Below are 141,723 nucleotides of genomic sequence, written 5' to 3' on the forward strand. Positions count from 1 at the left end.
GGAGTGCAATTTCAATTCATTAATCCAGCTGTACCAACGTGGGCTGGCTAACAACAGGCAACACACACTGAAAAGACAACTGCTTTTTTGACATTTAACACATCTCCCACTTCAGGTACCACAAAAATGCTGTTAAAGTTCTGTGAAGTGAGCACAGCACCCTGCACCAAGAACCAAAAAGGTGAGTTAAGAGCTGAGGACAACTTTTCTACAGGAACTTAAACTTATTTCACCTCAGGAAAGATGCATGCTGACATCGTGGCCGGCTTCCACAGGCATTTCACTGAGCGTAGTAACGGACCGCGGGCAGCTACACCGCCACCGCCGCCTCCTTCGCGCTGCACCGCCCTGACGGCGCTCCCTCAGCCCCCACAAAATGGCGGCCGCGCGTGCTCAGGGGGCCGCGCTTCGCTGTGAGGAGAAGGGGGGCGGGGAGGGGGCTGCAGCCGAGCTGCCCTCAGAGAAGCGGCGTGAAGGGAAGGGGACGCCATGGCGCTGACGGCGGCTCGTGCCACCCCAGAGAAAGACCAGCGCGAGCCCGAAGCGCGCTCCCTCATTGGCTCTCCCTCCCCTGCCGCCCGCTGATTGGTGGACAATTCCCCCCCACGCACTCTCTCTTCCCTCCTATTGGCTCCTGCTTCCCGCTCAGCTCTCCCGCCAGCCGCCGGCGCGGTGCTGCTCCCTGTGCTGCGGCGCGGTCCCCTCAGCGCAGCGATGGCGGGCGGGGGGCGCAGACCCGAACCGGGGCAGGGCTCGGCACCGGGCGGCGCCACAACGTGGCCCTTGAAGCGCTACGGCCGCTTCCTACCCTCGACGGACGGCGATGATGAAGGGCAAAACACCTCCTCCTGGAAGGTGGGGGGGGCGAGGCGAGGTTGGGGTGGAGGCTGGCTGCTTGGTTTTGCTGTACCTGGCTTCAGTGGGGTCTAGAAGGACACTGTGTAGCGAGCAGTAATAAATGAGGCCTTTGCAGGTATCTTTTTGCAAGTCCAGAGCTAATGCAGGAATCAGGAGAGATTTTCCTTCATGAATTATTAATATAACACATCAATGATATGATAGTGACCCAAGCACGGATACAGGCTGGGCGGAGAATGGATTGAGGGCAGCCCTGAGGAGAAGGACTTGGGGGTGACGGGTGTTGAGAAGCTCACCATGAGCTGGCAAAGTGCACTTGCAGCCCAGAAAGCCAACCGTGTCCTGGGCTGCATCCCCAGCAGCGTGGCCAGCAGGGCGAGGGAGGGGATTCTGCCCCTCTGCTCCGCTCTCGGGAGACCCCCCTGCAGTGCTGCGTCCAGCTCTGGGGGCACCAACATCAGAAGGAGGACACGGAGCTGTTGGAGCGAGTCCAGAGGAGGCCACGAAGGTGATCAGAGGGCTGGAGCCCCTCTGCTCTGGAGACAGGCTGAGAGAGCTGGGGCTGTTCAGCCTGGAGAAGAGAAGGCTCCGGGGAGACCTTCTAGCACCTTCCAGCACCTGAAGGGGCTACAGGAAAGCTGGAGAGGGACTTTGTACAAGGGCATGGGGTGATGGGATGAGGGGGAATGATTTTAAACTGAAAGAGGGGAGATTGAGATGAGATATGAGGAAGAAATTCTTTGCTGTGAGGGTGGTGAGACCCTGGCCCAGGTTGCCCAGAGAAGCTGTGGCTGCCCCCTCCCTGGCAGTGTTCAAGGCCAGGTTGGATGGGGCTTGGAGCAACCTGGTCTACTAGAAAGGCGTCCCTGCCTGTGACAGGGGGGTTGGAACTGGATGGTCTTGAAGGACCCTTCCAACCCAAACCATTCTGTGATTCTATGATGATTTTTTTTTTTTTTGTATTCCTTCCTTCAGCAGTGACCTGTGGTATTAAAAACTATAGATCAAGTTGGAAGAGTGCAGGTGGTTGTTAAAGTAGTTACATCCTTATATTGAATTATAATTAGTAAAAATGTCTTAAATGTGCCTCTTGTCTATGGGAGTGGAGAGCAAGTTGCATAACTGAGAGGTACATCATACACCTGACTTCTAGCACCAACCTTTGAAACCTTTTGTTTTGCACTAGAAATGGAAAATGTAGATTTTTAGGGCTAGATTTTTATTTTGTCTATCTTTTTAAAGGTTTTTGAATCAAATGAAGAATCAGGCCATCTTACCCTTACCATTGCTGTGTCTGGCCATTTCTTTATTTCCCAAGGGCGAACAGTACTGGTAAGTTTCTTGTGTATAAAGAACATTTCCCCCTTCATGTTAGCATCAGTATTAACTTTGTTTCCCTTTTCAGCTCCTGTTCTCTCCCACTGAAAGGAAACTGCCAATTTTATTTTGCTCCTGGAAATTCTCACATGCTGCTTTCTCTCTACGTTTATCAGAACAATACTAAATGCATTCTTTCCTACTGAGGAACAGTGTTTCTTCTGTGGTTCTAAAAACCTAGATTAAGATGTAATACTAAATGCTGCTGATGTGGAAAGATACGTGTTTTTTTTCACGATCCTTCTGCCTAAGAAAAAAGAAAATACACTGTTAAGGAATAGATAAAAATAGAACTATTAGTCCCTATAAGATGTGCTGTGCGATCCAGCTAGTTTCTTGCCAATGACCTGTTAGTATTTTGGTTTTGATAATTTGGTTTATCAAAGGGTATGGTTTGTTTTTTTTTATGTTGGGTAATATGATCTAACATACGTGTTGTATTCATGGGAACAAAATAACTTCAGAGTTGTGTCAACTGATTTTCCTCTACCCTGTACTTAAGCATGACCAGCTGCTAAACTGTCAAGATTTCACAATGATACCAAAGAGGTTAACAGAAACACTGCGTCTGGTTTGATGCTCAGAGAAGGCCTCTGCTGGGAAGTGGAATCAAGTGTGTTCAGTGCATATCGCTGGTACTCGGTGATGATAACAAGTAGGAATTGGCTGATAAATATATCAGAAAGCTATTACAAGCCACTGGAAGATGCTGCAGTATTAAGATAACAAAGGCTTTTTTTTAATACAGAATATATAAGAGAGTATGTTGTAGCTTTAAATACCTGTAAGCCTATAAATTATTTTTTGCTGTGCCTCTTTTAAAAGGTCCCAAACTTACAGAAATATCTTGTAAGTATAGGGGGAGAACCAAGGATACCCTTGAATTTTTTTGGCCTGTGAGTGTGTTAAGAGTATTGAAAAGATAATGAGCTAACAGAGAGCTGTCAGTCTGGATATCCCTCACACAAGACATGGTATTTGGCTCACATATTTTGTGAGGACAAGTTGAATGTTCTTGGACAAGGTAAAAATGGAACATGGCAAGTATTTCAGCAGTTTGCCCTGAATAAGAAAAAGGAATGGAGTAAATGAAAGTCCAGATAGGTAAAAGAAACGCAACTGCAATGAGACTTGCTGCCATCTTTTGCCAAACTCTGCTTGGAATAAATCAGTGCAGAATGCACCTCTCCTGGGGCTGGTCCTGTTTTCAGTATTCCGATGAGATGGCTGTAAGTCTTTAGTTAACTAGTGGACTTATATTACTTTATAGAATGTCCTTGAAATAACCATATAAAGGCTAACTGAAAGTAAGTTTTAATAACTTACTAAAGAGCAAAAAAAGGCACAAAAGCTGTAGCCCTTCAAAGACTGCGTCTGGCAAAGACTGAATCTGGCAAGTAACAATAGGCAGATAAAGTGTGCTGTCGTAAGGGATGAGTGCAGGAAGTATAAGAAAAGCTTTATAAAGACTTGGCTGAGAAAAGCACTTCCTTGCAGCTCTTGGGTTTAGGGGCTAGTGAAGCTTTCAGGCAGCTGCCTTGCTTGAAATGCCAGATGAGGGATTTCTGAGATCTATCAGGTCTGTTTCAGCTGCTGAGAAACAGTAAGATATTGCAGGAACGATCACAGCCTAAGAACAGTGCAGAACAGAGGTGGGTCAGACATGCTTGGGAAACGTGAGCAATATCTAATACTGAAAACATTTATTTTGGCAATGCTTCTATACCAACCTTAAGGCCAACACCAACAACATTTTATTAAGTTTTAGAGAAAAGGTATACAAAACTGGTGTCATATGCATTTTAAAACATGATTGTCGATTCCTTTGGGTGTACTTCTTCGCGTGCATGTAATTGAGATCATGCTGCAGGTGTGTTCTGTGCATGCTTAGTGTGAAATGCATTGGTACAACACGCCCTATGCCTGTTTCTCAGAGGTGGGAGCAGTTGCAGTCCTCCCACTGTTCCTCTTAAACATACTAGACTCGCTGAAAAACCTAGCAAATACCCACTCTGCTAGTTCTGAACAGGGGTGGGCATCTTCAGAACTATGTGAGGTTTCCTGTTGACAAGAGATTCGGTCCAGCACATCTGGCTTAGCTTTACCTACTTAGGCTTGTTCCTTAAGCACATGCCCTCCCAGAAATGCGTCCCTTTTCCCAACGCTATGCAGACTGATATGCAGTGATAAAATTCTTTTTCCTGGGACAATCCCAGTCTCCAGGTTTCTTTTTCAGGCTTTGAAGAACAGTCTGTGGAATCTCTTTAGTAAAGCAGCCTGTATCATCAAACAGAAAGGTGAGACAGAGGGATTGTGCTGAAAAAGACAGCACAGGCAGTGATGCTGTTGGCCAGTAGCTGATAGCAGCATTGATGTCAAAGTAAGTATGGCCATTATTGCATCTCTGAATAGTTTTCTTCAAGTAGCAGAAAGACAAGACACTAGAAACTCTCTGTCATTGTCCAAGGACAGTTTACGCCACGTTTTTTGTCTTTCTAAGTCTTTCAAGTCTTCTAAGGCCTGTTGCCAACAGGATCTGGACAGCGGGAGCAGCTTACACTGCAGTAGACTCAAAGCTAGCCAGAACTGCACAGGCCACTGGTGACATTTTGCAAACTTCTTATTGAGATGCCATATAACAAAAAAGTTGCAATACTGGGCAGTCTTATGTGCTCACTGTAGAAATGGTTAATCTCACTGGTTCTATCTCCCTCTAGTCTCCAGCTCTCAGCAGTTGTCACAAACCTGTCACAATATTTAAACAGGCTTTGCATGACTAAGTGCATATAGTTCTTCTGAATCTGTCACAGACCACATCCTCTCACCGGGGGTCCATTATAATGGACATTTTGTCACGGAGGATAATGCACGAGTTTCTGCTCCAGAGGGAATGTGTCAAGTTTGATAGAACGCTGCAATTGTTGGAATGATTTGGCTCATGTTTTCACTGGGCACGCTCATTTCTGCTTGCTGGCCTGAGCTACAGAATATTTCCTTTTTATTGCCAAGGTGTTCTCCAACACGTACGTGCTGCCTTACTCGCTCGCATTGAAATTCCCTCTGATGTACTTACAGGACTGTTTCTTGCCATGTAGTAACTGCATCCTTTAGGTTGTTGATGTCTGGTCTTTTGATCTATCTTCTAATCCCTACTTTTCAGACCTTTTGATGTACTACAAGCTCCTGGGTTTGAGGGAACTGGATAACAATTATCATAGCTTTGTACCTTGTACCTCTGCACAGGAACAGAGTGAGGCAGAAGATCTGTGTGACAGGGACACCGTTTCCTTCCTAACTTGAATAACTCTATTGTATTTTTGTAAAACTGTGGATGAATAATAAAGGGATTTTTTCCTCTCTAACAGTAATCCAAGAATGAACTGAACTGCTAACTAAATCCAGGAATTCATTCAGTGGTGAATGTTCCTATTTTTTTTTTTTTTTGACTGCAGCAGTAATGATAGAGCAGGAAGCCTCACCCCACCTCAAGAATTTTAACATGAACCATCCTAAGTAAGAGTTTTAAAGAAAGAAAGTTTTCATCCAACATCTGTAACAAAGAAAACTTATTAATTGGATGCTTTTAAAATGGGTAATACTGCACTATGATATATTCTTATCTCTTCTGGTTTAAAATGGGCAAGGAATGTAGTAAAATCAGCGCATTAATAGATGCAAACTATCTTGGTTTGTACCTTCTGTTTTCTTTAGGAAGATAAAAGTCAGAGTGCATCTGTTCTTCAGTGGTGTGTACATTTTACAGAAGCCAAAGTGAACCTTTTTAGCTGCCAGCAAGTTCTGCGTTACGCTGATAATGCTGTGGGTGGATGCTTTTTTAAAAGTCCAGCAAAAAAATCAAAGTCACGTACTGAAAAGTGTGAACTTCCAGACTTGGGCTGTTTTGTATTTCACATAGAACTTTTCTTTGTTCGTTCTTCTGCAGTAAACAGTGGTGTTAACTGACCTAATGCTTGCCTGAACTCGGTGCTGACCAGCTTCATAGTTAGTTTTGTGCTAAACTAATCTTGGCTGGCCAACATGCTAGTGATAGCTCCCAATGTTTGCTCTCTTAGTGAGCATGGGTCCAACAAATACGTTTTTTGGATGAAGGCATATTTTGTTCTGTTGCTTAGTGATTCTTTCATCAACCTTTTTTCATGTCAGGTGATGATTTATGAAATAGTAAAATACATAAACTGTTTTCTGTAGCATACTCTCCTGTCAGTGTGAAAACAAGAGGAGATGGCTTTTGTGTAAATTATTTACTTAGTGAATCTTGTTCTTTAGTGTCTGCCTTTCATCTACATACAACTTTCACTACACTCCCATCTGCACAAAACTGAGGTTGTGTAGAAATGGAAATCTTTATCTCTTTGATGGTTGGATTAACATGACCCACTCTAGGAAGACTATTCAAGTGTTCCTGACTTGATATCAAAATATTTTCTCTATAATGGATGTATTTATGTATTCTCTCAATCCTGTTTATTTTCTTAAAGCAGAAGTGTTAAGATACTTTTCTTAAAGAATTGTAGCTATTTAGGGCCAAGTGAGACTATGACTCTATGATCTAAGAACAATATTTATAAAATATTCACCTATGCTAACAACTGACATTTTAATACATATGGAAGACTACAGAATTATTTTTATGAGCAACAAAATAGTAGAATATTTAATGAATTTCCTTCTAGCAGTCTTTTCACTAATGGAAGCAGAGGTACTATTTTCTTGCCAAGAAGAATGCCACAATGTACGCGCTGAGTCTCAGCACTTCTAAACCAGGCAGATTAGTAAATACCTTGTGCTGCATACACTGCTGTGTGGTGAGGAGCCAGAGGTTTGAAACACTTAATTACAGTATCTGCAAATGCTCCAGAGCCGGTCATTAAAGTACTTCCATGCTACTATAACAAATAATTGTGGACATGTTCAGTGTTCCCATCATTTGCTCAAAGAAAACAAATTATTTCTTTTACTAAATAAACTTTTGGGGAATGGGTATGCTTCAAGATCACTTTAAACATTCTCGAATGACACTGCCAGAGACATGCTTGAAACTCTCTTAACAAGTAAACAACTGCTTTCCTTTAAAAATACAGTTACTTCTTGTGATCAGCCAAATGGAATGAAGAGGAGGGGAAATGGAACTTCAGAGCGTGGAATATAAAAATCCCTGATGTGTAATGCAAATCAAAGGGTGTTTTGATTTGTGGGTTTTTTTGTTTGGTTGGTTGGGTTTTTTTAAACAAAGTTTGTCATTTGGAATTAAATTACATAATATTTTTAGGACCTGTTTTTGCTGCAGTGTTGATAACAGACTGCATATTTTACGCTAGAAAAATCTTATTCTTGCATACTGTAGATAATGGAATTTTAACAGGGATATCTCAACAGCATCTCTGTCAATTTCTGGTCATCCTCTCAAGATACAACTTGTTCTGTTTACCACAACTCTTATTTCCTTTCCCTCCTTCGAATCAGCACATCATGAAAATTATATTGTGGTGTTTTTATTCGATGCAATTAATTCCAGTGCTAGAATTCTTAATATCCTACAAATTAAACAAATTGAAATTGTGAAGAGAACTTATTTAATAGGATAAAGTTAATCCAGACTAATTGATTTGTGACCTGATCTTTTAAAGTGTAGACTAAATGTCCTTAGTGCCCTCCTCGTCCCTTCATGACTTCTAATAAGCTAACAGTGCTTAGGATATATAGTAGCTTTTAACTCATTAATTAGGCAAGCATTCAGCAGACATTCTGATGTTCTTGATGCTCTCTTTGCAGTGCCTGAAACTTATGCACCAGATTTTTGCGATGATATTCACAACAGTGCCTTGGGTAGGCGAAGGTCCCTGTGCAATTAACGAGGACGTTGGATGGAAACCTAGGGAACTGAGCAGGTTGCTAATGCTACTTAGTGGTAGTACATTGCAAAGCTAGAGGAAGGCTGTTGGTTTTTTTATTAAAGGTCCTATGGTTGCTATTTGAAAGAGTAGAGGAATCTTAGTTTTATTGACTTACTCAGTACCACAGTCATAGTTAAAAAATTTCAATTTTAGTTTGCAAGCTGAGTATCTTTCTGCATTAGCTTCCCCATTCATGTTTGATATAATTATATATTCCTGTTGTATAATGATTACAAATTGGTGATAGGCAGCAGTAAAGAGTTTTAAGGGGTTCTGGTCTTTACTATTCTCTTGCCCTAATTCTTCTAAACCCAACTATTAGAATAGCTTTTAAAGAATAGTGATGTCTATTAATGAAATGTATTTACCCTAAAGTTATAACATGGTATTGATCTAGAGAAGTATATATTTTGTATCAGGAATTAAAGAAGACATTGCTTAACTGAACTTATTAATGGGATGTCCTAAAGAGCTGTAGCCACCTAAACCCTTGAGCATCCTCTCTAGGTCTCTGGTCAATTGTCATTGTTCTAAAGTGTAGTTTAGAACAATGAAAAAAAAAAAGGTTTTTTCAGGTTCTTACTATGAAATATCAAGGTTTGTCCTGAGTAAGGGGCTTATCTTTGCTATTCACTCCTTCAAGGGGCTGTAGTTTGTACCCATCTGGGGGAACTCTTTCTGGAGAGCTGACACCTGGCAGCACGTGCTCCTGCACCCAACACTTGGCACTTCGGCAAAAGACGTTCACGGGTTGCTGAGTCCCCTGGGCGTGGTGGCTGTGTGTGTCCTGTGTTTGCTACTTCATTTAGCTTTCCTGCCTCTGCAGAGAGAGAGCACTCTGTTTAATGACTCCAGCCCTGATGTGTTCTGTTCCACAACCAAACAAGCTTGATAGCAAGATTTAAGATCCGGCTTCTAAGAGATTGGGGGTAAAAAAAAATTGCATGCAAAAAAGATAATGCAGAGCTTAACATCCTTTTATTCCTTATTCCAGTTAGCTTGCCGTCTGCCTGCCTTGGTGGTTTGTTTTGGCCTTTCACCTCTTCCCACTTCCTATTCTATATTCTGCAGCTCTCTTGGGGACAGTTACTGCTTACACTAAGACCTAAATTACATGCAGCCTGTGAAGCACGTGGTTTCTGCTGTGCTCTTATCTTCCCAATGATGCTATATGTGACACATTTGGATACTGACATGTAGCTTTGGAAATCTTTGCAGGGACGACTTTCTGCTTCCCTCACTCTACAAGTTGTCATGTTTGGGGATTATTTTTAAGTTTAATTTTCACAACTTCTAACTTTAAGCTGGAATTCAATTTTTACTCTACAGTCATTAAAGAAAGGAAGACTTCAGTTTTCTATAGAATAAGTTTTCTAATTTAAGAAGTAAAATGGCAACTCACATTCTCTTTTGGGAAGGCAATGAGTTAAAAATTGGTATTTTTCAGGTATATGCAAGCACTTGATTTATAATCTATATGTTAAGTTTCAAGCATACACAGTTTCTCTCATTGTAATAACCTAGTAATTACTAAATCCCTATCAAAGAGGTCACCATCGAAACACTTGTGAACATATTCAAATATTGCTTAAGTTTTCTGACAACATCTCAGTTTTGCCTGTTCTTTAGTGTTCAGTATAATACTTGAACATAATTTACAAGCTTTTTCAGACTGTCTGCTCTCACGTCATTATTTTTACTGACTCTTGAGATAATACTTAACAACGGTCTTCTCAGCTACAGTATTTCTATTCTGTTGCAGACTTCTACTAGATGTGTTACCCACATTGCGTAGATACCTGGAAATAATACTACTATTCCTTTGTTGCCAAATTAGTCATTTCTAGGAATAAGCAAGGTGTAAATAAATGTTAAGTAATAATAGTACCTAGTATATTAGAGGTCAAAAAAATGTTCATATTTGTAACTTAACAAATCACACTTGAAATTTGCATAGTAAATGTTATTTCTGAAAAGATTTCTCACTGTACCTTACATCCTCAGCGTGGTGAGCAGACCCATGGAGCAGAGTTCTGGACAGGACAACACAGTAACTGGGCAGTGTCTCCCTCTGCCTGGGGAAATGGCAGGCTGTTGAAGCCATCCCAGCTGGCTTTGTGCAGCGCTGCACGAGCTTACAGGTGGGCTGCTCAGAGCAGCAGAGCATCTTACCCTTCCCCAGAAAAGTGCTTTCCCCAAATCTTGTTTTTTTGCCCTGCAAAGGCACCGTGAGGGGTGTTGTGCTAGTTTTGCTCCCCGGGTGTGTCTTAGTAGCTTACCTTGGGAAATGAATGGATTAAGGAACTGTCACAGGTGCCTCCCTGGAAACCGAGCATGGCCTTTGCAAGCAGAAGATTGCTCTGTTTTCTGGGGAATTGCGTACCATGGTGCTGCCCAGCCTGCATCAGATGGGGCAAGGGAGATGTTGACTGAGGCCTTTAGCTTTTCTCTTCTGCCATCTTGCTTCAGTTATCAGACAGGACCACTGTGGCAGCTATGCACTGAGATATTAATTAAACAATAAAATTGTTTTGATCTCATGCAGAACTCATCATTTCTTATGAATGTGCATTCCCAGTCTGTGGGATATCCAGCTGACTCCTTAATCCATTACTTTATACAATGCTTACATTCATTCTGAACTGTGAACAAACTGTTTTATTTGTATTTCATGAGCCTATTATAAGTGGCAGCCAAGACTGGAGAATGTGTGTCTCTGTGTGTGGCATTCTGGGTTTTTTGTCTTTTTAAATATTGGTTGTAATTCAAGAGCAGAGCATATAATGTTTGTAGCAGAAAGTTAGTTTCTTCTTCCTAAGCTATTGTTTACACATAGCTCAGTTTCATTTGAAAACATCTGTCTCATGAATGAGTGAATCCAAACTAATTGATGCAAGCCAGCGTAGCTGAACTGTTACACAAATAACATTTCTTAAATATATATTAGTTTTTAATTAAGATAGGGTTGCCTAAGGGCTTCGCAATCTAATATAAAATGGATAATCTGCTCCTGCGTTCGTATGTTGCTTAGCACTACAGGGTTTCTAGATTATATAATAACAAAAATATTCATAAATAACTTGCAATACCTTCCAACAACAGGGCTCATGATCCAGCAGCTTTTTTTGCTGAAATGTAAAATCAGAACAGAAGTATTTCCCAGTTATGACGGACTGGATGGCTGTAAGGCTAGACCAGCATTATTGGCTTCTCTGCCTTGGGTAAGGTGTGGTTGCATCTTGCCTGCTGCCAAAATATTTGGGAAATGTTTTGCTTTGTTTTCTGCTTCAGCTTACTTCCTCTCAGGGTCCTCTCTCAGAGGGGCTTAGATTTTTTTGGTCAGAGATGTATGAAACTGTTTTCCTTTAATACAGTGTTCTTACAAGTACGATCCTGGAGAATGACATAAGGAGTAGATGCATGATTGGATGTTAATGATCAAACTGAGAAAAGCACTTCCATTTCTCTCTTCAAATTGTAAACATTTGAGGTCTTACGTTCCTGCCCAGTTCTAGGTTGCCTTTTTGTCTATATTAATCTTATACTGCTGTGTGTCTTTGCTCATGCCCAGTACTGCCCAGCAATGCCCAACTCTGAACATAAGGCAGCTATGGATGTTGCCTGCTCAAGGGGAACAGTGAACCACAGCTGCTTTGCTCTCTGTGTTTCTGTCAGCGTGGTGGCAGCAGCAATCTGGAGGGACTACTACTTTTTTCTTTGTCACTGCATATGTCCAGAGCAGATTTAGAGTGAATTCATTATCTTTAGAAATGCACAAATGAACTATAATCTCAATATATTTCCTACCCCATGCCTAGTAGCTCCTGGAGGCTGGCAAAGATCCTCTTGACTTCGAGCGATGGAACAAGGGACAGATTTATTGTGGTCTTCCTTCTTGTTGCTCTGAATTCATTTGCCTAACTTCCTATGCAGATTCATAACTATTTCATTATTGCCAAAAGAAAGGATTGCCATTGTTAAGAAGAATCTTATTTTGTCTTAATTTAGGCAGCCTCAAATACAGTCTGTGCTGACTGAGGTGATATGGAAAAGCCATGAGGAACGGACCAGACCTTCTTAATATGGTACAAAATCAGGCTTATTTGCTGCTCAGAACTGAGGAAAATCTAGAGGATCCTGACTGTAGTGACAATTACTGATGTAAACAATTTAACGATGGAGTTCACTCTGAGTAGTTCTGCAGACCTGAGTGTGCCTAAAACATTCTCTCTCCTTTTTCAGGTAGCTTCTTGTGCCAAATCAGGTTTGTTGTACTGCTCAAGTACTGCACTGAGTGTTTCTATTTGGTTTAGCTCTTAGCTATTTGTTTCTGCTTGGCAATACACAATCAACCAAAGGTGCAAGAGGAAAGGAAATACCTTCTGCTTTGTTCTTCAGTTAATTAAACTTGAAGTAAATACAATTTCAGTTAATTAAATTTTGAGTTTGGAGTTGAATAATTAGGAGGAGTACATAAATAAAAATTCCAAATGCTGTTTTTTCCCAGCATTCTTTACCTCAGAAACAGGACATATAAAAGGATGACAACCTGGGAAATGTCAATAAAATAGCTGGTAGGAAAGTTAAACATTGGCTGCCTTTTATGATTTCTTTAAAAACAGTTATTATTTGAAGGAGACAGCATTTGTTGTACCTACGGCTTACAGTGAAAGGAAAAACACTATAAAAATACTTAATAGGGGAACAGCTATATTTAAACACACACAGTTGGTGTGTATCAAAACCAGTAACTATTGGAAATGAACAGAGTAAGCACAAGTGGCCACAAGTTAAAGCGGCCTGGTGAAAGAATGGGATATTAGAATTGCTTTCACTAACAGCATTTGGGGCTTGGTAGTGGAATGGGAGGAAGACCAAGCAGCAGTGGAGAAATTCCCGATGGCAGGAAGCACTAAGGACGAGCAGCTGTCAGACACCAACACAGAATCATTTCCTAGGCTGGTTTGTTGTCCAGGACTCAGCCTGGCTGCTTATCCAGAGTGAGCAGTTCTGAACTGGCCCGTGTGTTTTGAGAAAGTATGGATATCCCCCTCAATATAAGTTAAAAGATGTTCAACATTTACAGCTTGAAATAGAGAAATAAGTCCTTGTGCTGAGATGAAATTCACCTCACAGAATCACAGAATCAACCAGGTTGGAAGAGACCTCAGGGATCATCGAGTCCAACCGTTGCCCTTACACCACCCTGTCAACTAGACCAGGGCACTAAGTGCCATGTCCAGTCTTTTCTTAAACCCCTCCAGAGATGGTGACTCCACCACCTCCCTGGGCAGCCCCTTCCAATGGCTAATGACCCTTTCTGGTCATTAGACCAGAACTAACCTCATGTTAGTTTGTGTTCATTTCACAAAAATAAATATAAATGCACTTGGGTCTACTGCATTCCAAACAGTGAGAACGTTTACTTTCAGATTATTTGTATAAACATCACGAATATACCCTTTCTGGAAGGAAAGGGTATGGAAAATATATTGTCTGCTTTATATATTCCAGTTCTACATATCCCATCTCTCTGTTCTGACTCGAGAGCCTATCCCCTGCCCCATTCAGATTCTTTTGCGCTGTGTATGTTTTCTGCACCCAGTTGTTTCCCTTCTTGAACTCGCTGTCAGCTGTACCTTACTCCTCTAACTCCAATTCTGGTTGCCTTGCTTCCTTAGTAGATCCCGTCTAGCAACGATGGCAGCATTAGCACAGCCATGAATGTCCTTAGCCCAATTTCAAAGTAATATATTCTACAGTGCAATTGAAAATGGGACATGTGAAGTGCTACTGATGATTCTAGAAGTGTTCCAACAGTGCTGTGTTCTTGTCTTAGCCTACTAATCTCATCTCATTCCTCAGGCATTCTGCTCAGTATCTTCTCCCCCCCCACCCCAGCTTTAATGCCCGTATACCAAGCTTTTGTTGGGCAGGTCTATTGAAAGAGGCTAAAACTGCACCCCCCAAAGGCAGAGGTGCTAAAATGCCAGGTGTACAGAGGAGGAAGGGCTTGCTTTACTGTGTCAGGCATAAATTCAGACTGCATGACAAAGTGACCTTCTTTAGAGGCTTCCTTCTCCGACATCAGAGGGGATTTTGGCTGTATGTGGAAGGAGGGTGCCCTCAGCATGCTGGACATAGCCTCCTGGTCCACTGCTTCAGCAGTCTAACTGCATCACGGAGTGTGGCTGGAGAACACCGACTTACCAAGAAAGATGCTCTTTTCTGTGGCGAGGTCTATCATTTGCAGTTTGTCCCTCGTAGGATCCAGATTCCTTTACTAATTCCTAGAAGAGTAGAGGATAGCTTGGTACTTCCCATTGGTCACAAAGTGAGGTCTGCCTATTCCTGAGGCCTTTCACAGCTTAGCAAGTCCTACCTCAAGGCATTTTGAGTGCACTCAGCACCAACAGACATGCTGCAAGTGACTGGCCCGTTTTACCTGCTGTCAAGCACCTGTTTTTACGGTGCAGAGGGGAATACTTTTCTCCCTCTGACCCCAAATCTTTGGGGAATGGTTTTGCATGCCATCTTACCGTTCTGGAGTCTTATCACAGCTGTGTGTCTGTGATCCCGTTTGCCTTTGGTTCAACTCCTCAATGCTTGCTAGACATCCCTCTCGTAAAGTTCCGTTAAAAATCTACACGCAATTGCGGCATGAGACTATAAAGCCAGTGCCAGCACATTAAACAAGCAGTGTCTTACCGAGGTGACTTCTTGTATCAAAAAAGAACAGCAGATGGTTTCCCGGCCTGGACCTGCATAAGATGGATAGTGACTCTGGCAAAACCACGCTGCTGGCGGTCCAGGATGGACACGACTTGGGGTTCTTGGCCCTTGAAAAGCAGCCTGTGTGAAAACTCATGGTCATTCAAAGCATTATGAGTCCAGATAAAACAGGCAGGTAACTTCCTCCCTGCCCTTAAATTTGTTTGGGGTTCCCCCCCCTAAACTTTGCTAACTAATGACTATGTGGCAGTCTGTGGTGTACCTTGGGAGACACAGTCCATTGCCTTGCAATTTTTATATGATGTTTTCAGCTTCCTGGGGGTATTTTTACAGGATGCTGAGCAGTCCATCTTGTTTGAAGGGACTGACAGTTGACACAACTGGAGGATAAAAACATCTTTATCAAGTTATCAAAGCTGCTGCTTGTTTACCTGAATTCCATCTGGAGAAAATGCCTCTGTGGGCCTTTGATAAACCAACTGCTGTCGCATTCTGCAGGTTTGCCTGTCCTCTGCTGCCCTCTCGGGCAACTTCATGGGATGCAGAAGCATTTAAAGCTCTCTGTTGCAGCTGTTTTATTATGCACTTCATGGAGATTTTCATAACATGCATAAATATAAATGTAAAATACATATGGAAATTAGAATGTACCATGCCATAGTGTTGTTACTGGAGCTACAGATTCACATTTAATTTCTATTGTGGTAAAAATTACATATTGGCAGTTGTTTGACAGATACGAAAGTTGCATGTATGCAAATGACTCGACCTTCATTAAGGACTAAATTACATAAGTGTGTACTTCTGAGTGTTGCATGTTTGCTGTGCAAGTAGTTTGTGTTCTGCTTTATTTCAGGAAGGCTTTTCATTAATTGATTCCCACAAGTGGTTAAAGATAGCAAGGAGAGCAGGCTGCCTGCTGCTTTGTGCACAGTCAAAGGTAAGCTGAGTTACTTCTGATATTTCTAATAGCTAACAGCTCTGTATAAGATTTCTTGATATCAGATAAATTAAACCAGAAGTTCTGAGATACTGTAAATTGTCTATATAAATTATAAGATTTTTTTTAATTCTAGATATTAAACAAGAATGGATTGAATCATCTTAATGTCTTTTGTAACTGCTAATATTCAGTTAGACTGAATATTTTAGACTGTTTTCTGCGAGTTAGCTACTGAAACAGCTACGCTGCTACTTAATTTAGAATCTCTCTGCCACTGCTAACAGTTAAAAAGGTGAAACAATTCTCTTGCATGGGTAGAAGCTTGCTACCTATGAGTCATGCTTCACTTTGGCAAACCAAAGTGTCCAAACAAACAATATTTAGCCATTTTGTGGCCCCTGACACCTGGCACAGTAGTGGCAGGCTGGTGATTCAGGCATTTGGTATTCAAGGCAATGAAAGGGACCTAGGTTTCTGGTCTTGTCCTCAGATCTCATGAAAAGTGGTTGGTTAGCCTTTAAGTAATTAAACAGCACTTGCTTGTTACCAACGTATGTATAAATCTCAGTTTTCTTGGTTCTTAGGTGAACTCTGAGAAGTTTCTTACTCATCTACACTGAGCACTTGCCAGGTTTTTCAGAAACAAAGCCCCTCTCAAGATGAGAAGGCCTCTCCCTTCTCCCCCAATACTTTCTAGGCTTTGTTCTTTCAGCAGAAACAGCTGCCTCTAGTTCAACTATCTCTACTTGACAAGAGAATTCATAAGTTAGAACCAGGAATTCTGGAAAGAGAAGATGAGCCCCTTGTTCAGTAGCTGCTAGAGACCAGTTCTAACTCTTTGCCCCGTTCACAGAACTATTAAGACATAAAAACATCTCAAGTATTCAGAGTTGTTCTGGCATTCTCCCCTGACAGGAACTCTTGCGGGAGGCACAGACTGGGTTATCGTAATTGCCCGTAACAGCAATATCCAGAATAGCCCAAAACTGTAAAAATTCCTGGTTTGTTGTATTTCAATCTTTTATCTGATTTCTTTTATGAAAGACGCATAAGTATTTCTTTATAGGATGTTACAAACCAAACAATACAGTTTGCAAATGGGAGAATGCCTTGCTAATTACAAGATAAAACCAGATACGAGGCATAATAAACATTGTTTAAATACAAAGACTCATCTTGTTTCAGAACAAGCCTAGTCTAATGGTGGCACTAGGAACTGCATAAATATCTTAAACTGTTTTAAATTCATGGCTTATGCTTGCCTGAAACCAAAACACCTTTGCTCTGATTGTTGTCAGATTCTTCTAAAACGTGGGGTATCGCTGCAGAAGACTATCGAGCTGTTGCAGTAATTAGTTCGGATGAATCAGTAGATCATCAGTTTCCTTTAGAGTTAACAGAACCAGTTCCCCAGCACGGCGTTAAGGGATTCTGCTGCATCTCACAAGAAACACAAAATCAACATCGCCATCGCTTTGGGGCTTGAACAAAGCTCTGCGGAACAGTTCAGAGAAGGAGGAATATTAACAGAGTCTTAAATGAATTTGGTGCATCTAAATGTTTACTTTCCATAAATTCACATGCCTTAAACTGGATTTAGTGGCACTGCAGGGGTCCCATCATACAGTTTCTCTAGTTTATATGCTGAATTGTAGCTGAAGTGATCCCTTAAATGCTGTCAGTGTATATAGTTTCTGTGCTAATCTTCAAAAATACTTTAAAAACTTCAGGAAGCCAGTCACACCGTGTAAGGGGTTACACCTCAACCCCGCTAGACCTCAGTAAGGAAAGAGTCAAGGAGAAGCCATTTAAGCAGAGAAAAATCAAGGTAGCTTTTTAAAACCCAGGTCCTATATCTGAATGCACAAGGCAACTAATTATACTATAATTTCTGATTTACCTTGTGCTCCTTATTCTCGGTCTTCTTGCATTACTTTACTGGTTTCGGTTATCTTCTTTCTTTCCTACGCTTGCTTTTTTTGCTGAATGTTCCCTGCTTTGCAATTATAGAATAATCCATGTCAAAGAAACATGGAGGTTAACCACAGGGACCAAACTGAGTGAACATGAACTGATTGTTTTTTGTAAGTCATTAATATTGCATTTGTAGCCAAACTTACTCATTTCTTAAGAAATATTATTTTAATAGGGCATTGTGGACTCTTAGCTAGCAGAATGAGCTTCTAAACTATATTTTGAGAAGCTTAGTGTTAATATACTTAAAGGAAAAAGGCATGTAGAGAAGATACCTGTCGCAGCTCACTATTGAAACTCAGCTCTACTACTGGAAACATTGTTCAGTGAAGCACACGAGCGTCTTAATTCTGCAGCCGTACCTGTCAGATGCACGCTTCTATCTCACACTTAGCTGAAAGAAACAGCCACATGGCTGCGACTGCCCTTTTATACAGCTCCATCCCTAGGAAGCCATTATCTCACAAGAGTCTTTGACATGCCTCTATGTATAAAAACGTTCTTAATATTCTCATAGTAAGTAATTTCCCTTCGTATTGATTTCACTGAGCTTGCTCCCTCCGCCCCAGCATGGGAAGAGGTGCAAATTCAATGATCCACGTGACCTCGAGGTTCTTTAATCCTTCAGCTCTTGTATGGTTTGGGTGTTAACTGCTCAGCTCTCAGTTTATGCTAAAACTTGGCACGCAGCTGAATTAGAGCACACTCTCTCTTTCCATAAAGGAAAAATGTTTCATTTACAAAGTCTATTGTTGTTGATAAACTGCAATCTGAAGTATTTAACATTCCTTGTGAAAAGCAGAGGGTAAGACAAATAGCTCAGACTGAAAATGGTTGTAGGGATAACTAAAACAAGTGTTCTTTGGAAGTCTCCAAAAGGAATTCAAATTAAGATGAAAGTTACCTTTCTGTCATTTTAATGAGAACTTACCCGTCTGGCATATCCCCAGATCAGTTCTCGGCTATGTGAAGCTTGACCCAGTTAAGTTGACATCTTAGTTAATTAGAGGCAATGTAACTGGGCACTGGTAAAACGAGTGCTACAATTTGAATTCTTTTGACATTTTCTCCCTTTAAAAGGCACCAAGACAAGCTTTTATGCTTACAGTGTCCTAAAAATCATTTTATGCAATACAAGCATCTTAAAATAACATGCGTGTGAACATACAGGCTGTCACGAAGGGCTGCCTCATCCTTGAGAGAAAAATCTTTTAAAGTGGAAGATGTCCTTGTGTTCTTACAATCAGCAGTCCAGCAGCGTGTCTAGTCATTTAAAAAACGGTTTTGACATTGAAATCTTAGAAAGATGAAGACTCAAATAAGCTAGGTCGGTCCAAGGAAAACTTAAACTTCTTTTCTAGTACTTCAGCTGTGTTTTAAATTTGAAATTTCAAGATCAAACTGAACGTCCCATTAAATTACTCCCTAAACAAGAGCATTTAATATGTATCTGCCTTACGTCAGCTGGATGTGCTTGGGACAAGCTTATCATGCACGACAGACTCGTCAGCCCTCCGTTTTCAGGGCAGTTTGCTGGACCTCACGTACTTAAAAAAATATATCTATTATGGTACAGCCTGACAACCTACACTGGGAGTCAGGTTTTTATTTATTTTTAGTATTACTTCACTATTTAAAGTAATGCATTTGAGTTTCTTGCACTCCTAATCAACTGCATTAGCTTCTATTCAAGGAGCAGCAGCGTTCAGTTGCAGTGCCAAACTGAAGCTCTGTGTTTAGCTACGTACAGGCACACCAGGTAGGTGGGTAAGGCTGGATTTGATGCAGACAGTAATGTAAATACTAAGTGGAACAGAGTTCCTGTAAATTCTAGTTTACATTCCAAAGTTGCTTACTGCAGTAAAACAATAAGAACTTAATTTCCCTGCTATACTTGTAAAAATCCTGTCATGAGGGCAAGGTTTGTTCACTTGGCTAGATCTTTAATTAATTGACAAGTGGCCCTGCTCACTTACCATTTTCTTGAGGTTTTTTTAACTGATTTTTGAACTGGGAATCATAATCTTCTGGTTTAGCTGCTGGGAAAAATAAAGATACATCAGGGAAAACTTGTTTCTTTGTTCTTAAGTTGGTGCAGCGATCCAAAAATGTATCGCCTTCTTCCTAACTTTAACAAACAGAATTTAATTAAATCAAAATAGTTTCAGGGGATTCACAGTTCATTTCATTTCTCTTTGGTTTCCGAGCAGAATGAATGCCGCATGTTTCGTGTTCAGTTTGGGGGAGACTCACAGGAACAAATGCTGGAACACTGCTGCAGCTGCGTTCAGAAACTCGCCGAGTACGTACCAGTGCAAGCAGCTGATGAACAAAGGCAGCAGCTCTATCACAGTGTCAATCAGTTGGCTAACGGTGAAAATCAGGTGGAGGACATGGAACAAAATGCATCAGTACTACGTATAGTAAGTACGCAAGAACATAGACAGAAAAATAGAAAAATAATCAGCTATTAGTTGATTATCTGCTGAGGTTAATAAACAAGAATAGGGGTCAGAGGATGAGAGCTGAGTAGTTATCAAAAAAACTCATGTCTACAATTTCCTCAGTGTGGTTTTCAGCTAAGACTGCTGGGAACCACCTGTGAGACTTTCACATAAATTATACAGGGTAAGACAAGTGATCAGAGACATTTAAGTAGCCATGAATTGTGCTCTCCTTTCTGTGCTTACCTACCCCCGTTTTGCAGGGGTAAAATACATATATTGTAAATATACAATCGTATCAATTTGAGCTTAACCTAATGCATTTAAAAGCGATTTCAGGGTAGGAACAGAATGTTTCCTCTCTCTAAGACAAAGACCTAAGGGAAATGGAAAAGGCAAAGGCAGATGGTGGTGCTGAGGGTGACTAATTCTTAAATATATGCTCTCTTGTGTATCCAGAGGATCACATTTACCAGCTCTGAAAAACATCCCTGCAGCTAGCTTAGCCAGGATAGCTCTCGGGGACGTGATAAATCTATCAGGACCAAGACTAAGCCCTGAAAAAGGAATGTCGAAGCTTTCAGCTACGTTATTTTCATGAAATAATCTAGGAAGGTCCTACTCTACTGGACAGTGGACTCATATTTGGTAGAGAAAGTGTGGGGGCAAAAAAATATATTGCCTAATTTGACTCCCACCATTCCCAGGAAGACATATGGGAGACCTTCAGCAGCGGATAGTCAAGATTTATTGTTCTTTAAGCAGATTACCTACACTTTGGGCTCTGCTCATTTCCTAAATAAGCTAAAGCAAAGAACGAAAGGTAAAGAAAGTATTCATGGCAGAATGCTGTTGAACACCAACAGTCATACTCTTGCTATTAATAATGCCCTCGCTCCAGAAATTAAGACCAAAAACCTTGCTCAGAAAATAGCTGATGACAAAAACCCTCTTTTCAGTGACGTGACCCATAGGAAGGACAAAAGCAGCTCCTGGTGAGCATTCATACCCAGCAGTTTTGAAAGTTACTTACAATAGGTAGTTTAAAAGTTACCTTAGACATGCCAGTTTAACCACAGCCCTGTTATTCCATGTCTTTCATTTTTAAAGCCTTAAGCAGATGTAAATTCAGGTTCCATAAAAAGATGCCTTTTTACTGCCTAAGGTAGCTGAGCACACTCTCTTCCCCTGATCTCTAAAAATGGAACTACTTCCCTTCTTGCCCATACCCACACTCCGTTTGGTAACAAGCCTTTATTTGCATTTGATATTTTCCAGCCAGGTGAGCCTCTACCAGATCCCTGCACAGGCCTTGGAGAAAGAAGATCTGTAACAGAGCTAGCACAGGTAAAAAAAAAATAATAATCTAGAATTTAGATCCTGTAACTGAATCTCTCGGGCACAGAGAGAGAGTAAACTATCTCCTGTGCTGGAAACATCTAGTAAATGTCTTCACTGAACATCAGCATACCAACAAAAACACAGGATCTTGTGTAATGACCTGGAGCTAAGCTGCAAAACCAGGTATTTCATGGTGTAATTACTCTATTTGCATAAGAAGAAACCACACACCGAGAGGAAATGAATACCCAGAGGTCACATCCAAATAAATGGGTTTGTCACTCTTTTGACTGCAGAAATGACTTAAATCTGAAAATAAAGTGTGAAAATAGCAATCATCCTTGACCCACAGCAAAAGATCCCATAATTCAGTTGACAGCTTCAGGGTAAAACGGTGTTTATAAAGAACTGGAAGTCAATTGTTGCTTGTTTCCTGCAAATTTGGGACCGTACAGAACCAGATGATTGAGGAAAAAACTATTTCCAACCTGTTTCTGTGCAGTTGCTTCTATGGGTTCCCAGTGGATCTGTCTTACTGTTTTTTCTATACTGATAGGATGCTCAAGTCAGTGTTTCTTCACGAGTGGTGTAAGAGACAGTTCCTACACTCCCTATTACAAATGTTTGCTCTCTCAAACCCAAAAAAGCCTTTTAAACACCTCTATTTTCAGGAATGTTCCCTGTGCTCTCCTCTGCGGTGAGAGCTGTATTACACGCCCTGCTGTTTCATTCCCAACCGGTTTGTTATTGTCCTTGCACAATGCAAGAGTACATCAACAAGCAAGAGCGATCAAACAAAGCAGAGCTTGCCTTTAGCAACTGTATTTTTCAGGGCCAGTCTCTGCTTTAAGAGGCACTACTAGGAAATGTAAATTAACACCAACAGGATAAAAGAACTTGGCTTCTAAAAACTGCTATTCCTTGGCCCCTGGGTAAGCCAGGAGCATACCTGCTTCACACAAAGCTTTCTGCCAGCGAGGCCTGTATTTGCTGTACACATCCACCCAGCTCTCGCTTGAGTTACTAACAAGTTACTAACACACACAGTAGTTTTCTACATCCTCCTCTACTTCTTAGTCAGCTCAACACACCTGCGCTTTGAGCTGGGCTCTCCCATGCCCTGGCCCACAACTTGAACTTCAGAAACACCCTTTCAGCTGGTGCTCTGCAACACTCTCGAGTTAAATTTCTCATTTCCACCACTTCAGGAGGGTGGCAGAAGCCAAACTAGGCATTAAAGATTTTTAAAGCCAGATACAGACTAACTAGCATTAGGTGTTTCCCCTGTAGTAACACCATTCACCTTGGATTGTCTCTGCACATCATACCTACCTCATCATAACACTTCAGGCATTTCCTTTGCTTCTGCTCTCCCGTGCAAAGTATCCAAAAAGCACCTGTAACCAATGTTGCCGGCTTTAATGACTTCAACACAGACAGGTAAAGAACATTTGAAGCCTGAAGGATGGAAAAATTTTGGTGCAAACACTCGGTCAGTAACACGCACTATGAATAATGCGGTTTCCAACGAGCAGCAGCCCTGGCTGCAGCAAGGCCTTTGAACTGGGCAGTTACTATTTCTTTTAAGGTGCCTTACACACAGCCTGCCACCACCAAGTTTTAGTGGAGCTGCTGCAGCTCGTTGGCAGCATGGAAAGTGCTCAGGAGTTGCCCAAGAACCCATTAGACTCGTGCGTTTCTCTGGTGTATCTACTGGGCGAGAGCAGCATTGCCCAGGGCTGCTGGGAGGCGGGCAGGGCTGCCCCGACCTCGGCACATCCCCTTGTACATCTTCCACTCTGTGCCGCGAGTTTTACGCTGAAAAGTGACTTGGTGCATGTAGTTCACCCACCACCCAGGGAAAAAGCCCGGGGTGGGTGTTAAATGGGCATGAAAAGGATGTGTTAACTCTTAAAAAGCCCCCCTAAAAGACAGCTTGCTAACTTAAGAGCTTAGAACCGTACACTTGGTTATCCTTACACAAGTGGAGCGGCAGGACACACGCACCATACGGGATCCTTTTCTCACCTTTTCTGTCCCAGGTAGCGCACCCACCTTCGCTCTTTTCCTTCCGCAGTCTGTGCTGAAAAACAAGGCTGAGCTCCCCCTCGCGTACCGGCACTGCGAGTGGCGCGCCCAGGAGCTGGGGCCCTTCATTCGCTTGTGTCTCATGGATCAGAATTTCCCGGCTTTTGTGGAAGAGGTGGAGAAGGAATTGAGAAAACTCACAGAAGGCTGAGAAACACCAACTTATTCCCACTGGGATCCACCCTCCAGGATACCCAGCGCTCGGGATACGTAAGCTTTTAAGCGCGAATAAATATTTGAAAAAAGTCTCAATGCCTTTTTTTTTGGTCAGTGTTTTATTTTTAAAAACAGGTGAATCCACTTTTTTTTTTTATACATCATTGCACTTCAACAAATACACAGAACACAAGTTCATGCATCTACAGTTACGCACATCATGATAACCCTGTTAGGTCTATTTCTACAATCTTTAAATCATGAGAAATTACAGTGTTCAACTAAAGAGGATAACTAGTTGCATAGAATATCACCATGCTGTAACATTTCATCATTTAAACAAACAAAAAAAAAGAAAATTATAAAAGTTTGCCTGAATTGAATGTACAAGAATATGTTGAACACATCAGTGCAAAAGGATTTGAGAATTTACATGAGTTAACAAAAAAAAAATTCACTTAAAAAGCAATCATATATATATATTTATAAACTGAAGTTCTGTTTTTGTTTCCAACTGCATTCCACCACGTCGAACCATTCCAGCTTGTGAAGTCTGATTATAGGACACCCACCTCTCTATAGGTTAAGCCCTTAAGATAATTTCCATTTATATTACTTCTCTTAAGTACCAGAACAATAGAATTCTCTCAGCCATACAGTAAGGAATGAATATCAGCAGCTTCAAAATGAAACACAATTACTGTCTTTTGGTTTTCCCCCTCCCTCCCCCAAAATATAAATATATACTGTATATATTTTTTTTTTTAAAGTTTCGCTGTACTTTACAAAAAAATCTCACTAGATGGCAGCGGTGCATTTGAGAGCTTTGCCAAATTTTTAACAGCTACAAGGAAGTAAAAAATGGCGCATGCGTGAACCGGCTTTACTACTTGTCATGTTTGAATAGATGTGAAGGAAAAAAAAAAATCAAACCAAAAAAGAAAAGAAAAAGAAAAAAGCAACATTCACAGCACATCAAGCCCAAAATAGTTTACACCTTCTACACTGAAGCATTATTAAAATTTATCTGGCTAGGTTCATCCTTACAGGAGAGGCTAAATAAGGCATGCTTTAGACAGTCATATTGTTGCTCACTTGAAAAGGAAAAAAAGAAAAAACAAAACAAAACCAAAAAAAAAGAAATCAGACAGAACTGGAGTTCTAGAACCAAGAGTTCCAACCCTTAAAATTTAGCAGGTCATATTGCCATCAGTCTCTCAGAAACTTAAAGCTCTACAAAAGAAAACGAGAAAAGGCGCTAGTCAATGCCTGGCAGCAGTGTGAACATCCCGTGCCGTAAGAGCGTGCAATCAAAGCGCTTAACGACCCTCTCGGTCTTAAATGGAAGAGAAAAGATTCCCAACTTTTCTCCTGGATTTAGGATTGGATTTAGCCTCTGGATTTAGGATTGAATGAGGAAAGGTTTGGGGTTTGGTTTATTTTTTAATTAGCAATAGTAGTGATTATGTGGAATTTGACAGCTATGGGATCATTAAACTACTCGCATGGTTTTTATCTCTGTTGATACCCCCCCAGCGCTCTTTGAAGCGTGGCAGGAAGGGCAGTGCCATCCTCTGAGCAGCTGGGGACTCTTTAGTGCATGGGCCGTGTTATGGGTACGCAGCCCAACCACCACAGCTCAGAGGAGGGCTTCAGCCTGCCCCGGTGCCCACGTGTGCGCGAGTCATACTTACATGATAAGCGTTTTTAATTTGTGTTTCTCTGGCGTAAGTTTTTATCTTTATGATTGTTTGTAGAATTGGTTTTCCTGGAGAAAGAAAGAATGAAAAAACCGCACCAAAATCAAGCACAAGCGTAAGAAAAAGAAGTCTTTGTACATACTAAAAGCGTTTCATTCTTCCTCCTAATTCACAGAATCACAGAAACAATCAGGTTGGAAGAGCCCTCTGGGATCATCGAGTCCAACCATTGCCCTGACACCACCCTGTCAACTAGACCATGGCACTAAGTGCCATGTCCAGTCTTTTCTTAAACCCCTCCAGAGATGGTGACTCCACCACCTCCCTGGGCAGCCCCTTCCAACAGCTAATGACCCTTGCTGAGAAGAAATGCTTCCTGATGTCCAACCTGAACCTCCCCTGGCAAAGCTTGAGGCTGTGTCCTCTTGTCCTATCGCCAGTTGCCTGGGAGAAGAGGCCGACTCCCACCTCACTACAACCTCCCTTCAGGTAGTTGTAGACTGCTATTCAAGTGGCTAAAGACAACACGACTCAGATTTTGGGTCCTGCCACCTCCTTGCCCAGGGTAATTCACCTCCTACATCTGTTGGTTTGCTGCCTGCTTTTACTGCTGCCGTTTTACAACCGAAGCAGCTTTTTTTTTTTTTTTTGCTTCTATTTGTAAAAACTCTTCTCAGTTCGGCTGCACCAGGCAGTCAGGGAGACCACACGTGGCTTCAGCACAAATACTTATTTCTAACTCCTTCAGCAACGTGTTTCTCTAGCGAGGACCCTGCAGATACCACTGGTCTTTAGTGCTAACAAACAACAAACCAAAGGGATCTGTTACCATTAGTAGTATCACACCCAACATCAACCCTACATACTGTGAACTCCCATAAACCCTCAGATTAAGCTCAGTAATTATTGTTTTTACTTACATTGGCCCAGCTGGTTCATCATCTGCGGCAAGAATTCCGAGGCAATCCAGGGAAAGACAGGGAAAGGAAAGAGAAAGCGAGTCAGTCTTGGCACCGTACCCTGAGCTGCCAACAGCAAACCCATCTATCTACAGCGTTAAAGGCCATTCCACTCGGGAGTGCAAAAAGATTCATGGAGTTATTTTTTTTTCGGGATTCGAGTTTTAATGGCAGGTATGTTGCTTCGATGGTTTTAGTTAACACTTGGAATGCTTGTCATGAAGAACTGCAACTGTAGCGGACAGATTGTTGTGATATGCTCAAGACTCATCTTGTCCCCAAGTTCCAGTGGTTCAATCTCATAAAAAATAGATGAGAAGACAAACCAACGGTTCAGTTGTAAAATCCTGCTGGTTGTTTTCTTGCGTTGATTTTTTTTTTTTAATACATATATATATTTTTAAGCCATTCTTCAACTGCTGATGGGTAATTACTGGTATATACACAACAGGGTATATACACCATACGCTCATCTTGCCCCACGGATGAGATCAACCTCTACGTATTTGATTTTTCTCGGTGTCTAATTAGAACGGACCAGGTTTAGGAGGAGGTTGAAGGTGCAACGCTTGATTCAAGTATCCAAACCGGCCCTTGGATAGCAGCAGGCGTTGCGCGTGCGTCCGCCAGAGCACAGGGCTCAAAACACCAGGCAAAGTTAGGGGGGTTGTAACACCTCCAGACGCAACAGACTTCAGCTACAGAAGACTGACAGCATTGTTCTGCCTGTGTCTCTTGGCAAAAATATTCTCTTTAAGAATTGGAAAAAGATCTGCCAATGGGTCGTGTTTTGCATTAGCTCTTTCATAACCAATTGAATATTTTTTTTTGAACTATAAACCACCCGATTTTGCTCCCAGGCTGCAGTACAGAAGACAGAAGTGCATTGCAACAGCAGTACAAAAATCAATCCGGAAAGTTAACGCTCCTGTAGAAGTTATTTTGGGGGGACCAATTCAGGACCTGCTGTTTTTGGCACTCAACAGTTGCCGTTCCCACCTTGTGCTAGAGGGATTTTTTTTTTCACTGAAGTCTTTCAGAAACTCTCAGCAGGATTCCACAAGGGTGCTTTAGTGCACATGAAGCAGTTATGGAAATTAACAGTCTTAACAGTGTAGGCATCCGCATGAGCGCACGCTAGGAGTAATGTCGGTCAACAAGGGACATTACTCCACCTGGACCTTCAAGGCAACGGATAGGCAAAGCCACCGCTAGCACAGACAGTGACCGGAACAAAAAAAATAAAAAAAAATATTTCAAAAAAAAAAAAAAAAATAAAGAACTAACCACAAACCAAGAGCTTTACAGCCAAAATAACACACTAGCGACACACCGGTGTCCACAGTAGTCCACTACCAGCAACAGTACACTATCGGACAGGATACAGAGAGAACTGGGACTGGTGAGGACGACCAGACATCAATGTGCTGTTGTATATACAGCGGAGATATACAGAGACACATCGGGTACTCGAACACAAAGCACAGTAGAGTAGATCTAACCCTTCCCTCCACAAACATCTTTTGATGCACCAAAAGATCTGCAAGCGTCTGCGCTACGGACTCGGCACGCGGGGAGGGGAGAGCCTGGGACAGACAGCGAGCCCTTCGTTCCCCCCTGCCCCCAGATGAGTGCTGCTACCGATGCCATGCGGCTTTAACACTCGCTTCTCTCAACTTTCTACCAAGCGTAAGCGACGTCTTTGAGAGTTTGTTTGGCCGGACTTCAGAAATATCCAACTGCACCGTTAAGATCGAAGCTCCCTCTCGCTAGAAAATAACCATTTTCCCTTCTCCCTTAAAATATTTAGGTGCCTGTTTCAGAGAAGTAGGTTTGTGTGTTTAAAAAATAAAAAGCTTCACATTTATCAAGTCTTTTCCTAACAGAGATCCAACGTTCCTATCAGAATACTTATTATAGGGTGGACTGCCACCACACGCCCCCTTTCCCATCTATAACCTAAAGGAAGACCGAGGAAAATTTCGCTGTGCGTTACTTATCCTGGTCAGCCATTTAACTGCTGGAAAAGCATCCCCAGTACGGTACAGACAAAGACCGAAACCTCAGCGAAATCAGGGGGCAACAGAACAACAGAAAAATAAGTACAAAATCAGACTAAATAAAGATTAAAAAAAAAAAAAGCAAACTGAAATCCAAATTAGTTGTGAACGTGAATGAAGAAGTTTTAAGAAAAAAGTGTTAACGTTATGACTTGTGCATTGTATAGACTGAAGCGGAGATTAAACAAACTCCAAAGCATGCAGAGCTCTCACTTACCACCATTTTTTTAAGGGTATGATGCAATTGAAGGGGGGGAAAAAAACAAACAAAAAAAAGAAGTCACAGTAACCGACAAAATATCAATATAACTCAAAACCTTTATGCCACAAGACCTGCTCTAGTAACCGATTGCCTCGAAACCCTCGCGAGAGCACCCTCCCAGTACGCTGCTCCGTCCTGCACCCGAACGGTGCTCCCGAGATGCTGCCAGGTGAGCTCTCATTTCATAACCGACCACACTAAACCCCCTCCTTTTGCAGGGGTTTCCTTTTGAATTCAGATCTGCAGACTCCAAAACCCCCATTCTTTATATAATACAAAATTAAAAAAAAAAACAACACCCCACCCCAACCAGCCAAGCCTTGCTTGTGGGCACAGCGATGACCTTGCTTGGGTTTGCCCTGAAACAGCACATTTCTGAATCGAAAAGGTTACAGTCGCTGCTGTCTTTAATGCATCGTGTAACACGTGTAATCAATCCTTCCCGGCAAAAATAGCTGGACATTAAAATTGCAAGATGATGACAAACAGATTCGCTTTAGCTCCTCCACTTGCATTAACTGTCTGGGAATGTCACTCATGCTGCGGCAGTCTGAGAAGGGGGATGTGCTTTTGTGCCCTCCACTTCACTTTCAGCCTTAATTTTTAAGGCATTTTAGATGTTACTCAGTTTCTTTTACCTCCTTTAGAAAGCTACAGGATTTATTTTTAATATCAAATTAATCTCGTGGAGCCTCTTACGACTGGTGGAAGTTAAAAATGAAACACTCACGGGTACTTCCAGCGCTAAGAATCAAATTTTTTGGCGTCCGAAGGGACTCTACGTTTCTGCTCACGCTTTAAAACCTGCAAAGGAACCTACTCGGAGAGGAGTCAGAACCAGCAGCCTCGCGACGGTTCTTACCCTCAGCCCTGCCTTTACGGACCAACAGGGAACTGGAGCGTTATTAAAATGAAATTTATGTTTAATTCCTGTTCAAAGGGCTTCCTTAACAGGACTATTTTGGAGGGAGAGAGGAAGAAGAGGTGAATGGAGCCGATAAAAATAAAACAGTTGCTCTGAAAGGGAACGAAGGCACAAGTGTATTGGCAGCGGAGACTCTCCGGACGAGATTACTTACGTTAACTGGAGGGATTCTGATCCTATAACGGCATCTAACACATCAGTAAATAAACGCCCAGCGGAGCCAGGCTGCTCGATTACCACTGTGATACAACGATGCTTGCTGTGCGCTGCAGTCTCACCGTGTGCCTGCCTGACCATTCTCTCCCCTTGATGAATTTTAAGCGTGGGAGAGAAAAGCGTGGAGAATAGGAAAAAAAACAACCCCAAAAATCAACTTGTGACAAGATAAACCGTTCCAGTGAAACCATTTTGTTCTTTAAATTACTTACAGTAATAGCAGGAACAGGGGAAAGTCAAGAGGAAAAAAAAAAATGAGTATTAGAAAGAATGTGGGGATATGGATGGAGCTTCTGCAGAGCCAGAGAGGAAAAACATTTACGGGAAGTGTTTGTATTAAGCTGAGAAATGAGAAAGGAAGAATGAAGAAGGAGATGTTATAACCCAGTCACCTCGTGGCTTTGAACTAAAGATCACGTAGAAGATGGATTTTAAAGTAAAAACTGTTTACATTCCTACGAGGGAATGTAGCCAAGAAGTTTTTACTTTCTACTTACCCCAGAATACACCCTTTAAACAGTGTCTTTGCTAATTTTAGGCTCTTTGAGCCACCAACAACAGGAAAAAAACACTTTCTTTAGGAATCTTTGATATCCTACATCCAGGTCACAATGGCTGATCGCTACATCTCTCAAAAATAAGCAGCTTAAGCTATACCAGAGAGGGAACAACAGCTATTTGCTTCCTTTTATCGTCAAGGGAAGTCCAAGCAGCTTGAAACACATCAGCGGTCCCCGGCTGAAACCGTTTCGCCATCGGACATGCAGTGACGTGCCAGCGTCTCTGGCCTCGACATGCCACGTTCATGCAGCTTTCATCACCAAAAGCCACTGGGAACTGCCCGTTCTTCACCCGCTCCTGATTTTTACACAACCCAGCCGCTCTCTGGAGGAGGTATGCGAGCCGTATATTGCTTTACCACGTGTAAAGCAAGTCAAAATTCTCATTTTGAAAGGATGCAGAAATTCAAGCGCAATCTGCCCTCCCTTCCTCCTCCCACACATCGTTTGGATCGCAGCTGCGGGTTAGTGGAGGTCCCCACTGCAGTCACCTCCCGTCCCAGGAATACGAGAATGCCCCTAAGCCATAGCAAGAATCCGCACTGGGCATCTGCTAATGCCATCCTTGCACAATTTCTGGTGGAAATACGGATTTAACGGGTGAAAGTTCCTTTTTCTGCTATACAGCAGCAGGAAAAAAGAAAACAATAATAAACTCCCAAATCTGAATTATGTGGAGGAGGAAATATTAGCAAAGGAGCTACTGAGCAGCCCTGTTCCATGGCAGAAAAAGCAAACAAAAAGACAAAAAAAAAAGCAAGGTCCATGCAAAAAAACAAAGCTGCTGTCAGGAAATGCCAAAGTTAAAGGAGTGCCCTCGCAGAGCTCCTACACGGAGGTACCACCGTCCGTAAGGGCAGCGAAGCCATTGGGAAAGCGTCTCGTAACGCACAGCCCGTTATCCCCCCACCCTCTGAAACCCAAGCGGCCTCGTTCTGCAGCTAAACAGTAAATTGAGAAGAACTGCTCCAAATTTAACCAGGTTCTCTGCCCCCCATCCGCCAAGAGATGAGGCAGCTGGCACGCTAAGCCAGGTAATTTTTAGCCTGTGGAACATGGAGATGAGAAAGAGGGAAAGGGAATTAATTCAGTTGGCTTTATTTTGGCTGCCCAGGTGCTCTGGAAAGCATCCCAGCCACCTTCCAGGACAGAGAGGTTTCTCTCCAACCAGTCACATCCCTCACTAGCAACTGGGTGCTTCTGGTCAGCATCAGTTATCAACAGTCCTTTTTCAGCACTTCTTTGTTTAGACTTGCCAAAAAAGTTACAGCCCTCAAGCCTTGCTTAGATTTTTGTTTTTAGGCTGACACAGCTGTAAGACCTCTCGCTTTTCTATGAAGTTCTTACAAATACCCTCGTGTGTGGATACAAATAAAATCAGTGAAATGAGCGATCTGGTTTGCCCAAGCAATCCTGCTCCAGCTTTCAGCTTGGGCTGGTTTCATCCGAGGGGGTGAACACAGCACACCCCAAAAGGGCTGCCTGGAACTTGTGTAGGCTTAACTAAGCCAGTCCTAGAAACGACGTCACCTGGGTACCGCCCGAGGTGAGAGCTCGGCATGGGCACCAGCACCTCCCAGCAAGAGCTGAAATAAATGCAGCTGAGCTGCGCTTCATCCTACACTGTTATCAGCCGGGCTCTGTGCGGGCTGCAGGGGTACTTCTAGACTGTCGATTGAACAGTTCCTTCAGCTCCAGAAAGGCTTTGGGGTTTCTGTACACAGGGGAAGTTGTCACATTTAGAATCACCGTTTTTCTCCAAAACTTTTAAAGAAGTGACCTGAATAAGTCAGCTTTGCACCAGGTCTCTGTAGAAATCCTCACTCCTGAGATCCTCTCACCACAACAGACATCAGCCAGTACCTCAGAGGAGGTAAAAAACCCTGACTGGATATGGGAGACATCCCCCCTCCCTAAGGTGGGACCCACAGCACCCCATGGGCCACCCCAAAGCATTGCAGAGGGGGGAGGCTACGGGTACAAGGCTGCACCCCAACATTTAGGCTGTTTACTGGTAGCAGACACCTTATCTGCAGGAACAGGGAGGACATGCCAAGCCAAATGATAACGATCCACTAGGCAGGGCTCCAAAGTAAGATGCAAAGTGGCCATCTGTCCTCAAACGCGGCTGGGTTTTTTTGGCTGCTCCTACCTGCTACTCCAGAGCAAAGGAAGAAATCTCATGACATCGAAAGGTCCAGAGTTATTCTGCCGTGGGAAGACAGGGAGGGGGGTGATGGTGGGGAGTATGAAGGAAGCTCAGCGTCTAAGGAAAAAATTTGGAGTGGTCCAAGGACAAAATTCACAGCCCAGCAAGAAGGGCCATCAGTGAGGTTACTCTGCTGACGAGGTTACCCCGTTTTTTTTTTTACCCCTGTTAGCAAGGAGGCACTAACAGCTCAATCATTGCAGCAGAAGCTTCACAGGAAGATCTGGCACAACCACAACCCTCATCCTTAACGCATCAAAATCTAAAAAAAGAAATTCAGAAAACCAGCTGATAGTTGAGAGAGATCACGGCTGTTGCCAAATAATATTTATATTAAGTAATGTGGTGTTTAGACTAATATCTGCCTGAGTTGCTGGCTCAGCTCTAGGCTTGCTGATGTTACCCACTACAGCTCACTGCAGCGTGCAAAGGCGGATGGATGATTTTGGAAGCAGAGAGTTTGAATTCCAAATGATAAGCACACCATTGCATTAAAACATTAACTTTGGCATTTCATAACGATGTATTTAAAATAATAAAATTAAGAATAACCTGAATAAAACATCCCAGTGTGGAAATCAGCAGACTATCAATGATTTCTCACGTATGCATCTGTAAAATGCCCCTGTAAAAACACCCTTACGGGGTGTTTCCCCATCATGCTATCATAGAAAGCTTCAAATGATGTTACAGAAAATGCAAGAGTATCCAAGGGAATGTAAGACTCAAGTTGGCCTTTAGTTGAGAAGATGTTATGCCAATTGCATCTCTTCATCCAGGCAAACCTAACACACAGATAGTGCCTGTGATATGGATTTTGTCCTCCAAGGAAGTGGACAGAGAAAACATCTGTCCACCACAGAGGTGCATCAGGACTCAAAGCTTAGCTGCCTTTAAAAGAATAGCAGACCGAGCAAGCAAATGTAGTAACCTCAGTTACTTGGCTCATCATCTTGGACACCTCCATCAGAGATGGTGAGCCTGGATCCCTCAGGCACCCAAAGAGCAGCCAGAGCAGCCAGGAAAACTTCAGCCTTTGAAACAAACAGGTGGTGAACTCTTCACCCAACGTGTGCTTAAATCGCACTAACGTGGTGGTTGCACTGCAATCTGGTCAAAGCCAATTTCTACTGGATTAAGTCCGTTTGAGGCTTCTCGCAATTAATATCTACATATCAAATTACAATCTGATATCTTGTTTTGGTCCTTGCGAAACTTCATCAAATGAAATTCTGCAACGCAGGGAACGATGAACAGCCACCAAAGAGGTGAAATTCTCCCTGCCCGTCCTGACATCAAATAGGTCAACGTGGCACAGCAACATGGGAGACATACAGAAAACATTTAAATTGCCTTTTTGGAAGTTTTCTGGGCTGGTTGAGAGCCGCTCTGAGGACAAACTGCTGGCAGTATAAACCCCTTAGCACTGCGAAGCTGTTAGTTATGCAGAGGAACATGCAGTACACAGTAAGTTGGGTTGGATACACGCCTAGACCGGTCTCAGTGCATGCTCGGTAAACAGTTAGTAAATGCTACTCAAGTGGGTAAAACCAAAGCTACTTTCCTCTAGGTATGCACTATTTAAGACAGTTTTAATCTGCTACAGAAGTGATCCAAGCCTCAGCCATTCTCAAAGTATTAACATTTATTATCTGGTTTGTAAGATTATTTTTTTCCCTTCTCTGAACCACAGCTCAGGCCCCGTGAAGTCGGTTTTGCCCAAACCTCACAAGCAGATCACCGTTTCAGCACCTCTATTTTCACCCCACAAGGCAAACGTCACGCTGCGTTGTTATCGATCCCTCGCGCAGCTCGACAACAACTCGTCGGTGCTGCACAAGCTGCAACACAGCTGCTTTTGGAAGTTATCTACCGTGCCAGAGGGCTCGTCCAACCCAGGCACACACTAATGGTTCGGTGCTTCCCGTACTGATCCAGCACGTTGCCCTCCACGTACTCTAAAGCACCTGCTCCATTACTGGGACGCATCATGTTCCTACAGCACGATGGCACACCAGCCGCTTCTCACGAGGACTCCTTGGATAGGTTTTCTTCATCAACACTGTAGTAAGCAGCTGAGTAAAGCCTGTTTCTCGATGCAGTTCTTTCAAATACCCATTTGAGCCTCAAACTGCCACTCTCCTTCTTTAAAAGAGGAAGGTATGCTCAAAGATGAAGGAGTTTCTACTTTTTTGTGTACCAAACACAGCATAACTAATTAGTGTTACCATCAAACCCAATAATAAATACCTAATCTTTAGAAGATATAACTCAGGGGCTATTACAATTAGATATTCCAGAGCATTCCTTAAATATAAATTCAGTTACACACCAAAATAAGTGCCCTGCCCTCACCCTTTTAACACTGAAAACATGATTTCTGAAGCATCTCTGCAGTCCCAATCATTTTAAGTGTAATGTCTCCTTACAAAACCTGCCCACTCTCCGTTCCAGATGCCACACGGAAGAGGGAGCACCACCAGGGATCAGCGTGTTTCCAGCTCTCCCCCTGTGCTGCCCTGTGCTCCTTAGGGCTGATGTGCAGGATTTCTCAGGGGTACTACAGCAGGAAAGAGACGGGAGCACCAGACCCACCCTGAGTAACAAAAAGCTTTAAAGGTAATGAAACAACTGCCCTCCCATGCCATAGTCTGAGATCTTGGGGAAATCCAGCGTTAGGACTTTGCACAGCACTTGGACCCTCCGCGCTTGCTGGGTTTAGTGTTTGGAGAGTGAACAGATGAGAAAGCAAAGAGCTGGGAGCAGAACAAACTGCGCTGCTGATCCTTCCTGCCAAAGCCCCACTCTGTGCTGCTGCCACAAGTTTGTTTTGCCTCTTTCTTTTTATCTCCTTACAAGTGGCTTTGAGCACACTTACCGTCTGGGACTTCATCCGGCCGCTTTCTTTTCTCATAAACAACTATGATGACAACGAGGATAACGATTTCTGCCAAGATCCCCAGAAAGGGCCAGAGGGGAGCCAAGTGGCTGCGGACACGGAGGATGGTTGTGACAGAGACGGAGCCGACCTGGTTGGTTGCGTTGCACTGGTACTCGCCAGGATCCTCGTTTATCTGTAGGTTTGTGATGCTGAGCTCAGTGTAGTTGTCTTTATTTGAAATAAAGAATCTTCCGGAGGAGTTGTTGATGTCCTGATAAAAGGCAGAAGGTGGAAGAGGAAAAGAGGAAGAGCTTTAGTAAGTTCTGGTGCCTTTTCATATCTATGTCATGGAAATTAGAAGAGATTTGAGGGATTCTTGCAAAGAGGCTGGTTCCTTAACAGAACAGAAAAACCCACTGCCAGTGTTTGTGTTTCTCTCACTAAAATGAACTGAGCTTCAAAATAAAAGTACACCAGCTTGACTAACAAGCTGTATTTTTATCCTACTTTAACAGTATCAGCCATGAAACACAGCAGTGGTTGTGATCATGTAAGCTCCCATGTCCTCAGCTGGTTTACAGCAGTAACAGGAGAGAGGACACATTGCCTAGCAGGGGACAACACGATTTCAATGTAGAGGGGAAAGAAAGACAAAGCAATACCAGTTAAGATTATTCCACACTGCATTAGACAGCGTTTTCTAACTATTTAAGGTATGACGGCCCTAAAAATTTTGCCTTTGCTGTGTTTTTAAGAGAAACACGCACTGCTCACAGCTTTGTGGGCAGGGCAGCCTAAGCCACTGACTGCTGGAATATTTAGAGAAGCTGGAATTCGAGGCACCATATTCTTTCTACATTTGAAAAAAAAAAACAAAAAAAACAAAAAAAGACTTCCAGAGTTGCTTACATTTAAAAACTAAAAAAAAAAATTCTTCCTGAATGCTAAACTTGGATGAATTTATGCAATAAGTTTACCAGAAAGACAGTGCGAAGGAAAATCTGCAGAACACCATGCAGGGCTCTGACGCCTCACAGCACTCGGTCACTCACTGATACATCACTGTCCCTTCAAAATTTAAGCTCGCACTTAACAGTGAACAATCAACCCATATTATTTGCTTAACATTTTTTCTTCATCTATCAATCAAATTACTACCTCTCTGGCAGATCATACAGCAACGGAAAAACGGGTGGGCTGAGGATTTAGCAACCTCCGGCTTCTCTTCTGCTATTCCAATTGCTGGTCGAGTTTTTTTGCTCACTGCATCAGCTGCCACATGGAAAAAATATGATCGCTTAAACACTAGTAAGTATCACTGCCACATCCTCCTCTTAGGTCTTGTGAGCTCAACCAGTAAAACTGGAAAACAGTTTGAGAAGTTTATAACCAAACGCATTTCTAAATCACATTTCATAACTCACACTTTGCAATTTATTGCAAATACCTTTTCTGGGCAGTTCATAACTTACGTCCAGCAGCAATATAATGAGCAACTGTTCACACAGCAACAATATAAATAACCATTTTATACTCACTGCTGCTGAAATGTTTCAGCTTCACTCACTGATGGATCAGGCTTTTGAGGAACTGCATTTTGAGAAGTTAGAAGTCGCCCTAAATAATATATCCCTAAACCAAAGGTGCTCGTTTCCTTCCTTACTGGGGTTTTTCGCAGGTTACTACATGCCTGACACCCCAGTTTTCTTACCTCAAATACTCCATTGACCTTCTTGCGCCACACCCACTCGGGATGGGGGAAGCCCACAGACTTGCAGTACATGAGTGCCTCCTGCCCCTCGTTTTTATTTTCACTTCGCTTGTGGCCAGTGATGTCAGGAGTAGCTACAAAACAAAACAAAACCTCTGCGTTTACAGGCTGCTCGTTAAAGCGAGAGTTATTTCAAGCTCTGAGAATTTGAACAGAAAATAAGTGACAAGTCCCCTGGAAGCTCTTGCCTTTCCCATGCTGAGCCCACCTTACAGAAGGAAAACTCTGATTCCCAAGTCTCTCCAAGCAGCATCTCAACTGAAGATGTGCAAGAATGTCCTTCAGGCTTGGTTTGCCAGACAAATCGAGGGACAAGGGAGAAATCTCAACATTAAACTGGAGTTATCTACCAAAACTGAGAAGCTGAGAAACATCCACGTCACCCTCCCCACCGCTCCGGAGGTCCCTGCAGCTCTGCAGTGCCTTCAGCTTTGAAACAGAGCTGTCAAGAGATTCTGGTTCCAACTTGCCCATCGTGTCAGGACTCTGAATCGATACCGTCTCAACATGAATTTCTGAAAGCTCAATCAAGGTGTTCTTCCTCGCAGCAAGACTTTTAGATTTTGTCCGCAGACGTGCTGTGACTTGTTAAACTTCATGCTTGTTATACCCTACAGCGACACTACTCCTGGGTACCGCTGGGCATCTGTAATGCAGCTGAAGGCCAAATCCCTCCAGCAAAGGTCGCTTCGTTCAGCCTATACACAAATACTTACTCTAAGGGGGGTTGCACGTGAAGCTGGGCAACTGCAAGCAGAACACAGCCCTGAATATCAGTCTTCTGAATTAATTTATCTATAAATAACATCACTGCTGTTTGCCACGTTGGTCACAGCAGCCCGTTGCAGCCTGATACCTCACGAGAGATTGCGATGGATCACTGGACTGCCTGGGCTGAACCTTCACTGAAGAAGGTGGCTTTGGTGCCGTAGTGACCACCTTTAAAGCCCAGTTGCTTTCTAGCCTGTTAATTATGTCACACATGGATCTGTTCGAGTCAAAGTGCTCCAGGAAAAGACTCCCAGGCACTGGAATTTATTACAAGGGTCTAGTGAAGGAGAGTTCCCTTCACCGCCAGCAACCTCGACATACAGGTACGGAGAGGAGGCAGAGCTTTGTGACAGCTTATCTGCAGCCGCCAGCTAAGAGAATTCAGCCAACTTCACAGCTGTCATCAGTCGCTGCAAACAAACCCAAGCAAAACATCTTGTGCAACCAAACGTCAGCTGAAGCTGCTCTTCCCCAGAATTACATCATAACTCTGCGGAAAAGTGTTCGGCACGTTTAAGTACGAAGGGAATTATCATATGGCAAAGGCAAGGGCTTTTCAAAGGCAGAAAGCCTTGCTCCTGTAAGATTCTTTTTGGACAGTAATGCAGCTGATTGATAACGTTGTTCTACCGGACGATTTGCTCCAACTCAGCTACAGCCAGAGCTGTCAGTGTGCACTGATGAGCTGAACAGATCCCTCCACGCTGGACGCTGCTGCAGAGGATGCAGAGGCCGGTTCCTCAGCAGAGAGATTGCCCACCAGAAATTAAAACTAACTCCAGCACTTCTGGTAGAACCCTTAAGGAAGTTAAGCCATTTTAAAATATTTTAATATGTTAAGCACGTTCTCTTTTTTTTCTGATTTTTTTTTTTTTTTTAAGTAAACGTCTTTTCAGCAGGGAGCTGAAGGAAAGGAAAATACTACCTACGGAAAATACTATGATTGTATCATCCCATAAGGAAGGTGGTGAAGGAAATACTTGATTGAAGTCTGTAAGTATCCACACAGGCACGTAATGGCTTTGCTAACAATATTCAATACATACAAATGCTGACTGGTTGCAAGATGATGCTAACCATAACCACGATATATAAGGAGAAGGAGCTAGGGGTTTTATTTATATTTTAAAATACTGATGCCTAAAATGTATCTTTACACATCAAACATGAAAATACTCCGAGAGACATGAAACATGAACTGAATGAAGACACCAGATCATAACAATTCTCTGGTGTAGTGCAAAAAGAAGCTGTCAGGTACAGAAACTGAAGCAAGCAGGAAAGGAAAGAACACTCTGTACTCGCTAAGAGATCACATACTACCTGTGCCTACACGGGGCAATAATACTTGGAGGAAATTAAGTTTTCAAGCTGAAGGTCTTGAAAGCAAATCAGCTTTAGGGTTGAGGACACTGCAGTCCATCTTCAGGATATGAAGCATCGCTACGCACCTGCAACATCCTTTCAAATCAATATCTGCAGCCTCAGAGAGGACTCTAACATTTATTCCAAAAGATGGTGGTTTAACAAGCAGGGAATTTCATCTCGTGAGCTACTGAAAGGCATCATTCCCCTCCTTGCTAGGCTGGGAAAGTGCTCTTTGAGGCAGGAGCTAGGTGAGCCCGATGACCTCCCTGTGGTTTCTGCGTACTCGAGGATGATACGCAGAGATCCCATCCAACCTAAGGAAAAGGAAAGGCCAGCAGCAGCAGAGCACAAGGGGCAGCCTTCAGGTGGCAAGGTGACGGTCCCAAAACTGGCACTGAAGGGCTGTCAAAAGCAATTGCAAACTACTCCCATTAGGAAAAGCAGCAATAGGATTCACCAGCTTCATGCTGAAGCCCCACACGGTCACCATCTGTCAGCACTTCGTGTTTCACCCCCATTTACCAGCAGACAGCCAGTCAGAGCAGAACCTTGCAGGGGAGAAGGGTACGGTGAGGCAGCACGCTGGGGCTGGCCCACTTTGTCTGTAAGGTTGCTGATAGAGAAAGAAAGAAGGAAAGCTTTCTAGGGCACAGCAACTTCTGCTGCAGGGTGACCTGGTGTCCTCCTACAGCCAAGAGATAATTATATTTCTTCAAGAAGAGGACATCTTTGCCGGGTTATCCCAGTGAGAGCACAAGGGACCAGAATACATTCTGCTCCTTCCTTGCTGGGCACGGTTATGCCGCAGCCATTTCCAGCTCTACTAGGGCAGGGGCTATTTTTGTACGCAGGCTGAGGGGAGCACGACAAGGAATATTAATATTTCTGATGCTAGCCAGTTCCAAGCTGTGGCCAAGATGTTAATCCAGAACTTACCCTACAAAACTGCTTGGCTAATTGTCTCCTCCTGTACAAACTACAATTAAAATATTGACCTCAATCACAGATTTAGCAACAGAGCGACATTTCCCTGTGAAGCTTTTCAAGTCAAGATTTTTCTCACACCATTCTGCTCCCGTGCCAGCAGCAGATAAAGCACAGAAGGCAGCAGGTTTTGTTCAGAAAGAATTTAGATTTCCCTTCAGCTTTTCAGCAGCAGAATCCACATCTCTGTCCAGATACAGTTGGCTGTGGAGACGTGGGCACAACATGCTACGTCAGCTCTTACAGCAACGAAACCAAGATAATGCCCTTGATAAAAGAAAGCCAGGTTTTAATTTTTACATTGTGAAGCAAGGAAACTAAATGCTGAGTGTTTGTTTGAAACAGCATATGGAAGAGCAAAAAGAGCCAGGGCTTGTTTAAATTAATTGCTACCAAAAAAAATCAAAGGGTAAACTTCTGATAAGCATCATTTTTTTCATAGTTTTAAACTGAAGCACAACAAAAAGGGTGTTTGTGCCAGAGTAAACCTTGGACGTCCGTGCTTCAAATACCCAACAGGCACAAAATATCCTGGGCAGCAACTTTCTGGATTGTGTGCTTTTAATATAGCCCTGAAAAGAGGGTTTTTTTTCTTGTTACAGGGCATGCAATGTCATTTCTTGACATATAGGAGGTATTCAGCCCTTCATTTCCAGGTGTTTCCAAGATATTTTACTAACACTACTAAAAAGGAAAGGAGAACTAACATGCATAACACCTCCGTACCATGTCCCAGTTAAAACCCGTCCAAGTTTTCCCATTAACAGACAAAATTAAAGCAAGGGCAAAAGCACCTAAAAATATTCTCGCATGTAAAAACTATTATGTCTCATGGGTGACCTAATAAAAGGGCTCTGGAAGATTTATTTTTCTGCATTATAATTCTAATCCATGTCTTAGCTCTCCGCCCAGGCTGTAAAGGTAAGACACCTTTTCTGTGTAATGCTTAGGATCACCCGAAGATGCGGTTGTGCTAAGAGAACGCCCCATTTCTTAATTAATTAATTAAGCGTTGTGAAACTGCTGCAGAGGTTTAAGACAGCCAGAATACCAAGATCTTCCAAGGCTGCTGAAATAACCGAGCATGCTGCTTGGGCTGCAGCCAGAGTGGAAGAGCAACATTCAGAGTGCAGGTATTGCACGTGAAACAAGAGCCTCTGGCTCAGCTGAAGTTAGGGGGTCTAATAAGCATTTTTGAGAAGAGGTAAGTTTTATGTCTCTCTGAAGAAAGAGACATAAAACTGTTTAGCCTGGAGAAGAGGAGGCTCAGAGGTGACCTTATTGCAGTCTACAACTACCTGAAGGGAGGTTGTAGTGGAGTGGGAGTCGGCCTCTTCTCACGGGCAACCAGCGATAGGACAAGAGGACACAGCCTCCAGCTTTGCCAGGGGAGGTTCAGGTTGGACATCAGGAAGAATTTTTTCTCAGAAAGGGTCATTAGCCATTGGAAGGGGCTGCCCAGGGAGGTGGTGGAGTCACCATCTCTGGAGGTGTTTAAGAAAGGACTGGACATGGCACTTAGTGCCATGGTCTAGTTGACAGGGTGGTGTCAGGGCAACGGTTGGACTCGATGATCCCAGAGGGCTCTTCCAACCTGGTTGATTCTGGGATTCTGTGAAGCAGCAAATGGGACTGGTCTGAGCACTTGCTATTGGAAAATCAATAGCAACCAGGGACAACAGATGAGGAAGGTGCAAAATGAGTGAGGGATGAGGAGGGAAGTCAGAAGAATCCCCTTGATGAGATAAGGGCAGACAGGCCTTATACGAAGAGGCATTAAAACGCTCTACCCGTCCGGGTGCACGAGGGAAGGGAGCCTTTGACGGGAAGGCAGGGCAGAGAGAACAGATGCCCTCCATCAGTCACGCTTCGTACAGTAGGATCTTTCTTGATGCTTGCGCTACTTCTGGGCAGCCAGAGGGAACTGGAAGCATGTTCTTCCCCATCTGGTTCTCACTGCTGCTGCTCTGCACCGGACAATGCTTTGGAGTGTCAGAAGGCAGAAGGATGAACTTGTTTCCTCCTCCTCCTCCCAAGAGCTTGATAAGAGCAGAAAGACTGCAGAGGCAGAATTCTTCAGGGGTTTTGTGTTTTTTTTTTTTCTTTTCTTTTAATCTTCACATTTTCAGAGCTCTAGCATCACAATAACACAGCAAAAGCACTGCAGGTATTTCCACAGAGCAATTAGAAATCTACTCCTAGATGGGGAGTACATATCACACTGCATCTTGGCTAGTGCCTGGCAGGATCATCATCACTGTTCCTACTGAAAATAACCACATCATTCACCCCGGCCTGCTTACCTGCAACACTCTCAGCCAGCTGACTTCAGTGCAAAAGCAAAGGGTGGGAGAGGATCCTTATTTCGAGGCAGAATCTTCCTAACACCAGTATTTACTCAGCCTGTTGTTTCAGGCTTAGAGCTGCACTCACACAATGCCCCTACCAGCTCTGAGATACTTTGAGCAAGAATACTCAGCCTTCACCAGACATTTCACCCAAAAGCTGACTGTATGAGGGAAGCCAGACTTAGGCCATTCCTGGGGATTCCTAAAGACTGACATTAAAACCCGACAGTGCTGCCCTAGGAACTTCTTTACCAAGAAAATCTGCTTTAAATGTGCAAGCACACCCAGCAGTTCTGACAGCAGTGCTCAGGTTTCTGCATTTTTATCTTCTCACACAGCACATGTAGAGATTCAGGAAGAAAAGAGGCAATATTATATAAAAGGCAAATGGCACTGGTATATCCCAGATTACATCTGCTGCGAGGCATTCATTCAAGTTGTTCACAAGTTGTCAGAAAGTCACTATTTTGGTCCACAAGCACTTTCATATTCAGAACCAGCTTTTCTATGTGCATCAGCAGTTGAAAACTGCAATACAATTAGAAATTAAATTTGTGTAAATTGCTTGTCCACTGTGAGATGCCACACATGCAGGTAAGCATTAAATTACAGCATCTGCATGGGCAAACAAGATTCATGCATCACCGATACATCATTTATTCCTATGAGGAATTCAAGGCCCATCAGCCACTCCTGCGATGCTCGAAGTTGGAGCTGGAGAACAGGGTTACCGAGTCCTGGAATTGCAACTGCTGAGCAAGCTGCAGGTGTAACACCTCCCAAAAGTGGTCCTGGAGTCATTAACTTTTAACTGATGACTACTTGTTTGTATTTATCTATAAATTACCTGTGAAAAGTTGTCAGTAGGACTAGTCATCACTCTCCCCCTGCCCTTCATGCCTTCACTTCCATCAGATATACTGGCTTTTCTTTCTGCTATGTTAAATCCTACGTCCCTCTAAACCTCTCTGCCAAGTTCTCTCGGTATCCCCGCCTGCCACCAGACAGCGGAGAACTCCTAATCCAAACGTTTCTAAAAAGTCTTTTGAGAGATTATACAAAGCTGAAAAAGGACTTAATCTATTACCAAAGTTAAATTTCCTGTCTCTGGAAGTGGTTTGTCACCCAAAGCAGCTTAGAGAAGGTGGAAAGTACTTAAGATCTTAATTACGATAATATTAGAAGATTTAGCAATTAGAGTATAAGAGCAGAATGCAATAAAATCCCCCCAAAAGAAAAAAAAAACGCTACACCTATGTACCTTGAACACCCAGAAGACAAGCTCACTCAGAAGTACAGCATAAGTTTGGATCCAACTTGCTGCAAACATGAGGCAATATTTTAGAGGTGCAGTCAGGTTTTTAATCAGTAACAGTCTGTTCCCCGTGTGTTCACACGCCGTACACCTCTTAGCTAAGGCCGACAGGAACTTGTAGTGCATCTGCACAAGCACATATTTTATATTTCCTTTTTCCTTGCAGAGATAGCTTTTGTGTCAGGTTTGCTTAAACACTGGGTATATTTTGATAGGTTGTTTTATGCAAGATCATTAAAAAAAAAAACCTTAAAATGAACACAGGAAATCAGCAAGCTTTTCTTGGTACAATATCAGTCAGAATGCTTATTTATATGGCAATATTTCTCTTCCCCAGGAAACTGTTTGTATGGTCCAAAAGATGCTGTTCTCTGGAGAGGAAAGCTGGCATTAAGAACAATACTGTGCATTTGTCATTTCACACACGCTGCTGAATCACTCCCACTTCCTCGCTTTGGATTCAGAGACCTGACCATGCAGCGAGGCACAAGAAATCCCCAGGAAAGAGGTGAGCTTTCAGTTTCCATTACAGCTCTGTGGTACCTAATTTAAAGAGCCATGATCACAATATAGATCAGGACAGGCTGCGTCACTGCTGCAGGGCTGCTGAGAAACAGTGTGAAGCATCCTCCTTCCCGGTTGCTATTTTCAACCAGCAGCAGAGGAAGCTCTACATTTAAGCTGGGGGTGTAAGGAAGATGGTAAGTAAATGGTAACTTAGATTTCAAACAAGTTTACAGTGCACCTTCATAAAAAAAAGCATCAGTGCAGTCCCAGGCACACATAGGCTGGTTGCAAGATTTTTTTAACATGTTTTTTGTGTGAACTCACAGTGGCTTTGTTAGTCAAAGACAGACAACACATCAATTACACCTCACTGCAGCACGTAAGGGGCAAACCGCAGAGCAGTGGGCCAGTAATTTCCACAGTTATTTAATGAACAAGTAACTGTATTGTGGCAGCAGTTTAAAACCATATAAAACATCATCATCTCCATGTTACCTCTACGTTGTACGTCTAACAGAAACACTGTTCCTCTGTTCCAACACCTACAGTAAAACTCGGTGCAAACCTTCGACGTTTTGCAGCTTCTGCCCATGATTTTAGGGTCCTAAAGATATAAGATGGCTACTAACATGCACAAGACAGGAAACAAAAGGGGCATGAAAGTAGAAAACCCCGATCTGGTGTACAGGGCATCTGCCCTAACCAGCACCCAGGCTTTCCCAGCAACTGAAGGAGTCTCTGCAGATAAAAACCAGTTCCAATGGGCCACACGTGAAATGCTGGTTCTTACTTTTTTCCTATTCAGACCACACGAATTCAAAGTACGTTGAATACATTCAGCTGGCCTTATTTACCATGAAACAGGGAGGAAACCACAGCTGTCTTTGCATGAGCACAGACATATTCTACAGCAATCTTTATCCTGCTGGCCAGGCATGCTCTCTCAGGATAGCCAGATTTACCAAAGGAAGGCAGAAGCACATGCTAGGAGGTGTTTTAGTACTCTCTGCATCGACCACAAGTGCAATGGTCACATTCCCATTATCTGCGAGATCTTTCCCCTAGGACTGCGTGCAAGACTTCCCCTGAAATTATAACCAAGGGCTTCACACAGGCTTGATTTCACGAGGAAAGGCCTCTTGAGTGAGCTCTCTTGTACAGACACGAGTGAGATGGCAAAGGCAGTGAAAGCACTTCACTTTCAGGGAGAGGAAACAAAACAAAACAAAAGAGTACCTCTCACTTCTATAGTGGCGTTGGCTATAGGAGAGTTTGAAAACACAAACACGCACAAGTATTCCCCTGACTCTTCTGCTCTGGGCTTCAAAATCCTGCAGACAGGGAGAGAACATATGAGCCAGGTTAAGTACTGCGTTAGCAACCAAAAACGAGCAGGCTAGGAATTTCATCCCCTCCCCCCCATTTTAATCTTTTAACTGAATTTCACAGCTTGATAATTGAAGGTATGTTGTACAGATGTACCTACTTGAAATAAAGGATGTTGTTCGCCTAGAAAAAGGGTAAGCTCTAGTCTGGAAAGTTAGTACCAATTGACCTGGAGAAGCTGCATTTAGTTTAAAAGCAAAGAAACAGCCCAACACCTGTTAATTAATTATGCACTACAGTTAGTTTGATGCAAGTCATCCTCAAGCCACCAGCCAGATATCATCTCCCACTGAGAGATAACGTGATTTATAGGTACTATCTACACTGAAAAAATCACCGCATGGCCCACTGGAAAGCAACAGACTACAAATACAACAAGGCTGACGCTGTCATCTCATAAGCTGTTTTCTTTTTTTCATAACAGACGACAGACTGGTCCATTAACAGTCTGCTCTGATTCAGACTGGATGCAGAAAAACAGCAAAAGCTGGTCAACTCATGAAGGAAGACACCACACAGGAATGTGCTGCCACTTAGAATTAGCAACACCGAATGCAATAACTCGAGGGAAAAACAGATGCAAGCCATACAGAGGAAAATCAGAGCTGCAACAAATGCAAAAAAAAAAAAATCAAGATGAATTTACACTCGAGATGGTGCTAACTTCAAGTCCACCAGCTTTTGCTGTCCTTTGAAGAGCTTTTGGATACAAATGACTTAAAAGCTCTACACGTATATTCTTCAGGTATTTACCTTCAAAAGACAGCTTAGACTAGAGAAGCATAGGACGATGTGACACAGAATTTACAGCTCCACACAGCACAGAATAAGGCAGACTTCTCCCTGTCCTTTTACTGAAAGGCTTCTTGCCTTTCTTTTTCTATTATTTTTTTAAAAAACACATTAAGTAAATAGCATGCAGATGAACAGAAACCCTGCAGAAGTGCACTGTAATACAATAATTTAATTACACGTGGAAAATGCTTAGACACATGGAAAAAGCCACTCAAGTTTAACACAATACTTTGACTCATGTCTTCACTGCGTTTACAGCACTTACTTCCCAGAGTCACCGGTGAAAGTCTAAAGTTAGTTATAAAGTTAATACATCTTTCAGGTAAGCAATAACATACCCATTCTTTACAGAGTTAAAGATTAGCTCACTGACAGAAAGAACAATCACTTAGTATCATCAAACAGAAGGCAGAGAATACCTGGCTTTCTGTAATTGCATTTAGGACCTTAATACCAAGTAATCATACTTTGACCACTGTTTTTTTAATCCATTATAAATGCTTAATAAGTGAAAAAAGTAAAATACTGTATTCTTTCAGTTCTACATAAGCTTCTTTTTAAAGTGTGAAACTACGACAGCCTCTACTAGAGAATTATTACCATAATTCATTGAAGCAAATGTAAACTGATACAGCTGCAAAGTTTTATAGACAGACAAGTACCTGAAACAGCTTTGTTCAGCCAACAACTTCTTTCAGTCCTGTGGTTTTAGGAAGAGCCTAGCTTTTTGGAGATGGAGACTTCCCAGCAGATGCAAAAAATCCCATTTTCTTCAATTCAGCTCAGTAACCTGCTATCCAACTCCGAATTAACTGATAAGGAATTCAGAAAGAAGTCACCACTTTTCTCCTCTAAACTATGAGCGTAGACTAGGGGCAAGTTACTAGAATCAAAGCAAAGGACTGCCAGAACCACTTCCAAGCACTTCCTGCTCATAAAAGAACAGACTACAAATAATCCTTGCCCATTTTTAATTAAAATGGTGAACTGAAAAGCTACGCTTAACTCTGAGCTTTCTGACTGTAACTGCCTTCCAGCAAGAGCAGCTACATCAAGTTTGAATGAAGAATTAGGAAAGATGTGTTTGATTTCTAATGTTATAAGGAAGCAGGTAAGGTAAGTAGTTTAACCTATAAATTCTGACGTTTTCTGGTGGTAAACAACACTGAACTTCGAATACTAACCACATTTTACAGCAAGCCAACACACCTTAACGACCGAAAAACCAAGAACCTGAAACTTTAAGGAAAATAAATAGAATACAAAAGATTAACCAATCATGTAAATAAATGCTGGCGTTAAATATCCTCTTTTAACCACAACTACGTTGACACTGTTTGCATGAAACCTCACTGACAGAATTTGGTTTTTCTAGATTTAAAAAGTAACCAAATCAAACAAAAAGTTAACGAACAGATCAAATGCAGCGTGATCATATGCAACAACAAAACGCCACAGAAAGCCTGAAACCACAACACGCAGCAAAGCAGTTTAGAAACGATCAAGAATTCAAGATCTACTTTGCAAATGCAAAGCTACTGATTTCTCAGGCTGTCCCTGTGATGGCAGCATGCTCTACCAACCCTGCCTTCGCTGGGAACAAAGTGACTGTCTTACAGTCTGCCCGCCTTACTCCTTCCTTCTCCACGAAGTTAAAACTGAAGCCAAGTTTAATTCTTCCTTTACAGAGGAATTTGGAAGGAGAAATCCAGCCTAGCTTGGAACAGGTTCTAGAGAAGTCAGCCTCAATACTTAGTCTCCTGAATAATAATGTGTGATTTTCAGTGACCAGCAACGTGCCTTTTGTACCACTCAAGCTGGTGCTTTTGGACAAGACTGCTCATCAAGTTAATTGCTAGATAAGAAAGCAAAGCCTTTAAAACTCAGACTGGGTGTTAAATGTTCTACAGAGAAAATAACAGGATGTAATTATGGAACTAAATGGGACTATTTCTTTAACTGCAAAATTGAACAGATGATGCAAAGTCAGCTAAAGTGGAAAACAAAAGGAAAAATTCAAACACATCTTTATCAGAATCAAACACAACTTCCATAATCCTGTGGATAAAAGGTTGCTTTGCTAAGGCAATGAAAACCTTGAGTATTTCTTAATCTGTGCCAGCAAGCAACATCAGTGTGGTAAAGAGCCCACAGTACTCTGCTAGCGACAGAAAAAAAGCCATTTGAGTGTGTAGGCATGTTTCCTTGCTTTAATGCAGAGACAAGGCACAATAAACCAGATGCAGTATAATATACCAGGCATAAGCACCTCTCTCTGGCCTAACAGCTGAGTAGGAAGGTCAGAAGTGGTCTAATGTCTCCAAAGAGTAAGTTACCACCAGTGGTTAAAACATGCCTTAAGTGCTCTTCATCTTAGCTTAAGACTGAGCAGCAAGTTGTATTTGCTATCCATGCTGGCATCAAGTGAAGAAAATGGAAGGAAAAAAATAAAAAGCAAGAAAATCACACCTACAAAAGAGCTCTCTGATGGCATCACTGAGCAAGCTTCACAGGCTCTAACCAACTCCACAGCAAGAAAGCCCATTTCAGCAACACAGAAACCCTCAAAGGATTTCTGCTCGATGGTGAAACAAAAGAGGTGGCTGGCTCTACGCCTTCCCTTCTCCTTCACACCCTTAGATGGAAGGTAGAGAAAGCCAGAGCATGTGCACATTGAACAGATTAGTGCTGAAAATGTGGATGTACTGACAAATAAGAAGCACAAGTGATTCAGCTGTACTGGTTTAATCAAGATTTGGTATCATTTCATAGTAGTGGTCTGAGAACTCATCAGTAACAACTCAGAGCATGCTGTCTTTCATCTCCCAAGGCCAGAAAAATGACTAAACCAGCTGATTTCAGCAGTGATTTATGTGCTGCATTTCCCTGCACAGTAAGAATGCACAGCTGCAGATCCGCCTTCATGTAGACATAAGCAAGCCAGAGACTGCACAATATATTCCGAGGAAAAGAAAACTAGACTGGGTCTGTGCCTATGCCCACACACATCATGTATACTCTAGAGAAAACTAAATGAGTTTAGACTGAAGAGAGAAGTTTACAGTATGTTTTTGTTGACATTATGTGCACATGAGCTAGTTGGGACAGTTGCACACAACAATTTTTCCAGGATCAGTCTTCTAACGCTAGTCAAAGACGTGCTTTTTGTAGAGCCTCTAATGCAGATCAACTCAGTTTGTCTGACCACTGTGAAGCTGAACCAGGGACCTTTAAGTCCCAACATCTCTTCACCTATTCCAAAGCCGCAGGTCTACCAGGCTTGTCATTCTCCAGTGTAACACGAATATTATTCTGAAGAGACTTACTTATATTCTGTAGTGTTTGAAGTTTTTCTAGTGGCAGGGATCTCTTCTCCATTCTTCATCCAGTAACTGGCAGAAAGGGGGCTGGGACTTGTGGTGAGGTTACACTGCAATGTGACAGCTGGACCATACAGATGAATGACTACATCCTCGCTGGCATTGATCCTGGGCTCTGAAACAAAGGACACGTTAAATAGCAACAAATCTTCACTGGCAGTTGTGCCGCACTAAGGCTAAAATTCAAAGGGGAATCGGGAAGGGAAGAAGACTACACAAGGAATGTCACTGCACTAATTTGGGAGACATCAAGAAAGCCACAATAAAACAGCTGACCACTGGTGAAGGCAACACCTTAGGGATCAGCACTCCTATATAGAAAAAAAAGAGAAGTATTTATTTTAGGCTGTTTATTTTAATATTTAACATCACTACAGCTTTCTATGTGACACCATTAATCATTTTTTACACACTACTGACCATAACATGGGAAAATGTGTGTCCTGTGACTATGCATGAGAGATCAACTAATCCTTTGGAAGCAACTTCCTTCTGGCTATGGCTTGGTTCATTTACTTTGAGGTTTAAAACAAACCCATTTTCTCTACAGAATAGCCCTCAAAGTTAATCAGTCTTCTGAATAATACTTCTGGGCTTCCCCCTGCAACGAGACTAATGTCTACCTAAAGAAAATACCCTGTGCACACAAGGTATTTCAAACAGCCCAACTCTTCTGATGTCTGAAATCAGAGCAAACATTCAGTGTGAATAAGGCACAAGTCTGATGGAGAACGGCTGAAACCCTTAACAATAAAAAGTAAGGACACAGACCATGTTAAAATTAGAGTTGGGAACTATTCTGTTTCTAAAGTAACCTTAAACATAAACATTTCTGAAGGGGAAAAAAAAAAAGTGAGCCTCATTGCATAAACAGCCCACAAGAGTGACACACTTTGCTGGTTGCATTAGCCACTGAACCCAGGCCCTTTCACGTTACAATCTTACCTGGTAACATCAAATTCACATTTTTTAAGGGAAAGCCTTTCAGAAGCGATAAGATTAGTACGAGGGCACTGCCCTTACATGTGATAACCACGTTTTCTTAAGACTGTGCAGGTGGCTGTTACTCTCTAACAAGTGAGGCTGATGAATTTTTAGAATAGTCAGAGACAAGTTTCTTCCCAAACTTTGAAAAAAGACCTTTCTATCGATGGCTCACAGCTGCTTTCAAGTATTCTGTAAAAAATCCTGAACACAGGATGACAGAGCTTAAAGGAAATTTAAAAATTCTTGCTATTAGTCTTCCAAAAATATCTAGATTTAGTATTGGCTCTAGTTTCAGTTGAACTAAAGGCCACTCCTGCCGCAGTCTCTGCCATGTAAATGCTGCTGTGTCCTCTGTCTTTGATATATTTCCTTATTTAAACGTGAAATGAATTCCAAAGAGGCAGCTGTCAGCAGCTGCTCATCTCACCCACGATGCTCCTGCAGCACCAACCTCTCTGAACACCTCCTCTGCGTTCTGGTGGGCAGCACAGTGCAGGAGGGTGAGGCTGTCGGTCAGTCATGAGCGTCTTCATGATTTTTGCAAGTCAGCAAAGGATATTTAATCGTGTAAATTTTGTTATGCCTTGTGGTGACTGACATATTTGGAATACAAATCAAGTCATATCCATGCAGGCTTTTGGATATTCATCTGCAAAGCACTTGGAAAATAAATTATGAAATAGAAGTAGGGGAAGTGGAAAATACCAGTACTGTCAGAAACGTTGCATTTTTCATCACAAAACATTCATCTATCCAATAGTGCAGTGCTCAGATTATTGCCCAGAGAGGCAGGGAGGAAAAAAAAACCATCTACCTACTAATAGCCATTCAACTCCTGTGTATCCCTTCCTCCTTTCTTCAGCAGGATGGCTACACAGCTTCTTTTCAAGCTGTTTAAAACCAGGACCATCATTTAACTGCAGAAAAATCAGCAGGTACTGCAGTAATGGAGTTAATTTTTTGACACTTCTCATAGATACTTTGCTATTATCACACATTTTCAACTGCCTCGTTGTTCCCACGCTGCGGATTTTATCCATGCAAGGATCTGTTTGGGTCCTGTGGGGCAGAAAATTGTTTTATTAAAGCCATACCATTACTGGACTGCCCTATAAGTTTTTCCATTCCCCACAAAAAGCTTGTGTGCATTCACAGAAAAATACTAACAGAGCTCTGGAAATATTTTTAGCAACGTGTTTGAAAGAGTAATTCAGTGTCAGAACATTTATTTAGAGAAAGAAACTTTTGCTTAGAATTCACTGATCATACTGGCTTTTGTCTTAAACGTTTTTCTTTGATGATGAAAGCAGCATCCTCAAGTTTATAGCCTGAGAAATAAATGCAGTGTTTTCCTTTTCGAAGGAAGAACGCTGGCAGGACAGGTCTGTAACGCACCTAGTGAGCACAGTAAAAAATTAAAGGCAACTGCAGTCTCATTTACATCTTTTACCTGCATTTACGTCACTTTAATTTGTTTATTTAGGGAGAAAAAAGGCAATCAGGCAGTCCTAGCGTGATTTAATTCTAGAAGACAAACTGCAAATGGAATACTACTGGGACAACGACATCCAAAGAAGGATGTCTACTTAAAAGAGCAAGATGCTGAAGAGTCTCTATTTACACATCACTTAAACTGTCCATTTTATGTAGGATCAGGTTTTTGAATTAAAAGAAAAAAAGATATATCCATAACTGAAGTTCTTTATCCACCTTCCAGGGACAGCTTGGAAACCTGCTTCACCCCCTATCTCCATGCAGCAGTTTGATGTCCAAGCGGCCCGTTTCCCAAGGAGTAGCTGGTCAGATCTCTTAACATACACAATATTACAGAGTAAAAGCATTATTCTCTTCAACATTTCCCCCCCTATGAATAAAACACAAAAGCAGAAGAATTATCCCAGGCACAAGGCACTTGGCTATGAAGTCACGATACACACTCCAGAATTAGTAGCACCAGATGCAACACGATGATGTTAAGTGGGGAGGAAGACAAAAGGTTAAACTTTAATCCCCTGAGCAGGTTAGTGTTAGTATCAGTGGCCTGAGAGGGGAAAAACCCACTTTCCATATGGAGACATCTTCACAGTAGTTCATTCCCAAATGGTGACTTTTCATATGAAAAGGATTTTCTCCCTCAGTAGGTTACTAGAACTGACTAGGCACAAGGAGAGGAGCACAGGACCACCACAGACTTGGCACACTCAAGAAAAACTAAAGGTCTTAACAGAGGCAGTGGGGATTTCCAGGAGATATTACTTCCTACAAGACATTTTTTTTGTCTTAAGGTAGTATTATTTCCTAAAATTACATGGCTCTTGCTGTCGGAGGTCATGCACGCAATCTACCCATCCGAGTCCTTTGGGACCTCAAAGGACAAAGGAGGGATGAGGCAGTAGGACTGAAAGCTGAGCAGGTTTCAGCTGAACGACCCAATGCCACTAAAATTTCCAAGTCAATCCCCATCATTGGGTTCACCGTCTATTTTTCCACATGTATCAATGCTGTTTCCATTTTCCAGAGGGAAGGTCTCTGATCCAGCAGTGCCGACTGCAGCATCACACTTTAGGGACAGTTTTGAATTTTTTTTTTTTTTTTTAAGGTATCCAAAAACATAACTGAGATATAATTAGAGTTTGACATTTTTGTACCCAGACAGAACTCACAGTAGTACACAAAAGGTTTATTTATGCACAGAGCACAATAGCAAGACAACACCTGTGCTCTGCTCTTTGCCACGTTGAGAAATCACCGAGGAATCTCCTGCACCTCCATGCAGCAGGCTCACGTCGCAGATTTAATTCCCTCTACCTATAACTCATTAGACATATGCTTCGTCTTGTTAGCAAACGCAAGAGTTTTGCGTCTTACACAACATGAAACAGGGTTCTCCTCTACTGACTCTGATGATACAAATGTCCAAACTCATCTGGGACCGCTTCAAAAGCGAGCTGAACGCAGAAAAACCTTGTAACAATAGAGAACAAAAAGCAATTCTGGGTCAACCATATTTTCTGCTTTTGAAAACTTTTCTGCTGCCAAAAGTTGCATTCTCAGATGAAAGTCATTTAGCTTAAGTTATTAGTCCAATACTGGGGGGAGGACATTTCACTCCTCCTTTCATAGGCTGGATTAAGAATAGCTGCATCAGGTCAGTGCTGCTGCATCAGAGAGCTCGTTAGGAACACGCCGCTGTTCAGAAAGGAAAAGAAACACCACGACTTCATGGAAAAATCTAAATGTTAAAGGAAGGGAAGGATTCGTACAGAAGCATATACACAACCAAAACCATGTGAGAAGGCATTCAGAGAAATTCCAAGAGAACAGAAGACAAAAATAAAATGGTTAGACCTGTGAAGAACACAGAAATCAAATATAAAGGCACTCATGGAGAAGCCAGCATTAGGGTGGCTGGAAACCTACTACAAAACTAAAGGGGGTAGGGGAAGAAACATTCAACACTGGGCTTGTTTTCACATAGAAGCCATAAAATGGATCCACAGATTTTCCCAAGTCCTTTGAGCCTAAGGAGAAGAGACAGAGATGGCAGACAGATTCCACTACAGGTGGAGGAGCAGTCTCGGGTTCAAAACAACAGGATAAGGTAGCAAGGGGTTTTATCGGGGTGACGGGAGGGTAAGGGTCACTAGACTGCCTCTAGATACTACAGTACCACTACTGTAGGGTGCTGGACTCACTCTGAAGGACGCTTATAGTAGCCTGGGCTCGAATCCACGTTATGGAGGGATTTTGCCTCAAGTCATTCCTCCTGGGATCGTTGCTGGCCCTGCACTCGTAAGTCCCAGAGTCTTCCAAGGTAAGGCGGGTTATTCTCAGCACACTCACCCCATTCGCCCCGTAGGCAGTGTTAATGGTGACACGGCGCTTCCGAGCGCCATCCCACAGCTGTTTGAAAGACTCAGCCCGGTTGACTTCAGCATACCACCACTGGATCTCTGGAGTGGGGTTCCCAACCACATCACAGTACAGTTCAAAGGCGTCCCCCGTGAGTTTAGTTTCTGACATGGGCGACTTGACAAACCCAGCTAGAGGGAGGGGCAGCAGAAACGCAGTGACAGAGCAGCAGAAAACAAAAGATCTTATCAAGAACAAAGCAATGAGGTGCAGAAAACAGAGTTAGATAAGACATTAGCATGTACAATAACACCACTTTGATAGAAAAAGCACAACACGGAGCACCTGATGGAGGTCAATAGTTTGAGAGCAGCGTGCTCCCACTCAACAGGATTCGGGGGAGGCACGGCTTCACGGCATGAAGTGCTTATCCAACCCTGGCAGCTGTACTTGGGAAGCCACGGGCTGCAACACACACCAGCGAGGAGGTACCTCCAAGCCGCAGAGCAGACTGATGGGTTTTCAAGCCTTTTTCAGTTGCACGCACCTTGTAATTGGCAAGTGTTAAGTGTTCGTGGCCATATGTCTTTTCTCTGAAGAGTTTTCTTGCTTTATATGACCTATCTACACAGGGAAAAACAGGTAAAACCCTAACCTTCTGCCCTACGCAGCTTGCAATTGTGAACTCTGCTTTGACCTTTTCTTCCATCTATTTTGGACTTCCGAGGCAGGGAATTCCCCAGGATACAAGTGACCTACTTTCCTGAGGTAGCTGGATCACCACAGCTCCAGGAGCCTCACAGCCTTCTAAGGTAAAGGGACTTTCAGTGGTATATACACACACAGGCCAAAAGATCGTTCCGTTAATTAGGAAACGGACAGCATCAAAGGTACTTCAACAGACCACACTATTTTTGCCTTCTGAAACAAGATGCTGTGATCAGACCAAAATATCCTTATTATGTCATGAAATCCTTCAATACTTACCAGCTTCAGAGCTGTGTTAAGAGCACAGCCATAATAAGTTGTCCTTCAATCCTATTTTCAAAGGTATCTATTGAAAACAGCATTGCCTCAAAGCTAGTCTCTCCCCCCACAAACTAGAAGATTAGGATACAGCTGGCCAGACAGATTATGCAGCAAAACCTGTCATATTGCTGTGTTCCCTGGGCACCAGGACCTCTCAGCTGCAAGCCAAGTGAGAGTGCCACACAGCTGATAAAACTCAGATTGTTTCATCCCTCTCCTCAAATTCACAGCTTATTTTCAGGAAGAGGATTGCAAGACAATTCAACAGATTTTAGAAAAGGGAAAGGTAGACTTAAAGCGCTGGAAAAATTTCTGATGCACACTCATTAAACAGCATTTCCCCCCTCACTGTTTGACCACGCTCATGACACAGTGAAACAGTTGTACAGTGACAGACCATTACAGGGGAAGTTTGCACTATGGATGCAGCTCTAAAGAATCATTTGGGCAAGAAAACAAGAGCAAGAGTCTCTAGAGCACACGCAGAAGCTGTCCCTTACTGGCACAGTCCTGTTTGAAGAGCAAGCTGCAAATAACAGCTACAAGAACACTCAAAAATAAAAAATATTAACCTCAGAAACTGTTTCAATTACAAACTAATTTGACAAGGATGCTCCAGCCTTGTACTCCAGCTCTGCACTCAGTAGGAATACCACAGCAAAGAATCCATTGCTGCAGGAAGAGAGAGGAAAAGCTCTTGCAGTAGAAGTGCCCTAATTACCAGCAGTTATAAACCACACCTAGACCACTGCTGTCGTTTCTAGAGGTTAACAAGGATCGTACTGTTTTCACACCAGGTTATGAACTTGCTCTGCTGGACTGTCCACATTTCAAGGGATGCTGAACAAGGAAGACACTGTATTCCCGTAGAGGTACACAAACAGCGAGACTGGCATCTAACTCAAACGTGGTTTAAACCCTGTGTTTCCATCAGTTTCAAATCCTCCTGAAAAACAATGTCTCAGATTATGATACATCTCAGTGCAAGACTGTCTTGATCTGAGTAACCATGTCATCAGCACAGATAACTCCGTAACGGATTTGGTGGCCCTCCCTGCCCCACCAAGAGAAGAAAGTGCTCTTTAAAAAGGTATTCCAGGAAGGACATATATATATTCAGGTTGAATGAAGGTGGCAGGAAAGCCTCCACATGCAAATTAATAAAAACTTTGCATTACAAAGGACTGGCAGCGCTATTAAAAACCCTACCCAAGTGTCTTCAGTCGTTCAGAAACAGCAAAGGCGACACATCAAACAGCATCAGTAAGTTGAGGCGATGCTTCCAGCTACTGTACAGCTGCCAGAGGGCCATTTCCGATTAAGGTATCGAGCCAGAAGCTCCAAAGAGAGCTGAGATCTGCCAGTACCAAGCAGACACGTTAAAAAAGAAAAAGAAAAAAAAAAAGCTAAATATTACAGAGAATGCTCCCTGTAACACAACAGGAGTCTGGAAACTGAAGTGCTCCGGCTTTTTGGCAATTGTCAGCGATTTCCATAACTGTTCAAAACCAAACAGAAAATGACACTCTACAGATTTCGTTGCTTACATAAGAGGCTTTCGGAGCCCAACAGTTTCCTTACTTGGTCTTCTCCAAGCACAGTACTCGCTGCTTTGGTATTACCACGTTCTGCACAATTCTAGAGACAGGAGCATCAAAAGAACAAGTACGTATCAAAATACAAACAGATCAAGCCAGGAGGTCAAGGTTTTGTTAAAAGTGATTATATTATATCTGTTTAAAACTGAAAACCTGCCCTTATTTGTAGTTAATAGCTGTGTTATTTCCAAAGTGTAAACTGTAGGAAGCACTGGTTGCAAGAATGATTTTCAGCTTCCAAGTGTCAGACCCGTACAGAATAGCAGAGCAAAACTGCGGCCAGCACTCAACAGCTCGCAAAGGTGAGGGCTCCTGGGAGGGTGGAGGAAGGAGGCAATAATCCATAGATCATACCTTACGAGCATATAGACCCATGGGAAGCAGCAGAACAGCCCAAATCTTAAGTGAATCCTTAAGGTCAAGTACAATAGGAATAAGCACCTTCAAGTGCTTACAAGAAAATATTCTTATTAAGCTTTGACACTGTAAATTTATTATATTGACAACTATTTACTTCATTATAGTCATAAATGAGTTGTTCTGTTACACAGTGAGTTTTCCTCATTAAAAGAAAAAGGTGTTTGAGGGGGAGGGTTGTTTGGGGTTTGGATATTTTTAAAGCTAATTGCTATTGTGCATAAAAGAACAAGGGAAAATCTATTGTTAAATATCCCTCACAAGGTCTTCACAGATTTTCATGGTGTACCAGAATGCACCAAAAAGAACACACGATGGTCCAGAAGCTATTCAAGAACACTACTATGTTTCCAACCAATTTTTTCTTTGCTAATAATTGATGGTTATCTGCCTGAAGGACAGAATGAAGAACAAGTGGCAATAATAGTAAATCACTTCTGAAGTGATGCTTGCTTATTGATCTCATCCACCAGTGGTGAGGATAAAGGTGAGGAAAGCACTGGACTAATGCTCTAAAATTAGAGAAACAAATTAGTCTCTACATACAACTCTGCCAAAGCTGAATGAAATCCAGCACACAGCAAGGCCCTTCGCATTTGCAAAATCTGTATGTTAAAATTTGTACTGAAGAACCACTAAACCCAGATCTAAAAAAAAAAAAAATATGCATTTTGAAAGACAGGTGCACTTGAACTGGGGAAGGGGGAGAAGCTAAGAGCTATTCAAAAGGGCAGCCAAAAATCTCCATATGCAGTAAGAGAAACATGTACAGCAGCCTCGCAGAGCCAGAAAGCTGGAAAAGCTCCATATTAAACAAAAGTAGAGTTCAGAAGAGGAGAGTGGACAAGAAGCCTGAAGATGGAGAGTTTAAACAAGCAGAAAAGCTTAGCTTTACCGCTCCTGAGCAAACTGTTTTCATTAATGAGGCTTTATCAATGAAAGACATTTTTCAGATTAATTTTTCTTCTGCCAATATTTATGCGCTACCTGTTCGCCAAAAGCGAGTGAGGCCAAGCCAAGCTATGTTCCAGCTTTGGCATACAAATTAATCGCAGCTTTACCTACCAGCAATAGCCCTTCCAGCTTCACACAGCACAGCACCCTTTCCAACTGCAGCTATTGCCCTCCTCGACAGAAGCCAGAGAAGAGTCGGCAACCGCGTACCTCCAAAAGAGACGCAGGTGGGAGAAGGAACAAGGCTTATCCTCTTGCTGACGTGATCACGTAACTGTAAATTAAATACAGCATCTAGCTAGAAATTTATACCTACTAGGAATGCATGGAAATATTTAACTGGAATTTTGATCAGCTTCTGAAGCCTCTGGAGCAGCTTGGCTGGAGCCCAAATGAAAAAGCGACACAAAACACAACTCCTGAATAGCTTAAAACCAGTACGGCGATGACCAAAGAGCTTCCCAAACTGCTAGAATGAACCCAGTAAAAAGGATCTTGGATAGAGATATCAACAATTATTATAATAAGAATATACAGGAAGCAGTACCTGACAAAAATCATCCTTGAGTTGCAGAAATGATTGTGCTATTGATTTAAATATCCTTTTTTTTTTACTGAAATTTAACACAAGATGCACTAGGCTGCAGAAGAATCAATGCCAATGGCACTGAAGAGGCAAAGCAGGGGGAATATTGATCTTCCCGGGTTAAAGTCTGGTATAAAGAAAGGAGTTTAAAAAATAAAGGTAGGTTTTGCGTCAAGAAAATGTAGGTAAGTGCTAGCTGAGGAGAGGAAAGGTTAAACCAGCCCAAGAGCACAAGGGGCTGTCAGGAGAGGTTCAAAGCAGGACACAGGCACAAGAACACACAAAGGTGACCCAGATGAAGGAAATACATTGCATTTCCAAGGACGGTTCCAACCACAAGGAATATAGCTGTAACAAAGCAATTTTATAGTCAGGGGGTGAGCAGTGCACATCTCCATCAAGCAAGATGAGATATCCTATCCTGAGCTCCTATCCTGTCCTGATCCTATCTTTATCTTGTGGTGAACCCCACTGACGTGAAGAAAGAAAATAAGAGTTCAAAGCTCAAGAAAGAGCGTTTGCAAAGCTAGAGCAAAACCAAACCTGATTTTCAGTATGAACCCACAACACACAGCTAAAATAGAGACTGCTTAGGGACTGGATGCTTTAGAGATTGTCTACGCTTACAACAAAAACCATCATGTAAACAGTAAGAGGCTGATGTTTCCTATATTCTATAGACCAGTGTTACCCAAAATGCTCCAGACATCAAGATATCAATATGTTACTCTAGCAATTGCCATCACCCTTGGTATCAAAGTTCTGCCACCAAAAATAAGCATTAAGGATGAAGCTTTCAGTGAGGTCTCTTCATTAAACTGTTTTCACACATTTTTCCTAATTGGTATTCTGGATTATGCAGTCTGATTTTTTAATTATTAAAAAATAAATAAATAAACAAACTACTTCCAGCTTTTCCAAGTACCCTAGGCTCTGCACAGGTAAAAAGAAGCAAAGCTTTACCACCACTGGCACATCGTTCAGAGCGACCAGATAAATCGCTTCATTTTCTGTATTGGAATTAAGAAAAAAAACCCTGCAGTTATGAGGATTCACAAGGGGAGAATATAGTCCTGAAACACTGCATTTGTCACAGAGACAACCACCTCTTTCCACAGGCAGCCTGCTCCTGTCGCCAGGACTCAGGGCTTCAAAGTGTGGCTGGATGAATCCCACCAGGGGATGGATGAATGACGAGGCAGGCCGCAGGTTCAGGAAAGCGTTCATCATTTTCTTTAATGAAAAGATTTCATTAAAATATGAAGGCACTGATGATCTCGGGCAGTCCACAAAGAGCTTCTCAGTTGGCTTTGCTCTGCCCTCACTGTAGCTTATTTTCCCCTTTATTACATTGGCAACAGTTTCACATACAACTTGCATCAGAATAGCAAAGAAAACTACAATAAGAAGCTGTCCTCCTCCTCCTCTCCATTTTCCCACTGCACCCATCATCTGGGCTTCAGAAACCTGAGCACCAAGTGTCTGCTACTTAAACTGGTTCTCTGTCTAATTAACACCTTTTTCTTCTTCTCTGAAGGGTATTAATTAAGTGATAAATTTTTTGAGTGCAGTAAAAACTCCACCATCACTTTGTCAAAGTATTGCATTTTTATTTAGGATGGGAAAACGGCAGCCTAATTAACGTCGAGTTTCTTTCCAATGCTCACCTTTACTAAACCAAAGTATTTGAAATTAGTCAAACCTACAAAAGAGTGACAGCCAGCACGCCAGCTGGAGAAGGGTGAAGATCCAATGGAAATTCAATTCCATGGAAAGCACTAAAGCATCCTGCCTATTTTCACCTATCCTCTAGTAGGTTTGATGGTTTCCCATTCTTTTATCACTAGAGAGAATGGTTTTTAATCGTATTACTGATAAGAAATTGGTTTGGTCTTAATCGCTTCACTGATAAGAGATGGGTTTAAGTTTTAGAGGGCACTCAGGGTCCTCTTTGTTGAGTATTACAGCTGCTGTAGCACTGGTAACCAGCACATGCTAGTCTCCTAAATGCACTGCACCAGTTCCATAAAATAAAAAAATTTCCATTGATTTTCTTGGTCTGTTTTGCCCTATTCTTTAGCCAACTATGGAAGCAGCTTTAAAAGCAGCACTTGGATATGGATATCAGATATCCAGATGTGCCTATACCACCTATAAGCACACCGAGAACTGGAGCAATACATGAAATTAATTCCTGCAATCTCATCTTGCAGCTTTATCTCGCTGAAGGTAGGTTACCACTTGCTACGGAGGAAAACATTACCCAGAGAGCATCACATAAAATGCATGAGCCCGTGACGTAGCGTTTAGATTCATTTCACAGAGAGGGAAACCTGAGGATTACTTTCTCCAGGTCGAGAGACATGAGGATTAACATTTTCTGGATTCAGACCAACGTTCCTCATTTCTCTGTGCATTAGAAAACCTTGCTTAGTTTGACATGCAAAAAGATTCATGGACAAACTAATTTCATTTGTTTGCTGAAGCAAAATTCAGAGTCCTTAAGTAAATGGTTTCAGAGCCTTCGCTGTTGTGAGGCCGTCCTGGGAATACACCCCACGTAGCCAAGAGATGCTTCTCCGCACAGATGGATGGAGAAAGGACACACTGATCAGCTTCTAGGTTATAAATCAGAGGATTCAGATTTATAAATTCAGACTGGAAAGGGTTTCTGAAGATCCTCTGGTCCAACTGCCTCCCCCAAACGTAATACCCTTAGATCACAGAATCACAGAATATTAGGGATTGGAAGGGACCTCGATCAGGTTGAGGCCCTCAAGCTGCCCCTTCATCTTCTCCCACATACATCCACACCGCAGATGCTTTTCTCCAAGAGTTTCCTCAGAACAAAAAAGCAATGCTTAACCTCACGCCGCAATGACTTTCAAGTGCAACTATTATTTTATGGTCACTTTTATTGCACAAAAACTGATCTCAGTAACCATAATTCATTGAGAAAAGGCATGAAAGCACGGTTCATAGAAACACTACTGGCTAGAAAAGCCACTGGTGTATCCTAGCAATTAGAGCCACACACTTCCAATTTCAGGAAATTACTTTCACCCCAAATACATTCTCATAATATAAACTGTTTGGGTTCAGAAACCTTCTCTGGACATCTTCCTCATATTCGCACACATTTTCATCAGGTGCGAACAGTGTTTACAATTCTACTTTTGCCACAACCCCATCCCTGGATGGTTAATACCATAAGGTAGAAAATGAGAAAATAGGTTCAAATCCCGAATATCTGGCAAGAGAAGGATAGTCAGAACAAGAAATTAGCATCTACTCCCTCATTTTGGCTCCACATTGATGTCAGCCTGCTGGCTACAGTCACATGTTGAAGTGTAGGAGTTCACAGATCTTTTTTCCTAGTTCTTTAGCTGGAAAGAACAAAGATCCTCTAGTTCTCTGGTACTACAAAAGAGCGTAGTCTGAAGAAGGAACTGGAACACTGACTTAGGTCTTTTACAAACAACTGGGAAACTGGATAGTTCACTTAGTCACTGGAAAAACGATGGAACAAAACTGAAATACATTTTGCTTTAAAACAGTAAGCAAAGCCTGATATCAACATTTAATTTCTCACTTTAAGGATCTCTAACTCACCAATTCCTATATTTTTCCACAAAGGACTTAAAAGGGCTGAGAACTAAAGCAGTGGTTCACATGTACAAATTAACTACTCAGATGACACGAGGGGAAACAGTCAACAGTATCCAGATGAACAGCAAGTCCCTGCATTTGTTCAGCGCATTTCTTCAATATTTCAAAGAAAATATTAAAGGACATCAATCAAGAACTACTCCTAGCCCTCTCTGAAGTAGCCCACATACACCGTAAGTAGACAACACCTTAAACAGAATTATATTTAGCTACGTGGCATTTCAATCACATGCTTTAAAAAAGGCAAGTCTGGGTAACTTCATTCAGCAGGTCACGCAGACCAACAACTTACACAACAGCAATTAAACAAATGTGGATGACAAAGTCATTTGAGCGATTCCAGGAAAACTGGAAGTTGTTCCTCACAGAGGACACGCATCTCAATTCAGGGCAATGCCAGCAGAACACAAGCCAATCTTAATATTAAAATACCTTAAAATCCCAAAGAGGTTTGTCATCCTCACGTTCCTGAACGCTACACGCATGACAAGAAAATGCTCCCCCAGGCTGACCACAAACTGAAGGGCTCAGTGTTGGAGGATTGATGCAAGAGTCAAGTGACTTAAGGCAGTTTTCATTCTCTAGCCAACTGACGAGGGATTCAAAGCAGACACAGAAGCGGTAATCAGGTTCACTAAGTATCCACGCTCTCCCTCTAGTAAGACCTTGAGCTATAAACTATACAAATCTGAAGGCAAAAAATCACTTACAGAACAAACACTCAAAAACTGGCTGTTGGTATCAGACACCCAAGCCAATGACCTGAAGGAGCTGGGACTGTTGCTTGCCTGATGCTGGCATAAGCCCAGGATGCTACGCCAAGCCTTTTAAAAAAACAACCTACGTAATTGTGTAGCAAATGCTGCTTTTGCATGCCTGGATGTTCAAAAGAGCACACGCTGTCAGAAAACTGGTTTGAAGGCATCAAGAAGCATTTATCACAAGAGATTTCCTTCCGTGGAGAATCTGTAGACTAGTTTCTCAAAGGTTTTTCCAAAGATTAAGCTTGCGTCATCCTCAGACTAGGTAGGCATTATTCTCCTGTTCTTTCCGTTTATGCTTCTCCCTGGCACAACTTAGGGACAAAAGACTTATAATCATCCATGCAGGGAGGAAAAAAAAAAAGCAAGCCAGCATTTACTAGTTTTAATTCCTTTTTTTAGGTCACTACAGAAATATTATTGTTGTAGCTAAGGAATATACAGTAATTTCTCTAAAGCAAAGACATAGGAGCAGAAAAGCTCCTGTACATTGCCAAAAAAAAGTTGTTAACAACTAGGAACCCACTCCCTGGGAATAAGCGGGAAGGAATTCAGCTTCACAACACAGAAAAGCTGAGTGACAGTAGACAGCAATTTAAATTTGTCCAGTGTTAACATGCAAGGCAGCAAATGAAGCCTTCATGGTGAAGATCTCAAAAATTTTAGATTTGCATGCTAAAGCTATTGAAAACACTATAAAATGTTGCTGAGGGTAACAAAACATATCTTGTGTTCAGATTAGTTAGTTAAAATCCTCAGACTATGCCATTAGAGAGCTAAAGGTTTAAAGTACTCCTCAATTTTGCTGTGACCTTTCCTGATCCAGGCGGGTGTTTGAAAGGAGACTGATTACATTTCTCTTGAGCACGAAGGAAGCACACACTGATCGGCAAACCTCTTCTTTCCCTTTTATGCGTTCTGCAGAAGTACGAGCTGCTCCACCTCATCCGTGATAAAGACGCAGGACATTTTAATACACTGACCTTTTTAAAGAAATGCCCTTTGCAGAATTGTTGGATTTATGTAACAGGTCACACAATCTGAGGCACGGCTGAGAACAATTCATTCAGAAAAAAAAAAAATTCCCTCTATATGCACAAGAAATGCTATTAGCAGAAAGTACAATACAATTTAGGTACAACACATTTTAAAATGTAAATCAGAGTTCAACTTCTAACAGAGCAAGATCTGCCTAATAACAATACGTCAAACACCAGCCCCACTACAGGAGATGGGGTTAGAGGAGGGTTGCTCTATTTACTTCAAAAGTTTAGGTTCTCCGTAGCTGGAGAGAATTCCTGCCTACTAACCGCTAACTTCAGAGTAACACATCTCTGGCAGGTCAGGTCTTGATCTCCCTGCTCAGACAAGCTCTGCAGTGTATCCAAAAACCAGTGGACAGCCCAAAGACAGGCTATGCTCCAGGAGAGCACCACTATAGTATTCCAGTTACAGCGAAGAGGAAGGCAGGAAGGAAATGTATTAACAAGCAGCAGAGATGCCACAATTTGTTTGCCAGATTTACGCTCCTTTGCAAATTGAGAGATGCCTGTTCCAGGTTGCTGTTTTGAATCATTTTTATCCCCCAAACCATTTCTACAGCCCAGTTTAGCTTCTCCCTGTTTTGACATGTCTATTACTCTAAAAACATGCCTTTGACGACAGGAAAGGAGGGAGGTTCCCGCCAGGGGAGGTTCAGGTTGGACATTAGGAAGCATTTCTTCTCAGAAAGGGTCATTAGACGTTGGAAGGGGCTGCCCAGGGAGGTGGTGGAGTCACCATCTCTGGAGGGGTTTAAGAAAAGACTGGACATGGCACTTAGTGCCATGGTCTAGTTGACAGGGTGGTGTCAGGGCAATGGTTGGACTCGATGATCCCAGAGGGCTCTTCCAACCTGGCTGATTCTGTGATTCTGTGAAGGCTTTGCTAACTCAGACGTCCACATCAAGCCATCTACCAACACTTACCACTTGTAGTACACAGGACATGCCAATAGCAAGAGCCTTGCCCTTCCCACCGCTTTGTGCCACTACACGGAGCTGCATCAGGATTGCGTCATGAATCAGATCCTTCCCTGGACCGGGGGTTTGATTTTACATCACCGCTTAGGTTATTAGCACAAAATAGACTTTGGAGGGCAGCTCCTCTACAGCAAATATCCCTGTTTATGAGATGAAATTCAAGTTTGGCATCACCCAAGATTAATGTAGATTACTCACACCGCGCATCCATATCCACACGCAAAAATCACCCTCCTGCAGCCAAAGGCTCCTCTTCACGGGGAGCTGAGCCACCAAGATCTGACTTTGTCCTCACGCCTCACACAAATTACGTGCCGAAAGGCAACAATACCTCCAAAAACGCCAGTCATGGTTAAAGGGGTCCATTTTTGAGCTTCTGGGTTTTCTAGCTAAGAAAGTCAGCCTTACAGCTTTAAACACAACCTGGAGCCCTCTCGAGTAGGCTCCCCTACTCCTATTGCTTTTGCAGGAAAACCAGCAATCCGGATTTGGACTCTTCAAGTAGGCAGTGTAAAAGGGAGCTGACATAAAGTACTGACAGAAACCTGTTCCTTTGTTCAGTATAAAGAAGAAAATTTACAAGACAACAACACTGTGCTAACAATACTAATTATGGGGGAGGGCAGGAAACAAAACAAACCCCTGTATCTGCTGTAAGGCTTCTGCAAGAATGAAAAAGCAAAGCCCCCCAAGAGTTCACTAAACAGTCTTTAAATATTAATTCAGAAATTCTTCTTATTTTTTGAACTCAGTAGCAGTACCACATCCCTGACACAATGCATTTACACAGATAGCTTGATGGGAGTAAAAACCAGAAGCTTGAAAGGCAAGGGTTTGAGATGACTTCACTATAAAACTGATGAGATATGAAAGAAAAAGTACTACAGAAGTCAGTGGCAAGATCCAGCATGCCTGAACTATTAGGAGGACTCAAGTCCAGCCTACTCAAGGTATCAGGGGATTAAGACCCACAGCTCAGATACATTTAAGAGAGTGCTTAATTACATTTTAGAGATTTTGTTGTGTTTGAGAAATGGTGATATAAACAATTTGGTTAAAATTTGATCTGAAGCATCTCCTTAAACTCAAGTAAAAAAGGCACTTCATCTACTTTATGTCACAGCACTGTTAAAGAGCTGTCATACTTAACGTGATGACCACACGAAGAAGTCTTTCATATGCTCTTGAACCAAAGACTGCATTCAATTGTGCAGTCACTTTACAACGGCATTAAAAGATATTTTTAAATACCTTACTAGAGACGAGACAAAAGCACTGAAAGAATTTATCCTGCACCAGGCCTTTAACGGTGGTGGTCGTGGCAAGAATGTAAGAACAGGGCAAACACACAGTGATCTTCTGCCAGCCTTCAGGAGTTTGCTGCTGCGGGTTTTCCTAAACCAGAGGTGATGTTTCCACTGCCATCTCAGGGCAAGCCTGCATTTCCACAAAGAAACTGAAAAGCTTTATTTAGTAATTTTCCATCTTTGAGAGGCAAGAGCTCTAGTTCAGTTTGCAAAAAGAGGACGACAGTGTAATATTTGGAAAACCCTTCGGGAACCATAAATCCACTTTTTGTCACGCTGAGGCCCCAAAACACAACAGCAGCAATGCAGGAGGAGGCACGCTCATACTGGTACTGATCGGGCAGCCAATGCCAGGTTAACATTTGGTAGGTGCTGTTAAAAGGATAAATCATCTCTGCAGTTAATTTGCTACCTAGAAGAGGCATAAATAAAGGGGCAGCAAAAAAGAATGCAATAATGTGTTCTAAGAAAGGTGAATGTAGGCCACTGACAAACAACGATAACTCACAGACACTTACTGTGCACTAAAAACCCACATACTCTATTGTACCTACTTCAGATTTGAGAAGATGAAGGTGTACAGGGAAAGAGAATACTCCAAGCAGTACTTTATTCATCCTTGCCCTTCTACAGTCCCTGCCTTGGCCGTTATTTATACCTCCTTAAAAGCTATGTCTCTCTGTCCTGTCATTTTTGCTCCATTCTCCCAACTAATTCCCTTCCTAGAAACCAAACCCAACTTTTTTTTTCCCCTTACTCCTTATGGCTCAACATTGGGGTCACTAAATTGATCCTGGTGTTGCTAAAAATAGCAACTTCAGGAGTCTGAGACCTAAAACACGCAGTTCTGCTTAAAATGATCTTATACCCTTAAGTGAGGCCATAAGTTGCTACTGAGCACTACAGAACTTGCAGCAAAGCATTGAAAAACCTGTCAGTTAAAAATGTAACAAAGTAAGGCTGAAAGTAAACTATTGATACTGTATATTTAAGTCTCATATTAGGTTCAATACCCTCAAAACTGGGAGAGATGCAAACTGTCCTGTCTCCATCAAGCAGTTTGTTTCTGGAAGCAACCAGCCAGGAAGGGAACGCTGCATTACCACGTGCTGTCCTCCCTGCCAAAGTTACAGGGGAAAAAAGTGGGGAGAGTTGCACCATAATAAATCTAAACAGAAATAACACAACAGAAGGAAATGAAAACATTTATACTACCCTCATGTTTGACAACAAGCAGAAAAGCTCTCACAGTACCAGTCACAGCCAGGTACTCAAGCATCATTCCCAAGCATTTTGCATAAAGAAAGAATTGGCACAAATAGGATAAAGCTCAAATACTTCCAAAAATACAAGTGCCAGAGGTGATAGCACTGACACTGGAAGTGGAAATCCAAAGGTGAATGCCATCTAAAGCATTATATGATGAGTGCTACTCATCAACAGAAACACAAACCTAAATAGAGTAGAAGGGAGAGAAGACAATTTTGTGAAATATAACTTTTTTTTGGCGGTTCTAAAAACACTGGTGTCAGACCAGAGACGGATGGTCATCCCCAAGCCTGCGGAGAGGGGGGAAGCTTGTAAGAGCAAAAGGGCAAGTACCTCGAATAAAACAAGACAGACATAACTGGCAGTGTTAGTTTCTAGATTATGGGGACCAAAGAGGCACCAAATATACCACTTGTTAAATGAAGCACAAAGGGAGCAGCAACCCGAGTGTATTTTTCTCCTAGTGCAGATCTGGAGCAATTGTACAAAAGAAAAGCTCTCCAAGCCTAACTAAAGTGTCTATTTGTTCAAATAACTGCCGAAGACAATCCTTTCCCCTGCAAGTATGTGCACCAAGATGTCCAGTATGCCTGAGACATACTCTGATTTTACCCTTTGGTTAAATAAAAATCACTTGTTTCCAATGGGATGGATCATACAGAGGCAGACCAGGCAAGCCCCAGCTTCCCAACATACATGAATACAGAAGAGGAGTCCATCCAGAGATGACTTACAAAAAGACCATGTCCAGGCTGGCTCTGAGTCACAAAACCTCTACGTTGAGCTGCTTTGGGATTTGGAAAACACTTCCCCAGGGCAACTCTCTTCTAGTGAAGTGGGAAGCCTCAACGGCAACTGCTGAACTCCCTGGTTATGCAGCCTGGCAGTTGTAACAAGAGGAAGAAGTTAGCTGCAGAACTTACCATATGCAAACACTGACTAAAATGACATCTCCAAATAATGAGCTTCCTGTTTATTTCCTAGGGTCGTTAAGGTAATCTATCACAAGTGTCAACTAAGCTGCCTAATAGAGCCTGCACTGCAAGCCTTCAGCTACAAACTTTAAAAACAAGATAATGCCTCACACTCAGAATAAAAGTTTGCTTATTTGGTGACCATCTGGCTTAAAACCGCAATTTGTACATCCTGTTACCACTTACTATACTAAATCCAGCAGACTTGCTTTATATATATATTATTTTTTATATATATATTTCCTCCATGTCATTTATTCCTGGCTTTGTTTGATCTCAACCTCTTAACTCTCTCCTCAAACCTCACTGGAATACTTTTCAATCTTTTTCTGCCACACTCTCCCCTTCCTAAATAAAAATTACACAGGACTGCACTGAGTAAGAATCAGTGCAGAACTAAGAAACATTTCAAGTTATATATTGTGATATAAGTTTTTCCCATTTCAAACTAGCCCCCCAAAATGTGAATTAATGCCATCATGTTTCTATAAAAATCAGAGATATGTAATAGTATAAAACATGAGAGTGGGAGCCAGCTGCTTGCAACTTTGGATGCTTATAGCAAAAGAGAGAGGACAAAATAACATTAAGCTCCTGCGAAAGGCTGCTTTAGGTAAACTATTTGTATATGCAGGTTAGAATACCTCAAGCAGAAATTAACAACCAGACTGTACCAAACAGAAATTTGCTGCCCTTGCCTGAAAATATATAGAATACAAGATTAACAACAAACTGCAGAACTGTATGTTACGGATCTTCTGATTCTTTGCTCCATCAGCCTGCACTACCTTCTGGTAACTGATTCCAACCTGCTCAAAGAGGGAATGAAAATTGGTCTGTCTTCTGTAATACTATGGATTTTTAGCACCAGGCTACCCTCACTCCACCAATAATTCAGGGGAAAAATTAATCCTTGCACAACACAGTAGCTTGGCTAATCTTGCCAGTCTTGTGCCCAAGATAAGACCAGCTTTCACAGTGCCATGGAAAGCTATGTATCATGGATCAAAATAATCCCCACGTGGCATTTATTTTGTCCTTCTCAACTACTGTTCTATTAATCATCCTTTACTGTACTGAGAATTAAAAAAAAAAACAACCCCAAAACCCTCAAACCCCATATCCATTTCTCATGATGTCTTTCACAATCTCAGATCCTGTATCAAGGCACCCAAGCCAAGCAACCCTAACTTACACAACCATCTCTGGAATAATCTTCATTGCTCTTAAGCTCTGGACTGTAACACTAATTACAGATTTTCCTCAAGCAAGAAAGTATCACATAATATTTTGAACACTTACGTCAGTCATTACAGACTATGTTTAGCATCACGGAAAGACAAGAGCTTCTTAACGTTACAACACTCGCATGAATTTAACAAGACTAACAGAAACAGTGCAGCTGAACTCCAATTTCTAACTGCATTTAAACCAGTTTAGCATCACTTAATTCATTATTAGTAGTTTTGAATGACTATGACAGGAATTAAAATACTTCTACATTTAAAACTTGAACCTGGTAAGGTAGATTATCCTAGTTAACTACCACAAAGCTTTTCTAACAAACTAGGCCAACAAAAAAAACCCAAGAGCGATCAGTCAATATGGTATCTACTCGGTTTTTAAAAATGCACTCAAGCATCTGTTTTTTCAAGCTCCTGCTGTACGCCTTCACTGAATTATTTCGGTCTGCCTTTGGTCTGCCATGATGTCTGCTGGGAGCCGACCGCATTGCCAAAATCCTTGTCAAGCTCTTTTCTAAGTTCAATTTTCTCTTCTTTAATTTAAAATATATTCTTTGTCAGTTTTACCAATCTCCCAGAATTAAATCTTCTTCGCTCACTTTTACTGCTCTGGTTCTGGACTGATTGCATCTTTTCACACCTTCTCTTTTCTAGTCCATGATATTAGCCTTCCTCTTATTTCCTCATGTCTTCAATATGCCTGTTAGAAAATGCGTTTAGTTTAGGTTTCCAAACAAGTGCACAAGCTATAGGGAGAGCCACCATGATCCCTACGTGTACTCAAAGCTGGCAATAATTCACAAAATGTGGGAAGTAGTAAGTGGCTACACTAAGCAGCACTTTGGCTCGATAGATTCGTTACTGTGGCAGTTTAAAATGCATAATGTAAAACAAACCTATATGAATTAGAGCAATATAAGACCTTTTTTTTTCCTTTATTCAAACCAGAACAGGACATTATGATCTAATTTTCCTCTACAAAAAGGTTTCACAATGGAAATCCATTTAGCTAGTCACCTGTCTTGGGCACTTTACTCCTCCTCCTAGGGAAAATTTGTTCTTTCAGAATGTCCCTGGCCCTGCTTTTTCTTTGATATATCAAAGGCCTCCTATCTGATATCGAAATCTAACACAGTTGATATAAACATTGTGTCCCTGAGGCTCCATCTTACATACTGAAGCTCCAACTACACCTCCAAAGAGGGGAAGACGGACACGATGCCTCTTCCTCCCTCCTTCAAAAGCAGCTGCAAAGCAGAGATCTCTGCCATCCTACCCCGTTTCAACATCAAAGCCATTAAGAAAAGGGTAAAGACTCTCCCATCTTACGGCTCTTCAACAGTGTGCCATCTGGGGTCATATTTACTCAACATCTTCTTCCCAGGATCAGAGCCCACTGTTCACGCGTTCCCCCACGCATACACACCTTCCAGCAGCCGAAATACTACGCTGCTGTTTTCCACTGCATTCTGAACAGGCATGGTGGAACAAAACCCATCTTGCTCTCAAAAACCTTCTTATTCTTAATTATAGCAGAGATCTGCAGCTTCTGACAACGTATGATGAAGAACCCTTCTCAGCATCAAAAGTTATCGTCTTTTCTCTTGAATGAGTTTGTGTCAGTGCGTAAGTGGTGACTTCAGCCACACCAACGACCCAAATAAGCGTCAAGCTTATCAGCAGGGCATGAATTTTTAAAAGTCTACAGTAGTTATCTTATCAGGGGATAAATACTTTCAAGTTTTGACACAGATACATTCAAACCATGTTGAAATTACATTTAGTTTAGACTCAATCTCCTTCAACACCAAGAAAAGAGCATGTAGTACAAGACATCAAAAAAGCGTTTTACTTAGTGAAAATAAATCTAACATATCAAGTGAGATTTTTCAAAGGCATGCAAATAACATTTCAGATAATTATCACAATTTGAACAACTGGATATTACGTTTGATATGGAGCTTTGATAACTCCTGAGTTATGTTTTAACAGTCACTCTTCCTCCTCCAACTTTATACAAGTCAGGTCAACAAGCAGAAAATCCAATTTCAGTCTCTGGTTAGAACAGAAGAAATCTGCTTGGAAGCGCTCAAAAATGGAGAAGGACTTGGGGAAGGAAGAACAGAGCTGTATCACCTACCTGTGGTTCAATACAGCTCGCCCATGACAATGTGACCTCCTACTATGAAGTTAATAAAAACCAAAGGTGACTCCAGAGGAGAAAGAGCAGTTTCCCTCATTTTAGTAAAGCTTTTAATACTTGCCCTATAAAAGAGTCTCATAACCAAAAATAAAATCTCGTTAACATAGCTGGGTGTACCATGTGCATGTTTTTTTATGAGATACAGTATATGAACAAGCAGATGGAAAACAGAATGAAGTAAGACTGATGATGGGCTAGAGGGCCTCTTCAGCTGATAAAACCAAAGCAAGCTGAAGTAGGGGTGGGTGCTTGAGAAGATAAAATAGGACTTCTGACAACTGGAGGAAGACATCAGAAGTAAGTGAGATGCCAATTAATAAGATCATCTAAGAACTACTTCATTTAGGAAGTAAAGGAATGGAAAGCAGCATCCTGCAAGGTAAGACCTGACCACCATAAAGGGTCCCACTGGACACGAGTCAAAAATGTTTTACTGTAAGAAACCATTTGTCTTGTGATGCAAACAGGAATGCCATATGCAAGACACATTGAGTGATCCTTCCACTCCACTGAGCCTTGGTCTGGTCCCAACTGGAAGCGTGTCCAGTTTTACACATCACATTCCAGAAAATGTGACTTAAGAAAATCCAAAGAAAAGCACCAGGAGCAGCCAGGAAAATGCAACTTACCAAGAACAACCATGACAACCTGGAGAAGGACAGAAAGTAATTACTGATGAGAAGGTAACACCCTCCTCCCCGCTCTAAATTGCATGGATAAAAAGAATAAAAAGCCTAAAGCAACAGGAAAGCAGCTTTAGGTTAGATTTACAGAAGATCTTTCCAGCTAATAGATAAGCAGAAACAGTTTATCTAACTTTCAATCTTAACAGGTTCCTCAGTGGGAGCTGCAGCACCACCAGCACTTGAAGTTAAGAAGAGCTTGAATGCTCTGTCTTTACAATCCAAGGATGAATCACAGGCTAGCTTTGTCCTTTACAACGCATGTTTTTACAATTGCCTCCTCTAAAGTAGTACTTAGAGCAAAAGAAACAGCTCATTGTGAAGGAGAGAATGCACCTCATTCATGAATTTAACTAGAAGTAGTCTTCATACAGTAGCGTGTTGTAAGGACAGTTAATGCTCTCAGCGTATTTCACCATTGAAAAGGAATTCCACTGAGTCCATGGCTGTTTCTTGACATAATTAAAACTATTGTTTGAGAAGTCAGTACTAGTAGTTATCGCCTCTTCACCTGTTAGCTGGGATATGTCAGAATTCGGTGCAATTTTTGTGTGTATACACGTCAGTCATATTGCTCGTATTTCAGTTTCCTATGCGGGAGTTGTAGGAGGAAGGAGAATAGCAATGGTGGGAAAGAGAACAGAACTTTGAACGTTTTCCTCGATGCTCCACAAATGCTGTATGAAACAGTTTCTTAGTTTTACCTGGGGACCACTAAAACCATGTCAGAATACAATCAGTCCAAAATGGATAGGAATCAGCAGTCAGAAATAGCATCACAAGGATCAAAGAAAGGTTTTTCACTTGCTCTTTTAAGAAGAAACTCATTTGAAGAAGCTACTCTTTCCTGATTTTATGGTCATTTCTATACTGTTTCTGCCAACAGAAAAGCCATGTTCTGTTTTCAGCCAGCTAGTTAGTTCCTTCTCATTCATCCAAACAGAGGATGAACAGAGCAGAGCTAAACAAATACCATGTAGCTTAATTTATTTTTATTTCCACTTATGTCTAGTTTCGAATAACCCAAACAATTTCATGAAGTCAGCATTCAGAGTTTTAAAAATGTGATGTTTAAGAATTCCCTCCTCTACACAATACACGATAGTCTGGTTTTAAGCGCATTTTGCCAGACCAAAGCTCTGAAAAGGGAAGAACTGGAAAAATCGCTGGCAATTCAACTCACATGTTGGTGTGCTGAAGAAACACTGCAGATTTAACAGGGGCAGCCCAAGCACCTATTTCAGACAACAGTAAAAATACAGCCACGCTCCTTTAAATCCAAACACTCCAAGGTGAAAGTATTAGCACACCGAAGTCTTTATTTTTAAACAAGCAGCTGGAGAAACAGAGATATTGCAAAGGTTAAAAACCAGCAACTGGAAAAGGCATGTCCTTTGTCACCACACAGCAAGTCAAGCACCATTCCATAAGGAGGATGCTGTCTGTGTGGAAGGGCTAAAGTGATTTTCCAACAAATAGCAGTTGGAAACTGCAGGTTTAACCCACATCCTCCTTGACAGACTGGCTTTTTCCAGCTGTTCCTCCTCAGCTCTCTTCTAACCTTCCTTTCTGTCACTTCATCTAAACCATGCTCGGGATACAAGTGACGAGCTAGCACGCATCAGAAACGCAGCCTCGAAGAACCTGCCAAGTTTCTCAGAATACTCAGGAAAATTTAAATTTCTGACATGCAAATTCTTCTGTAATCTTTAGGCGTTTATGCAAGAGCTTTAAAAACAATCCATACAAGCACCAAAAACCTACTTCCAGTTTTAGCAGGCTTAACTCTATAGGTGAGTCTGATTCAAAATATTCCAAATTACATTAATTCTGGAAAAATCACAGTCATCTCCTGTCAGAGGCAGAAAAAAGGCTGCTTCCCACAGCCACTCACAATTCCACTGGCCATTTTCTGTGGCAGGTGAGTGGTGACCTGCCCTGCAATTTCAACAAGTACATTACCATTCCTTTATCATCATTAACTCACGTGGTGTTACTGTACGTTCAACAGCTCTTGGACTATCACCTTTGCATATACGCTTTGGGATCCTTCCGTATACCTTCAAAACACACATTTGTGTGTTAGATATGTTGTTTTTTTTTCTAAAGGAGTTGTCACTGACATACTTGCCATGCCTGTTCAAACCACACATCGTTTTTCTAATGATTTACAAGCAGTATACACAATTCAGAAAATGGCTGTACCTATTCTTCATGCCAAAGCAAAAGAGGAATTGTTCTGTTTCATTGTCTCATTGGCCATTATTTGCGGAAAGAAAACAGCTCCTCTGTGGCACGACCTATGATCTTTAAATTTGTTGCCCCCTGTTACAACATCATTCAAATTGGGGTAAAAATCCAACAGCAACGATGAACCTTATTCAGAAGGATGTCCACCTTTCACTTGGCTTGAAAGTGCTCTACTCCTTTCCAACATTATCACTCACCTGTGTAAACTCCTACAGCAGCACAGATACTCAGAGCCTCCCTTACCATTTAATTGCTTGGATGATCCTAGTTAACCAAATAAAAATTAATGAGGTTACAGGATACACCTGGGGTCTGCAGTCTTACCTCAAGCCAAGATCTGCTACAGCTTGGTTAGCTTCATGTCAGGAATGGAAGTCATGATTAAGACACAGAAAGGCTGAAAACTTCCATCTATCCCAAAAATTTATTTCCTTGTTGACCTCCAGACATATAACTACTGTCAAACACCAAATGTCTGCACTGCCTACCAGCTATTTGGAATTGTTACACCAGCTGCTTGCATTTGACACCTTGCTTGCTAATTCTGCGCTCAACAGCTTCAGGCACACGACCCATTTAACTTGCATGTCAGAAGACTGCTCACCTCACCTCGCTTCACCCAATACCAGAGAAACATAGCATGGGCAGATCAAGCCTGCCAAGACGATGCTCAGATGGCACAGCTATCACAGGAAGCAGAAAGCATCTCTGCAACAGAGAACCAGACTTTATCCACAGCTCAGCCCAACCAGCACGCTCCTGGGAGCTCATGGAAGCCAGGTCCCTAATTCCCACTGAACTCCAGTGGAATTTACCCAGACTCTTTTAGGTTCCTCTGTGGAATCTACAGTTTTCATTCATACAGGGTGGATGCCAAAGCTGCTTCTGTTTGGTTAACAGACAGGAGGCTCAGTTCTGATTTGAGACTGCAAAATCTGCACATACTAAGGCAATAATTCTGATCTGGGATGTTCAGGACATTATTTCTTTCATCTGCATCTCTCCTATCATTATCAAATATGCTGAAAGCCTCAACGTTTCTTCTAGAGCAAAGAGCCAACGAAGCTGAAGCAAAGCAAAATTCACCTCAATGGAAGAAAAACGCTAGGACTGAATAATATCTGCAGAGCAGAAAGGAAGGAGAGAGAAAGAAGGATGAAACGACGAAACCTTGCGTGGGATTGGTAGGATTAAACAATGAAACCTTGTGTGGTATATCAGTAAGGCATCTCTTCCTTCTAGGTAAATTTTCCCAACGCAAGAAAACCGGAGTCTCTCGTGAGCCAAGATCCCTTCGCAGCATTCACAGGCCAAAGCATCCCTGCCATTAGTTTCACCATGATGCTGCGTAAGAAGCTGCTCCAGAAAGCCTGTGCTCGGGCACTTCTGGAGCGAGTAAAGCCTGGCACGCCGAGACGTGCGCTCTTATAAGCGCTGCAGGACCTTCCTCGGAGCTGGAGGCTCGCTCTCGGCTAGGCCAGCCTCTTGGCCCCGCTTCTTTCTGCCACTAATTGTCACGCACTTGGCTGCGAACTCCTCCGGGAGGAGGCAGCCGCGCCAGATTTAGCTCATGGATCCTACAAGGAAGGGAGAAGGATTTTTTGGGGTTGTGCTTTTTTTTTTTTCCTCCTCCTTTTCCGCTCCTATCAGAGGCCCTCTTCAGTTGCTAAGGAACTACGGTTTTATTGCATTATAAATGATTTAAGGCAGCCCGGCAGATGCGGGTTTAGTAGGCGGGAGGAGATGTTCCATTTTACCGGCAGCACGAGACGCCTCAGGAGAAGCGGGGGGGGGGGGTCGCATAAACCACTGCGGCGCGGCCCTGTCAGCCCCCCCTTCCCCCCGAAAACACGGGGGGGGGGTTACCCCCTAAAACCGGGGTCGGGCCCCCCACCCCGGGCTCAGGGGGCGGCCGCAAAGCCCAGGGTCCCCCCCTCCATTTGACCCTCGTCCCCAGCCGTAGCCACCCCCGCAGCAACCAGCCGCCCCCACAGCAACGCCCCCCGCCGCCCTCCTCACCGTTCTGCGCCGCGGCGGGTCCCGGCAGGAGCGCGGCCGTCGCTAAAAGCAGCGAAAAGGCAGCGGGGAGAGGCCCGGAGCGCGGCATCCTCCTGTCCGCAGCCGGGGAGTAGGAAAAGGGGGCGGCGGGAGCGGGGAGAGGGGAGGGGGTGAGGCGGGCGGCGGCGGCGGGAGCGAAGCGGCTCCGGCTCCGTCCTTCTCCGCCGACCTCCTACCGCAGCGCAGCGCCCGCTCTCGCGAGATTTGACGAGGGCGGGAAGGAGGGCGGGGGGGCTGAGGGGCGGCCCGCCGCCCGCCCCCCGCCGCCGACATGTTGCCGCCGTTCTCTCCATGCCAGTGGCGGGAGGCCCCGCGCTCCAGCCCGCGGCTTCACCTCCTGAGGCGCCGAGCTCCCGGGCCTCGCACCCCGCCCGAGGCTTGCGGTGCCCTCGGGCGCTGCGGGCCCCGCTTGAGGCTGCGGTCGCCTCACGGGCGGCGTAGCGGAGCCCCTCCTGCTGCGGGCTGTGGAGAGCCACGCACCTCCTCGCTTTTGTTCTCGCAGATACAGTAGTTTGGCTCCGGTCTTAATTGCAGGGGTGATTTATGTGCCGTTCTGCAGGGGGCCATGGTTAGAGGAATGCAAAATTCATCCCAATAAACACCATTTTATCAATCACCGCTCACCAGGGTGTTTCCCCCCAGCAGGCTTGTGTTTGGGGTTTGCCTCAGTAAAACTGCACTTCATAAAAACCCAACACAGCCAAATGAAATTTTGCAGTAAGTAATGAAGACACGAAGTCACATTGTTAACAAACCTCCTCGGGACAAGGGCTGCTTCATCCTCTGTGTCAGCCTGATGGCTGGGACAAAGGGCCAGGCCATGGTTAGGACCCACAGGCTGCCAGTACCTGAGACTGCTAATTTATATGAAAAAAGAGAGTTATGTGTTTTTTCAAGTATAGAGTGGACTCTCTCCTTGTTGCACAGGTAGGAAACCAAGGCCACAAGAAGCAAAGGCATTTGCCCCAGGTTAGTGGCAGAAAGCACAGAAGCTCACTCCTGGTTCACCAGACCTGCCAAGCATCCCAAAAAAGTCACTGTGGTTCCACCTCGAAGCTTGATGAGCTTTGGGCAGGTTTTGTCTTTATTTCCTTGTCTCTACAATAGATGTTGGGTCAGACATGCTCCTTATGCTTTGGTTGCTTTGTACTGCACTGGTGATCTCAGCCGATGGTAAGCCCCATGTAGCTGTTTAAGGTAGATTTCTGACTGCTCTCCCTTCGTGGGATGGCACAAACAGCTGGAGCCTGCTGCTGAATGCGAGCTCGTTGTTCTAACACACACCTAAATTGGGCAGAGACAAGAGTTGCAGGAGACAGTGGGACAGACCAGCAGAGAAAGAAAAAAAGGAGGCAGAAAATCCCTCAAAAACAGATTTTCCACTCTCTGCCAAGTCCTTTGGTTCCAGTCTTCTGCAGGCATCGGTGAACCCACAACAGCGCAGACTGGGGAGTGCATGCAGTGCCTGCTCACCTGCCTGCACGGTGGTAACCTCCAGACCAGTCCTAATTCCTCGCACCGCTCTACCATGGCAGTGAGATCTTGTTTGACTAGGGCACAGCCCGCAGTGGCTGCCCAGATTGCACCCTTGCTCCCCCTCTTCCCTCAAAGCAGCCGCTTGACTTTGCGTCACTCATCCTTTACCCTGGCCTGGTTATTCTCAGCTGATCCTTAGCAAACAGACTCCGAATCCCTTTTTGTTGGTGTGGCTCAGAGACTGAAAAGGATAATCAGACACACCTTTTTCATGAAAACCCTGCTGCCTGCTTGAAGCCAGTGAAATCGCTGCTCAGGCACTTCAGGACTTCGATGATGATTGTGGGTTTAACAAGTGCAGCTTCACAGGGCTGAGGTCACACATGAGAAACATTTGGGCATGTTCTAGTGCTGTACATAATCCTGGCTGCCCCTAACTCTCCAAGGATGCCCTGGTACTAGATCTGATGTGCATCAGATATTCCACTGTGCCGTGTATCCTGCGCTGAAGGATTTCCATGGTGCATTTCCATGACTCACTATTCATGCCAGCTGAATCATCTGTGACATTACTATTTGTTTTCTTGCCATGGTGCAGAAACATCCTCTTTTTCCCCTCTGCGTGGAACAGTTCTGACACTAGCCCTCGCAAACCAGAAGGAATAGGCAAAAAGATGCAGAAATCAAGGTTTTGCACAGCGGTGTCCTTCTCTCTGCTCTTTGCATGCTGTTTTGCCTGCTGAATATTAGATCCAGAGGATTTTGCTATAACTCTCCTTTTTGCAAACACCCACTCGGCATCAGGCCTTACCTACGCTCGAGCGTTTTCCAAGTTTGGAGCTAGTTAGCGATGTACTTGCCTCTGAGCATGGTTTGTATCTGCACAGTAATACTTGTTTCGTAACCATGGCAGCTCACAGTGACTCATGCTGCCAGAGGCCTGGGCCAAAGTTAGCAGAAGGCTTCCCCCCCCTCCCTCTCTGTAACCAGCTCAGCACACTGTTGTTTTGCCAGATCTTCTCCCCACAATTGCATAACTCACCCATCACGTTCTCATTCCTCTGGCTCTGTCCTGGGGACAACCTGGGGACAGGCTGCCTTGCTTACCTCTTGTTTCACCCCAGTGCAGGCGTTCACCAGGAGCACGGAGCTGCAGCTTTCGGGGTTTCCCTCAAAGGCTCTGATCGGAGGTGGTTACCCAGAGCGGTTAACGAGGGTGCCACACAGACTGAGCTAACCTGTGGGTTTGTGGTTGACGCAGAGCTGCTGTGAACACAAGAAACCGAGGCAGAAGGTCACCGTAGCCAGAAGAGGACTGTGCTGATGGGCCTGATCTGAAGCTTGCTGTTGCCTTCAAGAGTCTTTTGGAGAACACAAACAGGGTTCCTATAGATCCCTAATATATACAGCAGGATCTATTCCTGCCATGGCTAGTAAAGGGTACAAACAGTTTGATCTGCCATGCAGGAGTATATCCTCTTACAACAGGTTGCTCTTGTAGTAGAGTTGGGGAGAGAAATAGGATTTGCCAGTGCTGGAATCAACACAGCAGCTTGATAGCGAGGAAAGAAGTTTCTTACAAAGGTAGATTGAGTCTTGTGTAGGGTGCTTGTATGGGGATGGCGATTTCTGACCTCGTGAGTGGCAGGGGGAACTCAGACACATCAAAGTTTCCAAACACAGTAACTCAAAATCCCTGCATTTCCCCTTCAATGAAGACCCATCTTCTTTTCAACTGGGATGTCTCAATTTTGATTATTCTCTGATTATTCCTTGGGACTTCAGCAAAAGCAGGACAGAAAATCTCAGATTCAAAACAAGCAAAGAGGAAGAAAAACAACATAATCAGCAGCAAAATTCAGGAAAGAATTTCAATTCTTCTCACATTGCAGAACAGCGAAGAGGCATGAATGGTAGAGGTGTGCAGCTCTACAGCGAGCAGTACTGCTGAAGGTAAAGCATCCCAAGAAGTAGCTCTGGCCTTTGGGTTATATATATATATATATGTGATTAACATATATTAATCTCCCCCAAAGGCACAAGAGCAGACAAGGAACACCATTAACCTAATCAGATAACAGAATGGAGCCATCAGACAGAGGTGACACCCATCCCAGTGAGTCACCATCAAGGCTCTCTGGCTCTTCTTACAGACAGGGGTGTGGCTGCATAGGGGAGTCCTTACAAGCTTTCATCCTACATAAGCTGAGAAAGATTGAACTGAAAGAGAAGCAGCGTTCCCAGGAATGAGAGGTAAAGGAAAAGCTCATAAAATAACAGATAAATTGCTTTTCTGAAAAAAAAAAAAGAGGAAAGACCCTAGGGTAGTGAGGAGAGAATATAGATGTGCTTTCTTATTTGCAGAAAGCTGGCTTTACGCATCTCAACCCCACTGGGTAATGGCAGTTTGGTTATTTCGAGCAATCTCCCATCCTCCTACGTGTCCAAATGTTCCTGTCAGAACTGGTCAAAATGTTTTAACTGATATTTTTTTTTTCCTAAGAAGAAATGTCTTTTCACACAAAACAAACATTGTGACAGAAAGGGTAATTTTGGTCAGAATGATTTGCAATGTAAACAAAGAGTCCAATGAGAGACAGCAGCATAGTTGGTTTCATCTTTGTTACAGCAAAAATCTGAAATTTGTCTAACCTTATTTTCTGCAGAAAAGGAACGAGGAGGACAAAAAGAAAGTGCTTTTCCCCCTCTCTCTGACCCAGCCCCAAAGTTATTTCTCCCAATTACAAATTTTTCATCCAGCTCAGCCATGCAGTAATGTTTTTCTCCACCCAGTTTTTCAGGGAACCAGGTCCAATAGCTTGGTTTCCAGTTACAGTCACACAAGAGCTATTCCTTAACCTCATTATCCTGAGGAAAGAGATAACATTATCCTCCTGCTCTCCTTGGGAGCAGCTCCATCAAGCCATGAGCAGAACAGATAGGGACAGGCATGCTGCATCCTAACTTGCTCTTGCAGACTGTGAGTCCCAGTGAGAGGCCTCTGAGAAGGCACTGGGGAAAACGTGAACATCTGGAGCATTTTGCATGATGCAAAGGTGATGTTGTGGGTGATGCCATCAGGAGTAGACGGCAGGTGGCACCCATGGATTAGTGCAGGGCTTGCTCGGGGTGAGCACAAGCCTGGCTGGGCAATGCCCTGAGCAAGGCTTTAGCTTCATCTCCTTGAAGAGGTAGAAGAGCAGGGAAATGGGCTCTTTTGATTGCAGACAGAGACATCTCTGTGTCCTGTGTGGGGTGGCCTGGGGCACTTTATCAGTCAGGCTAGTCCCAACACCTTTTGTTAGGCTGAGGACTAGGCTTGGCTTTGGTCAAGGGGTGCCCACAGCAAGCAGGGGTGTTGTGCCAGGAGCAGCAAGGGCACTGCTCCCTAAGGGATGGGGAAGCAAGGGGAACACCGTGGCTAGCAGGGCACAACCAGCCCGAAGGTACCTGAGTAAGGAGAGCAGGAGGCAGCCAGGATCAGCCAAGAATCCCCATCATCAGGCATGTTCACAGCAATAAGGTACGCTTGAGAGCAAACTAAGGAATCAATCCATGGGTCAGAATCAGTCCTAGTGAGGACAACCAGGGTAAGACACAGCCAGGTGATCCACAGGCAGGTCCAAGGTGACAAAACAGACCTGACTACAAGCTGGGAAATCAGTCTGGATCAGGATTCAGATCAACATGGCCCATAATTAGGTACAAGCATAGCTGGAACTAAACTAAAGACCAGTGGCACAGCTCAAACCAGGACTGAGGGCTCTGAGCTGAGCTTAAATAGGTTCCCAAGCCCATGGGCGGGTGTGGATGGAGTCCCAGGTGGGGCTGCTCAGGGCCGTTAGTGCCCCCAGGACTTGACAGGCATAGGTTGCTCAAGAGGTAGAAGGCTTGTACTATCCCCAAAGCTCTGCATACTGGTTTTGGCATCAAGGGACATCTCAGTGACCTCCTCCTCAAGGCTGTATTTGGCCATGTCACCGTGTCTCTCTGCTCTTCCCTCCTGGGCTTGTGTTTCCCAGTGCCAATTCCCCCATGACATGGGTCCATTCATAAAGCAGCACTCATGTGTGGGCGTTGCTGCAGGTGTGCTCAAGCCTGGTTTTGCGGGGCTGGAGGCAGCCCAGTGACCCGAATGTCGATGACAGATGTGCTATCATGGCTTCACATCGACCGCGGTCCTCTTGCTGCCTCCCCCTGGGTGCTGGCCACACGCAGCCAACGAGGCAGAAACAGATATGTTCGACTAAACACCAATGATTAAAATGAAATGAAGATGATCAGGCTTGGATCTTTGTGGGGATGACAGAGGGAACAGCCCAGCCAGCAGTTCATCACCGAGCTGACAGATTGCTCGTGATGGTGGGCAGTGGGGGACTGCATTTATTTTAGTCAGTGATGCAACGGTTTAATAAAAGTGATTCAATGAAACCTGAGGCTCCCTTCTCCCTTGAGACTATGACACCTAAAATAAATCCTGGTCATGAGAAAGAATTGGGTCTAGCCATGAGGGTGGTTTTAATGGCCTTGAGCAGCCTCACCTGGGGCCCCCACCCACCCTCTGCCCACTGCTCCAGGAGATCTATATAAGCTCAGAGCCAGATAGTTGCTCTTGGTTTGAGCTGGAGTGTGGGTGAGTCTGTCCTGGCTTGGGCTTCCAGACTGGTATTTCTGAGGTGGGATGTAGATGTCTCTTGTAGGTAGCCTTATTTTCTGTCTTGCTGCTCCTGGCTGGACCCCCAACACAAGTATCTTCCATGGGGCTGCTTCAATCCTGCACGATGTTCCTTATTGGTGAGGTCCCTGCATGTGCTGTGGTCACCTCTGTCTCTGGGTTCAATCCCACTGCTGTTGCTCCCTAGCACTTGGGGAAGGCAGTGGGTCTGTTATCAAAGACCAGCTCTTCTTCTGTGTGGGTACTCTTTGGTGTGAGGTCTGTTGGGGCTGTAGAAGCCTCAGCCCTTGTGTCTGAGATAGGAGCTATTCCCTGAACTTGACTTTTTGCTGGAGAAATGTGCTGGTGGTTGAAATGAGGGTTTGTGTGTCCCCTCTTAGCAGGCAGAGAGGACATGCCAGGTCTGTATCTTGGTCTGCCAGCTCTGCCCCCCAATACAACTGCCTTCCAGAAACTCATGTGTGGTGCATGATCCAGAACCCTCCTCTCAGATGACTGGGGATAGCCAAAGTCCCAAAGGGAAATGAAGTAAAATATCTGTTTATAACCCTCAAGAAGTGGATTCAGGACTGGGGCTGTGTTGGTCAGTGCCATGCCCTGCTAAAGCTTGGAAATGAGCTAAATAAGGAGAATCAGGAGTTTCTTATGGAGGTTTTAGGCTGTGTGTGTGTTGGGGATAATGTTTGGGCTTCAGACTTTTTTGCACCTTTGAGAGACAAAGGCTACTGAGGAAGCTGTGGCAGAGAGGGATGGAAAAAGCTTCTGGATGCAAATGTGAAAAGTCATTTCTGAGCAGAAGAATTTTTTTATCAATAGGAAAAAATGAACTATAGGGAATAGCAGCGAGTGACCATGGGCTTGGCTGAATATCTTCAGTATCTCACCTACAAAAGCTTGGAGGAGTGTCAATAGGGGAGATTTAATTGATGGCAAACACTATGGCTGAGCAGGGAGGACTTCTATAGTAGTGAACAGATGAGCGTTGTGAAAGATGACTGTGATTCTTTGGGCATTTCTGGGTTAGATTGCAGTAAAATTGCAGCAAAAAGCAATTTTACTTTAATCAACTATATAACAAAGCCCCCAAATAGTAAAGAGCAGGAGGCATCAGAAGATAGGAAATTGTCAGCGTTGCTGGAGCTGAAAGATAAGATTGTACTCCCTACAGCGACACTAAAAGGAGATAAATTATCCATAGGGGTGATTTGGAAAGAAAATAACGTACAATTAAAGTTGTTTGAATTACAGTTTTAGGGAAGCACAGGCAGAGGAAAAAGCCAGCTTCAGTGGAAAGTCTGCAGCCTCCTTCCCATGTGCTTTAAGAAAGCAGAACTGGTTTTGGAAAAAAAAAAAGATGATCAACGGGGCAGGGCAACCCCTAAAGAAGAGCAAAGGATGTGACCTTATAGAGAGGTGCTGAGCCTGGGGGATGTAGGTGTGGAAAGGGAACTGTTCCGAACTTGCCAGAGGCAAGAGGCAAGTCTGGGAAAGATGGAAGAGTGTCAGGAAGGCTGGAAATCTCCTCTCCGGAGGTCCTTGCCAGCAGTCCTGGCTGGTTGACCTCTCAAAGCCTGTGGTTGGGTGGGTGGTGGAGGACTGCTGTGCTCTGGCAAGGCTGGGGTGCAAGGAGCAGAGGTGGGTGCTCGTGCAGCTGTGACCAGGAACATCTCTTCACCCTCCATCCCCTCCCCGGGCTCCAGCATGTGGCATTGTACCCTGTGATGCTGGTGGGCTTTGGGAATGGTTCCCAAACTTCAGATAAATGTCGCTCCCGGGGCTGTGTGGTCTCCAGAAAAAGCAGATGAGGTGGGTGCAGAGGTCTGTGGTTATTCCAGGTTTCTGTTGACATCTGCCTTTTTTGGGGCTCGATTTGAGCACAGTGCAAACAAACCATGGGCTAAAGGTTAAAAAAAAAAAAACTGCTAGAGGAATGTGTTTGCAGGAGCTCAAATAACTGTCCTGAAGCTACTTGTATTCCTGATGGGGCTTTGCTTGGGTCAGGTAGGACCTATGGCTGCATCTTCAGGTGGGCCCTGCAAGTGGGACAAGATAATCCATGCTGCAAACCTCCCCCAAGGCTCCCTGGTCTGTCAAGCTGCTGCAAAAGCATGAGGTAATGAGCAGCTGATCTTCAGATTTTCATGACATAGTCTTTGTTTGGCTTTGTGAGTGGGAATGTCCTTGTGGGACTGTTCCTAAGCAGGCAGCAGGATATTTGGGAGAAAGCTGGTGTATCCCATGCTGCAAGATCCCCTAAAAAGCTGATGGTTCTTCTTGCCGTCCCACCAGCCACCTGTCAAGAGGGCCCAGCTCCAAACAGATGGTGGTGGAGAGGACTGTGATGGGGATAACGGTGTGAACGCAGCATCTCGTGCGTGATACATTGGACACGTTGCCGTGGGACAGCTGCAATTTATAAGCCTAAAGCATCAGCTGCAGACAAGCTTTGTGGTGACTTCTGCAGTTGCTATATTCCTTTTTCACTAGCAGCTGCCTCAGAGGAAGAGGAGAATGAGGAGGAGGATGATGGTGGTGCTGAGATGGAGGAGCTGCTTTGAGAAGGGTTTTTCTTGGAAAAAGCTCTGTTCTGTGCAGCACAGGGTGGGCTCCAAAAATGTGTGGGTGAGTCTGGAAATGTGGTGCACTAGCGCTCAGCTTCCTGAAATCAGCTGCTCCGGGAGCAGCAGCGTGGGGGTTATTCCCTCTCAAGGCTTCATTTTCCTTCAGATCATCCCTTTCCCACCACTCTAAGAACTCCTTCTCCCCCGTGACCTCTTGGGACAGCTATGGCACAGATGATGGCTAGGATGGAGCAGCTGATGGGCAGCCAGGACATGTGCTGCAACGCCAGCTGGCTGCCACCCTGGGCTGCGTGCGTTGCTCTGACTCCTTCTGCTGAATTTCTACCCCAGCTGGTAGCAACCAAACCACCCCTTAGGCTTCGACCTCCTTTTAGACTTAGGTAAAGTTCGCTAGTGCGTTCCTGGGGAGCAGAGGGACAGCCAGTGATGTGATCAGCACTTAGTTTCCTTAGGAAACTGGGCTTAAAAAAGGGATTTTTGTGTCTAAAAGCACGGACTTTAATGGCATTGTGGTCCCTTTCCTTTAGGGACGCTGCTGTGCTGTGGAGGCTTTTGCTGGAGCGGTGGGGATGCTGCACGGGAGAGGTCTGGGCTGTGTGTCCGTCTGCAGGCTGACAGCAGGCTCTGCCTTTTAGGAGCTCACGCAGCAGATGGTGAGCAACGATGGGGTGGTGGAGGCTGCCAAGCGAGCCCTGCCTGGTCCTGCGCCGTCTCTGGTGGGCATCTCCCAGGCAGGAGCCGAGGTCCAAGGAGTATTCTTAGATCAAATCAGCCCCATGGCTGATTAAGGTTGTATTTTGTGGGGGAATAGCATAAAGCTTTGCATTAGCTCAGTGACACCCTGCTATAAGGTTTGGCCACCTTCACATACCTTTAAAATGATAAATAGAAGTGTTGTATCAATGATTTTAAGGGTTTGCATTAAGTCTGTGCAGCTTTCAGGTAAACACACAAACTGTGAGCAGCACATATCCTTTGCAGAGTATCTTGTGTGTAAGTGGGTTGAGTACCCAAGGGCCCAGGTGTGGTTTGTTCCTCACCGGCATGAGATCTTTTGAAGTCCTGCCTGGCTGGACTGTCACCTCTTTCCCTGGGATGTGGCGATCCCATCCTGCGGTGCTGTGGCTCCGCTTCGGCACTGCCCAGGTATTTATTCTGCTTGATTTCCCTTGCGTGTCGGCTTGAGGTTGGCTGTGCTGTTGTGCTGCCTACGTGGAGTTTGCTTTTTGTTGCAATGTGGAGTTTTGTGTTTATTGAAGAAAACACATTAAGGAAAGGCTTTAGAGATAAAACTGACACTTTTTAATCATGAATTGATGAAAGCCATAGTGAAAGTAATCTTGCAGAGGTGTTACTGGGGAAAAGGGAAGCCTTGTGACTTTTCTCTGATAAGAAAATACCTGGCTAATATTTACAGACAGCTAGCCTGCTCTGAGCTGAATTAATTTCCTGGGAGATCAAAATGCAGCACATGCTTTGTAACAGAACCAGAAAACCCTGCGCTCCTCTCTGGTTTTCTGTGAACAGGCAATTTGGTGCGGTCAGGAGACAGAGCCCGTGATGCAGGGATGATTGGTATGGGGACACCAGGTAAATGTGCTTGCTGGGGATGATGGCAAGAAGGTAGGAGGTGGCCACGTGGCAGCATTTGGAAAGCTGCATCTGGTTGTTGTCATGGGAAAGCAGTGAAAGCTGTGTGGGTTAATGGGGGCATCCACCAGGTAAGGGGGGGAAATGCATGGATGTGACCTTTGAGACATCCCTGCTGTGAAATTCCTCCTGCCTCTGCAGTGTGAGATTTGGGAGGGAGCTGCCAGCGCTGTGGGACCTTCACCCCATACCAGAGCAGACTCTACAGCCCCTTATTTCTGTCCACCTGCTCTGTCTTAGTCCATATTAAAGAGGACACATGGCAGAACCTGAGCTGGGGTGTCCAGGGGTCCCAGTCACTTGCAGGACAGGGAGATGCCTTTTGCAAAGCTCTCGGGGCATTTATCTGACTTTGTGTTTTGCAGGTGCAATGTTCCTGCCTGCTCCCTTCCAGGCTGGCACCCACAGCCTGGCTGGAGGATAATGAGGGGGGACAGGCCCTGGCTATCCCACGATGAGGGTGGCTCTGGGATGGCAGAGGATGCTGCAGGGACAGATGAAGGCTCTGGCGATGCCTGGAGCTGAGCACAGAGGAGCGATGCCTTTGGGGATGCAGTTCTCATATTTCTCAGATTTGGGGGAAAAAGCCTTTTTTTCCTTCTTCATCCTGTCCTTTTTGGGTGTTTGGTGATGGTGAGTCCCAGCCTCCCTTAGTCCAGTGGGGCTGCTGGAGAGCAGAGGTGGTGGCTGCAGGAGAGGAGCTTCAAGCTGTAGATGCTGATGGTGGAAGGGCTGGGGGATGCCTGGGAGGGGTTTGGGAACAAAGGCGGAGGAAAGGCGGAAGGAAAAAAGCTTTATTTTCCATGTCTGGGGGAAGGGAAATCCTCTCCCGGGGCCTGGTGCGCAGCTCAGCCTAACAGCTCGCTCTTCGTTCCCATGTGCCTCAAAGGCAGCTGAAACAAAGAGGAGCCTTTTCACCCTGCAGTGTCTGCTCCAAGGCAGGCTGCAGAAAACCCTCTGCAAACAGGGCACCTTCATCTTCCTGCTCCTGAGAGGCCCTGGGTGAAGCGAGGAGGCAGGGAGTGATGTGGTTTTGGGGTGTTGATGGCAGGTAGATATCCCTGGAGTCCGGATCCAGGCAAAAACCCTTTCCAGGCTCCGGCTCTGCTCTGGGGAATGGCTGGTCTCACCTGAGCTGTGCCTGGCAGAGCAGAGGCAGGGTCTGGTGAAGGGATCCATTGCAAGGCTTCCTTCCACCACTGTTGCAAATTTAATACCATTTTAAGAAATAAATACCTTTGGGTCTGTGACTGGGAAGGCTGCGTGGGCTTGGCTGACCTGTGTTGGCAGGACTCTCCTGACGTGGGCTTTTGTAAGCATTTTCCTGGAGGTGCAGACCCCCATGTTGTGGGGTAACCCTGTGCTCACCCTCCCTCGTTACCCCTTGCAGACCCCTCAGGGTAATTTCACAACAGTTTGGCCAAAACTAAGTAAAGGTTATTGCAGTGCTGGCCTCTTCCTCGCTCCCCAGTGCGTGCTCCCACCCCTTCCCTTGCACTGGGCATCCCTGATGTGAATTTGGGGTGATAATCCCACTAAATTGCCAAGTTTTCAAATAAAAGTGGCTCCTGTTCCGCAAGATTGGTTCATCTGCAGTTGTGGGAGCACCAGCACTGGCAACCCAGACCTCTAGCACCTTTGGCTATTGCCATCTGGGTCCCATCTGGAGTTTAGGACAGATAAAGCCCCCCTGAATTTAGGGGGGAACCGTTTGAAGTAGCTGGTCTGAACTTGAAGGACAAACCAAGGCTCAAAGTCCCCATTTTGAGCATCTCCTGGTGGTGGGGACCGGCTTGGGAAGGAGAGGGGAAAGGGTTGGTGCATACGTGGGTGCCACCCAGGTGCAGGATCAGGGCTTGGCCAGATGTGCACCCACATCTGGGAGCTCATCCCAGTTTTGCTAGTGTACCACTGGGGTGGTTCTGCATCTGGACTCCATTGCTGGGCTCTCTGCTTATGAATGACCCTTGTGTGCTGCAGAAACACTGAGCTCCCTCCAAAGCAGCCTCCTGCCATGTGATCAGACCTAAACCATCTGCGCTTGGCCGGTGGTGAGTGACTCACCATCCCCAGCCCCGACCCTGCGTCTCGGGACGGCCACATCCAAAGCGTTTCAGCTCTGTTTCTCCTGAGTGAGCAGGATTGAGGTTATCCACACGCAGCCTCATCAAAAAAAGGCTCAGGAGCCCCAGGTTAGTGTCATGGTGCGTGGCTGCTCCTGGGACTGACTTAATACTCTGCCTCTCAGCTCAAAGCAGCCTCAAAACCTCATTCTTGCTCCTCCACATCCTTTGCTTTGTACCGTGATGTTCCTTGCACTCGTTTGAGGCTGCAGCGAGAGGAGCCAGAGGCATCTTCCGTATGTCCAAGGATCCTGCAGCCACTCACCCATAGAGATAACGCAGTTCCCACCACGTGGATCTGGCTGGTGTTTGGTTCCAGAGCGCTCAGAGATGGATGATCTGGGCAGCTCTTGGGGTATGGAAATCTGCACATAGCCAAGGTGGGATTTACCTTCTGCTTCCCTGCCTTGTACCGACTAGATTAGGAAGATGATGTGTGCCAGATGCCCTGCGATGGAAGGAAATACAGGAGATCCTCCTGGGCATTGCATATTGGATTTCTACATTGTTAGCAGCAGGGAACTGCTGTTGTGCAGTGTTTCTGTTGATGGGAAGGAGAAGCAGCCATGCAAAGCCTCCCTGGGATGCACAGAGCTGACCTGCACGCTGCGGACACCTTGGCAGCAGGCTCTGGATTTGCCCTGGCGCCTCCATCCATCCTCTCCGGCTATCCCTCCTCTCCTTGATCAAATTCTGGCTGAGCAGGAAATTAAACTTGCAAATTGCAGCCCTTTTCTTTGCCTTTCTGTAGATCTTTTTTGTCAGCTTCATTATTATGCGCATTTCTTATGCACATACCTTGAGTACTGCAGGGTTTGAGGAAGGAAAATTAGCCAAAAATAATCATTTGGGATGGAGAACAATCTACTATTTAAATTCCTCCCCAGAAGCCCTTTCATTGTTAATTACGAGCAGGCTTGCAAGCAGCATGGGTTTTAATTTTTAGCTGGTTTTTGATGTTGAAAAAATCTGCCTTTGTTTCCAAGCTCCTTAGTTTTTACTTGTTTGTTTGTGTGTGTTTGTATTTAACACTAAGAAAGCTCCCGGTGCTCAGACGCTCACTTTGTAGCTTCAAAGACTAAGGGGAGCAGAGTTGCGCTTGCAGTTAAGGTATCAAAGCCAGGAGGCTGCTTTTATCATGCGAACTGTTGGGAGAAGGGACAAAGTGATGAAGTTGTGATGGTGTGAAGCTCTGCCCTGGGCAGTTTGTGTCTTTTTTGGGGAGTCTTTGTGAAATCCTTGGGCTCTACCTGCATTTTTTTGGGGGGTTGCTGAGTTTGGATGCTGAAGATGCCAATGGACCTGTTGCTGATGAGGTTGGGAGAAGGAATCTGCTCATGCAGGTCCCTGCAACCCACTCCCTGCTGTAGCATTGGGGGCTGATGGTTGGATCTTCATCAGCCCCCAAAAAAGGATGGGGACAATGTGCCAACAGGGTTGACGTGGCTCACGGCTGGTCTGCAGGAGCTCCTCAGCCGGAGCCAGCATGAGCCGGGATCACGCAGCCGCTCTGCACATCCAGCGCTACCCACGCCAGGCTGGGCACGGAAAGAGAAATCCTCCTGATTTGCAGGAGCACATCTGCGAATCGAGCACAGAGCTCCCAATTTAGTTACAGGCTTTTGAAGTCTATTGGCTTCATCCTTTCTCGTTCTTGCTGCTGTCACCCACGGTGCCTGGGTCAAGATGTGCAGCCTTATTACCAGCTCTGCTGCAAAATCCTTCCTTGCCTGCAAGGGGGAAGAAAAAAAAAAAAATCAAATGGTTTTAAATATAACATGTTTCGGGTTATTTTTATTTGCCTTTTAATTTTAAGCTCTCCAGGTTTGGTTGTTCCATCTGTCCTCTGTAATCAAAAGGGTGAGGAGCTTCCTTTTGCTCCAGAGCAATGAAAGACCCAAACCTCCCACGCGGGCACCTGGCTGTGGGGCACGAACTGCGGCCGCAGGAGCCTTGGGGACACGGTGAGAGCTGCTGGTGTCTCCAGACCCCCTCTGAAAACCAGGTTAAAAACAAGAAACCACTTCCTTTGGGGAAACATCTGTTGTACATGGATGTGCTGCTGAAAAATTGCTCTTGCAAAGAGCCCGGCTCTCTCCCAGTGACCTGCTCTTCCTCCTCCTCTTCCTCCTTTCCTGCTGTGCTCCCTTCTGCAGTCCCGATGCATCCCCCTGTGCGTGTCTGGGTGCTCTCCTGCCCAAGGCTGTGTGAAAGGAAACATTGTGTGCGGGAGCGTGGGAGGAAGCTCAGCACTGCGGCCCTGCCCCAGCCAAAAGCAGGGTTGTGGGAGCGATGGTGGCAAACCCCAGAGCCTGGCCAGGCTGCACCCCCAGAAAAACTCCAAAAGGTGGTGAGATGGAGTTTTCCATGGAAACTGTGGTCCCTTTGTGTGGTTGATGTAGGAGGAAGGCTGCCCTGATGCCTCCAGCATCTGAGGTCTTGCTCTTCTAGATGGGGGACCCTAATGGGTGTCCCCTTCCAGCACAGTGGCACACAACTATTTGGGGGTTGCCCCTCTAGTCCCCAACAGTGTCTTCCACTGAGCACAGCATGGGGTTGGTGGTGCCTCTGGGCTGCTGGTGTGGGTAAATCGTTAGCCAGGTTTTTCCTGGGGAAGCGGCCTGTGTCTGCAGGGGAAACTCCAGCTGCCCTTTTTTTCTCCCCAGAGATGGCTCAGCCCTCCTGTCTCACCACAGCCTGGCTCCATGCACCCCAGCCCCCCAACTTTGAGGGCTCCAAAGCCCCACCTCTGCACACCCCAAGGCCCCCAGGTATGAGTGCTCCAATCCCCTGGCTCCATGCACCCAGCTTTGAGGTCCACAAAATCCCTGTCTCTGTGCACCTCAGTGCCCTGGGTCAGTGTGTACCCCAGCTCCATGCACCTCCATGCCCAGGCTGTGTGTACCCCGATCTCCTGGCTCCATATGCTCTAGTCCCCCAGCTCTGTGCACCCCAATGCTCGGGACCACTGTGTTCCCCAGTCCCCTGGCTCCATGAACACCAGTTCCCCCAGACTCAGTGTGTACCCCAATCCCCTGGCTTGGTGCTCCCCAACCCCTGATTCTGTGCACCCCAGTCCCCTGTCTCCGTGCTCCCCAATCCCTCGGCCCCATGCATCCCAATCCCCTGTCTTGGTGCTTCCCCAACTCCTCAGCTCTGTGTACCCCAATCCCCCAGGTCTCTGCACCCCAATCCCCCTGGCTTTATGCACCCCAATCCTCTGTCTTGGTGCTCCTCAACCCGACTCTGTGCACCCCAATCCCTTGGCCCCATGCTCCCCAACTCCCCAGCCCCATGCACCCCACTCCCCTGGTTCTGTGCACCCCAATCCTTCGGCCCCATGTAACCCAATGCCCCAGCTCTGTGCACCCCGATGCCCCCGGCTCGGTGCACCCCGGCTCGGGGCACCCCAGCCCCGTCCACCCCGATGCCCCCGGCTCGGTGCACCCCGGCCCCGTACACCCCAATCTCCACGCCCCCCGCACCCGCGCCAGACCCCGAGGCCAGCCCCGCCGCGGCCCCTCCTCCTCCCCCCCCCGCCGCCGCCGCTGCCGGGACCCCGGCAGGAAGCGGCCGCGCCCAATCAGCGCCGGGGCCGCCCCCCCCGCACCGGCGGAGCGCGCGCTCCCGCCCGCCTCGCGCCGCCGGCCCGGTAAGTGCCCGCGCGGGGGCGGCGCTGGGGACGTGGCGGGGCCCGGGGGGTGCCAGCGGGGGCTCGGGGGCTCTCGGGGGGTGCCAGCCCGGGGAGCGAGGGGGGGGCCCGGCGGGAGGAGCCGCCGCCGTTCCCCGTCCCGCGGGAGCGGGGCTCGGGAAGGCGGGCGTTGTTCCGGGAGGGCGGAATGAATGAGGTTCCCTCCACCCTGGGCTGCGTGGAGCGATGGGTGCTGCGGGGGGGCTCGGGGAGCACCGGGGGGTGTTGGGGGTCGCCTCCTCTTGCTGCTGGGGGGGCTTTAGGGGGGCAGGCGGTGCCCCCCCGTTTCCCGTGCGGGGAAGGCGGCGCCCCCCGGTCCGTATAAATCCATCCCGTTTCAAACCTCATCTCTAATATATGGAGTTAAAACCGAGCCCACGCGTGCGGGCCAAAGACCCGAGCTCCGAGGGGAAGGGGTTGTCCCGCTTTCTCTCGGGATAACCCAGCCCTTCCTTTCTCCCACCCCATTTTTTCACACCCCCCCCCCCCACTTCCCCGCAGGGTCTTGCAAGCGGGGAGCTGCGCACCCAGAACTTAAGCCGGGACTAAAAATAATCTAGAGCAAAACCGAGCTCTTCGCTGGCACAAACCCCGAGTAGGAGAGGAGCAAAGCTCAGCCCAGGCACCCCCAAAAGCTGGGACCAAGCCGGACGGGTGGGTGAGGACTTCTCCTTGGAGCAGCAGATGTTTTCTTTACACCTTCACCCATCTCAGGGTGATAATTTGGCAGCTGAGTTTTGGAGCGGTATTAAAAAAAGCAGCGTTTTGGCTGCGTGAGAGTAAATATTAAACGGGGAATGGGTGACGTGTGGTCAGAGGGTTTAATTATTCCTTGGGTTTCTGGAGGGTTCAGCCCTCCTGGCTCGCCGTGCGCGGGGATGTCCCTCTTCCAAGCGACATCTTCATGGGGTTCGTTATATCGCGACTTGTGATGGAAGCTCAGGTCTGGGGTTCACACCGCAGGGATGGGGAAACTGAGTCACGGAAGGCGAGAGACCCACCGAGAGACTCCTGACTGCAGAAGGACGGTTGGGGACACGGGTGTCCCATATCTGTGACAGCACCGAGATGGTCTGTCAGGACTCGTAGGGCACGAAACCTAGAAAATAAGATTTATTTTCGCATCACCAGGAAAAGGAAGGAGCTCCGAGGCCGAGCGTGAGGGAGATGAGTCACGGTGGTTTCCCTTGCCCGGGCAGCTGAGCGATGCCCCGTCCCCCTCTCCCACCGCGGCTCCCTCCCTTCCCGGCTGCCTGGGGTTTGGCACGGCGCTGGCTCTGGGCTCCTCCGCGTGGGAAAAGGCGAGAGACGGGGATATGGGTTAAGAAAAAAAGCTGGATAATTTGTTTTCCCAAAAGGAACCTCGTGCTCGGGAGGGAAGGTGAGGAAATGCTCCCCTGGAGCTCTTGGTGCCTCAGTTTCCCTCGTGGGAGCTGAGCAGAGATTCGGGGCTGCCATTTCCCCGATTAAAGGGGGTTTGAGGAGGAAGGTGCTGTCGGTTGAAGTTGTTCCTGCTGCACCCAAGGAAACTGGTGCCGTGACACCGATTTATTGTAAAGTGATTTATTGTAAATACGGCTGTTGTGGCGAAAACCCGCCGGTGCTCAAGGCTCCGGGGGGAGCAGGAGGGCTCTGGGATGTGCTGGGCCACGGCAGCGGTGATGCTGGCTGCGAGCTCTGGAGCTCATCTGTGCTGTGAGGGAGGAACCCGGGTCACGAGGGGCCCGGCAAGCTCTTGGCACGGCCGGGGAGGGCCGCTTGGGGAGCGAGCCGCGGTAGCCAGCAGTGCCGGGCAGCTTGCCCTCGCCTCTCCTCGCATCCAGCTCTGAGATAACTCTGGTTTTATTCCTCGTTTTTTGGGGCAAACTCGTGCCGGAGACTTTCCTACTGCGAGCAGGGATGAACTGGGAGAGGACGGCTGGCGCGGATCCCCTTCTCCTCCCCTCTCCTGCTCTCTGACCCTCGTCCCCAGCACCATCTCATTTTTCTTCTGCTATTTTTCTGCAGCTCAGCGTGCTTGTCACGAGAAGAGTCCCTGTGAGAAGGACACCCAGGGCTGTGCTCGCTTCTCCTCTCTTACCCACGCTTTGTTCGCCCCGAGGATGCTCTGCCCGCTGCTCGCCGTGGGAGCGCTGGCGCTCAGCCTGGCAGGTGAGCGGGGACGGGGAGGGTTTGGGGTTGGTTTGCGTGTCACCACCATGTCCCAAATGCCACGCTCATCCCGACAAAGCTGCCTTTGAGCTGTGGCTCCTGGTGGCAGCACCCACAAGGTGTTTCTCCTGGGTTTGTGGTCCTCCAGCTGCTCAGGACGTACCCTGTGGGTGTGATGGCTTCTGGGGCACGTGGGCCACCCTCGTAGGAGGGGACACCACCTCCCATGTGCTACAGCTGGATGGCAAAGCTGTGGGAGGACTAAATCCTAGAATCAGAATAATTTTGGTTGGAAAGGACCTTTAAGATCATCGAGTCCAACTGTTAACCCATCACTGCCAAGGCAACCACTAACCCATGTCCCTCAGCACCGCATCTACACGGCTTTTAAATCCCTCCAGGGATGGTGACTCCACCACTGCCCTGGGCAGCCTGTTCTAGTGCTTGACAACCCTTTGGGGGAAGGTTTCCTGAAGGTTTCTGACTTAGCTGGGTCTGTCCCCACATGCTGCAGCTCCTGGATCCCCAGGCTGCAGCACCTCAACCTGGGAAAGACGTCAGGATTGAATCCTTTTGGGATACTCAGCAGCCAGCAGCCGTTCCGGCCAGGCTGGGGTGACGTTCCCAAAACCCGCTGACATTTATTATTAGCCGGAGGGAGACGTGACGCTCTTGAGCCTGCCAAGAGCCAGGCAGGCTGCCCAAGCACTCTTCTGCCCGTCTGCAGCCCCTGGCAGGTCTTCTCCACCCAAAATCCTTCCCACACCTCCTCATCCTCCCTGCTCGTTGCTGTGTTCTGCAACGGTGTTGAGGTCGGAATATAAAGCAAATCCTTGATCCAAGGCGAGATTTTTTTCCCCTTTTCCTCCCTGTTTTGGGGTTGGGAGGAATTGGTGATGGCAGTGGCAGGGTTGGCATTGTGCCGTGGGGACGTGGTGGCACTGGGACATGGTTGGCTTCGTGCTGGAGCGCTGGTGCCATCTAGAGCCTGCCAGCCTGGCCACGGCGCTGCCCGGAGCTGGGTGCTCCTGGGGACATGGGACTATGTCTCTGACATCGTCACCCATCGACCTCCTCTCCCCCTGGGGAGAAACTGGGCTGCGTGTCCCAGGGGGTGCAGGTTTGGGTGCCCATGGCTGCAGGTGCTGGATGTGGGGCTGTGTCCCTGCTGGCAGGGTGGGCTTGGCTGGGGGTCAGTGGTGGGAAGGGTCCTGAGATGCCACCTGCCCACAGGTCCCTCCCATGGGCATCTCTGGATTTGCTTAGATGTTACCCAGATGGAGAATTAAGGAGGTGCATCTGCAGGGTCTCATCACCACGTGCTTTTGCCCTCACCACCCTCTTCCTGCAGGTGCCATGGAGATCCAGGTCCCCGATGAGCCCGTGGTGGCTCTTTTTGGCCAAGATGCCACCCTGCGCTGCTCCTTCTCCCCCGAGGCCAACTTTAGCCTTGATGACCTGAGCCTCATCTGGCAGCTGACGGACACCAAGCGCTTGGTCCACAGCTTCTCTGGTGGCCGGGACCAGCTGGCAGACCAGGGCGGAGGCTATGCCAACCGTACGGCCCTCTTCTATGACCAGCTGGCCCAGGGCAACGTCTCGCTGCTCCTCCGGCGTGTGGAGATCTCGGATGAGGGCAGCTTCACCTGCTTCGTCCGGGTCCGGAACTACAGCAGTGCAGCTGTGACGTTGCAAGTGGCAGGTGAGAGATGGAGAGTTGGGGTGTCCTTGCACATTCCCCCCAAAGAGAAGGGTTCTCCATCATGCTTTGGTCCTTTGTGGAGCCTCTTTCTCTCTCTACCTTTGCCATGGTCTCCCCAAGAATTTGTCTCTCTGTTAGAGACAAACCAGCTGCATCTCCCGAAAATATTGCTGGTGGGGGGTGCAGTCCCTTCCCTGCCACGATGGAGAGGCTCTCAGTTGAGAGGCCACCTGGAAGCATGGCTATAGATGAACCAAAGCTGAGGAGGCTTCAGCTGGTTGGTCTTATCAGCTGGAAGAGTCTGTCCTGGGGCTTGCCCGACCTCACTGGGTTACTCCAGATCCTGATCCTTTGGTCTTCTCCATCGCCTCATGCCAACTGTCCTCTCCTTTGCAGCTCCCTACTCAAAGCCCAATGTGAACCTGGAGCCCAACAAGGACTTAAAACCAGGAGATCTGGCAGCTGTGACTTGCCACGCTTCCCGCGGCTACCCTGAAGCCAGCGTCCTCTGGCAGGACAGCCAGGGCAGCAACATCACGGAAAACATCACCACGTCCCAGGTGGCCAACGAGGAAGGTCTCTTTGATGTGCACAGTGTCCTCCAGGTGCTGGTGGAGCCCAGCAGCAGCTACTCCTGCCTTGTGCGAAACCCAGTGCTGCAGCATGAGACCCAAGCCTCCGTCACCATCACAGGTGAGGCAGTGAGGGCCATCCCAGTCTAAACCACCCCAGAAAGCCAGCACAGGGCATGGTGGTTGTCATCTTAGCATGTGGCCATGGGATGCTCTCGATTTGGGGTTCTCCATCCAAGCTGGAACAATCCTGCTTCAGAAGCACAGGCTGGAGGAGTTCATCAAGCATGTTCAGCCTCGCTGCTTTGCTCTGGGCTCCTCCTGCCACCCTCCCGGAGCTCTTTATAACCTCGTGCTTTCCCCTGTAGCTTTAATTAGTGTTTAATTAACCTTGGTATGGCACTTGCTGGGTTGGGGAGGTGGGTCCCTGGTGGAGCATAAACTTTTTGGGTGGATGCACTAAACTCTTGCAGGAAAACTTGGGTGGATGCTGCTGGTTGTGGGCAGAGGGGTGGCTTTTGCATGGGCTCCCGAGCAAAAGGTCCAGCTTGGGGTGATGTCAGTGGAGGGGCAGGGTTTGGGGTCAAACTTTATTTGAAGAAGGAGCAATATTATGGGGAAAAATCATATTCCCAATGCTCCAGGAGCTAGCCCCAAACCCCAGTGGTCCCTGCCAGGCCACCCCGGACCCCGGGGAAGATGTCCCCATCCTTCCCAGCCCCATGGCATGAGATGAGAGGGGAAAGGGAGCGGGTGCAGCATCATCTAATGCTTCTCTGGAGCTTCTTAGCAAGTGAAGGGTCAGTGTGCTGTTTGAATTTATTAATGCAATTATTTAAACATTAATGAAGTATTGTAGGGAGTGACTCAACCCGCTGCTTCCCCAGACGGATCCAGACCTGCTGGGGGAGGCCATAATTAGAGGCACTGATGGCTTTACTTCCAAAGCCACCCCTTGTGCCACCGACTCCCTCCATGGGGACATGCCCCTGCCACTGCGGGGACACAGAATCGCAGAATCAACCAGGCTGGAAGAGCCCTCTGGGATCATCGAGTCCAACCATTGCCCTGATACCACCATGTCAACTAGACCATGGCACTAAGTGCCGTGTCCAGGCTTTTCTTAAACCGCTCCAGAGATGGTGACTCCACCACCTCCCTGGGCAGCCCCTTCCAATGGCTAACGACCCTCTGTGCTGGGCACGTGTCCCCCGGGTCGGGCAGCGATGCTCACCGTGGTGGTATTTCTCTTTCCTCCCCCTGCAAGGCCAACAGCTCGCCTTCCCTGCCGTGGCTCTCTGGGTGACGGTGGGACTCGCCATCTGCGTCGTGGGGCTGCTGGCCGTCCTGGCGTATGTGTGCCATGAGAAAATCCGCCAGAGCAGCGAGGAAGAGGAGGAGAACGCAGGTAATGTGGCAGGTACCCCCCTCCCCAAGAGGGATGGGGTTTGCAGGGGGTGATGGATTGGGGGAGCCAGGGCAAATGTGAACTGGCGCGTGTTCGCCTTGGTGGTGGCATCTCTTAAAGGATAAAGGGATGCTCGGAGCTGCCAGGGTTGGTGCTGGAGGGCCCGTGCCAGCTGTGTGCATCACTCCAGACATCTTGTAAACATACACCTGGTTTTCCTCCCACCCAGCATATCTCCCCTTTCACCTTCCTGCTCCGAGCATCCTCTGCGTGGCTGGTACCCACACCTGGGCACGCACGGAGCATCTCCTCCGAGGAGGTGCCTCTAGCACTTGCCACCGTGGAAATGCCAAGCGCTTTGACACATGGAAATACCATGAGATGTGCTCCATGCTCTTGTTTTCTGCATCCTTCTCCTGTTTGGGTGTTGTTTTTTAGTTACGGGGAGATGTTTGCCACCACCACAATGTCTGGCTGTCGGGTGTCCCCAGCAGTGGGGACCGAGAGGGTTTTTCCCTGGCACAGAATCGTCTGTAGGATACAAATATATATATAAAAATATATATATAATTTTTTTTCCCTCTGCAATAGAGTATTTTCTCCTCGGTCAGGGGATTTGCAGTGCTGTGACGCTCAGCCATGGCCCTGGGCCAACTGACCTCAGTCTTTTAGCGTCAGGACACGGCTCCCAACCCGTGATGTTTTGCACTGATGGCTGCATGCCCTTAGAAATGACCTTTTACTGTGGACATCCAAGAGCCTGGCAGCAGCAGGGAGGCAGGAGCAGCGATTTTTACTGGTCTTTCTCACCAGGAACAGCATCGTGGCAGGTCCTACCCATGGGGTGCAAAGCCCCCATGCTCCCAGACAGGGTGACTGGTGGGTGCTGCGGGAGGGAGAAGGGGATGCTCATCCCTGGGTGCTGATGGGGTGTCCTGGAGGTGTTGGGGGATCCCTGGTCTCCCTGCTGAGGTGCTGGGTGCAGGTGGGTAAAGGTCACCTCCTCCCCGAGCATCACCAGCGCCTGGTCCTGAGCAGAGCTGGGGATCTGTGGTCATTGTGCGTGGCTCCGAGCAGCCGGGGATGGTGCCAATCCAAGGGGCAGCCACCAAACCCCGTTACCCAGCAAAGTGGGGTTCAGGGTGGGCGCTGGGGTGAAGCTTCACCTGCTCCGGTTTGCTTTTTTGCAGGGACGGAGGAGCAGGACGAGGAGGGGGAAGGACCCAAGACAGGTGGGTGCGTGATGCTCGGGTATTATATAGGTGAGTGCGTTGTAGCGTGCGCTCGTGCCGCCGTCCCCTGCGCGGGCGAACCGACCCCCCGTCGCGCTTTGCACCCTCTGTTGGTGCTCAGCACCCCCCGCGCTTGCCTGCTCCTCGACGCAGCACTGGGATAAGCCGCGCTATCTTTTAATAAAAAAAAAATCACTCCTGGCTCTCTGCCGTCGTCAAAGGGGTTAATTATATGCCCGGTGATGGCGTTGATCTGCTGGCGCAGGAGCTCGGGATGCTGACTCCTTCGCTGCCAGGGAGATTTAGGGGCCGGGGGGGTTGGTTTGGGATGGGAATTTGCGGGTGCGGTTATTGGGGTGCGTTCCCCAAAGTGGGGCTCGGCACATCTCACCACGAGCTGTTCTGCCCCTCGCAGCCCTGCAGCCGCTGAGGAAGAGCGCGGAGAGCAAAGGCGGTGAGTGCGTCTGGGGGGGGCGGGTCTGTCTCAGCACGTGGGAAGGGATGCTCTAGAGCGTCTGTGGCACATCCATCGTCCACCCTTGGGGTTGGGGTTGCGTTTTTTCCTGTTTTTTTTCTGTTTTTTTTTCTGGGTTTTTTTCCATTTTGTTTTTAATTTTTCCCCGTTTTCCCCCCGTTTTCCCCCCGTTTTCCCCCCGTTTTCCCCCCGTTTTCCCCCCGTTTTCCCCCCGTTTTCCCCCCTTTTTTCCTTTTTCCTTTTCCCTTTTTCCCCTTTTTCCCCTTTTTCCCTTTTTCCCTTTTTCCCTTTTTCCCTTTTTCCCTTTTTCCCTTTTTCCCTTTTTCCCTTTTTCCCTTTTTTCCCTTTTTTCCCTTTTTTCCCTTTTTTTCCCTTTTTTTCCCTTTTTTTCCCTTTTTTTCCCTTTTTTTCCCTTTTTTTCCCTTTTTTTCCCTTTTTTTCCCTTTTTTTCCCTTTTTTTCCCTTTTTTCCCTTTTTTTCCCTTTTTTTCCTTTTTTCCTTTTTTTTCCTTTTTTTTCCTTTTTTTTCCTTTTTTTTCCTTTTTTTCCTTTTTTTCCCTTTTTCCCTTTTTCCCTTTTTCCCTTTTTCCCTTTTTCCCTTTTTCCCTTTTTCCCTTTTTCCCCCCTTTCTTCCCCCCTTTCTTCCCCCCTTTCTTCCCCCCTTTCTTCCCCCCTTTCTTCCCCCCTTTCTCCCCCCCCTTTCTCCCCCCCCTTTCTCCCCCCCCTTTCTCCCCCCCCTTTCTCCCCCCCCTTTCTCCCCCCCCTTTCTCCCCCCCCTTTCTCCCCCCCCTTTCTCCCCCCCCCATTTTTCAATCCCATTTTCCCAGATCACTTATTTCCCAGCACCCTTTTCCACTCCCATTTGGGCTGCACTTGCTCTGCCCGCCACTCCTATCTCCCAGCGGCGATGGAGTGATGTGGCCGATGGCTTTGACGTGGTGTTTCTCCTCCTATCCTTCCTTTTCCCGGTCCCAAGGTGCCCAAGAAAAGCCTCCTGCCACCAACCCGGGTCATTGCAAGGAATTTGGGTCTTTTTTTTCTGAGTGTTGCCATCGGTTTGCTAAGAGGAACTGATGGGGTTGCTCCTCACCCTGCAGAAGGGGAGGCATGAGCTGCCTCCTTCCCCGTGCAGAATTCCCCAGCAGCAGCCTGGTGCTGAATTTCTGATGGAAATTCATGAAAATTGAGAGTCCCACCTCCTATTTCTACCCTTCAGCATCTCCCAACCTCCTGGCTCGGTGCTGCCAACAAGCCCATCATCACCCATCCTGGCGATGGGCTCCAGCGCTTCCCGTGCTCCCGCTCCTCCCCGACTCATCCTCATCCCAAGATCTCAATCTTTTAATTTATTTCCTTTCTTATTAAACACAGCGGCTTGGCCTCCCCCACTGGTGAATCGCTGCTGATTTAACCCTCCCTTCCTCTTCTTAACAGCCCCATTTTTTCTCTAATGCCATTTCCCCCCCACCCCGATGGGTTTATAAAAGCCTTTTCTCCCTTCGCCTTCCCACCTTTAGCAAAGCACCAACTGACTCTTTTTTCCTCTTTTTTCTCCTTTTTTTCCTCCTCTTTTTTCTCCTCTTTTTTCTCCTCTTTTTTCTCCTCTTTTTTCTCCTCTTTTTTCTCCTCTTTTTTCTCCTCTTTTTTCTCCTCTTTTTTTCTCCTCTTTTTTCTCCTCTTTTTTCTCCTCTTTTTTCTCCTCATATTTCTCCTCTTTTTTATACTATTTTTTCTCCTCTTTTTTATCCTCTTTTTTCTCCTCTTTTTTTCTCCTCTTTTTTTCTCCCCTCACAAGCTGCCACAGCCCGTGCTCTGCTTCCCAGCCCCTTGGCTTTTCCCCACATCCTTAACTCCACACGTGAGACATCCCTCACTTGTTCCTCAACCACTTTTTCGGCAGAAACGAAGCTTAAATAATAACATCTCCCAGGGTTTGCTGGCTGCAGGGGGGTTTCTAGCCAGGGGGATGGCTGGAGGGATCAAAACACACCTTCATGGGCCTGGTTGGATTTGCCTGAGGCTGGCAACAGCCCTGGGAGGGGGGATCCCACTTTTCCAGGGCAAGGAGAGCCCAGAGCTGCTGGTGACCAGATTAACTCATTCATTTGGACCTGTGAATTATTATTCTTTTTTAAGGTCTTTGGCAATTTTTATTTAATCTTTTTTTTTCTTTCTCCACAGATAATGAGCAAGAAATTGATTGATGGTAACTGAGACACCTCCAAGCAGCGCCCTGTGCCCTGGACTGGCTGAGATGTCCCCAGTGGGGACGAGCTCCGGGTCCCCTGGGGAGGGCACAGACCTGCTGCCACCCCTCATCCCGGTCCTGTCACCCTCCTCCTTCCTTGGCCACGTCTTCGGGGCGCCCTGGGGCTGGAGAGAGGCTGCGTCTCTATCCCCTGCGAGCCCCGAAGACCGGTGCATCCTTCTTGGGGGCGGTGTGCCATGGGGTGGAGGCTCCTCCTCATCCATCTGTCCGTCCCCACGGGGGGCTGAGAGCAGCTGGGGTTGACCATTCCCCCCCTCTGTGCCTGCTCCTGCATGGCCACAGGTGCCTTCCAGGGCAAATTTCGGTGCCCTTGCCCAGCCCAGAGGCCTCGAGAAGGGTGATGGGCTCAGCAAGGTCCCTAGGAGCGACCGATGGAGCCTCGGAGGCTCCGGGAAGATGGATGGGACCTGTGGGACCCCCAGGCAGGGGAGGACAGAGTTGGTGCTCTCTGCCCTGATGGCTTCACCGCTCTGGGGACGATTATTTTTTCACGTTGTACCACTGTGGGTCTCACTGGACTTTTATTTTTGCCTTAAATGCAAAATCCCATCGGGGCGGTTATCCCCTGCCTCGAATTAATTCGGGGGGTTTTTTGAGGGGGGGGTGAAAGGCAGGGCTTGGAGGGGACCTGCTGGGCAGGTGAAGCCCCCCCTGTCCTCCCCGTGGTGACAAAGCCGAGGGGGCTTGAACTTGGCCAGCATGCGGGGTCGAGCCTTTGTGTTTCCTGTAGGATTGGGGGTCTTTGCCCCCGTGCGTGTCCTGGGGGTCCTCCCTCCGCTGCTGGGTACCTGCAGGGTGCATGGGGACACCCAAGCTGCTGGGGTGAACAGGGTGGCTCCGGTGCGGGGGGATGTCCCCGCTGTGCCCCTCGATGGCTCTTCTGCTGTTTTTTTCAGCGTTATTTAAAATCCAGAATCTGAAGGGGATTTTTGTGCCTTGACAAGTAAATTCGGGGGTGGTTTTGGACAGTGTGTTCCAGGCTCGGCGTGGTCTCGGGGATGCAGCTTTGGCCATAATTAGTTGAAATATTGAAGAGCAAAATCCCAAAGGGACATCGTCACCCGTCTGAGATCGCTCCGCAATTCGGGCTGGTTCATCCCATCGATGGGCTGTGAGCGGTGTCTGACGGGGAAGGGACCTTCCTAAATCACCCGTGGAGGATTATTTTTAGCTGTCCTTCCCCGGGCATGAAGCCAGGCTCTACATTTCAGTAGAAAAATATTTCTAAAACCAAGACAAGGGGAAAACGTGCTGGTATGAAACTCGGATTAAGGAGGGGATGGATGGTGATTTCATTTAGGGGCTTTGATCTATGGCCTCAATTAAGTGCTGGTGCAGTTTTTAACGAGGTGCTGGGACGTACCATTAATATTATTTAATACCCAGATGCTGGGCTGGGGGAATGAAGCCATTAACCACCCCCAGCTCCTTGGTGGGCAGCGGGATGAATTGTCCCCACGTCCAGGATATCTTTAAATGTCCTGAGGTGGTGCCAGCATCCCTGGGGATGTCTTCTTCTGCTGGGAGTTTTCTGGGGCATTTCTTTGGGCAGATTGGAGGGTTTTTTTGGCAAAATTCAGCCTGGGCCATGCAGGGAAGGGAGATCTTGAGGGTGGTGAGGGAGAAAATGATAATTAAGCTGTGGCAGCCCAGGGAAAATACTGCTTAGGTGGCTCAGGCTGATGAGCCATCCCAAACTGTGAACTCGGCTTGGGGCTGAGCCGCTCACCGCTGTCCCCGGGAGGATGTGCTGTGCTTTGACATGGGATAAAGCACCCCAGGAGGAGCTTAGTTGTCCCCTTTGTCCCCAGGTACCATCCTGCTTTTGGGGCTGTCAAGGTGATGGGTCTCTTTGGAGGAGGAAACCATCCTCTTCCAAGGCTGGGTGGCCGTGATGCCGCAGCTCTGCGGGGTTTTTTTTCCATTCCCTAAAAGCCCCGACATCCTTCTCCACCCGCTCCTGGATAATGGTGAATCCAGCAGCTGGGAAAGTGGGATTTCACAGGGATGCAGAGCGCGAAGGACCCGGCACGGAGAGCTGGCAGGAGCTCAGCTGCCCGAGCTCGCTTGTGTTTGCTTTCATCCCTCCCGGGAGCAGGCGAGGCTGCTGAGTTCATCCAAACACCCTCGATGGGTAAAAAAAAACAACAACAAAAATCACATTTGACAGGTTGTTTCAGAAAGCGCCGGGGCGAGCCTCTTCCGAGCACCGATCGATGGCAGCTTGATTCTCCCCATCAATAATAAATCAAGAGTTTCTGCTTCTCCTATTGACCTAATTACGGAGGGAGGGGAGGATGGAGATGCTGAGCCTTGTTCCTGCCTCCTCCTGAGGACTGCGTGGGCTGGATGATGGAGGATGGGATGGGATGGGATGGGATGATGCCCCTGCAGTGCCAGAGCAGCGTTGCTGCCTGTCCCTGTTGTCCCCTTGTCCTGCCCCAGCTCACGGCTGGTGCCGTGTCTCTGCAGGCAGCCAGGGATGCTCTAAGAGGTGGGTTGGACCCAAGAGCTGCCCAGCACCCATGGGTGCCCCTGCCCTGCTGTGTGGGTCAGTGTTGTTTTCCAGAGATGAAGGATTTGCAAGAAGCATCATTTTCTACGTGGGCTTGTTTCTGTGGGGTGATGTGCCCTGTCAGCAGGATGAGCAGGATCCGGCTCCTACATTATCCCCAAATACCCAGTTCTTGACCTCAAAATTACCAGGCCAGACCCCAATTCAGCTGGAAAGCTCAGAGCAACCTGGCTGAGCTGCTTTTTTTATTTCAAGGCTGTTGCAAACATGATATCTGACTTTCCTGGGGAAAGCAGAGCCCAGAAACAGCCGCGGGGCTGGATCTCCCTGCCGCTCAGCTGATGAAGGCGAGGAGCAAAGCCCCGAGGCGGGGGCTGTGAGCCTGGGGGGAGCTCGTGATAGGGAGATGGAATTTAAAAAAGCACTTGCTACCTCTGTTTGTAGCTTTTCCTGGGAAGCAACATCCAAAAAAGATATAAATCAATCTAAAAATCCAAGATTTGTCACGGACGACCAGTTTTTATTTCATTTCCCTTTTGCTTCCTCCCAGTGCAACAACCGGGATGGAGAAACCACCCAGCCCTGTGCCCGCTCTGCTCAGGGGTTTTGCTTTCCATGGGCAAGTTGGAGCCAACGCAAAGCACTGACATGCTCAAAAGCTCCTTTTTTTTGGTCAAAAAAAGGCCTTGAAAAACTCTCCACTTGTGCCATCGATCCTGGTCCCCAAATCCTTTCGGTGGGGCATGAAGAGCGACGTGGAGTTCCCAAGGGAACCGTGTGGAGTTGGCACTTTCAGAGCCGGTTTCTCCCTCCCAGGACCCATTTTTTGGTTATTCCCTGTGGCCGGAATGCGTCTCGTCCCACTAAGTCAGAGTTAACGGGGGGGTGGAGAGACATTTTAATTACAGATTTGGCTATTCTACGTGATTTATCCCAGGTAACTCGAGCAATTTATCCATCAGCAGTTAGAAGGGATCTGAAGCAGAAAGAAAGCGCAGGGATTATTTATCGCGGTGACTCAGAAGTCGTTTAAGAAAGGTTTGAAACGAAATGGTGATGTTGCTTAAAAAACCCCTACCTGGCATTAAGAAGTTGTCTCCAGGCAGGAAAATTAATGAGCGATGTAATTTCCAAACTCCAATTCCCCTCTTTCCCCGCGTTAGCCGAGCGGGGTCCGTTCCTCTTTGGGATGCGCAGCCGAAGCGTGGCGTGGGAACGAGGGGATTGGGGTGACGTTTTGATGTCATTTCATGATCTGGTGGCGTTTCGATGTCATTTTACCATCATTACTCACGGTGGGTGAGACAAACCCCTCAGCAATGGTTTTTCAAGCGGGATCTGAGCCGGTTCGCTGCAGGCTTGGTAATAGCATCGTTTTCTCGGGACGGCGAAGAAAGGTTGGCGTTGCTTAATGAGCCTTAGAGAAGCATGTGGTGTCTCAGGTAAGGAGACGTTGCTTAAACATTGCCAGAAAAATATTAAATTCCCCTATTAATACTGTATTTAACGCCCCAGTGAAGAAGCACCCCGGCAAATAAACGATTGCCTTTGGACCAGCTGGAGAAGAAGTGCTGACAGCACAGTTCTTTTCCACACCCGACAGAGAAATGATTTTTCTCATCTCAGGTGGTGAAGTTGTGTCTAAAAATGAACAATTCAGGAGGAGACACATCCCAAAGGGAGGATGTGATGTTGCTTCCTACAGCATGGATCAAAGGCTTCCACTGTGGGACTCGTCCTGCTCAGCCAAAGGCTTTCCAAGGAGCATGGATGGGGCGGACGCAACCGTTGGCCTTCCCCTTCTAGCAGGGGCTCAGTAAAGACCCCGAGCTCCTGTTAGCTCAGAGGAGGAGAGACCACTGCGGTAAAAAGGAGATGGCCCCCAACGTCCTTCATTCCCGGAGGAAATCTGTAGTCGGAGGACGTAAAGGGCTGTTCCTTCAGAGCTATTAAATACAGATTACGGTGATGGATGTGGCACGAGCTGCAGCGCACGAGCCGGGAGGTGGTGGATGGGGGTTTATTTTTGCTGCCTATTGATCTCTTTTTGCACCCCAATGAAATAAAAGCTATTCCCCACCCAACAGGTTCAAGCTTTCAAGGCCAGTGAATCTCCCATCCCTGTTTCATCCCAGACACCTGAATTTATTTCCCACCATCCTGCTCCCGGTGCTTTGACCTGCCAACCGTCGGCTGGAGCTATAGCAAGGTGTGAGAAACACACCCTTGAGCAGAGAAACTTTGGGCTGCGTTAACGTGAGACACGGGGCTCGGGCTGTACGTGGCTCCTTGGGTTTCTTCATGAGCTGGATCTCTCCCTTTGGAGCAGGAGCAAAGGTGCAGGCACCCATCCATGTAGACCTGGTTCCCCATAGAGATGGTTTGCAGGAGGTTGGGTGAATCTACCCCTGGACCTTCAGGGCCATGTCTTGCTGCCAGGTAGGGTGATGGGGCTGCACCAGCATCAACTCCCATCCTCCTGGATGCCTTTGGCTGCAGGAGCTCCCCAGGGCAAACCCAGCTCGTGTGTCCCTGCGGGGCAGAAGACACCGACCTAGCACAGGGATGAGCTGGGTTTGGAGATCACCCGCTGCTTGCTGAATTAATAAAGAGGGCTTGAGCTGCCAGAGAGGTTTTTCTTGTTGCATCATTTATTCATCACTCATAAAATTATCAGGGGCAAGGCTGGGACACGGAGATTGCTCCAGAAGAGGATGGCGTGCGTGTGTGTGGTATTATTCATGCTTCAGGGAGACCGCAGCCAATGCCTAACACGTGGGCCAGCAAGGGAAGGAGATCCCACCAGGAATTTGAGTGCTTGCTTTTGGTGGGCACTTTGCTCATCCAGCTCATTGCTGCAGCCTTCCCTAAAAGCAAATGGTGCAGGTCAGCCCACCTCAAACCCATCCCGCAGATCCTAGGCCAGAAGGAAGATGCTTCAGACTGTAAACCCCATTTCCCTGGGCACCCACGTGAAGCACCATTAGAAACACACCAGGAACACAACCTCTCAGGCTAAAAAACCCTCCAGCCGCACCGCTGGAGAGTGGGTACGTGCAGGGCATCACCCCCATGTCGAGGGGACCCCGCTCACCAGGCTCTGCCACCATGGCAAGCAGCTTCGAGTGACCCCCAACCTCTTCATCCCGCTCGGTGGTGTAGAGCCATTAGTCATCGTACTGTATACACGAGCAGCTGTGCCAATTAGCGTAATTAACACACGAGGGCCGATTAATCTCTTGATTCTGCCTGCCATTCGCTTATCAGCTGCTGTTATGGGAAGATCTGCTTTTGTACCTCTGCTTTCTATGCAAATAAGCCGGTTATGATGCCTTCATTACTCGATGTACAATTACCCAGCGCAGATACCCATGAAATGGAGCACGGACAGATTGCCAACGCACACGGGCCAGAGCCCAGGTGGATTTTGCGGTTAAAGTCCTCTCCATTTCTGAACGTGCCACCTCGAGTGGTGCTCCAGGACCTGGGTTTTGGGGAATGGCTGATGGTGATGATGTGGGGGAGAACAGGGGAGGAATGCTTGTGGGAGCCTGACCGAGTCCTTGCCGTGTAGGTGGCCAAAATTGACTCCATCTCATATAGCGAGAAGGACACGGGCACAGGTACAAGGGTTTGTGGCCAGTTGGCCACCGAGGTGGCAGCAGCTGATGCCACCCTAAACAGGCAAGACAGAGGGACATAGGACAAACTGCTCCAGGGCAATTCCCAGGTGCAGGTCCAGGGTAATCACCCTCCATGCCCAGAGAAGGAGGGATGGTCCCAGCTGGGTCCCGTTGTCCTGAGCTGCTCTTTGGTGGGTGGGGGCTGTGTTTGCAGCTCCCAGGTGTGCCCTGTCTGGGTTGGGCTGCTGGGATTGCTGGTATAAAAGGCTCTTGAGCAGCATCTCCTCCATGAGCTGGTTTTTCTGGGGTCGGAATGGGGTCTGGAAGCAGCCTGGGTGTTGCTCTGTTATGCTGGGTGCTGGCTGAAGCAGCATCTTACAGCCCCTGGGGTTTCCCTCACAGGAACTCAGGGGTCTTGAGGGTCCGGGGGGACTCTGCTTGGAGCCGGCCCCGTGTGCCTTCCTTCTCCCAGCCCTCTCCCTGGGCGTGGGTGGATGTTTCCCAGCTCCAGGCTGCTGCCCCGCTGCACCCCGTGACTGTGCAGTGCCAGGAGGCGCAGGTGGTGGTCACGGTGCACAGGGACCTCTTTGGCACGGGGCGTCTGGTCAGGGCTGTGGACTTGACTCTGGGCTCGGCCGCTTGCCTGCCTCTGGCCCAGAGTGCTGCTGAGACCGTGGTGACCTTCGTGGCTGGGCTGCATGAGTGTGGCAGCACCTTGCAGGTGAGGTGGGACACCAGGGTGAGGGGCTGCATGGGTAATGGACCTTCTCTGGGCTTTGACCAGCACTGGGTGGGTGTAATGTGCTGTCATGCTGCCTAATTTATTTTGGCGAAGGTCTTGGTCCTAGAAATGACCTGGTAAAGGTGATGCTGGGGGTTGGGGTGAGGAGGGGCTCATCTGGTTGCAGCAGCTCTCCAGACAGAGGTGGTATGACCATAGCAGAGCTGGTTTTTGAAGTATAAGCACCATCCTCATGCCCTAGGTGAGGTGCACATTCAAGAGCAAGCAAGGCTTGTAGTGGTTTTATGACTCAGATGCAACTGGATGCATGAGTATATGGGAGAACTGGGCATAGCTTGAAGCTGCAGTGACTGTCGCTGGGGAATTAGGGGCTTACTGGGAGCTTGCTGACCTCCTCACTAGGAGAGGAGAAGGGCTGCTTGGAGCTGGTGTGCCTAAGTTAACCTGGGGACAGGTTTGCAGACCTACCTGATGAGGATACTTGCTGGAGTGCCAAAGTCCTTGAGGCTGACCTCCTGCAGGGCTGGCACCCTTGCTCTCCTGTGTTGGCATGCCAATACAAAGCTTGGTGGCATCCTATATGTACTGGATTGGGAATGTGGAGGCCAGCCTGTGCCTCTGCAGCTGATGGACCTGTGTGTCCTAGCAGTCAGTGCTGGATGCCTGATGGTGCTGAGCTTCGAGTTGACTAGTTTGTTTTACTGACTTATCAGCTCTCCCAAATGTCCCTTCCAGATGACCCCAGACTCCTTGATCTACAAAACAAGTTTGTCCTACAAACCTACTCCTTCTGGCAACCCAGTCATCATAAGGACCAATGCAGCTGTGGTTCCTATTGAGTGTCACTATCCCAGGTGAGCAAAGAGGGGTTGTGTCTCTCCTTCTACGGACCTGAGGCAGTGATAGCATCTTTAACGCACGTATCCTCCATTTAGGAAGAGCAACGTGAGCAGCAACGCCATCCGGCCCACGTGGGCTCCCTTCCACTCCACCCTGTCGGCAGGGGAGAGGCTGATGTTCTCCCTGCGCCTCATGAATGGTGGGTGCAGACCTGGCAGCGCTGTTTCCCTCAGGTCCCTTGCTCCTGCCAGCTCTTGGCCACATGCTGAGAGCCCAAACAGGGCTACAATCTGGGATAAAATAAAATCTTGCAGAAGTAACACATGGGGTTGCTGCTCAGTTAAGAGGTCCCATGTGCAAGGGAGGGCAATGTGCTTGTCTCCAAACTGACTGGTAACCTTGAACCTACCTTCCAGATGACTGGAGCACTGAGAGACTCTCCAATGGCTTCCAGCTGGGGGAAAGCCTGCACCTCCAGGCTGATGTTGCTTCTGGGGACCATGTACCTCTAAGACTCTTTGTGGATGACTGTGTTGCTACTCTGAGTCCAGACAGGAACTCCTCTCCCCGATATGCCTTGATTGACCTCAGTGGGTAAGTGGTGCGTTGCTCACTGGGTGGTATTGCTGTAGCTGGCTGGGATGTCCCTGACTTCTGAACCTTGTCCAGGTGCTTGGTGGATGGGAGATCAGATGACACCACTTCAGCCTTCATCTCTCCAAGGCCGAGGCAGGAAACACTGCAGTTTGTGGTTGATGCGTTCAAGTTTGCAGGAGATGACAGAAACTTGGTGAGATGTGGTGCCCACCCCTCCTCCTCCAGTGTGTTCAGAAGCTGTGCTGTTCTGGATGAACAAGTTTAATTAACCTTGGATGTTGGTTTAATTTCCCTTCCAGATCTACATCACCTGCCACCTGAAGGTCTCCCCAGCTGACCAAGCCCCAAATCCATTGAATAAGGCTTGTTTCTTTAACAAAGCCAGCAGCCTGTGAGTAGCTGGTGCACATAGGGAAGGGGTGCCAGCCTGTGGAAAAGGGCTTACAGGTAATTCTGTTTCAGTTGGGCACCTGTGGAGGGTACTGGAGACATCTGCAGCTGCTGTGAGACTGGCAACTGTCCGTTGTATGGAGGATACTCCCGGAGAATTAACCCTCTGGCCAGATGGTCAGGGAGGCGCTTGAAGAGAGATGTCCCTTCCAAGCAAGGTAGGGCTCTGTGTGTCCAAAATGTGCCCCCAAGGCAGGGTGACCCTCCAGGTTTGGATGGCCAAGGTGCTTGGAAGATCTTTAGGAAATGCATCTTATCTTAAGCACAAACCCAGCTCTTCTGTGATGTCCTTGGTCATTTTAACTGTGTCTGTGTCCTTGGAAACCTGCTCTTGCAGGGTGTACCTTCCTGTAAGCCCTGAAACCCAGACTAAGCAGCAGACCTCCCCTGGGAACTCATTCATGTCCATCTCTTCTTAGATGGGTCCTCAAGGGCTGCAGAGGCTGAAGTCTTAGTTGGACCACTACTAATCCTTGATCCAGCTCAGGGATTACGGAGTTCTTCAGGAGCTCTTGCACCAGCAGGGAAGACCCTACGTGGTATGTGTGTTTTCTGTGACTGTGCCTTCAAGTCTCAATTGAAGGTGACTCCAGGTTGATGTAGTCGTGAATCCCCCATGATTTCACACCTGGATGGAGTATAACCACCAAAGGACAGTGTAGGGAGCTTCCTCCCAAAGCTGCCTGCAAGTTCATCCACTGAGAGATGGTGAAAAGCCATTAAAGGTGTAGTAAGTGGCTCTTGTCTCTTCCAGGTGCTGCTGAAGGACTTCCTGTGCTGGTCCAAGTTGCCCTGCTCATGGCAGCCACTGTGCTGAGCTTAACTGCTCTTGGACTGTTTCTTATGTGCAGAAAACGTAGCTGCCCTCCTGGAGTGTCGTTGTAACTCCACAACCTGAATAAAGAGAAATGTTTCTGTCCTCCCCTTGTGTCCTCAATGGGGAGGAGGGACAGCAGTCAACCTTTGCTCTGGTCTGCTCCAATGGGATGGGAGTCAGGGCTGTGCTCATCCACCATTTTCCGGGTAAGCCATCGTGTGGGGTGGCTACAAGCTCTTGGGAAGCCACCAATGAACCAGTGGTGGGACCAAAGATGTGGAGAGCTGTTGCCACCTGAAAGCATCTCCCAGACTGCAGCACTGGAAGATGGAAGGATGACTTCCCAAGTGTCCAGTGCTGCTGTTGAGACTCCCTGCATGTTGTATGCTTGGCACGCAACGCTGTGCCTGACAGCAAGGAATCCTAAATGCTGACTGCAAACAAGGTACGGCTCCTATTTTCAGGCAAATGAGGGAAGAATTGATGCTGCTAACAAATGCTAAATGGATTTCTGCCTCTAGAAGTCCTGTTTACTCCTCCTTAGCAGAGGTGATACTGGAGGACGTGATAACAGCTCTGTCTTGGGCTTGTTGGTGTCAGTTATTGCAGCCTGGGTGAGGAGGCACTAGCTCTTGAAGGACACAGCAGCAGCTCTAACTCTGGGATTTTTGTGGGTGTTGGGGCTGAGTGTGGCTTCTGCTGCTGGGAGAACTGGGAAAAACTTGGTGTTGGAGATGGGCAAGGGCTGAAGATGGGTGTTGCTTCTAGTAGCTACAGCCTCGGCTGTAGGGAGAGCAGGGAGCAATGGCTGCATGGGGAGGTGGAACTGGTGACTTTGTAGTTAAGAGAAAGGGGATGAATAGGGAAAGCTGGTCCACCCACTCTAAATGGATTGTGTTTTTAAGTCTAAAGGCAGTAGGTCTACTTAGATCATCATCACCTTGCAGCAGCCTTGGGGACTCTGTCCCTGCTGTCTGGAGGAGCTGTGCTGTAGGGCACAGGAGTCCTCATCGCACTTAAATTGAGTCAATATGCCCAAGACAGGCCTTAAAGCTGTGTTAAATGGCTCTCCTTGCTCTATGGCTTTCCATCCTACATAGACTAGGCTTATCCTGACCTCGTGGCTTAGACTGCTGAAGGCTTGAGGTGTCTTCTGCCTGGTGGAATTCAAGCTGGCTATGAACTCTTGGTGTCAATTCCTAATGTGGTGAGTCTAACACCAGTTGCACTTCTCAGGAGCTTGAGTAACGCAAATATCTCTCCAAGGTAGTTTGTTTACCCTGGGCTGTGTGCCACTTGCAGCCCTGCACTGCAGGGGACACCCTGGGAGCAGTGGTCACCTGCAGGCCAACCTGGAGGCTGCAGGATTTCCTTATCCCATGGCCAGAGGTCCATGTGCTTTGAGGTGCTACCTGATATAAAGATCATATACACTGCATCAGGTGAATGAATTGATTTGTTTCACACAGTGCAGGACCATGTGCTGCTGGGTGAGCACAGCGGTGGGGTCCTTGAAGCATGAATGTACCTTGGTTGGTGCTGGTGACTCTTGTGTGCTTTGCAGGGAGAATCCCCAAAGCCTGTTGACTCCCCTCCATCCTTCTGGTCTGAATGACCTTATGCCTCATGTTCTTGCCTTCTGTATCATGGGAGAAGTCAAAGAACTGATGCTTGCAACAGCCTTTTCTGAGCTGAGGAGACTGCTCTTGGCCCTGGATAGAGTCAAAAAGGGGCAAAGCAGCCAGGCTGACTCAGACCTGGGGCTGCTGCCATTGCTCTCACATGTTTGGCCCTCTGCTTTTGCTTTTTAGTGCCTTCTGAAAACTGCTGTTTAAAGGCATTAGCTAAATTTGGCAGCTGAAGGCTGGAAACAGCCCTTCTGCCCTGAAGCTCTCAGGCTGCAAGCTAGTGATGCTGATTCTCCTTACAACATACTCCAACAAAGCCTGAGCACAGCTACAGCTCTGCAAATGAACCTTCCCTAATGCTGAGAAATCAGCTTGGCACTGGTGCTCCGTGGGCTGTGGAGCAGGAACCCCTTCCCCAGGCAAGCTTGGCTTGAAGGCCCAGAGATGATGTACTTAGGGTAAATGTTTCCTGCTTCTGTTTTCAATGAATTAAGCAGCTGAGCTGAAATAATCAGGTGGAAAAAGGAGGCAGCCATGTCAGCTTTTTTTTTTTTGGCTGAAATCTTCCCTGATCAGGCTGTCAGCCTTCATGTTTAATGCACAAGCTGCTGCCTGAAGGAGCTACAGAAGATTAAAAACCCTTTTTTTCTTAATTTTTACCTTGACGGGCTGACATACACTGTGAGGCTGAGCTGAGTGTGTGGCCAAGCTGTGATGCTAAACTTCCAGAATGTTGTTGATGGTTCTCCCAAGGGCAGGGAGACCTAGCCCTGTACCCTGGCTGGGAGCTGGAGGTTGTCCTTGCAGGCAGTCCCACATGCATGGTCCTCAACCATCTGTCTTGAGGCTTCTCCCTCATCTATAAAGCCACTTTCTTCCCACTCTCCAAAGAAATCTGCAACCTGCTGCTCTTGTCCCTGTTGTCCTATGCCACAGAAGCTTGAGACTGTGCTCCTCTGGGTGTCACATCTCTTCTGCAAGCTCTTCCAGCAGTGAAAGCCCAGTCCCATGCTGGGCAGGTGCTGCCAGCACCACCTCCCTTCCAAGACCCATGAGGAGTTGAATAAACAAGCCAAGCTTTGTGGTTATTTGTTCTTAATTCAAGACTGTGGACTTGTGACCTCCTCTGGTGCAGGATCTAAGGAGATAACCATTGGCACAAGACCTCTCCTCTCCCCTCTAAGGGCTTCAGCATCCAGGCTAGGAAATGGGGAGGAAATCTGGATGAGTTTTGGGCTCCAAGCCCTGTTGGATCCGATCCTATCAGCACTAATCACTCAGCCTGTGCTTGGATCCTCTTTTGAAGCCCATCTTCAGCAGGCAAGACTTGTGCTGGGTGCTGTTGTGCTCTGGGCTGTCCTCTCCTCCTGCCAAACCCCCTTCCCAGCTACTGCTGTTTATAGCACTGTTGGCTTTCCCCATGGTAGCCAGCACATCTGTGGGTTTTAGTATTGTAATTTAATAGTTATTAATTCCTTAAATTATTAATCCCAAACCAATCTTTTTCCCTATTTGCCAGGAAAAAACTTGATAGGAGGGCTGAGGAGGAGAAGGGCTTGGTGGAGCTCTAAGAAATCCAGCCCTGAGCTAAGGCTCCCAAAGCTGGGATTGTTGTAGGTGGATTAAGGAGCTGGGGAGGCAAAGGTGTCTCATGGAGGATGGTGGAGTGTTTATCTGAATAGGGGACTAGGTAGGACTTAAGAGCATCCAGTGGCTAAGAGTTGGGCAGTGCAAGGTGCTGTGCTTCTGTCCCCAAAGGCACTGAGACCTCTTGCTGGAGCTGAGGTAGGTGACACTGTTGGTCCTGTTTTCCTGTCTGATTTAACACAGCCCTGTGCTGTTGCCTGATGGATGAAGAGAGAAGGTGCATGGTGTGTGCTGGTGGTGATGCCCAACTCACCTGTGAGCCCCATCAACCTCAGTCCCATAACTGCTGCTTCTGGACTTCATCAGCATTAATTTCCCTTGCACATATGAACATCTGAGTAAAGACTTAATTAGAAAGCTGTAAGATGCCAGCAGAACAATTGATTTGTGGGAATTAATAATGTGAGCAAGGATGCGTCGTGGTTATTCGCGTGTGTCTCCAGCTTGCTGTAAGTGCCCTGTTATATGGAGATGTTGGGGGTAGGCTGTAAGTAGCCTTCAAGGCAATTAATTAAAAGAAAAATAACTTACCATGCAGGAGTACTTCTGACAGGAATTTCAGGGTAAAAGCGAGCTGCTTGGTATGTTCATTTGCAGACTTGCACTGTCGTGTGGAAGTGGTGTGAGGGTCAATGCCCATCTCCTGCACAGCAGGAGCTGCTCTGTCCTGTCTTTCTCTGAGCATGGCCCATCAGTTATTAGGCAGCAAGAACCATTAAAGACAGGGTAAGTTAATTAGTTAATGGAAGTCTTTCTCAAGAAGCAAGCTGGAGCTTGCAGGGAGTCTGGTGGATTTGGAGGTCCTGGATCTTGCCTGGGTGGGTGGCCTGGCCACATCCCCATGGGGTCTGTCTTGGAGAGACAGTGAGATAGAGACAGCCCTGGGCCAACCTGGCTGTGGGCACTTGGCTAACCAGGGAAGGCTGCACAAGCTTTTTGCACTGCTGTGGGATCTGAGGGCAAGCTGGAGATGACCTCCTTGGAGGTCCAGCAGCAACCAGGGAAAGAAGGAAATGTTCATTTTTGCTGTTCCTTAATGTCTTGTTACAGTATCCAAAGAGTTTGTGTTGCCAGACACCCTTCTCTGACCATGGTGCACCCTTATCCATGATCTCAAGGGGCTGCAGTTTATTTTTAAATGGGATATTTGACATGGCAAGACTTGAGGTGCTTCAGTTCATCCCATGGGACCATCCCTTTCACGGCACTGCCATCCAGCCCACAGCAGAAGGGACCTTTCTGCAAAGGATTCCTGGCTCTGATGTGCAAGGGGCTCCTTTCCACCCTTGATTTACCCCTGTGAATAAGCTCCCTGATGTCCCAAGGATCGTATTTCTGCCCCAAATGTCTTCTGGTTCTCACCTTGGGTTTTTTTAGCTGCACTTTGACCTCAGTTTGAGGGCTTTAGCCATGCTTTCCCACCACAGACGTGCCCCTGCATCAGCAGCTCCTGGGGTCCTGTGAGCACGTGGGAAGCTCATTAAAAAGAAATATTCCTTATACTGAAAGAAAGCCAGAAAAATAACCTCTGGTGTTTTTAAAGCTTGTCTTCCATTTTTATTTTATTTTTTTTTTTAAAACCTAAGAAGTGTTGGGAGAGAGGACCTGCGAGAAGGGCTTTTCCATCACTGATGTTACATGGGGCTGGCCCTTGCAAGGGGAAACCACCCCAGATGTGATGCGCTTGGATGCGAAGGGTCCAGGGATTTGTTTTTTTGAGTCGTGTCAGGCTGAGGACATGGCATGAGTTGTGTCCCTTCTCAGCTCTCAGATCTGGGGGTGTTAAAGAGGACGTTACCTTTTGATGCCCAATTTTATGCATTAAGCAGCTGCGTATCAGGGCTGATTTCCCAACGATGTACATTATTAATGCCCTGCCTGCACATGTTCGAGGAAATTGTCACACTTTTTTTTTTTCCCCCCTTTTTCCCTTTCTGTGATGATCAGCAGAGCAGAACGTTATTCTGAGCCTTGGGATGCTGCTGGTGGAGCTTTTACAGGCAGTGAGTGACCTTTGCAACGATGTCTCCCGAGCACTTGAGTAGTTTATTATAAATAATATCCATTTTCCCTGCGCAAACCTGGAGAAGGAGCCGAAAAGGAAAATTTCTGGTATCTCTTATGGCTATTTGCTCCCATCTGAGAGACAAAAGCCTTTCCCCAAGGAGCTGGAGTTAATTCACTTCTCGTATTTTTGCTGCCAGAACAAACGCGTCGCAGGGCAAATGGAGACGAAGGAGTAAAGCCATTTGAAAACACCGCCGGTAAATTAAAGTTTTGCTGTATTTGCTGAGATAATTGAGCGTAATTCCCTGCTAATGAATTAATGCACCGCTTCTTGTTCATTATAGCTTTCCTAATTTGATTGGAGCTCTAAGTGCTAGCTAGCTTCGTTACCAGCAAAGATTAACGTAATGAAGTGGGTTTTGGTGGAGTCCTTTGGTCACAGCGAGCTTTCTAACCAGGTGAGGTGCTGGGGAAGGGCTGGGAGGAGGAAGAGGAAGGCCAGGGCTGCTGCCCACCAGCGAGGTTTCATGGGTGCCCATCAGCTTCTGAGTGCGCAGCATCATCTCTTGGTGGCCATGTCCAAGGCCTTGGGGTTGCTCCATCCTTGGCAGAAATGATTCCATTTCCCTGCAGTGTCACAGCCTTACAGGGAGAAAAACCAGAAGCTAAAAAATGTGGTTATTGCATTAAATTCATAATCAATTGTCAGCTCATTGGTGCAGCGAGGGGAGCAGCCCCACCCCAGCCCTGACTTTGCTTTTTAATAAATACAGCTTGCTCTTTAATAAATATGTGGTAGGAAAGTAAAGAAGAAGAAAGCAGAGCACAAGTGATGTTTGTTTCTGAAGGCTGGTACCCAAGTGGCTTTGACGGCCACCCAGACAAACCCCCCTCTGCAGCCCCTCATACTTCTTTTTGCATCTTCTTCCCCCCTAAACTTGCACCCACTTGGCCAAGGTGGGATGGGGCATGTGTGGTCCCAAGGAACCTTCCCACCATCCCACGGGGGAGCCGTGAGGGACAGGACCAGCTCTGCCTCAATCATGTTCTTTGATGCAAATGGCTCCATGCATAATTGAAGCTCCGTGTTGCTTACACTTGAGTAATCATCTCTGCTCCAGTTAAGAGGGGGTGAGGAGGGAGAACTTTGTTGTTGTTGTTGTTGTTTTCTCCCAAAAGTGTTTCTTAAGTGCTGGGTGAACAGATTTTTCCCACGGTGCATCAGGCAACTGCTGGAGCCTGAGATCTGGGCATCATCCAGCATCCCAAAGGTGACCATGGATGATGTTCCAGAGGTGAACCATGGATGATGTCCTAGGGCACTGCATGAGCCAGCCACTGGGGAAATGATTTTTTTTTAATCCCTCATTTGAGTCCATAGGTGCTAGTTGTGTGAAGACACTTTTTAACATAAAGCTGAGGTGGGGCTGTAATTCCCATGGCTCCATGTGTGAGGTTGTGAGGTCCCAAACCTCCTCCTCACACCTCCTGGGACTTTGGGCACGGGTTTTGATGAACACATTGGGTCCTACCTGGCTCAGGTGGCCTTGGGGAATGCAGCTCCGCTCCCCTCCGAGGGCAGGGCGTTGCTGGACCCAGCAGCAGTGCTCCTTATTATGGGCTGGTGCCGATGCCTTTGATTTTTCCTCTTGTGGTTGTTTTTTTTTTCCCCTTCTAAGAGCTCCAACGTTTTAATTATTTATTTGGAGCGTGATTAATGTTTTGTCTGACGTTGTTCTGCCAGGGGAGCCCCGGTACATTCTGGTTTAGCGAGATCTAATTAAAAAGTCCCATCAAGCATGTCAGCCCTTGTCTTACAAGTACCTCCAGGGCTCCTCCAGCACGGCACCGTTTCGGCAGGCTCAACTGGACCCGACGGCTCTGGGGGGCCTGTGGCTCTTCTAGAGGGGGGCTGCCCTACAATCAGGGGGTGCTCCAGGTCCCAGGGTCAAGGCAAGCCCCAGATTGCTGCTGTCTCCAGGGTATGGAGGTAAGAAGCAGTTTTGGTCTCAAATTTGCTGCATGTTTTGGGGGGGTGCTCTCCTCCTGAGAGCAGGATGCGGCCAGGCTGAAGCTGCCCGGTCCCCATGTCCCCACCGGGGACGAAGCATGGGGTGATGATGACTTTCACCTACAGAGGTGATGAGATACGGGGCCACCACGGCACAGGTCTCGGAAGGGGCAGTGAGGACGGCAGTAGCCCCTTGCGTGGGACACGCGTGTGCGTGCGTGTACGTGTGTGCGTGTGCACCCGCTGCCACCCAGTGGTGGCAGAGCACCCAGCCGTCACCCAGTAAAATGCATTTGATAAGGTGAGATAACGGAATAAATCAATATCCGTTTCCCATTGGCATAGCAAGGGCCGTATGCAGGTACCGGAGGGTTGAGCTCTGGGAGCGGTGGCCACTGGAGAAGAGGGTTTTGCTGGGCTGGAGGTGCTGGTGGAGCTGCCAGCTCAGCTCAGCATGTCAGGCAGAGACCCTCACCTCAAGTCTGGCCTCCTGCTGCCCTGGGGGCATTAAATGGCCTGGGTAGCCTCACCTAGGACCCCCACTCACCCAAGGAGCCCATTTAAGCTCAGCCTGGGGTTATTGATCCCTGCTTGAGCTGTGCTGCAGGGATGCTGCTCTCCAGCCATGCCTGTTGACCACAAACTTATTCCCACCTTGCCTCAGACCTGCCTCATCCTCACCACCTTCCCTGATTGAGCCCCTTCCCATCCCCTTCTGAGCTCCCTGTTGACACCAGTTCCCCCTTCATCCCCCCTTGCTGAGGGTGGGGTGAAGGCTCCTGCCCACTGCCAGGTACCCATCCCAACTCCCCCATCCATCTCTTTCCCTCTCCTGGCAGAGCAGAAGGTTTTCTTCAAGTGTCCTGCTGATATCGCTCCATCCTTGGGCTCTCAGCCCCGGAGAAGGTTGGAGCCCACCACTCCATCCACAAGCACAGAGAAGCTGCCCCAGCCAGCCTGCGCTACGGAGGCCTCCAGCAAGCTGTGAAATTAGAGACTGGCAAGTGGCAGGGGCAAACGAGGATTAATTAGCGTGCCATGGCCACGAGCACCCGTTTCAGGCCCATGTCTGGCTGGGCTGGGCTTATACATCTCCATCCCATGGCTGCCAGGAGGGCTTGGCTGGCAGAGCCTGGAGAGGAGTGTGAGATGCTCTGGTTGGGCTTTTAGTGCCGAATTGCATCGGGGTGAATCCATAACCCAGCTCTGAGTCACCGAGTGCCCTGATACGTGGCTTGGGGGTGCCCCTGAACCTGCCTTTCTCCTCCGACGGGGATGTCCTGGGCTGGGGATGAGGAGGAGAAGGGATGCAGGATGCTGCGATAACCCTCCAGGGAGAGAGGGCTGGGTCTGCGCTGGGGACGGGCACGGTTTTGGGGCGCTGTGAGCAGCGTGGGTACACTCTGCTTGGCGCAAGGCTCCTCTCATCCTGCGAGGAGATAACTGCCACCAGTCAGTCATCTGGCTGCAAGGCTGGAGATAAGCAGAGGCACGGAGGTTACAGCCCCCAACTCGCTGCACCACCGAGTAAAATCAAGCTGGGAAGACGCAGCTGAGCTGCATGGCCCATGGGGACCGTTAGATTTTGGGGGAATGCTCCTTTTCTCTGGACACCCTGGCCAGAGAGGTGAGGATGAGGAGGGAAGAACCTTGGTAGCCTCATCACAGATGGGTTTAACCCCTGAAAGCTGGAAGGTGAGGCTGAACGAGCATCATTGCACCAAGCGCTGGTACATCACTTGCGGTAATTCAGCCACGGAACGGCGAGGAACAAATCAGACAAGCTGCTGTACACGAGCAGAGGCAGGAGGCACCGCTTCTCCCTTCGACAACAAAGCATTTGTCTTCCAGCCGCAGTGAGCAACCAGCCCCGAGTGGTGCAGGGAGGGGGCAGCTAAAAATCCAGGGATGCTTTTACCAGCTACAAAGGGGCTGGTTGTAGCTTGGTCTGAGCCAGGGTTATGTGAAATAAAGCCCATTACTATGGGGGGAGACGTTGCTGCAGTCCCCTGAGAGCGGATCGTAATAGATTTGAGCAAAAAACCTGCATTTATATATGGGGACATGTTGGGTTTTGGCTTCCCAGGGGTGGCTGGGGTGAGCCCAGCGACCTGTGGGTGCAGTTTGAGCTCCCGAGTGCATCCCATCCTTTACAGCCCTGGCCTTCCCAAAGCCCGACCCCGAGTCAGAGCTCTTCCTTAGGCTGGAAAATATCCCATTATCCACTTTGCTGGCTGCCTTTCATGTCAGCGAGCTCAGAAGCGAAGTCTCCAGGCGGTCGGGGGCTATTTTCAGCCCTCGCCAAAGCGAGATGTAGCGAGACGGCTTATTCTTGGGGCGGGGAAGGTGGGGGGGGGGAAACTTTCCAGCTGGATTTCGTGAGCTGGAGGGATTGAGGGAGCTCGGAGGAGTTTCTTCAAAACACAAACCCCAGCAGAACCTCTTGGAATTCAGGTCAACTCAAACAGGAGCCGTGGGGAGGGTCAGAGCCGGAGGATTCGAAGGCGAAGCTGAAATTCTGCATTAAACTCCATCAAACCCTGGCTCTGGCCGGAGCAGCCGCCGAGCATCCTTCCCAGCCCAAAATCAGCAGGATGAGCAGCAGAGGTACCCGTCATTCAGGGTCGCTGACCAGTCCGTGTCCTCGTTTTATTTGCTGCTGTTTTTTTTTATTGCTTCTTGGAGGAACCCCAAGCCCTTCGCCCCTTCCTTTGCCAGCTCTGGTGATGATCTGGTTGCTGTTTCGGGTGGTCCTGAGCAGTTTTAGGGGGCCAGGGAGGGATTGGGGGTGGAGAAAAGGGACATTTTCAGGATGCTGTGGGGGAAAGGCTCGTTAATTTATTAATATATAGTGTCAAGATGAAGATGTGGTGCTTTCCCAGTCCAGCTCTGGCTCCGTCCCCCATCGCCCTCCCCGCGGCCATGAGCCAGCCCTGACGAGCTGGATCTCACCCCTGCAAGAGCAAAGTCCATTAATTCAACAACATTAATAATTAGCTCAGTGGTGCAATTAATAACATCATTAATAACTTTGTTACTGGTGTAACAAAGCCATTTTTACTGGTTTGAATGGTTTCTCCGTATTTGTCTTAATAATAATGCCCATTATCTGGAATTTTAACCTTAAAAAAAAAAAAAGAGCAGGTTTTCCTTCTAAATAATAACAGCAAAACCCCTCTGGGCGTGCAGAGGAGCAGCAAGGACATCGCCCGCGGTCCTCCGCATATCACCAATGGATTTATTACCCCTTACCCCGAGCAAAGGGGAGCAGGGTGTTGCCCCCGTCTCTGTTTACCCCTGTTTTATGGAGGTTTTTCATTTGTGGGCCCATGAGGGTCTTACTGCCGCCGTCGCTTGGATTTATCGGAGAGCATGAAATAAAGCCTGTGCAGCTGTAAATAAATTGTTAATAGAAACGTGGTGGGAAGAAGCTATTACCCTCGTCCGTACGGCCCCGTCTGAAGCAATTGGCTTTAAATCCCCGGCCCCGAGGTGAGCAGCCCCACGCTGTGCCTCAGTTTCCCCTTGTTTCGGGGTTGCTGGCGATGTGGGTGTCCCCAAATCCAGATCAGCTGAAAAGCATCTTCTCGTGGAGCTCCGACTGCTCTGAATTTTTCCCTCGTGCTCTTCCTGGCATCCTTCGGGAGGAGTTATTAAAGGACAAAGCTACATCTATTAATCATGCTTTCACAGTGGGGCCAGGCTGTAAAAACCTCATAAAAATAAATAAGTAACTGGCTGTTGACACATGGAGTAATGGAGGGAGTGGAGAGGTGTTGTCCCATCCCACATCTCCCCGTGCCGGCTCTGGGTGACCCTGGCTGTCCCCTCTCTGGGGTGTGGGATGGGGACATCCCGTCCCTCCATGGCCCTAGTTGTGAAAAACCAGGGGCTGATGCTCCCCTCGGGGTTTCAGCCCTGGGGGTAGGGGAAGATGTGGAGGAAGATGATGTATCAGCATCATCTTCCTCCCATGGTCCCCTCTGTGTGGTGTTTCTCTCTCCTGGCTTTGTCCAGGGCTGGGATGTCCTGGTGGGGACCCAGTTGTATGCTCCCCTGAATCCCAGGTGCTGATGGGAACATATGTGGATCCCCAGTTGACACCATGTCCCTTGGGTCCTAAAAATTGAAAAAAAAAATTAATTCAACGTCATTTGGGTGAAAGGCTTTCCTCCTGCTGTGATTTGGGTTGAATTCAGAGTGTTTTGATCACCGCCGCTTCCTCTTTGATGGGCGTTTCTCACGAGCATCCCTCACCCATGTGTGATGCTGGGTGGCAGCGAGGGTCCCAGCTCTGGGGCGACACTGGGAAAAAGCTTGAAACGGAGCATCTCTGACCTGGATTAAAAATAAAGAGTCAAGGCGGTGGGTTTTTTTGCTGCCAGGCTTGGAAAAACCACCGTCATGCCAAGGATGCTCGAGGGCTGGTGGTGCAAGCACATCTCTGCGGGAGGAAGAGCCAACGGGGAGGACATGGGGTGTTTGTCTCCAGGCCCAGGTGCTGCACTGACCCCTTTGGATGCCGAAAGCTTCAGCAGAACCTGGAAGCCAAAAAAAAAATGCCAAGGGGGGATCTGAAGGCCCAGATTCCTTCATTTTTTTAGGGCAAATCCACTTGTTTTCCCGCTAAATTGGGGCTGAAGCTTTTGAAACACAAACCCAGAAGCAGGTTCTTGAAGGAAAGCTGGAGACACTTCACATGTCGGTTTGAGATGGTTGCAAGGCTTTGAGGTCACTGATATATCCCCTGGAGCTGGTATGAAGGATGGAAATTGGGAGATGGGGTGGTTTCCTCACCCCTACTCCTCGGCACCGGTGTGGTTTTGGTCTCCACAAGCCCCTCTCCGTCCCTCTAAAGCTCTCGGGCCACATGCCAGCCGGGGAGGTGACAGCTCCGGTGACGTCCCTGCTCTGCTCAGACGTCAGATGTGACAAAGCAAATCCCACCGGCTCTTCTTAAGCCAAACAGGGATAAGATGTCCCAAGGAGAAACACTGGGTCCCCCCCCAGCCCAGCCACCCCCCCCACCAGCGTCCCCACGTCCCCATCCATCCCCTGGCCATGACCTCAGATGCTCTGGCTCTCCCCTCCATATAGTTTCCCTCTCTTGGTACATATATACATATAATATATATATGTTATTGTTGTTATTTCTCCATGACGGACGGTTTATTGATCTGAAACTTCTGTCCACAAAATTAAAATTGAAAGTTTAGAATTCCCTGAGCCTCAAAAATGACAGGTAGGTAGTTGGGACATTTGTCTTCTTTGCCACCTTTTCATGTTGATTTTATTATTAGTATTGATTTATTTAAATATATATTTTTATATATATATATATATAATTTTTTTTCTGTCCCTCCCCCTCCCGTTCACCCACCCTCCCCAAATCCATACGGCGGAGCCCGGCATCAGTTTTTATTTTTAATTTTCTGCTTGGCCGGGATATAAGGCAGCACCGTCTGGGTGCTTTTATCGGCTACCGTCTGCGTGCTGCTGTTCCTCGTCAGCCGCCGCGCCGCGGGCCCACCACCACCGCTGGAAAGGTGCTTCGAGGGTGGCCCCGCCAGCACCTTACGACCAGACTCCTCGGGGCCATCGGTCCCTGGGGACACCGCGTTGTCACCGTCCCGGTCGTCGTCGCAGCACAGAGCATGGTAAAGCACCTTGTCGCTGAATCGGACCCGTTCCCGCGTGCCGGCCGGGCGGTGGTGCGGGATCTTCTGGCCGGTTGTCGTGCCAAAAGCTTCCTCGCTGGATGAATCCGGGGTCCCCCCTCCGCGGGGACTGTTGGTGATGGGGATCCCCCCGTTCATGAGCCGGTAATCGGGCTGGCGAGGCGGTGGGGGCTGCTGCTGCGGCCGGGGGGGCTCGGGACCGTCGCCCGGGTCGGAGGGGGTGGAAGCATCGAGGAAGGAGCAGAATTCCCAGCTGTCGGAGAGGATGTCGGAGGTGGGGAAATCGAGGGGTCCCAGCTCGAAGGCGCCTCCCCCCTTCTCGCTGCTCGAGGTGCTGCTGACCGTCGCCGTCGTCCAGTCGTCCGGCTCCAGCTCGAACTCGAAGTCGGACGTCAGCCGGTCGATCTGGCTCACCACCTGCGGACGGACGGACGGACAGACGGGCTGAGGGCAGTCGCTGGACTCCGTAATAACACCCCATCCCTAAATCTCTGCCATTCCCCCCAGCATCACCAGCGTGATGAGCTGGGAGGTCTCAGCCCAGGTGGAGCTGCTCCAGGAGCCCCTCAACAGGGACTGAAGCCCACCCATGGGCACAGCACCCATGGGCCCTGAGCTAGCGGTGAAGCCTTGGGTGCTCCTGGGAGCTCGGTGCAGCAGGATGGGCCCTTCCTAGGGTGGCCCTGGGGTCTGTCTTGTCCCCCAGGACCCTGAGTGCCACTCCAAATCCCTGCACACGCGGTGTCCCTTGGTCCCTTGCACCCATCCATGGGGAGCCACCAGCGACTGCCACCTCCTCCCCCTGGAAAAGGCAACTCCGCGGGTGGGGAAACTGAGGCAGGGGGTGGAAGATGTTCCAAGGCTGTGTGACAAAATGCAGAGCAGCACGGGAAGGTCGGGGGCTGCGGGGACAGCGCTGTCACCTCCCTGCCCTGGCTGGGATGCTGATGGGCTCGGTCCCCAATCCTTCTTCTCTTGCATGATGTTGAGTATAGCAAGACCCGTGGTGGCTTGGGGATGAGGTCATAGCCCTGCCACGCCGCAGGGGACAGACCTCACATGGAGCATGAATAAAACAAAGCCTTAAAAAAGTAAAAATAAGCAGATGTAACGTCCTAGCTGAGGTCGGAGCCACGGGCAGGGCTGGAAGGGGACAGAAGGGGGAAGGACCTCCTTCCTCCTGTGGCTCCCACGGACTGTGGTCTCCATCTAATGACCTTGCCGAGGTGCAAGAGACTCATCACCCACCTTCAACTCTTTAACCCCATCCAGCTCAACGGCTGCCCAGCACCGAGGCCAGCACTAATCCTGCCCGGGGTACCCCAATCCCACCCGAGCACCCATCATTGTGGCATCCAACTGGAGCCATCGCTCTTTCTCCGTGGCGTTTCTTGGCTGGTGTTTCTGCGTGTATATATGCGTGTGCATGGGGGTGTGTGTGGTTTTATTTCGTGCGGGAGGCAGAGCACGACGTGAAAATTCAACCCAGCAGCAGGTTGAAGCGCATATTTTTGGCAGGGTTGCTGGCTCGCTTCCCCCCACCTTCCCCGGGGGAGCTGGCAGAGGGCCTGGCCAGGCCCAGCGCTGCCAAGCAGGAGGTGGGCAGCGGCAGACAGGTTGGGGGGGCTAGGGGGAACCCCTCGATACCCCTCGTACCTGTTTGTGCACCCAGTTGATGCATTTTGTGCTCCCCAACTCCCCAGCATGGGCATCCGCGGGCATCGGGGCTCCCTGGCACCCCGGGGCTGTGTCCCTCTCACTGCTCCTTGGTCCCCCCATTCCACACACGGAGCATTTGAGAGTGACAAACCCCTGTGCTTGGCTTTTTCCAGGTGGTTTCTCCATGCATAAGGGTTTTTTTTCCTGGTTATTTTTCATGATTGCCTTTCTCTCCCCATCTTTTTCCTTCCTCTGCCCTTCCACACGTCCTTTCCTGGTGGAAATCAGCCAGAGATTTCCCAAAATAACAGAGGGACAACACATCAATGGGCAATATCTTGCCAGACACATTTTCTTTCCTTCTCATGCCACCGAAAAGCCCTGCCGTATCTCCATTGGTGCCACAATTCATCAACAGGTGTTGGACTTCCTCATCCACCAAGAATAATTACTCATGACACATCTCTCCATCATTTTTATGCTGCTGTTATCCCATAACTCCATTTTTTTGAGCACTTTTGGGGGGGAAACTGAATTCTTGGGCTTAGACACCCCAGCCCATCCTTGTGGTGGGTGGCCAAGAGTGGCCACCCCAAAGCTGCTGTCACGTTGCCAGGTTGCCCTTGGTCTCTGCAGAGCTTTGCTGGATGCCAGAGCACAGAGGTTTGGGTCAACGCCATAAATCACTAGAAATGCACCATAAACCACGACTCAGCAGGGCAGGCTCCTCACCAAGCCCTCATGGTGGCTGAGGATGTGTGGGCAGAGTTAAGGGTAATTTAATACGTCTGGGCATCAGAAACCAGGAGCCCGGGGGGATGATTACGCTGCCAGCAGCCCAAGTGGCTCCATCACACTCTGCTGACCTAATTTTAATAAAATTCCCATATTCGAGCTCCAAATTTCGCTTCTTTGACAACCCTGCCCATGCAGTTCTCCTGCTCTGCCAAGCTCCCGAGGAGATGGCACCAAGGATGGGGGACCTTGGCCCCCCATTTACTTGTTGGGGGCATCCAGCCGTAGGCACGCGGCACCCCCTCTTTTAAATCAGCTGCAGGACCCCACAGGACATCTCCAAGCTCTGGCTGCAGCAAGGACCATTTATTGGGTCACCAAATGCTGCGTGACAACCTGGGGACAACCTGGATGAGCATCTTTGGAGGACAAAATAGTGTCACCTCCATGGGGGCACAACCCCAAGGGGCACAGGGATCCCATATGGTTCGGGTGAGGGTGATGAAGCTGGATGTGTGCTTTTGCTGCCTGGTACAAACATGGAGCAGAGCAATTGGGGAGCCCCTGGGAACAGGGAGACCCATTCTGAGATGGGACCGGCTGGTGTCACCAGGAACATGCAGGATGAAGGGTTGGGGATTGCTGCCCAGGAGCGTGTTGGACACATTGGCAATAAAAGCTGCCAAAAAACATTATTCCATGGAAAAAAAAGGGTGCCCAGATGAAGTTTGAGCTGGAAATGAGAGGACCTCTCCCACCATCAGACCTGAGCACACTGTGATGGGCACTAATACACCTTAACAGACTCCACCTGGAACCCTCACCCCACCCTGCCCATGGCCCAGTAACCCATATAAGCCCAGCTCAGGACTAGCAGTCCCATTCTGAGCTGTGCTGCATGGAGACCTGTCCCCAGCCCCATGGGCAGTTTCTCTCCTGGATGGACCTCTTGAAGGTACTTTGAAGCCTATCCCTTGTCCTGACTTGGGGATGGACCTTGGATCTACATCATGTCCCTGTCTCCTGGAGGTACTTTGGGTGCCTGAAGTAGGGTGGTGCTGGGGACAGTGAGCTGAGTGCTTCTCATTCCAGGCAGTAGAAGGCAACGAGCTTCACCTAAGCTCTTCACCCATGATCTCTGACTTATTTTTCCTGTCTCCTTGCCCATGCAAGACCTCCAGGGACCCATCCATCCTTCATGCTTTGGCTTTGAAGGGTGCTGAGGGCAAGCTGGGAGCATCTGCACCAACATCCACAAGAAAGTCTTGCAATTAGAAAAGGTAATTGCTTCTGTTCCCAATGCACCACCAGATTTCTCTTCTTTTTTCTTTTTTCTTTTTATTTTTCCTATTTTCTTTGGGGCAGAAGGGGTGAAACTTGAGGAAAGGGGAGAAAAAGAAAAGATTACGTGACCTCTTCTTTCTCAGTGACAAGAAAGAATTAGGAAAAAGGGCAGGAAAAGAGCTGTCTCTGGGAAACTCCCAGCTATTATTATTTTTTAATAAGGCAGCAAAAGATTCTGCTGAAACCCGCAGCTGAAATGAGATCACCTCTGTTTTCACACAGGCTTGGTGATTACAACACTGGGGTCAGGGCAAGCATCTCCCCGGCCATCGAGGTGGGTCCATATCACCCTGGGTCCTTGCTTCTCCTCATCCTCATTGAAGGGACCCACTGTGATTTGGGCTCGGTGGGTACCAGGAGGAGGCACATCCTTGTCCCAGTCCTCATCCTCATCCTGGTCCTCACCACAGGGATTAGTGTCACATCAGTGGTGGCTATTTTTAGGAGCTCTTTCTATTTTAAAGTGGTGGTGGCAGGAGGGAGGTGTTAAATACCTATGTGACACTTGGTACCTGCTGAGGATTGAAATGTAAAGTAGGATTTGGGCTTTTCTCCCCTTTTTTTCTCCCTCCTGAGGCAGGTTGTCAAAGATTTCTAGCTGAGGCCATCACTGCTGGGAGAGGGAGGGAGGATGGATGGACCAGACTTGGGATCGGGTGGTTTGGGGTGAGACCCTGGTGATGAGTCCAGTGAATTGGGGTGGTTCTTTCCCCCTACAAGCAGGTGAGGAGGGTTGGGGTGTCCTCAGCATGTGCTAGAGGTGCCATGGGGGTGACCGAGAGAGGAGGTGTCCCCGTCCTCCCTTGCCTTTAGGTTTCACCTCGCTGGAAAGAGCCAGGTGACAGCAGAGCATCTCTGGTCAAACCAGGGGTACCTGGCAGCAGGAGAACAGGGACCAAAAATAATTCCCATTGGCCTCGTGTGTGGTGTCACCAAGGGGCCTCATCCTGCTGCGCCTGAGTGCCCTGAAAGCAGGTGCTGGTGGCCAAGGGATGCTCAGCACTCACCCAAAGCAACAAGCTTTGAGCAGCTGGAGGATGGACAGAGGTGATGCAGAAGGATGAGCCCACGTCCCCATGGTACCCCGTAGAGACGGGCACTGAGCAAGGATGCTCTAAACCGCAGCACCAACCAGTTCACCCCCACCCCGAAAACCAGCTCCTACCATTCAGCCCAGCTGGGAGTGCTGGGTGCTCCCCTCACCTCACGCACAGTCCCCGCACCCATGGATATTGCTGGCAGCCAGGAGCTTTCCAGATAAAAGCCTGGGTGCCCCAAATCGGGTGTTTACCTCCCCAGCTGAGGCAGATGTTGAACATCTGGAGCATCGTTCTTTTTTAATGGGATTTTTGGTTATTGGCTGCAGATCAAGCACGGAGGTTCCTGCCTTGGTGCAACTGTTTTCCCCACCCACAGCAAAGCATCTTGTCCCCAGCCAGGCTGGGAGAGGAGCAGGGATTTTTGTGCGTTCCCCCCCCAGATCCCACGTTCCCTCAGCTGCCATCTCAGTCCCCATCCCCAGCACCCCGCTGTGCACCTCCAGCAGCACATTTTGGGATCCAAAGCATCTCCTCATGCTACGTAGATGCTTTCCCAGGCTGGATTCGACCCGCCTGGCCCCATACTCTCCTTTGCTGTCACACGGAGAGGATGTGCAACGGGACCGCGGGGCCCGTGCAAATAATCCCCGACCCTATTCCCAAATCATCCCAGAGGCATTTGACACCACTGCCTTGAACATCAGTTCCTCCATCCATAGGGAAAAAGAGCCACCCCAAACCCTCCAGCAGAGCCCCTGTGACCCCACAGCCCAAATCTCCCGGAGCAGGGACCTTCCCGCATCTCCCAAACCACTTCCCGGCGCGGGCGAGGTGAGTAAATATTTAATAAGGAATAAATGATTAACTGGAGCTCGCAAAGACAAGCTGGGTTACAGGGGCTTATAAATGAGCGTGCCGCGGATCTCAGGATCGTTTGCTACATCATCAGCTGCTAAATAGTTCAAAATCATTGCGCAGATCTCTAAAATATTTTATTATGAGAATAATAAGCTGCCTCCTCGCCATGAACTTTCCCAAGCGTTCCCAGCTAATCACCTATTGATTACAACGTTATTAAAGTATTTATTTTCATAAGGGGTCGCGGGGAGGATTTTCCTCCTGCCAAAGGCTTGGAGGGGACCCCTTGGTGCTGCTTCTCTGCGTGGTGGGACCCCACTGCTCCCATATCAAGGGGTGCAGGGGTGATAGGACCCTTCCCATGGGATTTTGGGGGGGTTTGCGCATCGGGAGAATCACAGAATCAACCAAGTTGGAAGAGCCCTCTGGGATCATTGAGTCCAACCATTGCCCTGACACCACCCTGTCAACTAGACCATGGCACTAGGTGCCATGTCCAGTCTTTTCTTAAACACCTCCAGAGATGGTGACTCCACCACCTCCCTGGGCAGCCTCTTCCCATGGCTAATGACCCTTGCTGAGAAGAAATGCTTCCTCATGTCCAACCTGAACCTCCCCTGGTGAAGCTTGAGGCTGTGTCCTCTTGTCCTATCACTAGCTGCCTGGGAGAAGAGGCCAACTCCCACTTCACTACAACCTCCCTTCAGGTAGTTGTAGACTGCAATAAGGTCACCTCTGAGCCTCCTCTTCTCCAGGCTAAACACCCCCAGCTCCCTCAGCCATTCCTCGTAGGTCAGACCCTCCAGACCCTTCACCAGCTTGGTCACCCTCGTCTGGACTCGCTCCAACACCTCAACATCTTTCTTGAAGTGCAGGGTCCGGAGACCTGCAGAGATGCTTATTTTTATTTCCCACCTCTGAATACGGATGGTTTCTGACTCCCAGCACTAACCAAAAGGATCCCCCTAAGGCTGGGAAAGGAGCTGCTGTAGAGATGGCTGGGACCTCCTGGGGTATCTCCTTCCCCATGGCATCACCCTTAATCCCGTGGGAGAAGGCCGGTGCTGGCAGGAGGCGCGTGGGAAGGCAGGGCAGCTCGGCGGAAGCGCCTTCCCCGCCTGCCTCCTGCTTCATTTCTACTTCCAGTGTGTGATTTCAAGCAAAGATTGTTGTTTTTTTTAATAATCGTTTTCCACCCCCCCGCACACAATCCAGCCCCGTCTCGGAGCGCTGGGGGATAATTATATACACAAAAGGGAAAGAGGGAGGGAGGGAGAGTGGGAGGGGAGAAACTGGTAAAACAGCATCGTGAATCAAAGGGACATCTGGAATGACAGCCTTCAGGTGGGAGACGCTCCCGGGAGCCAGGGATGGTGCCTAACCGGGGTCTGGTCCCATGTCGCATCGCCGTGGATGGCTCAGCAGAGTGGGGCCACCCTGGAGTCCCCGCGGGACCATCCCGCAATCCTGACTGAGTTTGAGACCCAAAAGCAGGGACAACCTGGGAAAAAAGCCTTATGTGAGCCGGAGCTGGCTGTGCCTGGGGCTGGTGGGTGGTTTCGGAGCAAGATTTATCCCTAGGTGAAAGCCCTCATGCCCACACAGGGGTTTTGATGGCTTCAGGGGTTAGTTTTGTCAAGGTGGTTATGACCTGTCTCCTTCTTCCAGACTGGCAAAGCCCTGGTACCCAGCTCTTCTTGCAAGGAGAACCTGGAAGGAGCAGGTCCAGCATGACCCAGGGAAGGTTTTCTGGCTCTGCAGGTGCCTCTGGTGCAGCAGGATTGGGTCCACCGATGCCCTCACCAACCACATCCAGCCCCACAACCCCACCAGCAAAGCCCCGAGCAGAGGAAATGGCCACAAGGATGGACATTTCCAAAGCCTCCATGGCATCTCCATTGGAGAATACACCAAGATCACAAGTGCCAGGGCCCTGTGGGCACTAATGGACTTTAATGCCCCTGAACAGCCCCTCCTGGGACCCCCACCCATGAAGCCCACTTAGGCTCAGGGCCATCAGTCCCTGCCTGGGGCTGCAGGGCTGCCTGTCCCCAGCCTTGTCCCCATGTCCTGGCCCTCACCTCCAGCCGAGGAAGAGCATCGCTCTGTGCAAGGTAGACAACCACAAGGGCTTATTTTTTTAATTCTTCTTTTTCACCAGTATGCTAGAGCTTATGATTTGCCAGCCTGATGTCTACCACAGACTTTTCTGAGTGGGTTTGAAAGAGATTTCCACATAACGTGCTCCCATCGAGCTTGCTCTGAGCAATTCAGAAGACAATGGGTTGAATTTCCAAAGCCTCTAATGGCCAACATCTGCTTGGTTTGGGGAAAACCAGACCTCTGTTTCTTGGGAGTCCTTGGAGACCAGTTTAGCCTGGTTGGACTGGTGTGTTTCAGATCTGGAGCCTGTTCTTAGTACTGAGTTTTATGCTGTTTTGTATAAATTCAACTAATTGCTGCAAAGTTGTATGGGTATGTTGTAGGAGTTGTTGAGAAGGGGTGAAGTTTAGGACACACCTCACAGCAGGGACCTCATGGCTGGCTCTGCGTTGACCTGGCCACGTTGTCCCATGATGTGAGGGGCTTTTCCAGGACAGCTATGGGATGCAGCTCTTCCACCCTCCAATGTTATTCCTCCTCCTTTGAGCCTGCTTCCCAAAACCTGTCCCCAGGGAATGTCAAGAGCCATTTACCCCTCCCCTGTGTCCTCAGGCCACCTTCTTCTCTTCTCTGCTCTGAGACACACTGGTACAACCTGACTTGGGCAGCCTACCAAGGATGCTGCGGGGATGCTCAAGGTCCTTCTGGCCCCAGGAGCTGAACGGGGACCTTGTGGAGCCACCTGAAGCTTGGTGAGAAGCACAACCCAGCCTCAGCTGTGAAACAGCCAGAGATTTGTCCCATCCTGATCCTCCTTATCCCTCCACATCCTCGGCAGGAGGGATGTTTGTAGGATTAGGGTGGTCCCACCTGGCCTTAGATCCATGGGCTCAATGAAAGGGGTTGAACTGCCATCGTCCTTGCTTTAAAGGCCTCTTTAAGCTCCTGGATGAGCACAAAGTGAACTCAGGCTAAATGGAGAATAGTTCTGCCTCCTGATTATTACCATTATGACTATTTTTAATCCACCAGAGATTCATTGAAGGAGTTTTGGGTTCCCCCGTTGGCATTGAGGGAATGGGAAGAGCTTTTTGCTTCGGGTGGCCGGGTTTGCTTTCTGCTGCAGGAAGGACTGGCAAAGCCACGAGAGAAAGGAAAATCTCTAGGGATGCCATGGCCAGGTCAAACCCTCGTGGGGACCCAAGGGGACAGTGTGGTGGGACATGGCATCCCCCCAGAGCTGGCTTTCCCAGTGGGATGGCCTCCCTAAAATCCCCCAGACTGACTAGAGCCATCCCAAAGGAGGACACTGCATCCCAGGGAATGCTTCACGCTGGAAGATGTCACCTCCCTGACCACGGCCACGTCTGCACCGAGGATGACGTTGGTCCACTTGCATCAGCGCTCTCTCGGTGGCACCCAAATGTCACCGACCCGCGCGGGGCTGCTCCATGGTGACCCCACAGCAAAACCTCCACCAATTTCTGCCCTTCCTGGGGAGACATGAGGTTCTGCACGGCTCTGGAGATAACCCCATGCTCTGCTCAGGCCATGGAGAGGACGCAAACGCCCGCCTGCCCTATCGCAAAAGTGAGCTGCCATGCCATGCTCGAGGCTACCGCACGCTTCCCCCAGCACCTGCAGAGACGTCCTAAATTACCATCCAAATCCCCTTCCCCTTCACCTTGGAGCTGTGTTGCCCAAACACTTGAGCCACAGAAATATCATCCCCTCTTCATCCGCCCCCCTGGTTTGAAAGCAGCCTGGAAAACACTCCCCAAGGCAGAGCAGAGCTGCCGGTGGCACAGTGCTGATGGCACCGGTTCCCCCAGCCCCAGTGTGTGACCCCACGGTGCTTTTCCCACCACCAGCACCCTCAGGATCGGTGCCTCGGCCGGGCCACCCGACCCCGAGCAAACCCTGGTGTCAAGGTCAAGAGCGATTTTGCAAACTGTGTCTATTTTTTTTCTCCCCCTTCTTTTTGAAAATCCTACTGCACATCAGCCGGGCTGTGCCACCCCATGTCCCTCCTGGGGCTGATGGGTTGCGGGTGCTGAGCCGGCTCTGCTCCCCCCAGCACAACAAGGCAGGGGGACGGGGACAGGGCAGCCCCATTTGGTGCCAGCAGCTACCGCGACCCGCGCAGGGATGCGATAGCACCCCGGGGCTTTCCTACCTCCCGGAGCTCCTTGGCCACCTCCTTGAGCTCTTGTAAGATGCCTTCCAGTTGCCCGATCACCATTTTCATCCGACTCCGGATCTTTTCCCTTTCACAATTACTTTTGCTGCTGCTACAATTGCTGCTGTTGCTGCTGCTGGGGTGGTCACTGGGCTGCCTGTCCTGGCAGGTCCGGGAGTCCATCCTTCCCTACCGACCTCGATTCCTGGCCCCAACAGCTCTGTCCATCCTGTTCCCCCCTAACCGGGTGGCCTGGCGTCCGCGCAGCCCCTCTCGGCCAGGGAGCTTTCAACATCTTAACGTTCCCTTGCCTCCAAGAAAGTCCCAGCCACGCGCTCGCCTCCCTGCGAGGTCGGGGGGCTCTGGGTGGGAGCGGGGTGCAGGGTCGGGATGCAGCATGCGGAGTCGGGAATGCTGCAAAGGGGGCTCAGCCGGTGGCCGTGGGGAGATGTGGCGTGGCCATGGGATGAGACGAGGAGGCGAGCACTGCCTGGTCGGTCGAGCGGGAGGAGGAGGAGGAAGAGGAAGAGTCCCTTGGATGTCCCAGGAAGCTAAAATCCACCGGCTCACGCCTTGCCTGCTCCCCGGTGCTGGAGAGGGGCACGTGGGGCTGGGTGTCCCCAGGGAATGATGCTGCGTCCCGTGTCAGGCCCTCGCTCCGGGGTCGCTGGCTCCAACGCTGGGTGGTGGTGGTGGTGGGGGTCTCTCAGCTGGGCACAGGTGTCCTGGGGAGCCTGGGGTCCCCTCCTGCAAGGAGAGACAGACAGACAAGGTGACGGAGCCATCCCTTCCAGAGACAGAGAGCTGGGGAGGGGCGCCCTGCCCACTCCTGCCTTGATCTCTGCCCCGGCATGAGGACAAGCCCCTGGGTACCCCCATAGCAGCCTCCCCTAATTGAGGGGGGGCGCAGGATGGAGCCTGGCACTCTCTGTTTTGCCCCCCCCCCCAGTCTGAGACGTGGAGACTGGGTGCAGTGGGGTCTCGCTGAGCCAAAGGGATGGATAGATGGACAGACAGACGCGCAGCTCAGGAACTTACCCTCGATCCAGACCTCCCTTGGCTCCAGCCCAAGCTCTTCCTTGTCCTTCTTATTTTTCTTTATCCTTTTCTTACTTCCTCCCCCTCCTCCTCCTCTTCCTCCTCCTTTGGGGCTTTTGCGTGACACAAGAGGAGTCCGGGGGCCACTTTCCTTCGGTCACTGTTGGAAGGAGTGAGATGTTACCAGAGGTGACAGCTCGCCGTAGTGGGGGGGTGACATGTCCCAGGGGAACCCCTCTGCTTTGAGGGGGGGTCAGGCAGCCTCCTACCCCCACGGAGGCCATCCCACTGCCATCCTCCTCCCGGGTTCAAGCCCCAACCCCTCCTTGGCAGAGGAGGGGGGGAAACCCACCTTGCCCCCAAATGCCCCTCTCCCTCATTTGATGGGGGGAAGCAGCACTGGTGGAGGCGGAGTGGGGTGGGGGGCACATCCCCCCAGCCCGGGGGTGCGAGCAGGGAAACTGGAGGGGGGGTCCTGGCATGCTTGCATCTCCATCCCTGGTACCCGTGTACTCCATCCCTGGTACCCGTGTACTCCATCCCCAGTACCCACATCCTCCGGGGCACTGAGGATGGAGGCTGTCAGTCCCCTCATCCTCCATCCCTGGTACCCACAGCCTCCATCCCTGGTACCCACAGCCTCCGGAGCACCGAGGATGGAGGCTGTCAGTCCCCTCATCCTCCATCCCTGGTACCCACAGCCTCTGGGACACCGGGGATGGAGGAAGTCAGTCCCCTCACCCTCCATCCCTGCTACCTGCATCTTCCATCCCCAGTACCCACGTCCTCCGGGGCACCGGGGATGGAGGCTGTCAGTCCCTGCATCCTCCATCTCTGGTACCCACATCCTCCATCCCCGGTACCCACATCCTCCGGGGCACCAGGGATGGAGGCTGTCAGTCTCCGCATCCTCCGGGGCACCGGGGATGGAGGAAGTCAGTCTCTGCATCCTCTATCCCCGGTACCCGCATCCTCCATCCCGGCTGCTCGCATCCTCCATCCCGATGCCCGCATCCCCGCATCCTCCATCCCCGGTACCTCCATCCTCCATCCCTGGTGCCCGCATCCTCCATCCCCCGGTGCCCACATCCCCCCACTACCCGCACCCCCCCGGCCCCGTCCCCGCACCCCCGCACCCTCCCCGGTGTCCCCGGCACCCACCGGCGGCAGGGCTGCCGGCTCAGGACCGGGCTCCCCCCGGGCGCCGGGCGGGCGGAGCGGGACGGGCAGCGCCCGGCGCCCCGGGCAGAGCCATGGGGCGGGCGGAGCGGCGATGGGCGCCCGGCCCCCGGCCCCCGCAGCCTCCCCAGCTCCCCACGGCTCCCGGTTCAGCTCGCCCCGGTGGCTGCTGTGTCAGAGAAAGGGGCCGAGCCTCTGCCGGGCGGGGAGGGGGGGGCTTAAAGGGGCCGGTTGCCCCTTTGGAGGGTGCGGAGAGGGGAGGGGGGCAGCGCCCCAGAGCGCCGCACTTGTTTGGGGAGGAGGCTGTGCCTCAGTTTCCCCACTCAGTTCCCCCCATTTGAATAATAAGCTCATTAAAGCTGGTCCTTTCTGAATGCAAAAGTCCCCCCCCTCCAGCCCTGTGGGTCACATTTGGGGCCAATTTCTGCAGGATCTGTAAAAAAGCCACCAGCGTGCCCGGGATGCGAGAGCATCAACCTAACAAAGGTTCCTGCTGCAGGGACGTGCCTGGGCAGGAGGAAAACAACAACCACAGGCCTGGGTGTGCGTGGGGGGGGGTCCAGCGAAGGGAGGGAACCAGCCCAAAGCGGGGATCCAGCCTGGGAAGATCCAGCGTGGGAAAATCCGTCCAGTTTAACAGCACTGGGAGGAAGAAGAAGAGATTCGTGTCCTAGAGCCAAAGCGCGACGATAGGTGGCAATCCCAGGTCTGCGGGAGGCGGCGTGTGCGCGTACGTGGGTTATTTATTGCCTCCTACCGGGTACGGTCCAAAATGCTGAACACACTTTTTTGGCGTCGACTCGAACTGACTCATCCTTTAGCGAGCAGCTCGTCACAAGATGATGCTTTGCAGGGGGAACTCTTCTGATTCCCAGGGGACATTTGGGTTGGGGTCCAGCAGTGGATCGCCCCCAGGATGGCAGGAGTGCTGGGGTGCATGGCGGGTGTCGGCGAGCAATCCCTCGGTGCACAGCTTTATTGTAAGGATATTTTCCAGGGTAACTGCGTGGCCAGTGGGAAGTTCTCAGCAGGACCCTTCTCCATGCAATAATTTGTACCTAAAGCCCTGACTACCACGACGCTCTTTCCTCTGCTCCCAGGTTTAATTTCCTCTAGTAGCAGGTTAACGCCAGCTCACGCTCTGCCGTTAACCAGGCAGAGCTGAAAATCAGTGGGGATATTAGGACAGTAAATCGAGGAAAGAGTGGAGGTGGTAAAATGGGAATGGAGGTGGTAAAATGGAGATGGAGGTGGTAAAATGGGGATGGAGGTGTTGTTCCTGGGAAATCCACCTCGGATGGGTGATGCAGGACCGGGTAAGGTCTCACCGCTGAACACACACTGCAGATCCGGCAAAGGTGATAAGAGCTATTGAATTCTTTTGGCCTGAATAAACTACAGCTGGGAATAAAACGAGTGACTGAGCCCTGGGCTGGGGAGGAAACACTGCTCCCTCCATGATTTGCTCTTCCCCTCTCCCGTAGGCATCTCCTCGTCCCACTGTGATGGCTACGGGCAGCCCAGGGAGTTTTGATCTGAGTCAGGTTGATAATAGATGCTTGTGCATCACAGCCCAGATTTGGGGGGGGGGGCGGGTCATGGACCACCCTACTCTCAGCATCTCATGTCCCTTGTGACTGATCCATGTCCCTCATCTCCCTGCCAGATCCTCTCCTACCCCATCCTCAGGGTCTCCCAGAGGAGTTGGGGGGGATCCCCAGATGCTTTGGTACCCCACTGACGGAGGGTTGGGGTTTCCCCGTGGGAGGAACATGGCCAGAGCAGTTCTATTCCCACCTCCCTCATCTTTCTGTCTCCCTCATTCCGCAATCTTTATTGATGCCTTTCATTAGATCTGATTTACTGGGGATTTTCCCATTCCAGCATGAAAACTGCCGGGAGGGGATTTCTCTTCAAAGCTTTCGGGCTTGCAGGCATTTTATTTCCCAGCGTCGTGGCAGGCTGGTTCTGTGCCCGGCTCTTGGCTCAGCAAGGCTTAACAGGGCACCCCCCATGGCAAAGGGTCCCCTCCATCCCCCCTAAATCTCCCGTCACAGCCCCGGGATGGAGCCGGTCCCCATTGTCATGCTGCTGACAGGTGCCCCTCGCTGCCGAGCCTGTATCGCTTCCCCGCCGTGACTCACTGGCACAGCTGTAATTTCTAATTAAATAGCGATTCTTTTCAGAGCCGTTTATTTCTGTTTCTTTTGTATTTTGATTGGGAGTGTCAGTCAGGTTTTCACCAGTTTGTCAATTCCCCTTTCCCTAAAGATTAACTAGGAGAGACGTGAGAATACAGAAATACATGTTAGCAATGCCGAGCCCGGGAGTGCCTCAGGTCCCCGCCGCCCGGGGAAAACCTGCGGAGAATATCGTAAAAAAACAAGAAGGAGAAAGAAAATCATCCCTGAAGAAGCTTGTTTAGAGCCATGTTTCAAAAATCTGTTTTTTCCCCCCATCTCCATCGCCTTTCCCTGGCCTGCAGCCCCACAAGTCCCACCCTGCCGTGTTCCCGTGGCAGCAGCCGGTGCCTTCTCCTGGGAGAAATCCCACGGGACACTCGCGGTGAAACAGCCTTCTCCTGGATGGACTTTATCCTTGGGCCGTTTGAAACATGGGATGTGGAAATGCATCTCTGAGATGCTCCGAAACGTGGTCCTTGATGCTCAGCACATGGTCTGGGGGAGAAGGGGGCTCCCCTCCCCGCTGTGGTCTCGGCTTCCCTAGGCAAGGGCTGTGGTGAAACCAAAATCCTCGTACTCAGTGATAATTAGGGATTTTTTTTTTGTTGAGGTGGTCCATGATGGGCTTTTTTTGAGGGCTTGAGTCCATTGCCCACCAGAAGAGCCCAGCAGCTCCAGCACTACCTTCTCTTCCTGGTCACAGAATCACAGAATCAACCAGGTTGGAAGAGACCTCAGGGATCATCGAGTCCAACCGT

At 47.5% G+C, this 141,723-nt stretch overlaps 5 protein-coding genes across 5 annotated transcripts; 3 read left to right on the forward strand and 2 right to left on the reverse strand.

Moving 5' to 3' along the window:
• Positions 1–714: 714 nt before the first annotated feature.
• Positions 715–23,823, forward strand: REC114 (REC114 meiotic recombination protein). Its single transcript, XM_068410734.1, has 6 exons — positions 715–855; positions 2,101–2,190; positions 15,739–15,822; positions 20,010–20,222; positions 21,522–21,590; positions 23,662–23,823. The coding sequence occupies exons 1-6, from the start codon at positions 715–717 to the stop codon at positions 23,821–23,823; spliced, it is 759 nt and encodes a 252-aa protein (XP_068266835.1).
• Positions 23,824–23,924: 101 nt separating this feature from the next.
• NPTN (neuroplastin) lies at positions 23,925–78,271 on the reverse strand. Its single transcript, XM_068410617.1, has 8 exons — positions 78,049–78,271; positions 50,172–50,340; positions 45,901–45,995; positions 37,312–37,445; positions 35,598–35,871; positions 26,449–26,470; positions 25,523–25,596; positions 23,925–25,061 (listed from the first exon to the last, which is right to left on the reverse strand). The coding sequence occupies exons 1-7, from the start codon at positions 78,134–78,136 to the stop codon at positions 25,536–25,538; spliced, it is 843 nt and encodes a 280-aa protein (XP_068266718.1). The 5' UTR covers positions 78,137–78,271; the 3' UTR covers positions 23,925–25,061; positions 25,523–25,535.
• Positions 78,272–94,192: 15,921 nt separating this feature from the next.
• On the forward strand, positions 94,193–105,862 carry CD276 (CD276 molecule). Its single transcript, XM_068410615.1, has 8 exons — positions 94,193–94,245; positions 96,292–96,435; positions 97,787–98,137; positions 98,534–98,830; positions 99,977–100,117; positions 101,308–101,349; positions 101,765–101,803; positions 104,005–105,862. The coding sequence occupies exons 2-8, from the start codon at positions 96,387–96,389 to the stop codon at positions 104,025–104,027; spliced, it is 942 nt and encodes a 313-aa protein (XP_068266716.1). The 5' UTR covers positions 94,193–94,245; positions 96,292–96,386; the 3' UTR covers positions 104,028–105,862.
• A 4,681-nt stretch (positions 105,863–110,543) lies between these two features.
• On the forward strand, positions 110,544–113,744 carry LOC137668923 (zona pellucida sperm-binding protein 3-like). The gene is made up of 9 exons (XM_068410736.1): positions 110,544–110,951; positions 111,708–111,826; positions 111,908–112,011; positions 112,229–112,406; positions 112,482–112,602; positions 112,709–112,800; positions 112,872–113,017; positions 113,279–113,398; positions 113,614–113,744. The coding sequence occupies exons 1-9, from the start codon at positions 110,544–110,546 to the stop codon at positions 113,742–113,744; spliced, it is 1,419 nt and encodes a 472-aa protein (XP_068266837.1).
• Positions 113,745–126,369: 12,625 nt separating this feature from the next.
• INSYN1 (inhibitory synaptic factor 1) lies at positions 126,370–138,853 on the reverse strand. The gene is made up of 4 exons (XM_068410616.1): positions 138,765–138,853; positions 137,604–137,763; positions 136,563–137,312; positions 126,370–127,064 (listed from the first exon to the last, which is right to left on the reverse strand). The coding sequence occupies exons 3-4, from the start codon at positions 136,746–136,748 to the stop codon at positions 126,381–126,383; spliced, it is 870 nt and encodes a 289-aa protein (XP_068266717.1). The 5' UTR covers positions 136,749–137,312; positions 137,604–137,763; positions 138,765–138,853; the 3' UTR covers positions 126,370–126,380.
• Positions 138,854–141,723: the final 2,870 nt, after the last annotated feature.

The sequence above is a fragment of the Nyctibius grandis genome, chromosome 11, assembly GCF_013368605.1.
Source record: "Nyctibius grandis isolate bNycGra1 chromosome 11, bNycGra1.pri, whole genome shotgun sequence".
In the NCBI taxonomy this organism is placed as follows: Eukaryota; Metazoa; Chordata; class Aves; order Nyctibiiformes; family Nyctibiidae; genus Nyctibius; species Nyctibius grandis.

Bases quoted from the DNA above. Each gene is read 5' to 3' on its own strand.
- REC114 (XM_068410734.1), top strand. From the start codon at position 715: ATGGCGGGCGGGGGGCGCAGACCCGAACCGGGGCAGGGCTCGGCACCG. The intron at 2,191-15,738 runs GTAAGTTTCTTG...GCTTTATTTCAG, and splicing joins CCCAAGGGCGAACAGTACTG to GAAGGCTTTTCATTAATTGA. The intron at 15,823-20,009 runs GTAAGCTGAGTT...GTTTCCGAGCAG, and splicing joins TGCTTTGTGCACAGTCAAAG to AATGAATGCCGCATGTTTCG.
- INSYN1 (XM_068410616.1), bottom strand. From the start codon at position 136,748: ATGGACTCCCGGACCTGCCAGGACAGGCAGCCCAGTGACCACCCCAGC. The intron at 127,065-136,562 runs GTAGGAAAGCCC...GTCCGTCCGCAG, and splicing joins TGGCCAAGGAGCTCCGGGAG to GTGGTGAGCCAGATCGACCG.
- NPTN (XM_068410617.1), bottom strand. From the start codon at position 78,136: ATGCCGCGCTCCGGGCCTCTCCCCGCTGCCTTTTCGCTGCTTTTAGCG. The intron at 45,996-50,171 runs GTAAGTCTCTTC...CCCTGTCTGCAG, and splicing joins TCAAACACTACAGAATATAA to GATTTTGAAGCCCAGAGCAG. The intron at 35,872-37,311 runs GTAAGAAAACTG...GCCTTTTATCAG, and splicing joins AGGTCAATGGAGTATTTGAG to GACATCAACAACTCCTCCGG.
- CD276 (XM_068410615.1), top strand. From the start codon at position 96,387: ATGCTCTGCCCGCTGCTCGCCGTGGGAGCGCTGGCGCTCAGCCTGGCA. The intron at 98,831-99,976 runs GTGAGGCAGTGA...TCCCCCTGCAAG, and splicing joins AGCCTCCGTCACCATCACAG to GCCAACAGCTCGCCTTCCCT. The intron at 101,350-101,764 runs GTGGGTGCGTGA...TGCCCCTCGCAG, and splicing joins GGGGGAAGGACCCAAGACAG to CCCTGCAGCCGCTGAGGAAG.
- LOC137668923 (XM_068410736.1), top strand. From the start codon at position 110,544: ATGGGGTCTGGAAGCAGCCTGGGTGTTGCTCTGTTATGCTGGGTGCTG. The intron at 111,827-111,907 runs GTGAGCAAAGAG...TCCTCCATTTAG, and splicing joins ATTGAGTGTCACTATCCCAG to GAAGAGCAACGTGAGCAGCA. The intron at 113,399-113,613 runs GTATGTGTGTTT...TGTCTCTTCCAG, and splicing joins AGCAGGGAAGACCCTACGTG to GTGCTGCTGAAGGACTTCCT.